The 105,378-nt window shown below is 46.7% G+C and overlaps 3 protein-coding genes and 1 long non-coding RNA gene across 19 annotated transcripts; 3 read left to right on the forward strand and 1 right to left on the reverse strand.

Moving 5' to 3' along the window:
- The first annotated feature begins 842 nt into the window (after positions 1–842).
- LOC135245665 (liprin-beta-1-like) lies at positions 843–60,786 on the forward strand. Of its 11 annotated transcripts, none has more exons than XM_064318866.1 (30): positions 843–1,069; positions 14,802–14,890; positions 17,857–18,062; positions 24,144–24,230; positions 24,737–24,850; positions 25,307–25,438; positions 27,593–27,679; positions 28,688–28,780; positions 29,610–29,702; positions 32,218–32,335; positions 36,164–36,225; positions 36,643–36,718; positions 37,560–37,699; positions 38,050–38,135; positions 39,048–39,104; positions 39,224–39,284; positions 40,112–40,144; positions 42,678–42,858; positions 45,092–45,124; positions 49,156–49,297; positions 50,415–50,546; positions 50,936–51,086; positions 51,925–52,036; positions 53,672–53,760; positions 55,317–55,439; positions 55,823–55,948; positions 56,983–57,171; positions 57,452–57,619; positions 58,535–58,600; positions 59,053–60,786. In XM_064318866.1, exons 2-30 carry the CDS (start codon positions 14,827–14,829, stop codon positions 59,137–59,139), a joined length of 3,108 nt encoding a protein of 1,035 aa, XP_064174936.1. In that variant the 5' UTR covers positions 843–1,069; positions 14,802–14,826; the 3' UTR covers positions 59,140–60,786. The 11 variants fall into 11 exon arrangements, with proteins under 11 accessions (XP_064174936.1, XP_064174939.1, XP_064174935.1 ...); XM_064318865.1 differs by having other exon boundaries at positions 845–1,069; positions 36,643–36,727; XM_064318869.1 differs by lacking the exon at positions 39,048–39,104 and having other exon boundaries at positions 844–1,069; positions 36,643–36,727.
- Positions 32,342–34,572, forward strand: LOC135245668 (uncharacterized). Of its 2 annotated transcripts, none has more exons than XR_010327328.1 (2): positions 32,342–34,111; positions 34,158–34,572. It is a non-coding gene; the product is annotated as an uncharacterized LOC135245668 (long non-coding RNA). The 2 variants fall into 2 exon arrangements; XR_010327329.1 differs by having other exon boundaries at positions 32,342–34,063.
- A 2,229-nt stretch (positions 60,787–63,015) lies between the features above and the next one.
- On the reverse strand, positions 63,016–75,100 carry LOC135245667 (NADH-cytochrome b5 reductase 3-like). 2 transcript variants are annotated; one of them, XR_010327327.1, is made up of 10 exons: positions 74,940–75,100; positions 73,211–73,330; positions 72,132–72,204; positions 70,580–70,686; positions 70,280–70,409; positions 69,226–69,309; positions 68,836–68,921; positions 67,573–67,672; positions 64,474–66,598; positions 63,016–64,411 (listed from the first exon to the last, which is right to left on the reverse strand). XR_010327327.1 is itself a non-coding variant. In XM_064318878.1 (9 exons), the coding sequence occupies exons 1-9, from the start codon at positions 74,958–74,960 to the stop codon at positions 66,426–66,428; spliced, it is 894 nt and encodes a 297-aa protein (XP_064174948.1). In that variant the 5' UTR covers positions 74,961–75,100; the 3' UTR covers positions 63,016–66,425. The 2 variants fall into 2 exon arrangements, 1 of the variants encoding a protein (XP_064174948.1); XM_064318878.1 differs by having other exon boundaries at positions 63,016–66,598.
- Positions 75,101–91,853: 16,753 nt separating this feature from the next.
- LOC135245548 (leucine-rich repeats and immunoglobulin-like domains protein 3) lies at positions 91,854–97,156 on the forward strand. Of its 4 annotated transcripts, none has more exons than XM_064318655.1 (4): positions 91,854–92,383; positions 92,772–92,998; positions 96,871–96,942; positions 97,051–97,156. In XM_064318655.1, exons 2-4 carry the CDS (start codon positions 92,805–92,807, stop codon positions 97,127–97,129), a joined length of 345 nt encoding a protein of 114 aa, XP_064174725.1. In that variant the 5' UTR covers positions 91,854–92,383; positions 92,772–92,804; the 3' UTR covers positions 97,130–97,156. The 4 variants fall into 4 exon arrangements, with proteins under 4 accessions (XP_064174725.1, XP_064174722.1, XP_064174723.1 ...); XM_064318652.1 differs by lacking the exon at positions 91,854–92,383 and adding an exon at positions 92,390–92,651; XM_064318653.1 differs by lacking the exon at positions 91,854–92,383 and adding an exon at positions 92,390–92,596.
- The last annotated feature ends 8,222 nt before the right edge of the window (positions 97,157–105,378 follow it).

Raw genomic sequence — 105,378 nt, forward strand, 5'->3', positions numbered from 1 at the left:
ATCTATAAACGCTTTCAAGAAATCACCTGCCAGCGCGTGCACTAGTACCTGAAGCAGATCCATTCGGCGCCAAACCAAAAAAAATGTATTTACATATTAATGTAAATATTTTAATACGTGAGTTGTCCTGAATGAATAGTATGTTTCTTCGTATAAATGTGTTTTTAAATGCGAATATATGCTGCTAGGGAAATTAAGTAGTGTATGTGTGCATGTAGCCTATGTATGGCCACCTTCTTTCTTTTTGGTCACCTGGCAAACAATTACCACTGGAATACGGTCCTAAAACCATACTATTCATTCTTTTTATAAAAATAAAGCCTTACACCCCAAAATGAGCCTACTTTTGGAACAGATTTTTACATGGGAAAAAGTACCTGGCCACCTACCCAACATCTCTTCCTAAATTATGGGGATTATTATGGAGTTGTAGGCTAATATGAAGCCGTTAAATTAGTCATAAATCAGAAAGCGATGGCACAAAGACATTTCTGAAATAACACACCAGAAACGCTAATTCCAAGTTTATTTGCGACATAGTTTTGCATCCAAACTTCAAATGACGGATTGAACCGCCCACACGAAATCTTTTTCTATATGTTTAATAATGGATACCATTGCCTGAAGATGGTCAACAACAGCAGCTGCTTGGTAATTCGATTTTCGTTTAGCCTACATTTATGCCGGAAATGCACTAAATGTAGGCTGTATGATTGTACTATAATTATAAAAGGCCAATTAAACGAATATGTAGTCTGGCTATAATCCCAGTGGAAGCACACAATCTGAAAAGTTGAAACCGCGTGATGGCGTTTTACTATTGCAGTTTCCCAAAGAGAATTCCCATCTTTCCAAAGCAATCCTGTAGGAAGCGAGGGCGGGATGTGTTGGCGGTGACGTCTCCGGTCCTTTTGAGCCCACTACCGACATGGCGTAAGAGGAAAAAAGCGAGTGAGGACGGCGTTTGTGAAAACGGAGTTATCGAAAGGAAAACCGAGAGGAGACGCTTGAAACCTTTGGATTTATGTAGCCTACGAGAAGTGTTTTGTCGGCAAGTTCTGTTAAGTTTTGGTAAGTGCATTATTTTGCAGATACGAGTGCTCAGTTAACTATCAACTAGCCAACTCCTCGTTCATCACTTTTTCAGACTTCGCTTGTTTGACTTAGCCTATAAATAGCTGAAAGTTCTCCGCAACTGGATTGACGCCGTATAGACTTAGAGAACTTTTTTTAACCTGCTGCTAAACTAGCTATCCGATAACTCTATAGCCCAAGGGCAGTCGAACATGGGTGGAGCAGTCTTCCTCTCGGAAATAGCTCGCAAAATATATAATTATCCTAGGCTAATAGAGAAGTTAGCAAGCAAGCCACGGCACTAGCAGCAGCTAGCTCATTTGAGTTATAGATAGCCTGCTAATGTGTGTCGGCCTTGCATACTCTAGCGGAGGTTTCCCCTTGCTTTCACAGTTTTAGCAACTGATTCCTAAACGAATACGCGTATGGGCTACAAACTTATGGAAATCCGGACTTCTGTGAGGAAGCTGTCCTAAGCTCTTTACGTTGCTAGTTTTTTCTCTTATCAAGCCGGTGTAACGTTAGTTGAGTAAAAACTACAGGCTAATGAACTTGTGGGATACAACCGACATTATAACTTCTAACTTGAAGCTTCATACTTGTCGGGAATGCTCGACTTCGCTTGGATATCTACAAGCGAACCTATACCTACAACAAATGTCTGTTTTTCGTAGCAAAATCGCCTTTCACGTTGCAGTATTGTCCAAGTTATGCTAGAGAGAGACAAAGCGTGCGTGTTTTAAAGATCCATCCTTGTGCTGGCGGGGAATGAAATATGGCACAATTGCCTAATTAAACTTTGTTTCCAACTTTTCTTTGGGCGAACATGTAGAGATGGTGTATAGATTAATCGATTAGCCTTAAACTGCGCTGTTGAACTGCGCAGGGATGTCCAAACGTCTAGCCCACTTCCTCGCTGTAAACATCTGCAATTGACCAGTGGAGGTCTGGATACGTGTTCAACAAAGTTATAATACGTTTATACGATATAGGCTAGGCTACTAGCTTAATAGCCAATAACTGGAGTTGTAATAATGCAAAAATAGGCTCATGCAAAATTCTGTACATGTTGGTTATTGGACCTGGTTGTTACGTCTTAGTTCCGTAATGTGATTTTACGTATTGGGCCAAGGGAGATTTTTTTCGCTTGGGATCTTACTGTGCGAACTGGATTCGATTTATAGGTTTGTTCCTTTAGCTCATGAGAAAATAACGTCGGTTAGGTTAGGCGGTTTTGTATACGTATACGATTAGGTTGACACTGCCCCGTGCGCTTTTTGTGGTTGTGGGGCAAGCAAGAATAGTGAAAAGCACCCTGGCGAATAAACATCCGTGTCGCCCTGTCATAAAGGTGGAAAAGCCGTCATTATGAAAACATTGACGTCGGAAAAAGCGTTGAGTCTAATCCTTTAAGGTTTACGATCACAAATGATTAGAATGCACATTATAATGCTGGTGTTACAATCACTAGTTGTAATTGAAAGCAGTGGAGTTCTAGAAAACTGACTTGGAACTTTGTAAAAGTGTTTCAAAAAACCTACTATTCAAACTCTTCAGAGGGTTTAAAAAAAAACCAACGACGAAGAATGCTTAAAACTGTAGCCTTAAATTATAGTAAATTGGCAGGTAATGCTCCAGCAGCCGTATATTTCAAGCGAAGAGGCCGACGGAGTCAGATGTCTATGCAGTCTATTTTTGGTTGGTAATTTACAGGTTATTTAGGCTATTGTGTACACAATCTTGAATGTCGCGTGACCTCGGGATTGACTTGGAGGTTTGTTCTGGGGTTAGGTTTAGTCTAGGCCTATTGTGTGTTGTAGGCTATTATGTTAAATGTGTTAATATGACTGTACATTTAGCCGGATGTTCATGACTAAGAGCCGTCCACTTCTTAACTCATCATAGCATTCTCGGTGGGCAGCTTTTCCTGTTCTGTTAGCAAGCGGTAACTTGTCTTTGAGACATAGGTCTCATTTTCGAGGGAGTTAAGTGGCGACCGTCCAACGAACTGCTGCATTTGTATAACCCTTCTCAAGTAAAATTACTAATAGAATAGAAATATTTTATTTAAATTGGCTATTTAAAACGACTACCTCTTATTAGTGAAAACTGGACACGTTTCATTGGTGTGATGAAAATATTTTGAAAAATCTATGTTCCCCACAGGGATCTGTACGGGAAATCCCAGAGTTCCTTGTGTCTCTGTCGTTCAGTGGATGCCCCCAGGAAGTGCTGTGTGTTTTGATATTTTTTCTTAGTGTTAACCTTTTAATTTGGTTCGCAGACGGCTTGCATAAACAAGCACACTCCTAAAGTAATCATTCAGGAAATAATATATATATATATACATATATATATAGCACAATTTGTTGTCGGAAATTATTATGATTGATTTCAATTGTCATGATTGCTTTAACAAAATATTTTTCTATTTCCGTTATAATCTGCTACTTTTCTGCCAAACTGATTCTGCGTATGTTTGGATAACTTTGTGTAATCCCAGTATATCGTTTCAAGAGCCCGTAAAGCTTAATTAAAGCCATCGAAAACAAATCCGTGAGTGTTGCTGCCATGTTCTGCTGTATATGGGTGCAAAATTCCACCGAACCTAAACCGAATGTGGTAATGGATTAATTTCTTCTTTTACCTGTTTGAAAGTCATTTATAAGCACCTTTTTGTAAACCAGTTGCAGTGACTGTACTGATGAGCAATTGGCTAATATATGTATCTGTTCCCAGAGTGGAGTGAAGGAAAATATGTCCAACGCCTCCCAAAAAAGGGGATATTTGAGAAGAATCCCCTGTCTGCTGGGAATGAGTGAAGCCAGGGAGGCTTCCGAATGGATCGGTCCAATGCGGTCGTCCCCCGGGTCTCCTGTGTTTTAATGGCCCGGTCCTGTCTCTGACACGCACAGCCAGTCGTAGCTCTGTGGCTGGGTGTCCCGCTGTTTGCTACAGCCAAGATTCCCAGGCACTGCCCCCCCCCCCCCCGGGCACCCCCGGCTGGAACCCAAGTGCATTCGTTCCACCTCCGACACGCCTGCGGCTAGTCCAGCTCCGCTCTGGTTCCCACAGCTGGGTCCGTCAGATACCTGGAGCTACCGCTGGCGCTACCACAAGAGCCGCCTGGGAACTACGGAGTTTTCGCCATGTTTACAGCAGGGGTGTCAAACTCCAGATCTGGAGGGCTGCTGCAGTGTCTGCTGGGATTTGTGGTTTCCTTTCAATCAGCGGCCACCGTAGGCCTTGAGGACAAGGTGTGTGGACTCTTTAGCTCGTCAGTGACTCGAATCGCTTGTGCTGAAACGCATGAAAACACAGCGGACACCGCGGCTCCCCAGGGCTGGAGTCTGAGGCCCGTGGTTTACACAGCTTCTCAGATTTTCTGCGTAAACTCCATCTTGGCTCCATGCTGATGTGAAGCAGGGTAAAGGAATCCTGGTCAGGCTCTTGGGAGAGATTGGGATGTGTGAACAAAAGAGTGAATCCCCATTCAGGCTGTGCTGGTGCTACATTTCCCAAATATCTTTCCACTCCACCAACATATTATGGAGTCATTCACATTCAGAGGAGAATTCGTAATTTATTTAAGGAGACAGTAGTTACTTGCTTTCATAAATGTGACTTTTTTTAAATAACGTTTTAATGCTGAAATCGTTTTGCAGTGTGTGGAAGATGGAGCTTATTGCAAGGCATTGATTCTTTCTTACACAGACATTTTATGATCCCTACGTTACTGTTTCTTTCCTCTCCAACTTGGAGTGCGTAGTTGTTGCGGTTGGGTCCGTCCCGGCCTGGAAATTTGGGTGGGTGCTGAGCATCATGTGCTCAGTTGCTTGCAGCTCCACAGTCCCAACGCTTTACCTGAACACAACACACGGGCGTCCCAAGGTGGCCGCATCTTAGTCTTTTTAGATTTTTTATTTATTTTTTTGGGCATGTTTACGGCTAAACGCCTTGGGAGTGAGAGCTTCCGCCAGCTGGTGAGATTTTGAACGCGGCTAGAACACGGTCTTCCTGACACAGAAGCAGCTGTGAAAGTCTGTTCTGTGGGGGAAAAAAACCCAAAAAAACCATGTTATATTTGTAAGGCCGATTAGCAGTAGTCTCTCCAGAATTTTGCAGAGTTTTTTTTTTTAAAATGCTTGTTTTTTTGCAACCCCTTTTCGAAGAAATTGTGATGAGATTTGTGGTGTTCCCTATAGGTCTTTTGTAAAATGGCAGAATCCATAAAAATTGCGAGTCGAAGGAAAAATAATATTTTGAGAAATGACATCACTTTAGCAGAGTCCTCTTTAATTAGTTCTAATGAGAACTAATTCCTTTCCTCCCCTCTTCCCTTCCGTCCCCTCTTCCGTTCCCCATTTCCTCCCTTTTGCTTTCGCGTTACGCACACCTCAGTCTGAGCAAACGGTATTTTTTCCACCAGCTCGACGCTGCCGTTGGGTAATGAGAGAGCGCTGCGTTCCCGTGGATCTCTGGAATTCCCCCGCATGCCCCCCCCCCCCCCCCCCCGCGCCTCTCCCCCCCACCCTCCCCCCCCCACGCCTTCATGCTCTCCGCCATCGCCCGGAGAGAGAACCCCGCGCTGATGTCACAGATCCTTCCTCCCAGCATTCCTGTCGAGGTGCTCGTTCCCCCCCAGCATTCCTGTCGGTGCGCTGTGTGACCTTTCGGCCAATGGCACGCGGCCGGAGGGGAACACAGGGACCCCCTTGTTCCTCGGTCTGCTGCAGTACTGGCCCTGGCCTGTGGGGGGCCTGAGCCCAACCCACCCACCAAGATGCATTATGATAATTAGGGCCCCTAATGGTGGTCGCGGGCCACTAAGCAGCGGCTAATGTCGTTGATTGGGCGGGCCGACTGCACCGAGATGCTGGACATTCATAATGAAGTTAATTACAGTAGTTTGCGACTCATTCAGACTATGCTAATTAATATTTCATTAAAATCATAGTGCCACACCCACACTACTATGCACTCTTTTGTTTTTGGCGATATCTCTGAGCATGTCGTTTTCTTTTTTTTTTTAATCAGTTTTAGTTTTATGTAAATAAGTATTTACTGAATTATATCTAAATTCTCTGTGGATATTTACCCATCGTTGTTCATTTAGGCTTTATTTACATTTTTGAATATTTCAAAAAGTAATACGTTGGCTTGAAGTTGACCTGCTCTTAAGCTGAAATGGCAGCACGTATTTCAAAATGGGCGGGGGGATAAATGTGGTTTGCAGAAGTTATCCGGTCTGTTCTGTCCTGCTTTGTGTCAAGTGGAGCGTAATGCAGGAAGCACAAAAAGATGACGAGTCAAAAAAAAAACATCTCCGCATCCACGTAGAACGATAAACTGCCATTTGCGCGCGTGTCATTTTAAGAGCCTGGAGTTCGGGAAAGCAAAACAAACGGTTTAATGCTCGTGTGCGGCTTGCGGGAGCGTTAAAAAAAGGTCTCCGCGGCACCATGTGGAATTTTTCCCGGACCAGAAACAGCTGGTTTCTGTGCGAAAGGAATATTCCCCCAACAAAGCGTACAGCCCGAGTTTTCCAAATAGGCTTTCCACAGGCGGAGGTTCATTTGACCCAGATTTGTGTAACCTTGCGCGTGTGGCTTTTACTGAATGGATCAGAGCTCAGTTTGGACCGTGTTCATTTCTGTCAAGCCGAGGTGGTTGGAATAATATCTTAAGAATTTCTTCAGTTTTCCCGTAAATTAACCATATTCGTACCAAAGATGCATCATGACTATTAACCTCTGGTAGCAAGTCTTAGCATTTTTGTCTAAGCTACATGTATAGGTTTGCTGAAGCAACATTTAAACCAGTGTAGACTGAAGACTGTGTCATTAGGGTTTGAAACCTGTGTAGACGGTCGGTGGGCTGTGTTATTAGGGTTTGAAACCTGTGTAGACTGAAGGCTGTGTTATTAGGGTTTGAAACCTGTGTAGACTGAAGGCTGTGTTATTAGGGTTTGAAACCTGTGTAGACGGTCAGTAGGCTGTGTTATTAGGGTTTTAAACCTGTGTAGATGGTCAGTAGGCTGTGTTATTAGGGTTTGAAACGTGTGTAGATGGTCAGTAGGCTGTGTCATTAGGGTTTGAAACCTGTGTAGATGGTCAGTAGGCTGTGTTATTAGGGTTTGAAACCTGTGTAGATGGTCAGTAGGCTGTGTCATTAGGGTTTGAGACCTGTGTAGATGGTAAGTAGGCTGTGTTATTAGGGTTTGAAACCTGTGTAGATGGTCAGTAGGCTGTGTTATTAGGGTTTGAAACCGGTGTAGACGGTCAGTTGGCTGTGTTATTAGGGTTTGAAACCTGTGTAGATGGTCAGTAGGCTGTGTTATTAGGGTTTGAAACCTGTGTAGACGGTCAGTTGGCTGTGTCACCAGGGTTTCAGTGAGTTTGGACACATTGTGTGTCACTATGGTTTTGTCATTAACAGCCTGGCAGCCTTCAGACAAACTTTCCTTTATCCATTTATTCTGAGTCACGAAGACTGACGCTTGACTTGCCTGTTTCTTTATTCAAGCACAGTTGCTTACTGACACTTGACCGTGGTTTATAGGCTATTCGTTAAAATTTCTCGTTACTGTGTGCAATCGTAACGTTACAAACGCATTCCCAACTCAGCGAGGCAACGTGGACCGTGTTTGTCCAGGAAGCGAAACGATGATTTTGTCTGTAGCCGACCTGTTTAACATTCAAATCTGTTTTTGTTGTTCTTGACGTTGTACAACCGTTTTGCACAAAGGAGAACGCTTCGTGTTTCGTACGGACCGCGTTTAGGCAAAACGTCAAGTTTGCTGTATGCATGCTCTCGTGTAGAACAACGAAATTTACTTGGCGGCTCTGAATAAGACCCAATAATGATCTGTGGATTTTCTGTGAACAGGACCTTTGTTTGTCATCAGCGAAAGTGTGTGAACAGCTGGCGGACGGTTTAATTAAGAAACGGGCTCGGCGTTTGCTCGTCTGGCCTGGCCGAGGCTCATAATTAAATCCTAGCGCCTGTCGCTCTCTAGGTGTTTTTTTTGTCCTTCTGAACCCTTCATAACCCTCATCCCGGCCCTATTATTGCGTGGGGCAGACGCGCCTCACTACGATGGTGACCTAGCCTTCATTTCCGGCACAACTTTGGTCCTTTTGTGAAGCGTGTCCGTGTCCGTGTGCAGGTGCGTGTGAGTGTGCCTTTGAGTGCGGAGTGTCCGTGTCCGTGTGTGTGTGTGTGTGTGTGTGTGTGTGTGTGTGTGTGTGTGTGTGTGTGTATATGTGTGTGTGTTTGAGTGCGTGTGAGTGTGCGTTTGAGTGCGGATTGTGTGTCTCTGTGCGTGTGAGTGCTGAGTGTGCGTTTGTGTATGAGTGCGTGTGAGTGTGCGTGTGTGTATGAGTGCGTGTGAGTGTGTGTGTGTGTGTATGAGTGCGTGTGTGAGTGCGGAGTGTGCTGAGTGTGCGTGTGTGTATGAGTATGTGTGAGTGTGCGTGTGTGTATGAGTGCGTGTGCGTGTGTGTATGAGTGCGTGTGCGTGTGTGTATGAGTGCGTGTGCATGTGTGTATGAGTGCGTGTGCATGTGTGTATGAGTGTGCTTTTGAGTGCGGAGTGTGCGTGTTTCTAATGGCTGTAGCCAGGCAGGCTCCTGAGAGGGAGGCGGAGGGGGGAGAGGAGAGTGTGACTGCAGGGTTTTCTGGGCACTGTACCAAGCACCCCTTTGTAATGGTCCTCCAGCTCTATTAAAACAAAAAGCCCCCAGTGTTCACGCTAGTGACCCTCTCGCTCGGCCAGAAGTCGAGGTAAATGGCTCTATTCTTCCGGCCGCCGCGTTCCCTGGTTTGAGTCTGCGCACGCCTCCCCAAGGGGTCCCCGGAAATGATCTGCATTACTCAGACCCCCCCCCCCCCCCTCCCCAGGACAGTGGGGTGCTCTTCTCCGCCAGTGGGAGTCTCGTCGTCCATAACTTCGATAGCCGCCGCATCGCGCGAATCGCCTGTCCGCATTGATATTTGTATTAACGACCTTTCTCTTTGAGCGGGAGTGTCATGGTTTCCCCGTTTTTTTTCGGCTGAGTTTGCGAGGAAGTAGCGAAATGAGGTCACGGCCGCCACATCGCAACTGTTTTTTTTTTCCTTTTTTTTTTTCCCCTTTTTTTTTTTTTTTTTTTTTGAATTCCACGCATATCTCCGCACAACTGCGAAAGTTCTCCTCTAAGAACGGACGCTTTGTTAGCGAAACGGGTCGTTTTCTCGGGTCACGTGACCGCGAACGCCGCGGGGAAACGAGCGCCCTGCTCTAGACGCCGGGGCCTAGAAATATTCACGGTCGCCTCGTTTTTTTTTTCGCGGCAAACCTCCGTCGGCGACGAACCGACCGCTAAGAGAACTCTCTCTTTTTTAAGCCTTTTGGCCGCGAGGGGGTGAGGAGAGAAGCGAACGTTAACGCGTCATTTGCATTCGTACGGGCGGAAACAAGGTCTCCCCTGTGTCCCTTGTAAGGCACGCCGTTCCCCCGATTAGTTATCGCCTTGGCTGCCGTAGGCGCCTCCTGTCTGAGAAAGGGAGCTTTTACATTACATTACAGGCATTTAGCAGACGCTCTTATCCAGAGCGACTTACACAACTTTTACATAGCATTTTACATTGCATCCATTTATACAGCTGGATACATACTGAAGCAATGCAGGTTAAGTACCTTGCTCAGGGGTACAACGGCAGTGTCCTTACCCGGGAATCGAACTTGCGACCTTTCGGCTACAAGCCCAGTTCCTTACCCATTGTGCTACACTCCGTCCACTGCGTTGGGCGCTTGGTGTTCTTTGCACACGACTGACCGGGGTCCTGCAGTGCGAACGGCCTACCACTCGCGCTAAAGAATAAATAAAATAAAGAAATAAATAAAAGAATAAACGGTTTTAATAAGCAATACCGATTGTCTCTATCGCGATGGCAGTTCAGCCAGCCTGTAATAAAATCGTCAGCGATCCTTCTGTCCTGCATAGATTTCTCTATCCGTGAATTTTTTTTCCCACATTTATTGCTTTAATGCACAATACAAATCCTGTTGTGATGATTGTTCCTGATATATACAACTCATTAATTGGTAGGCCTATTTTGCACACATACTCAGGCATTTTTATCAATACCGTTCTCCATCAAACACCCAGATACAAAATAAGCTTGAAACCATTCGCATGTAACTAGTATTTACCCTGTGCTAGAGAGCTTCCAGAGTTAAGGCAAAGGTAACTTCCTTTACCTTTCTGAGACACTACTGCCAGTCCCTGAGGTGTGTAAGGATTACATTCCTAGGACCACTGTGTAACGCAGCATTACAATCCGAAATGAATGTTTAACTACAGAACTTTTTGGCCTCAAGAATTTACAGGCCTCACTTATACTGCAGCTACAATGCATTTTTTACAGACCACAACAAACACGGTTGAAGTAATACCTGCTAGATGTCTATCAAGGGGGAAAGGGGGGAAAAACAATGCATGAGTAAAAGTATAGTTAAATACTCAACAATAGTATAGTGGTAGAGACATGTGACGGGACGCAACAGCAGCATTATTCACGTGAAAATAGGACAGATCGTCATGAATTCTGAAAAGCAGGAGAGAAATGGAGCATGAATGACTGCTTAATAGAACGAGATGTACACTACATGGCATCCAACACATCATCCAAAATGATGGGCTATAATATAGAGCTGGTCCACCCTCGCTTGCAGTTGACTTTCCAGTTGATCCCAAAGGTGTTGGATGTGGTTGAGGTCAGGACTGTGCTGGCCAGTCAAGTTCTTCCACGTTGTTCTCGACAAAACTATTTATATATGGGGACCTCGCTGTGTGCCCGGGGGCGTTGTCATGCTGAAACAAGAAAGGGCCATCCCCCAGACTGTTGGGGAAGCACAGAATCGTCTGGAATGTGATTGCACGCCGTAGCATTAAGATTCGCGTGCACTGGAACTATGGGGGCCTAGCCCAAACCAAACCATGAAAAACAGCCCCAGACCAAAGGGCGTCCAGATTCTTTTGGTCATATAGTGTATTTTTTGTAGGACGGAGTGTAGCACAGTGGGTAGGAACTAACTTAACCGAATGGCAGTTGATCCGGTAGACCTGCCGTGTACTGAGCAAGGTACTTAACCTGCATTGCTTCAGTATATATCCAGCTGTATAAATGATGTAAAAGTTGTGTAAGTCGCTCTGGATAAGAGCGTCTGCTAAATGCCTGTAATGTAATGTAATGTATTTTAATCGATCTTTTAAAAACTGTCTGCGGTGAATACACCGGGACTTGGCGTGAATCCGTGACTCCGTAATAACCCCGTTTGGGGGCTGCTTTGAGCGTCTCCACGTCCCCACTCATCTTCTGTAACCTCAGCTGCCTTATGGTGAACTTAACTTATGGCCCACTTGCCAATTAGTTTTTCAATTTTTCTTAAAAAATTTAGTGCAGATTTACTTACGTCATCAGTGTTATGTAGGTCAAGAACTTTCCGTATTAACCTTTAAATGATTGATTTAAAAAAAAAATAATAATAATTGCTTGTCACAATATGTCTGTGTCGTAAAAGACAAAAGGACCTGTGGGCTGTGTATGAGATGGTGCATTTAATCTATGGCCCTGATTGATGTGGAATGTGTATAGGATGTTGTGGAATGTTGCATATTGATGACTGTGTGTGAACTTTGTATATTGACACGTGTGAACATTTGTATATTGATGGATTGTGTTGGAACAGTTTATATTGGTGGATTTGTGGAACATGTTGTATATTGGATGCACTGTGTGTGGAACATGTTGTATATTGGATGGATTGTGTGTGGAACATGTTGTATATTGGATGGATTGTGTGTGGAACATGTTGTATATTGGATGCACTGTGTGTGGAACATGTTGTATATTGGATGGATTGTGTGTGGAACATGTTGTATATTGGATGGATTGTGTGTGGAACATGTTGTAGCCTATATTGGATGTATTGTGTGTGGAACATGTTGTATATTAGGGGGATTGTGTGAGGAACATGTTGTATATTGGATGCACTGTGTGCGGAACATGTTGTATATTGGGTGGATTGTGTGTGGAACGTTGTATATTGGGTGTATTGTGTGTGGAACATGTTGTATATTCGATTGACTCTGATTGACGGGAGTTTAATTATAATTATTAAAATGTAGCGTGGCCATACAGACCCCCTCCCCCCGTATATTCTCCAGTTATGCAGAAGTGGAGCATGCTGCAGTGTACTGTGCATGTGTGGACTTGGACAGAAGAATATTATTTACACATACATTTCAGTAGCTGAAAGTGACAGTGATTTGTGCATATTTGTAAGCACTGCAGTGCCGCCATTTTTTTTTTTTTTTTTTTTTTTTAAACCGCCAAATATGCACTGTGTGTGGGGAGCTGTGGCTGAGGAAGCTGGGCCCTGCTGATTATAGTCTGGAAAGCCTGGTTATGTGTGGAATGGCAGTCTGCAGGGCCCCCCCCCAGCCTGAGCGCCCCCCCTCCCCTCCTCACTGCCCTTATTCACTGCTAGTCTGTGCCCCCCCCACCGTCACTGTCCTTATTCACTGCTAGCCTGAACATCCCCCCCCCCCCACTCGTCTCCTCCAGCACTGCGGGCTGCCCTGCTCGAACCCTGCATTTTTACAAGTCTTATCAAGGCTTTGTTGTTAATCTAGTAGATGTGGGTGAACGAGCCGTTTTCAAGGCCATTTTAGCACAAAGAATGGCTTACCATTAGATAAAGTTATTTAACTTAGGGTGTCACTTGGAAGCACAGACGCCGGCTGTTCTTGTGTATGTTTGAGGATAAACATGACCCCACTCTAAATGGTTTGTTATGACGAAATGTGGCTTGCAGACAAATCACACAAAAAGGCTGAATTCACTCCTGGCTCCTTCTGGAGCTTCCTCAGCAGCTTTGTGCTGAAGTCCCAGGCTGGGCCTCGCCTCCTTCTTTAACCCTCGCCTCCTCCTGGGCCTCGCCTCCTTCTTTAACCCTCTCTTTCTCCTGGGCCTCGCCTCCTTCTGGACCTCGCCTCCGTCTTTGACCCTCGCCTCCTCCTAGGCCTCACCTCCTTCTTTAACCCTCGCCTCCTTCTTTGACCCTCGCCTCCTCCTGGGCCTCGCCTCCTTCTTTAACCCTCGCCTCCTAAAAACATTAGGCAGGGTCACTTGAAGGGAGGAACAAAATTGGAATGAGCTCAGTTTGAAAAATTGATCTGTTGGGCTGAATGACCTGTTGTCGTCTTTATGCTTTGTTATGTTATGCATTACGTTATAAGGCTAATAATAGCCCGAAGGTATGTCAATACAGCGATGAAAAACATTGCTCACTGAATAGTACAATAAACAGGGGATTTGTGTGGCATTATACCATGTCATATATCAATAACTGTGACTGAATATGGAATAAATATACAATCTTACCGTTGGTTTTACATGTGAAGATGCCCTTTCATGGTTCAGTGGTCATTTATTGTCTTCAACAGTGCCTTTGAGAAACAAACTTGCGAATAGAAAGCAGGAGTAGGCATTTGCAATGGGCACACGCTAAGCCCCCCTTGCAATTTATGACTGTGTAACTCCTTTCAGTTTATTCTGATTTGACTTGTGTTTTATTTCAACGTGTGAGAGCTCCGCGTAATTGCCTTAGTGGCTGCTTCAGCACTGCGTTGTGCGTTCAACTGTCACACTACGCAGTGATATACAAGCGCTCATTGACACGTAGTCGGTTTTGCCTGCTCATCGGCATGGCAATAGCAAATTTCCGGTGGAGCGAGCCACAGACGAACGGAGGCCTTCTTGTCTGTTTTTTTGACGGTAGGCTCTGCCATTGCAAGATTACAGGCATTTTTTAAGCAGACGCTCTTATCCAGAGCGACTTACGTCGTATCCAGTTATACAGCTGGATATATACTGGAGCAATGCAGGTTAAGCACCTTGCTCAAGGGTACAACGACAGTGTCCTACCGGGGAATCGAACCTGCGAACTTTAGGTTACAAGACCAGCTCCTTAGCCATTATACTACAACTGCCGTCCATGTGGCTTTTAAAATGTATTTCTAACCATACCTCATTTGCCTACTTTAGCCCATTGGTGTTCAGCTTGAGCAGGTTATTGCAAAGGAATGCATTTTTGGCATTGTTGTGTGTAGCGCCTACAGGCCGAAGCAAATTTAGCGGAGTAGACACGGTCTGTGGGCCGCAAAATCCAGCTCCCATCCCGACAGCCGCCAATCATCATCATCAATATCTGATACTCACGTAATACCTCCCAGGACTACTGCTCATGCATGGTTCTGACACGAAAGACAAACACTATGTCAGTTTTGTCAAACAAATTTAATTTTTTTTGCACTTCTGTATCTTTCTCAGCTTTTAGGACGGTGCAGAGCTGCACACATTACATTACATTACATTACAGGCATTTAGCAGACGCTCTTATCCAGAGCGACTTACACAACTTTTTACATAGCATTTTACATTGTATCCATTTATACAGCTGGATATATACTGAAGCAATTTCGGTTAAGTACCTTGCTCAAGGGTACAACGGCAGTGTCCTTACCCGGGAATCGAACCTGCGACCTTTCGGTTACAGGTCTAGTTCCTTACCCGCTGTGCTACACTCCGTGCTGCACACGGTGCACCACCCGCCGTCTGCTAAAGTCCCTCTGTCTTGCCGATGTCGTGTTTTTGAGCGAGCTCTTCTTGTGATCCCAGGGTTCCCCTCTGCCGGCTTCGAAGATGATGTCAGACGCCAGTGACATGCTGGCGGCCGCCCTGGAGCAAATGGACGGGATCATCGCAGGTAACGGGGCTCCGTCCGCGTCAGCAGGTGCTAACACTCCCTCCCAGGTTTCTCAGGGGGAAAACGGCTAGCCTAAATCCAGACATGCTAGCCATTTAATAAATGGCTATCATTGGCTTGTTGGGATGTCTATCATGCAAATGGGCTTTTGGCCTTTTTTGTATGCTGTTGTGGTTGGGTTATGGGGTTGGTCAAATGGACCCTGTGCAGGGTTCTGTTTCTGTGCATAAGGGTTGGGTTACAGGGTTGGGTAGGCTGACCTGGTCCTCATTCGGTTTCTCTGCATAAGGGCTGGAGTTGGGTTGTAGGATTGGGTGCTCGGACCCTGGGCCTGATTCTGTTTCTCTGCATAATGGCTTGGGTTGGGTTATAGAGTTGGGTAGTCTGACCTGGGCCTGGTTCTGTCTCTGTGCATAAGGGATTGGGTTGGGTTATAGAGTTGGGTAGTCTGACCTGGGCCTGGTTCTCTCTCTGTGCATAAGGGATTGGGTTGGGTTATAGAGTTGGGTAGTCTGACCTGGGCCTGGTTCTGTCTCTGTGCATAAGGGATTGGGTTGGGTTATTGGGTTGGGTATTGTTACGGCCGGCTCAAAGGACCACAACAAACAAAGTCAAATGAACCAAAAACAGACAGAAACTGATCTAAAAACACAAACCCAGACATTTATCAGAATAAATAACAAACTAATCACAAACTAAACAAAGGAAAACCCACAAAGTTCAAACAAAACGATCTTCACAAAAACTACAAACCCAAAACCATAAATCAAGCCACAAACCACACACACTGACCCTCGGCCTGATTCTGATTCTGTGCAATGAGGGCTGGAGTTGGGTTATACAGTCGGGTAAACTGACCTGGGCCTGTTTCTGATTCGCTGCATAATGGCTGTGGTTTGGTTCTAGAGTTGGGTAGACTGACCTGGGCCTGGTTCTATCTCTGTGCATCAGGGCTGGGCATGGGTTATAAGGTTGGGTAGTCTGACGCTGGGTCAGCTGTGGTTGACAGGAAGCACTCTTTTTTTTGCCTCAGGCCCCAGCTCTTGTGTTGATAGTCTGAGTCTGGCTTGGTATTTAAGGGTTTGTTCTGAAGAGAAAGGTTCCTGTTGGATGTGGGGCATGCTCAATGCATTACTCTGCTTTTCAACAAAATGTGTCTTGCTTCAGGCTCCCATAGTTCACTACATGTTCTTTAATGTCTGTGATGTGTCGGTTAAATTCTTGAAGGGAATTGTAGTGCAATGCCAGATAGGATGACCTGTTCTGCTTTGTGGGACCGAGTTATAAAGACATTACACATAAAGCTTATGAACATTAATAATTAAGCTATGTCTGGTACATATTCACCACCACGATGTTTGTAAGAAACAATATGCACATTTAATAAAGCAGTCGATATTTTCCTTCAAACGCTTGATTGTTTGTAGTTCTTTCTCATTCTTAAAAAAACATTTCTTAAACTCTGAAATTAGTCACCTACAGAATGTGCACTTTGAGGAATGAGTGTGTGCAGAGAATGGGTTGTGTTTAAAATAAGTCCTATTCTTTTGCGTTGGGTAATTATAGAGCTGACCTTTTGAGCAGAGACAAGACTATCGGATCCCATGATATATTATTCTCAGTCTGGTCCTCTTTTACCGCTTGACCTCGGCGGTGGCCTTGCAGTCTCTGCGCGGCACGGAACAAGTCTGCCTCGGGAAAGGTGCCGTCAGTCCCAGCTTTAAAAGACGGGTCATTATTTTAAACGGCTGATCGTTTTACCGAGGCTATATCCTTTTCATCGCTTTTAAATGGACCTTTTCCGATGACGTCCAAGCCTGCGGGTTCCTTCAGAATCTTGTGGACTGCGTAATTAGTACACGCACTTCAGCCTTTCGTAATCGAACGCGATTCGCGGTCGACGCAGACGGCGTCGGGTTCGGCGTTGCCGGCGACGGCCATTTTATCCGCCCGTGCCTCTCGCGCCGCCTCCTCCCTTCAGAGCCGAAGCAGACGTCCTTTAAAGTCTGCGGTTTTGCTGGGGAGCCGACTGAAAGGGCGGACATTTTGGCTCAAAGTTAGAGCGCGGAGAAACGAGCCTTTCGGCTCACCTTGCGTTTGGCTCTCGCCCGCAAAACCAAATGGGGCGGAGACTGGACCTGGGCGCCCGGTGGGCCTCTGGACCGCGCCCTGCCGGCGCCCTGCGGCCACATGGGCTTCCTGACCCGAGAATTCACCTTCAGATCATTTCCATCCTTAGTCTGCGGAGAGAACTCCTGAAAACCCTGTAGTAGTTAATAGATAGATGACCTTTATATGCACAGGGCAATCCCATTGAGACCAGGGTCTCTCTCACAAGGTTACCCTGATTACGGCATTGCGCAGTTACGTAAATATGCAGTAAAGCAGTTCCAAATATGGACAATAGTACAGTTTAACAGAACACAGGTTATTCAGTTGAAACGTGCAAGATAAGGGTAAAATGTGTTTGATAAGGGTTCTAAATTGCCCCAGAGAAACCAGAGCGGAGAGCTGAATATGTTTTTGCTGCTCATTCCTTGCATTTGGTGCAGAGAAACTAAAAACAGTCTTTTCCTTATACGAATCCCTCATATGAATCCCTTAAATGAATCCCTTATAGGACTCCCTTATATGAATCCCTCAAAAAACCAAATGTGCCCTTTGTCTGCTTTTGCTGAGCCTTATTAGATTATCTGTAGTGTGATTATTATGGAACTGTGCTTGTAATTCAAAATGTGGTTGTGTGTTTGATTCCTTGAGGTACTTATCTGGAATTATCCGGCTGTGTAAATGGATTGTATTTGAGTAAATGTAAGCTGGGTAAGTAGCTCTGGATAAGAACGTTTCCTAATGCTGGCGTGTAATCTAATGCCGGTTCAGGATCCAAGTGTTTCCTCGTAGCCCCGAGTGTGCATTTGACCGGCCGACATTTTGGCTCAAACGTGCGCTTGGCCTGCTGCCCGCAGGCTCCAAGGCGCTGGAGTACTCCAACGGGCTGTTCGACTGCCAGTCCCCCACGTCGCCGTTCATGGGCGGCCTGCGCGCGCTGCACCTGGTGGAGGACCTGCGGGGGGCGCTAGAGCTGATGGACCCGGAGGAGCGGGACACGCTGCGCTGCCAGATCCCGGACTCCACCGCCGAGAGCCTGAGCGAGTGGCTGCAGGGACACCTGGTACGCCCCACACCGCCGCGTACACCCCCTACTGCACTGCGCTACCCTTACACCCTGTACAGTACACCCCCTACTGCACTGCGCCATCTTACACCCTGTACAGTACACCCACGCAACCCCTACTGCCTGCGCCATCTACACCCTACGTACACCCTACTGCACTACACTACCCTTACACCCTGTACAGTACACCCCACACCGCCGCGTACACCCCCTACTGCACTACACTACCCTTACACCCTGTACAGTAGACCCCCTACTGCACTACCACTTACACCCTGTACAGTACACCCCCTACTGCACTACACTACCCTTACACCCTGTACAGTACACCCCCTACTGCACTGCGCCATCTTACACCCTGTACAGTACACCCCACACCGCCGTGTACACCCCCTACTGCACTACACTACCCTTACACCCTGTACAGTACACCCCACACCGCCGCGTACACCCCCTACTGCACTACACTACCCTTACACCCTGTACAGTACACCCCCTAGCACGCGCCATTTACACCCTACAGACACCCACACCCGTTACACCCCTACTGACATACACCCCTACACCCTGCTCAGTACACCCCCTACTGCACTGCGCCATCTTACACCCTGTACAGTACACCCCCTACTGCACTGCGCCATCTTACACCCTGTACAGTACACCCCCTACTGCACTGCGCCATCTTACACCCTGTACAGTACACCCCCTACTGCACTGCGCCATCTTACACCCTGCTCAGTACACCCCCTACTGCACTGCGCACATCTTACACCCTGTACAGTACACCCCACACCGCCGCGTACACCCCCTACTGCACTACACTACCCTTACACCCTGTACAGTAGACCCCTACTGCATCACTCCCTACACCTGTACGTACACCCTACTGCACTACACTACCCTTACACCCTGTACAGTACACCCCCTACTGCACTACCCCTTACACCCTGTACAGTACACCCCACACCGCCGCGTACACCCCCTACTGCACTACACTACCCTTACACCCTGTACAGTACACCCCACACCGCCGCGTACACCCCCTACTGCACTCTACACTACCCTTACACCCTGTACAGTACACCCCACACTGCCGCGTACACGCCCTACTGCACTACACTACCCTTACACCCTGCTCAGTAGACCTCCTACACACTGAGCTTACTCACACCTTGCTCAGTTGACCTCCTACACACTGAGCTTACTCACACCCTGCTCAGTTGACCTCCTACACACTGAGCTTGCTCACAATGAGCAGTACAGCCTCTACTACTGTGCATTATGTCACTCATTGCATTACATTACATTACAGGCATTTAGCAGACGCTCTTATCCAGAGTGACTTACACAACATACATAGCATTTTCATTGCATACATTTACAGTTGAAGCCAAAAGTTTACATACACCTGGGGTAAAGACATTCAAATTCAATTTTTCACAACTCTACACGTTACCATACATTTCCTGTGGTAAGTCAATTAGGGTACCTACTTTATTTCCATAAGAGGTCATTTCAAAATAGTAGCTAAGAGACGGATGTATTTAAGCTTTTATGTACTATATCAGATTTTCAGTGGATCAAAAGTTTACATACACTTTGTTAGTATTTGGTGGCATTGCCTTTTAATTGCTTAAATTGAATTAAAATGCTCGGGGTAGCCTTCCAGAAGCTTCTCACAATACTTTGCCGGAATTTTTGCCCATCCCTCCTGACGGAACTGGTGTAACTCAGTCAAGTTTGTGGGCCTCCTTGCTCTGTCACGCTTTTTCAGTTCAGTCCACAAATCTTCTATGGGATTAAGGTCAGGGCTTTGTGATGGCCACTCCAACACTTTCACTTTGTTGTCTTTATTAAGCCATTTTGTTACAACTTTGATGGTATGCTTAGGATCATCATCCTGCTGACAAGGTCAAAGTGTGATTTACAGTAACAAGACAAGCGTGAGGTTATAAACGCGGTGTAAAAAGCAAGGCTTTGCTCTACCTGGCTCAAAAAATGTGCCTTGAAGCGATGCGCCATTATTCATTTTTTTTTGTAATACTTAAAAATAATATTTCTAATGCACTGTTTGTGTGTGCTTTCGAACCTGAGCTCACAGCGTTTCGACGGGTGAAATGCGCCCTTTTCGGTCGAGCCGGGGTGCGTGCATCCCTATGCGCGACGACGGAGCGTAGCACAGTGGGTAAGGAACTGGGCTTGTAACCGAAAGGTCGCAGGTTCGATTCCCGGGGTAAGGACACTGCCGTTGTACCCTTGAGCAAGGTACTTAACCTGCATTGCTTCAGTATATATCCAGCTGTATAAATGGATACAATGTAAAAATGCTATGTAAAAGTTGTTGTACGTCGCTCTGGATAAGAGCGTCTGCTAAATGCCTGTAATGTAATGTAATGTACAGGCGGCAGTGGCTCGGTTTCAGTAGTAGAGACGGGTTTTTCTCTTTTCTCCCCTTCGGCAGCCCGCAGCCCCATTTCTCCTTCGTGCGTTTGACGTTCAGTTGCTCTTTCGGGAGGGAAAAGCCTTTCCTTCTTTGTGTTCCCCCCGCTGAGGGCTCGAAGGCCCCCGACGTGCATTTTAATAGCCGACTTAAGAGCGGAGGAGAAGACGTCTGAGGACGAGCGTTTTTCTGTCGAGAGCGCCGCTCGGATCGCACGCTGACGGAAAGTGCTCCCCGAAGCGCCAAAGGATCTTTTCCGGAAAGTTCAGCCCACTCTCGCTCGCAGGAAGAGAAAAGGCTCCCCGCCGCTTTGCAGAAAAGCCATTTTGCAACATTTCAGACATTGGGATTTGGTATTCGTTTTAGTTCAGCACATTTTAGCTACAGTGACGCATTTTTATCGTGGAAAATGTTTTGTCTTGCAGTGCTTTAAGACATGATGAAGTATTGTCGATTTGTACTTGTTACTGGAAAAGAAAATTCTCAGTTTGGAATGATTTTCAGAAATTAGTTGAATTACTGAATGACCCAATTCACTTATTTTCATCCTTCATGAAAAGACATGGTAACCTCACGTCTGTTGAAGACACTCTTGACTATTCTTGTTTTCTAAAGCATGCCGTTTTTATCCCAAGTACCTATAATAAGATACGAAGTGCCCTATATCGACCTGTCCTGTGGGCATAGAGTGCTCTATATAGACCAGCCCTGTGGGCACACAGTGCCCCATATAGACCTGCCCTGTGGGCATAGAGTGCCCTATATAGACCTGTCCTGTGGGCATAGAGTGCCCTATATAGACCAGCCCTGTGGGCACAGAGTGCTCTATATAGACCTGTCCTGTGGGCATAGAGTGCTCTATATCGACCTGTCCTGTGGGCATAGAGTGCTCTATATAGACCAGCCCTGTGGGCATAGAGTGCTCTATATCGACCTGTCCTGTGGGCATAGAGTGCTCTATATATACCTGTCCTGTGGGCATAAAGTGCTCTATATAGACCAGCCCTGTGGGCATAGAGTGCCCTATATCGACCTGTCCTGTGGGCATAGAGTGCTCTATATAGACCAGCCCTGTGGGCATAGAGTGCCCTATATCGACCTGTCCTGTGGGCATAGAGTGCTCTATATAGACCAGCCCTGTGGGCATAGAGTGCCCTATATCGACCTGTCCTGTGGGCATAGAGTGCTCTATATAGACCAGCCCTGTGGGCATAGAGTGCCCTATATCGACCTGTCCTGTGGGCATAGAGTGCTCTATATAGACCAGCCCTGTGGGCATAGAGTGCCCTATATCGACCTGTCCTGTGGGCATAGAGTGCTCTATATAGACCAGCCCTGTGGGCATAGAGTGCCCTATATCGACCTGTCCTGTGGGCATAGAGTGCTCTATATAGACCAGCCCTGTGGGCATAGAGTGCCCTATATCGACCTGTCCTGTGGGCATAGAGTGCTCTATATAGACCTGCCCTGTGGGCACAGAGTGCCCTATATAGACCTGTCCTGTGGGCACAGAGTGCCCTATATAGACCAGCCCTGTGGGCACAGAGTGCCCTATATAGACCTGCCCTGTGGGCACAGAGTGCCCTATATAGACCTGTCCTGTGGGCACAGAGTGCCCTATATAGACCTGTCCTGTGGGCACAGAGTGCCCTATAGAGACCAGCCCTGTGGGCATAGAGTGCCCTATATAGACCAGCCCTGTGGGCATAGAGTGCCCTATATAGACCTGCCCTGTGGGCATAGAGTGCCCTATATAGACCTGTCCTGTGGGCACAGAGTGCTCTATATAGACCTGTCCTGTGGGCACAGAGTGCTCCATATAGTCCAGCCCTGTGGGCACAGAGTGCCCTATATAGACCAGCCCTGTGGGCATAGAGTGCCCTATATAGACCAGCCCTGTGGGCATAGAGTGCCCCATATAGACCAGCCCTGTGGGCATAGAGTGCCCTATATAGACCTGCCCTGTGGGCACAGAGTGCCCTATATAGACCGGCCCTGTGGTTTTGCTTTTCACATGCTCAAAAGCCAGTCCGCCATTGCTGCACACAGTGTGACAGGCATTAAATACTGTGTGAGGATTTTAATTAGGACACCGTTCACACAACTTGAATATTTAAGATTTTTATGGTTGAAATCTGTCAATAGAGTAAGGGACAAATTATCGGAATTGAGAGACTGATGGAGGGTTTGAGTGTCATGTTTAAATCGATTTAAAAGACTGAACATAATAAACTACAGAGATTTTATCAGGTTGAGTTTTGTCAGCAGAGCAAGTGGCCAAGGTGAAAACTGGTAAATTCTGTACAGCTGCCAAACTTTATTTATTTATGTTTTTGTGCATGCTCTTAACATGTGAAGCAGCTCGCCAGGTCATGTAGTACACTCAGAGATCCTTGGAGTGATACTTTCTAGTCTGTAGGTTAATGCTGAGCCTGGAGCGACTGAATTGTCCTCATTATGTGGTCTTATGCTCTTAATATCATCCCAATCTTCTTTCTATGTTGATCCTTTTTAATGTCAATCAGCCTTTGTGTTTCATTTGACTTCTGAGAAATGCTGACATCAGGGTATTTCAGAGAACTACGGGAAGCCAAGAGGCTCTTTGAAAGGCAAATTGCCCAAGATGCAAAAAGTAATCCTAACCGTATATTTCAATGCTGTAGTAGGAAAAAGGAAAGTCAAGGAGGATATCTGGCGCATAAGGAATGAAGAAGGAGCATTGCTTTCTGAGAATAAAGATATTGCTCATGCCTTAAATAGTTATTTTGTTGAGAGTTTTACTAGAAAAAGAGGTTACTAGTAGAATAAGGCATATTCAGTACTCAGAATGTCTTAGCAGATATTGAGATAGAGGATAAGGAAGTACTGGATACTTCGTTATCCTCTGGTTTATTTGGCACTTAGATGCCACAACAGTATGGCCGACAACATTGCTTAGGAAGAGGGTAGATGCTCCCCCCCTTTTAAGGGGAATGTTGATTTACGGCTAAATTTGAACTTACTTGGATGTTAGGATGTCACTGTTTCATTGTGGATAGCAGAATGTTTATGCTCAAACCAATATGATTTTAGGGGGAAAGTTTGGTAACGTCTAGCCACTCTGTAGCTAAGTTTCCCCAATTTCCATGTGCTCCAGCTCTTAGCGCGAGCGGCTATCGCTGCAATCCGACCGAGCCCCTAGTCAGCCCGAGCCCCCAGTCAGACCGAGCCCCCAGTCAGCCCGAGCCCCCAGTCAGACCGAGCCCCCAGTCAGCCCGAGCCCCCAGTCAGCCCGAGCCCCCAGTCAGCCCGAGCCCCCAGTCAGCCCGAGCCCCCAGTCAGCCCGAGCCCCCAGTCAGCCCGAGCCCCCAGTCAGCCCGAGCCCCCAGTCAGTCAGAGCCCCCAGTTATGTTTTTGATTGATAAAGTTAGCCGGTTGTGACATAATACAAAACAGACCGTCACACAGTAAAAATCAAAGATCTGAAAATTATTCGAAAAATAAAGATGAATCTTGACAGGTCGGTACACGGAAGAAATCTCAGGGGTACGCACAAATAAGTTTCCATACGTCTCTTTGAAATGGGTGGAAATTTATTTTACGCCTCGTGCTCTTTTGGAAAGTCATCGTTTTTTTTTCTCTTGAAATTGTGATTTCAGACGAACGGACACATCTCCATGGGCGGGGACATATACCAGGAGAGACTGTCCCGACTGGAGAGCGACAAGGAGTCGCTGGTTTTGCAGGTCTGTGCCGCGTTCATCAGCTGAACGGGGGGTTTTTACTCTAGTTTGTTTCTTCCTTTGCTTTTGGGCCTCTTGTGTAATGCTGTGGCTCCTGAAACCACTACCGAAGGCCCACTGAGCTGAAAAACGTGACTAAAGACCCCCCTCAATCTCAGTTAAATGATCTTCTGGCACCTTTCCCCAACATCTACCTAAGCTGCAGTGGAGTGTTCTCTTTTCACACTAATGCATGTAAATCCTCATCATGTAGTATGGCTGTATGGCACAAAGCTATACACTACAGTGACTGCATTACACAGTTGTGAAGAAATTTGAAAGAGTTTGTTTAGTTTATAAAATAACAATAATCTGTGTATGTAGTAGGAGTACAGGGGGAAATGTGAACACCTTACACCTTTTGCTGAGGAACCTCCAGGTGCTCCTCCACAGACCCCAGCGGTTGCCGGACCTCAATTTGGGAGCCTGTGGCAGTAACGGGACGCTCTGTCTCGGTACCTGTCCTGTAGGTGAGCGTGTTGACGGACCAGGTGGAGGCGCAGGGGGAAAAGATCCGGGACCTGGATCTGTGCCTTGAGGAACACCGTGAGAAGCTGAACGCAACAGAGGACATGCTGCAGCAGGTAGGCCTGCCCAGGGTACTGCTGGTGCAGTCATGTTGGCGGTAAGACTGTCATGTTTTCAATGCATCCCAAAGCAAAGGGGCCCCAACAAGACCTAGTGTATCCATACCAAAATGTCAGTTTGACCTTTTTTTACATTTAGTTTTGTATTGTTGCTCTAGGGTCAAACCCACCAAAGTATTTTTAGGTTTTACGGTAATGCTTCGTGTCAAAACCAGGGGAATCCTTTTTTTTTCAACCCGTCAAAGATTAAAAGGTCTTCATATTTATTTTATTCATTAAACGGTTTTTTTTAAAGGAGTTTGCGAACAGGTTTTCAGAACTGCATGAGCATGAGCATTTTTACATTCATGAGCATATTTACAACGAACTGAAGGAGAAAAATGATGTAGCCTGATGTGAAGTCTCGATATCGGTCTGCTGCGTCTCCTTTCAAATGGTGCCTTCGGCGTCCAGGAGCTGCTGAGCCGGACGTCCCTGGAGACGCAGAAGCTGGAGCTGATGACCGAAGTGTCCAACCTGAAGCTGAAGCTGACCGCCGTGGAGAAGGACCGGCTGGACTACGACGGGCGCCATAGGGACAGTGAGGTACGGGGTCTCCCACTAAAAGTCACTAAGGGACAGTGAGGTACGGGGTCTCCCACTAAAAGTTACTAAGGGACAGTGAGGTACAGGGTCTCCCATTAAAAGTTACTAAGGGACAGTGAGGTACGGGCGTCTCCCACTAAAAGTTACTAAGGGACAGTGAGGTACGGGGTCTCCCACTAAAAGTTACTAAGGGACAGTGAGGTACAGGGTCTCCCACTAAAAGTTACTAAGGGACAGTGAGGTACAGGGTCTCCCACTAAAAGTTACTAAGGGACAGTGAGATACAGGGTCTCCCACTAAAAGTTACTAAGGGGCCATGAGGTACGGGGTCTCCACTAAAAGTTACTAAGGGACAGTGAGGTAGGGGTCTCCCACTAAAAGTTACTAAGGGGCCATGAGGTACGGGGTCTCCCACTAAAAGTTACTAAGGGACAGTGAGGTAGGGGTCTCCCACTAAAAGTTACTAAGGGACAGTGAGGTACGGGGTCTCCCACTAAAAGTTACTAAGGGACAGTGAGGTACAGGGTCTCCCACTAAAAGTTACTAAGGGACAGTGAGGTACAGGGTCTCCCACTAAAAGTTACTAAGGGACAGTGAGGTACGGGGTCTCCCACTAAAAGTTACTAAGGGACAGTGAGGTACGGGGTCTCCCACTAAAAGTTACTAAGGGACAGTGAGGTACAGGGTCTCCCACTAAAAGTTACTGAGGGACAGTGAGCGACGCGGGATGACGTCCCACTAAAAGTTACTGAAGGGACGAGTGATCAGGCCTAGGACAGTGGTACGGTCTCCACTAAAGTTACTGAGGGACAGTGAGGTATGGGGTCTCCCGCTGAAAGTTACTAAGGGACAGTGAGGTACAGGGTCTCCGACTAAAAGTTACTAGGACAGTGAGGTACGGGTCTCCCACTAAAAGTTACTAGGACAGTGAGACAGGTCTCCACTAAAAGTTACTAGGGATGAGGTACGGGGTCTCCCACTAAAGTACTAAGGGACAGTGAGGTACGGGTCTCCACTAAAAGTTACTAAGGGACAGTGAGGTACGGGTCTCCCTAAAAGTACTAAGGGCAGTGAGGTACGGGTCTCCCACTAAAAGTTACTAAGGGACAGTGGGTAGGGGTCTCCCATAAAGTACTAGGACAGGGGTCGGTCCCTAAAGTTTAAGGACAGGTGAGTGACGGCATCCTCCCCGTTACTATGGACAGTTATGTGTTTGGTCTATGAATAGTGTTTGCAATTGTGAGAATAGTTGCAATCAGCATTCAACTTGCCATTATGTTTGGTACTATCCGAGTGTCTTCATCTGAGACTAGCCATCAGGATTGTGAGACTAGCCAGACATAGTTCTGAGACTAGCCGGACTTGGTTCTGAGACTAGCCAGGTTGGGATGTGAGACTAGCCAGATTGGGATGTGAGACTAGCCAGACTGGGTTCTGAGACTAGCCAGACTTGGGTTCTGAGACTAGCCAGACTTGGTTGTGGGACTAGCCAGACTGGGATCTGAGACTAGCCAGATTGGGTTCTGAGACTAGCCAGACTTGGTTGTGGGACTAGCCAGAGTGGGTTCGTAGACTAGCCAGACTTTGTTCTGAGACTAGCCAGACTTGGTTCTGAGACTAACCAGACTTGGCCCTGAGACTAGCCAGACTTGGTTCTGAGACATAGCCTCTGTCGTTATTTATACCAGGCAGGAGATATGGCTGACATCTGCTACTGTCACTCGGTGCAACCTCGCTCGTCCCTCCATAGTGGGTTTGACAGAGCTCATGTGTTTGTTTCACAGATGAAGTCCTGAGGAGAGAATGCAGGCTTTGTTTTCTGGGCTGTGTTTTTGCAGCGATACTGCTCAGCACTAGCAGCCCCCCCCCCCCTTCCCCTCCAGAGAGCTGCTGAGCACTACCCTGACACCCCCCCCCCACCACCACCAGGACAGCTGCCAAAACTTTGTCCGGCAAATTTTGTTCCGGTGAAGTTGTGCAAATTGACGGTGCCACGGCAAAAAAAAAACAATGCATGCAGTATCTGTCGGGTAGTAGGACTGAGCCATCGATGGCAAAGTGACAGAACCGCCCTCGGTTCTGCTCCCCCCAATCTCTCCCTATCCTCTTTCCCTCTCTCCTAACCCCCCCCCCCCATCTCACTGTGCTGACCAGGGCTTCCTGCCCCATGAGCAGAGGGCGGTTCTGGAGACGGAGCTTTCTCTCTTCCGGGACAGGATGCGTCAGTTCGGGGACCAGGAGGTGAACAGAATTTGAGGAATGCCGTTTTCCGCTTGACTCGATACACACCCTGCATGAGCCTCCCCCATATGACCAGGGATGTGTGTTTTATCTTTTCAGATTTTTTCCTTGTGACTGGTTTTCAGAGCGAAAATGTTTCAGACGCAGGTGGCTTTGGGTATGCCGCAGGCACCCACATGAAGAGTTTGTTTACCCTGTTAGCAGGAGAGAGTGCTCAGCTCGAAAAGCCAAATGCTTGTGTCCCCAGAGACCTATATGCTCTGGACGTCAGTACTTTCGGATTCATTGGGAACGGTCGATGAAAATCGCTCCGTGGGTGCATGACTGTGCTTCCTGTCGAAGGAACGGTTTGCTTTTCTCAGCATTAGTTTCCTGTAATTTGCTGTTTACCTTTGTGCCGTGGGGTCATTTCTGTCCGATTTAGTTTGGGGCAAAAGTGCTGGATCCGGGGATAGGTAACCCTGGTCCTGGAGTGCCATAGATGCTTGTTTTTTTTTTTTTTCCTCCCTCCAAACCCCAAATTGTAATTCTGATCGGGGCAGTGTAGCGTAATGGTCAGGGGTTTATAGGTTAGAGTTCGGTTAGGGTTGGTGTTAGGGAACTTGTAACCCAAAGGTTGCAGGACTCTGCTGTAACCTTGAGCAAGGTACCTGAATGGCTTCAGTAAACATCGCGCTGAATACAACGTTCTGTGTGCTAATTGTTTGTGATGGGATGATAGGCTGGCCTGTGACGTGGAGATTCTGGGTAGGCCGGTTCTCAGTGTAATAGCTTTTCCTGGCCCGGATGGAACCCTGTTGGAAGTCTTGTTCAACCGTCGTGTCTGAAGAGAGACTGAGAGCACTGAAGCGCGTGGTGGTAGAGCATGAGTGCGCATTGCATCAGTGTGGCTTGTGGCCACATCCACAGAACTGCATTCCCCATCTGCCCGAGCCTTCTGCTGATCTGAACGCCTGTCGAAACGTCTCTGCTAAGCATTCTGGGTGACGTAGTTCTTCTCTCCCCCAGGGATTGATCCAGGAGATCAATGAGCTGAGGTACAGGGTGTCCGAGATGGAGACCGAAAGAGTGCATTATGAGAAGAAGCTGAAGTCCACCAAGGTGAGTCTTCATTGCCCGAAGGCCTCATCCATATAGCTTCTCCGTTAGTTAGCTGAAGCAGCTGTGGCATTTGTCGCCTTGTGTGATCATCTTGTGCGATTAGACTGTACCAGGTCTCTTCCCCCTAGAAAGTTTGCACACGATAGTTTAGTCTAGGGGTGGGCAGACCTCGTTCTGGAGTGCCAGAAACGTTCCTGGTTTTCTCTCCAGCCAAGCGTACGATAATGGCATTATTATGTCTGATGACTGTGAGTTGGAGGGACTCAGGGTATCCCTATTCAGGCTCTAAATGTTTAGGCTTGGACTCTCCTCGTCCGTCAAACTTGACTTGGGATGGCAAAGCACTGTCAACATTACCAGGATCCAGAACCAGGCCTGCCTGCCCCTGGCTTGGTCTTCAGTCAGATCCTCTTTTTTTGGGGGGGGGGGGTGGCGGGGTGGATCCATTCGCGGAGGGCTGGTTTTTGCTTCCATAAATTACCCCTCAATTGATTCAGTTGATTCATTAGCTCCATGCACTGCAGTAATTTGCTTGTAGATTAGACTATGGTGAACATTTTATGCAGGGACACAGTTATTAGCCGTGAATCACAATGGTCAATGAATGTAGGTAAAAGGGCAGGTCTTACACATGTGTTGGCTGATAAAATAATCAAAGCAGTAGTTTGCATGAGATCCAGCCAGGTATACCCCCCACCCCTCCCCCTACAACTGCTCTATGTGATCACTTGAAATGATCGTTTCTGTCCTTCTTTCAGAACTGTTCCTTTTCTCACTTTTCTTTCTCTCTTCTCTTCCCTCTTTCCTGGCTCGCCTCTTCGCCGTCTAGCCGCTCATGGCCAAACTGTCGAGTCTGAAAATCAGAGTGGGGCAGATGCAGTTTGAGAAACAGGAGAGTGAGGGCACTATCCTGACTCTGAAGGTATGAGAGTGGGGCAGATGCAGTAAACAGGAGAGTGAGGGCACTATCCTGACTCTGAAGGTATGGGAGTGGGGCAGATGCAGTGAACAGGAGAGTGAGAGCACTATCCTGACTCTGAAGGTATGAGAGTGGGGCAGATGCAGTTTGAGAAACAGGAGAGTGAGAGCACTATCCTGACTCTGAAGGTATGAGAGTGGGGCAGATGCAGTTTGAGAAACAGGAGAGTGAGAGCACTATCCTGACTCTGAAGGTATGAGAGTGGGGCAGGTGCAGTAAACAGGAGAGTGAGGGCACTATCCTGACTCTGAAGGTATGGGAGTGGGGCAGGTGCAGTAAACAGGAGAGTGAGAGCACTATCCTGACTCTGAAGGTATGAGAGTGGGGCAGATGCAGTGAACAGGAGAGTGAGAGCACTATCCTGACTCTGAAGGTATGAGAGTGGGGCAGATGCAGTGAACAGGAGAGTGAGAGCACTATCCTGACTCTGAAGGTATGAGAGTGGGGCAGATGCAGTTTGAGAAACAGGAGAGTGAGAGCACTATCCTGACTCTGAAGGTATGGGAGTGGGGCAGGTGCAGTTTGAGAAACAGGAGAGTGAGAGCACTATCCTGACTCTGAAGGTATGGGAGTGGGGCAGATGCAGTAAACAGGAGAGTGAGAGCACTATCCTGACTCTGAAGATGTGCTCAGCTCCACCGCACAGCTTCTCTCTCCCCTGATCCTAACCCCCATCCCACCCTCTTACGGTGGTCGTCCACCTCTTTCTTTGCTGCGTGCAAATTCATGCAAACAGGATGCAGCGTCAGTGATCAGCGGATTCATTTCTGCCATTTGCTTTTGCCGCGGTTGTGTTTGCCAAGAAAACGTCTGTTTGATTTAGAACCCAGATTTACTTCCACCATTCGTGCCGCTTGCGTGTTACCTCACAGGAAAGATTTGTGTTGGTCGGCGTAGTTAGTCGCTTTTGCGCGTACGTCTTGTTTTGAATGCCGTTCGATGCAGTGAGATGGAGGCGTTTCAAGAACTTGGCCTGAGGAAACCTCTCTACCATCTGGCTGTGACCCGGTCAAACCAGTTCAAAATTCACATGCATTAAATAGACCACTTAAAGTACCACTTATAGGGTTTGTTCAGTGTTCCTTAATTATCGTCTTGCTACCCCTCCTTTAACAAGAGATTTGTCACCTTTTGATTTTGTCTTGCTCCAGAAACGGCCACAGCTGTCGGTTCCTACGTTTGTTTTGCGAAATGACAGCTACCTAACTATATAAACAAACGTTGTTTCAGCCCTGCAGTGCACTGGGTTCAGGTTGAATTATCTGATGGTTTCGTAAAAAGAACAGCTGTTACTGCATATTTGCCACACGATGCAGTACCCCCCGAAAAAAAACATTTTAAGAGCCTGCTCTTGTGGTTTGTTGGAAAGTACCCTCAGATAAAGGGCATGCATTGGAATACATCGTAAATGTGTGAACTTGCACGTAATGAGAAATAAATTTCGCAGTAAACAGTGCGTAAGTTCAAAAGAAAAGAAAGAAAATGGCTGAATCTGAGACTGGCGGATGTACGCTTCTTACTGTACAGTTGAGCGTCGCGATAACTTGGCGGCGCGTTTGGTTTGAATGTTTTGTAGCGTACTTAATTCCTCCGAGCCTGTTTCGTGGTCACGCCGGGCCAGCGGCATTCTCACTGGCGTTACTCTGTGCAGCAGCAACGCCAGCTGGTAAGAGCAGCTCTGTACTCGGGAATGAAAATGAGATCTGCGTTTGATTTCGCTGCTTCAAGCCCGTTTTATATTCTAGGACAAAAAAAAAATCAGAGATACGTGATTTTTCCTGATTAGTCAATAAATACAGATTTTTTCAGAACCTGATTTTTTTTTTTGCTGCCACTAGAACTTGGCGAAGATTCTCTCTTCTGTCGGAGTGCTTAAGCTCTTGGGTGTGCTTGCAAGTCCCCTGCCTCTGCTTGAGCCAATGAGGGTGTGGAGAAATCCCCCATTAATCATGAGAGACCATGTCTGTACACGTTAAGGCCGAGGCAGTGGGAGCGAATGGGGAGACCAGCGGTCTGAGCCAAGCACGGAGTCATATTTTGGGAGGGCTGGGTTGGTCAGGTCACTGTTCTGTTAACAGGAGGAGTAGGTATGAGTGTTCTGTTAGCAGGAGGTGCAGGTATGAGTGTTCTGTGAGCAGGAGGTGCAGGTGTGAGTGTTCTGTGAGAAGGAGGAGCAGGTGTGAGTGTTCTGTTAGCAGGAGGTGCAGGTATGAGTGTTCTGTGAGCAGGAGGTGCAGGTATGAGTGTTCTGTGAGCAGGAGGAGCAGGTATGAGTTCTGTGAGCAGGAGGTGCAGGTATGAGTGTTCTGTGAGCAGGAGGAGCAGGTATGAGTTCTGTGAGCAGGAGGTGCAGGTGTGAGTGTTCTGTGAGCAGGAGGTGCAGGTATGAATGGGAATTCTGTCAGCCGGAGTAGCTGGCTAAAAAAGGAGCAGGGCTGACCACCTCCTCTCCCCGCAGGAGGAGCTGGGCACGCTGAAGAGGCAGCTGGAGGGTCGGGACGGCGAGCTGAAGATGCTGCAGGAGGAGACGTACCTGAGGGGCGGCACGCCAGGAGGCGCAGACGGCATGGAGAGAGGTAGGGGAGCAGGGAGCGGTCACGGGCCGCCTCCTTACCATCCCTTAACTTCACCTCCGGAAATGCTCTGTTCCCCACAAATGGGGAACTGTGTGTCTGGCGAGTTGAGAAACCACCTGGCGCAGCCTGAACGTGCCTCGGCATAAACGTGGCCACCCGTGCACCCACGGTAGCCGTGACACCCGCGGTAGCCATAACAACCGCGGTAGCCGTGACGCCCGCGTGCCGTCCAGTGAGCACACCTGCAGTGGAGCGGGGTGGAGGAATAGCCCGAATGGAGCGGTGAAAGTCTGTGGGATCGATTATTATTTCCTTTTCACGAGCTGCTTTTAATGCTCAGCCTGTGTTCAAGTGCCCGCATCAGCTAAACATAGCGCTGTACTTAATAGTGTTCTCAATGATTTGGCTCAGTCAAAACATGAAACCGTGGAATTTGCACTTTTAATGCCATGTTGAGTCATTTGTATTTTTTTTTTTTTTTTTTTTTTTTAAGTCTTTCTTTGTAATCTGCTGCAAAGCTGCATAGCCTTCATACGGGCTTGCTGTCAAATAGCAAAATGAAAAGGTTCATTTATTTTTTCAAAAGTTCCGGACACACCAGTGTTGTTTTTGGCCACTCGTTTGGAGTAAGCTGACGATGTAGCAGTGGAACTTTAATCCGTGAAAACAACTGAGAAATAAGATAAGGATCGTTTCCTGTTTTGGACAGTGACATCATATGGTTCTCAGTCTGAGGTCATATTGAGCATTGCTTTACGATTTGGACACTAAAAACTTTCAAACCAAAAAAATTCTGTATAAGGCTGGTTTCTCTCAGCAGCGCTGTAAAGGCTGTGCTCTTAAAAGCTTTATCAGAAATAGATTTGGCTTTGTTCTGATGTTAAAAATATGGCACTCCCTTAATTTATTTGGGCACGGCACTTTAGTTTTAACAATATTCCACTTGTAAAAATGAATTCTTGCAAGCATGCTGTACTGACAATGATAAGTTATATATATATATGTATAATTGAACATACCTTCATATCTTTTTCTAATTAGTTTCGCTTTAGGACTCATTACAGCCATTCCTATACAGCGCAATCTGAAGTGGACATCAGACTTATCTGTTCCCTTCTTCATGGTTCTAACAAATTCAGTTATTTTCTGAAAAGCTACGAGCGCATTGTGCGGAAATGGTTTGTGAGGGAGCGAGGCAGAGGTGTGGATTAACCTGCCCTCCGTGGGAGAGCTGGAAGGTCTGGACGGAGTGTAGCACAGTGGGTAAGGAACTGGGCTTGTAACCGAAAGGTCGCCGGTTCGATTCCCGGGTAAGGACACTGCCGTTGTACCCTTGAGCAAGGTACTTTACCTGCATTGCTTCAGTATATATCCAGCTGTATAAATGGATACAATGTAAAATGCTATGTAAAAAGTTGTGTAAGTCTCTCTGGATAAGAGCGTCTGCTAAATGCCTCTAATGTAATGTAATGTAATGTAATGTCTGAGGATCGGGGTCTGTCGGGCCACACGGGACCTACATTTGCTTTATGTGAAAGGGCCGTGGTCAAGGGTGGGATTATCACTAATCGTCGTAATCCCAGATTATGGAAATGTGGGAATTTTTAAATTGACACGTTTCAAGCAGGCGAGCAGGACAGCCCTCTGTAGCCTTTGAGGTTTTTGGCTGGCGGGAATGATCACGCTCAAGCATTTAGCCAACAGCACTGCGGAAGTGTGTCCGGTGAGGTCTCGGGGTGTGTTGGGTCAGAGTTGGGTCCAGCAAAGGCCAGTGAGGTCTCAGGGTGTTGGGTAGGAGTTGGGTCCAGCAAAAGCCAGTGAGGTCTCAGGCTGTGTTGGGTCAGAGTTGGGTCCAGCAAAGGCCAGTGAGGTCTCAGGGTGTGTTGGGTCAGAGTTGGGTCCGGCAAAGGCCAGTGAGGTCTCAGGGTGTTGGGTAGGAGTTGGATCCAGCAAAGGCCAGTGAGGTCTCAGGGTGTTGGGTAGGATTTGGGTCCAGCAAAGGCTCTCCTAGATGGAGCTACAGTGAGCTGTCCATCGCTGGTGCATTTGGACCAATCGGAACAACTCAATGTCTTGCACCAAAACCAATTGGTCCACATTGGTGTGTGTGTGTGATAGCCCCTCCCATTTTGGGTTTCCTGGTGCCTCACTCTGGTCCTGGGGACTTTGCTCTATGTAGTCTGGTGGCTGTAAAAAATTCCATTCTGACTTTTGTAGCCACGTCCAAAATAATGTGCTAAATTCTGAGGATTTTGATGCTCAATGAACAACCTGATTAATGTTTCATGCACTGTTGCATTGTGCAAAACTATATGACCCTACTACCAAAGACACTCAACCAGCTGTCATATTACTGCAAATGGACAACCAGACCCCAGGCAACGCTTTATCACACATCTCTTTCCACGGCATCTTAAGCGTATGTGTTTTTCCAGCGTCTTAAATTTGTCTGTTTTATGATGTGTTTGCCGGTCCCGCAGAGAAGGTCAAGAGGACTCTTGAAGAAACGTAAGGGTGGTTCATTCCTTTTATCCTGAAGACGTCTTTATCTTTGCATATTTCTGAAGCTTCGAGTCGTTGCATCACGGCAAAGGCCATCCCTACTCAGAGTGAGGCAGGAGAGCTGGCCCATCGCTTCCGTGCAGAGAAACGTCCTTCATTAGAGAAAACGTTCAGATTTTAAAGCTGTGAAACTCTCTCTGCTAAAGGGCATCTTCTAAACACCAGTGTGATCCCAGTTCCAGAAGGTTCTTATATGATGAGTGATTGGAGGAGAGGGAGCGAGTGTGATTGGAGGAGAGAGGGAGAGAGTGGTTTGAGGAGAGGGGGAGAGAGATTGGAGGAGAAGAGAGAGAGTGATTGGAGGAGAGGGGGAGAGAGTACCAAAAACTGAATCTTTCATCTGTATCTGAAGTGATGATGGACACTGGGATACAATTCCTTGTCCTCCTGTCATTAAAGAACAGTACTACACTGAGTGTGGGCGTGGCAGGTCCCACGATGCAGTGCGATGTCGCTCAGGCTTATCGTTCCAGGACAGGAAACCGATGCCTGATAGGATGTTGTATCTGGCTTGACTTAAAAGTTGACAAAGGTCTTAAAAGGTTTTTGCTTGTGTGACTGAAGTGGTGCTCAGATCAGTAAATGAAGGTAAAATGATACTTGGGATACTTTTGTGATGTTTTGGCAATGTTGCCGTGGCAACGCTGTCATGCCAACGTAGTGATGACGTCCAGCTGGCAGAACCCTGACCCTCAGCGCTCTCACTGGGCATGAGCTCCATGTGCCACACTCTGCTCCTGCTGAGGCCACTCCCTTTTCCACTGCCACCACTACACCCGCCTCTGAGGCCCCTCCCCTTTCCACTGCCACCACTACACCTGCCTGCTGAGGCCCCTCCCCTTTCTACTGCAACCTCTCGTAAAATGGACAGGTCCAACCCAACTTGGGCCATAAAATGTGTGGATTTGACCCAACTGAGGCCTTTAAAATGTGCGGGTTTGACCCAGCTGAGGCCTTTAAAATGTGCGGGTTTGACCCAGCTGAGGCCTTTAAAATGTGCGGGTTTGACCCAGCTGAGGCCTTTAAAATGTGCGGGTTTGACCCAGCTGAGGCCTTTAAAATGTGCGGGTTTGACCCAGCTGAGGCCTTTAAAATGTGCGGGTTTGACCCAGCTGAGGCCTTTAAAATGTGCGGGTTTGACCCAGCTGATGCCCTTAAACTACGCCAGGTGCAATTCTGTGAGATGAAACACCAGCCCATTTTGGGGAAGGCGTGCGTGCGTGCGGTCACCTGGCGCTCCACTGAACCTCGCTCCCCTGCTTTCAGATCTGGAAGTGCTGCGGATGAAGAAGGCGGTGGAGTCCTTAATGGCGGCGAACGAGGAGAAGGTGAGCGCATCACCAAGATATCAGGCTCCAGACAGCGCAACCTTCCACAATTTGTGTACGATTTGGAGAAACATACACAAATTAAAGCTACGTTCAGATATATTTTTTTGATATGCATATATTTCCATTAAAGGTATTTGCAGTGTGAAACGTATTTAACTGAGGCGGCACGCACCAGTTCTGGTCCATCCCCATATTGGGCTCCGGTGAAGGGTTTTAGCCGTAGACGCAAGAGCAGCCTGTGTTTGTAGCTTGCGATTTTGGCAGATTAAATTATTGGGCTCCTGAATTAAGATGGCCGTTTGGCACGGATGTTGAAACGGGTCTGCGCTTTTTCACGGGTTGAGGGTTTTTTTTTTTTTTTACGGTGTTCGCGCCCACGTGACACGCTGCTTGTTTTTTTTCTCACACCTGCAGGATCACAAGATCGAGGAGCTGCGGGCCGCGCTGGGACGCTACCGCAAGGTTCAGGACATGGTGATGTCGGTGCAAGGCAAGAAAGGTGGGGCTTTCGCTCTATCTCCCCCTGTGCTCAGTCGAGGTACTGCAGCCCGTGGAGGCTGTATCTTGAAGTGCACTCCTCCAGTGCAGCAGTGGCCGCGTAAAAAGCGCCAAAGTACAAAAGGTGCAGCGGATAACGGCAGTGCCTGTTTGAGGAGGGTGCAGGCTTGTGGAAAGCTGGTCCAATAAAAGGAAGCTGGAGCAGAGTCAGTTTTGAAAGGTCTGCATGGTTGCTGGTGGCTCTTGAAAGGTCTGGATGGTTGCTTGTGGCTCTTGAAAGGTCTGGAGGGTTGCTTGTGGCCCTTGATAGGTCTGGAGGGTTGCTTGTGGCTCTCGAAAGGTCTGGAGGGTTGCTTGTGGCCCTTGATAGGTCTGGAGGGTTGCTTGTGGCTCTCGAAAGGTCTGGATGGTTGCTTGTGGCTCTTGAAAGGTCTGGATGGTTGCTTGTGGCTCTTGAAAGGTCTGGAGGGTTGCTTGTGGCCCTTGATAGGTCTGGAGGGTTGCTTGTGGCTCTCGAAAGGTCTGGAGGGTTGCTTGTGGCTCTTGAAAGGTCTGGATGGTTGCTTGTGGCTCTTGAAAGGTCTGGATGGTTGCTTGTGGCCCTTGAAAGGTCTGGATGGTTGCTTGTGGCCCTTGAAAGGTCTGGATGGTTGCTTGTGGCCCTTGAAAGGTCTGGATGGTTGCTTGTGGCTCTCGAAAGGTCTGGATGCTTGCTTGTGGCTCTCGAAAGGTCTGGATAGTTGCTTGTGGCTCTTGAAAGGTCTGAAGGGTTGCTTGTGGCTTTCGGCTCACTTTTAAATTTAAATGTAAATTTATTTGTGTTCCTGGTCCAGGACAACCGAAAGACCGGGACAGCGAGGAGAGCCACAGCGAGGATTCGGCGTCGGCGCGGACGGCCGATTCCGGCACCGCGGGTTTGGAGACGGCCCCTCTAGCCGGCCTGGAGGGGGCAACGGGGCAGGTCGCCGATGAGGTACAATCCCGAAATGGGTTGCTCACCCTCCAAGAGCACATCAAATTAAAACGTGTATTTACACAGCATCTTACCGAGAATATCAGTTACACTTAACCTAACCCTAACCCCAGACTAAAGCCCCACAAAGCAAGCCCGAGGTGTCCGTGGCAAGGAAAAATACCCAAAATAGTATACAGGAAAAAAATCTAGTCTGAATTCATGGTACCCATCCTCCTCTTGCCAACTCAAGGCTTGGGTCCATAGTGACCAGTATAATCAACTAATCCATAAAAGCAATTCATTTTGATACAACACTTAACAGTTTGACGCAGTATTCCCTGTGATTTCTGTTATATTCTGACCTGCAGCTCATGGCTTTGGCCCAAGGCTCCGCCGCCGTGCCGAACTTTGACCCGACCGCGGTGGGAGAGCCAGAGCCGGGAGCAACTGTCAGGTGAGGCCGCCATCGCCTCTCTGTCATACAGACCGCGGTACCTTACCGCGGCGCTACTAGCCTTCTTTTTTTTTTTTTTTACCGTGCGGAGTAACCTTTTTTTGATGTTCCAAAGTTGGACAACACAGAGATTTTTTTATTTCATGTGAATCGAGGACTCCCGATGTCAGCGTTTGTTTGTTTGTTTGTTTGTTTATCTATCTTTTCTTTTTTTCCTCTGGCCCCTCTCTATATCAGACACTGTTGACTTAACCCTTGGCCCTTCCCTGCCTTTGACAGCATTCCCGGTTTTCCTTGTCGATGGAGTGTGCGTAATTCAATGCTCGCTTTTTTTGTATCGGTGATAAGTAGCTTTGCAGGCTATCATTCTGAAGCTTGAGGTAGCACAAATTGCTAACTTCAGGTTTCGTGCAAGTTTGGTTGGCCAAGATAAGTCAGCAGACAGGCTGACACCCAAGGTGTGAGGTCTTTTTTTGATCTGGTCTAGGACGAGGTTTCAGGACGTAAATAAAATGGTGGGGGCAGGGGAAAACCGCCAGACAAAACCTCGGCCTGCCCCAAGATGCTGGGGTTATTGCTCAGCTGACTGTCGGGTCACAACCCCGATAAGGGTCTGCACTTATATTATTATTACAGGCATTTAGCAGACGCTCTTATCCAGAGCAACTTACACAACTTTTCACATCGGGTTTACACTGCATCCATTTATACAGCTGGATATGTACTGGAGCAATGCAGGTTAAGTACCTTGCTCAAGGGTACAACGGCAGTGTCCTACCCATGAATCGAACCTGCGACCTTTAGGTTACAAGACCAACTCCTTAGCCATTATACTACCCTGCCGCCTGTATATGCCAGCAGGTGGGTAGCAGAATCCTGGTAGCGCCCAACTCTTTTCTTTTTGTCCGGCAGCGACGCGGGCAGCCGGGACGCGCCCGCGCTCCAGGAGTCGCCGGGCAGCGGGTGGCGGTGAGTACGCGACCCGTCGGCGTCGCTTCCGGGAGCTTTTTTCCGGAAGCTTCCCTCGCCCTCCCTCGGCTGCCGTCCGTAGGGGAGAGCCGTGACCGCTCCCGAATTTGTCGTTCCAGGGACACGGACCTCACCAAGACAGGGAGCCTGGACGACCTGATCGCTGGCAAGGGCGAGAAGGTAAGGTCATGCGCGGCACACGGGGGACCCCCGGGCAGGTCGCTGCTCCCCCGGGCGGGTCGCTGCTCCTTGCGGGTCACTCTGGCTCCTTCTGGAGGGATGCTCTTTCCACTTTTTGGTTATTTCTGTGTTTCGTGTGTTCTTGCATCCTGTATCGACGAGAGCTCCACAGATACACAAGTAACTATTTCAGAGCACCAGTCTAATAGTTTAGCGCCAGCCACCCATTCATATTCCTGTAGGTGCCTTCTTGTTTTTTTTTAGGCATTCTGCACTCAATTTTGCAGTCGGCGTGCGCCAAACATTTATTAAATCATCTTCGGTTTGGTGGCTTTCATTTTATGGTGCAGTTACTTATCTGTGATCTCGTAATGGGGACCTGCGAGATCCGAAACACAGATCTGTCTTTCATCCCCGAGTATCTGCTGCCGTGGGACGTCATAACTGTGAGAACTCCTCAATGCCGCCTGACCTTGCTGACCTGCTCTTGCTTTGGGGTCCCTGCTGGCCAAACCTGGAATTTGGTGTGAAATTTAGAGAAGCGTGCTCGAATGGTAGAATGATCAGTGCCTGTCAGCTCAGCATTCCTTCCGTCTGTCCGAGTCTTATTACTCTCATTAGAGAAATTGACACAACCTGCCAAAACTTTGGATAGTAAATTCTTTGTCACCTGAATCAGTGAATCCTGAATTCTGAAGTTCTCATACTGTGGTTTTTTGCGCTTGTAGAAGTTCTCATAGTCTGATCTTTTGCGGTTGTAGAGGTTCTCATGGTGTGGTCTTGTGCGGTTGTAAAGGTTCTCATACTGTGGTCTTTTGCGGGTGTAGACGGTGGTGGCGGTTCACCAGACGGCTGCAGAGGTGAGCCTTTTCCTTCCTCTCTCCTCCCTGCTATCCTCCTGGCCTTGGCGAGCCTTTGCCTTCTCTGACACTCCCACCTTCTCTCTCCATTTTCCTCTCTGGGGCTGTCCTTTTCTTCTTAAGATGGCCGAAAACCTCTTCCTGCTAATAAAGGTTAGCAGTTAGCACCGTGCTTGTTGAATGTGTATGTGCGTGCGTGAGATGACGATGCATTCCTGCTGGATTAAGAAGCACACTTGGAAGTTTACTCAATACAGTCCTGTTGCCTCTTCAGCAGTGTGTGTGCCTCCTTGTTTTTATTTTTGCATGCGTACAACGCACAGTAGTAGCCTGCGACCCTGCTTGTGTGTGTGTGTGTGTGTGTGTGAGAGAGAGTGTGTGTGTGTGTGTGTAAGTGCATCTCTGGCTGTATGCGGCTTTCATTCGGAGTGTAGCAACACAACTCTGCTCAGCTGCTTTGAGGGAAAAGCGCCTGGGAGTGACTAAAATAATAATAACAATGAACTTTATTTATATAGCACCTTTCATATCATAAAATGCAGCTCAAAGTGCTTTACAAGAGAAAAAAACAATAGAAATCGGTACCACAGGTATTAAGATAAGCTGAAAATAGAAAATAGAAATAAAATGAATGATAATGGCAGAAATGACGTAAATTAAAAATAAAATAATAAAAAAAAAAATTTTTAAATTAGAAAGAAAATGAAAAGATTTTTTACAGGGCAGGAGTTGGTGGAAATCCTATATGTCTAAGGGCGGGAGTACATAATATGAGTTGCGGGCTCCTGATAGTTCTTTTCTTATCGAGACCAGATCATAAGAAAAACGTTAGGTAGTAGCGTCACAGCTCGCAAGGTGAAAGGTACCATTCCGAGCCAATCCGACATTATTACGGGCTCCCGATAGTTTTTGGGCGCAGTCGGCTTGAATTCGTCAGGTGCGAGAGGTCACGCGAGCCGATTGGGTTTTAATTCCCGTCGGCCAATCAGGAGGTGGCTCCGCGTGTGACGCTTTGCACCACTGTGCCTTGTCGACCGAAACGTCACCTGACCCGGTCGGGAGCTCGTGTGGTCTACGCCAGGGTTCGAATTACGGGGGGGATTGGGGTGGTCTGACCCCCCCCCCAATTAAGACTTGGACCCCCCCCCAAAAGAGGTAAAAACAACAGGTCGGGGGGGGTCAAAACATTTATATGTCCTTCTTACCTGTAATCGCAAATATTACAATATGTTTCCCATCAGTGGCGTCACTAGGGTTGGTGTCTAGCGACGCCACTGTTGTGACCTATTGTTTTTACCTCTTTTTGGGGGGGGGGGGGGGATCCAAGTCTTAATTAGGGGGGTCAGACCCCCCCAATCCCCCCCCGTAATTCGAACCTTGGTCTACGCTATCACCCGACCGGTTGTCGCAGTCTGAACCTCGTTGAGTGGGAGAGGGCGTCCGATCTCCCGACGTCGTAACCCGTGAGGAAATCGTGTGATGCGCGCCCGCCCTAAACCAGAGGCAGAGAGGATTGGGGCGTGTCATATATACGCACATCGGGGGGCTGTAGCGCTCTGACAGCCAATAGCAGTAGAGAACATTAAACAATACAGCCAATTACCAGTGGCCCTAGAGATATTTAGCGTCTGAGGGTCAGTGGATCTCAGTATATCATTTTTTTGGATTTTGCTGAACGACATGGGTTAACCAGTTATTGCAGTGCATCCATTGTCTTTCAAACTGCCCGTTTCTGATTGGTTAAATGGCTCCCTTTCATTCCCCTCAGTTAAATTCTGTCAGGCTTCATTTCCATCCTGTGTTGCTGGCCTATAGAAGAGATTTCTGAAGCGTCTTGTGGATAAATCCAGCTGGATGAGTCTGAGCCTCAGACCGACTTGCAGTTTGGAGCTGTCCCATCAGCGCCCCCCGCAGGCAAATCTAGGCACAGCAACATGCCGTATTTAAATTTTAACACCCAGTTAAGGGCTCGATGGATTCTGCGATTTAAACGAAACGATCAGGTCATTTATTTATAGGGTGTGTTTTACGTCACGTAGAATTAAATCAGTTTTTTTAAGCAATGAACTCTGGCGCAAACCTGCAGTACACCAATCCCATCCCAACGCTTTCAGAAATTCTAACCAAAAAACTCGGCTAGCATGGTCTTTTAGCCTGACAGCACTTACCTTATTGCAGCCATTTTTAATTACATTACATTACATTACAGGCATTTAGCAGACGCTCTTATCCAGATCGACTTTTACATAGCACTTTACATTGTATCCATTTATACAGCTGGATATATACTGAAGCAATTCCTGTTGAGTACCTTGCTCAAGGGTACAACGGAAGTGTCCTACCCGGGAATCGAACCTGCGACCTTTCGGTTACAAGCCCAGTTCCTTACCCACTGTGCTACACTCCGTCCTCCGTCTCATTTCACATTTTTCTCTCCGGTCCGGTTCGCTTGTTTCAGTTCTGCACCTCCTCGTTCAGCTTTTCTGTGCTGTCTCCGGGTCTTTGTGTTAACTCACGCTTTCTTCCACCCCAGAACAAGGCGTGTGAGGAGCTCAGTAAGATCAGCACACTCCCCCCCAGGTCCCCCCCAGCCGCCGCCACCGGCTCCGGCTCCGGAGACGACAGCTTCGGCACCAGGAAGGCCCGCTCCTCCTTCGGCCGTGGCTTCTTCAAGATCCGCGGGGGCAAGAGGACCGCCAGCGCCCCCAACCTGGGTGAGATGCGCCCCGCAGGGTGTGAGTGTGAGTGTGAGTGTGAGTGTGAGTGTGAGTGTGAGTGTGAGTGTGAGTGTGAGTGTGAGTGTTGTGTGTTGTGTGTTGTGTGTTGTGTGTTGTGTGTTGTGTGTTGTGTGTTGTGTGTTGTGTGTTGTGTGTTGTGTGTGTGTTTGTATCCTACCCTTTATGCCCTCCCTCCCACCTAGGCGCGTCATGCACCCAAATCTTTTGAGGGGGCACAAACTCAAATAAAATATATAATAATTTTTGTATTGGGGGCATTAGCCTTGAGAGAGGGAGAGTGAGAGAAACCTGAAGTGGTGTAAGGAAAGGGTCTTGGGTTGACCCGTACACTAGACAATATTTTTAGTGATTTCTTAGTCTTGAACTGTAAAATCTCCAGTGACATTTCAACTCCAAGATTTGTTCCCTCTCTGGTCTTGTCTTTGGTCTAATATCTTTTTTGCAGAATCTTAAAATGTATAAAATATTCTGAGGTATTAGTGTCACGGTTGTACAATTCCTACAGGGTAATTTATTATGCAACACTATGGAGGAAGAAAAAATCTTGATCATTTTATAACAAACTTTGCTTCGTATTTTTGCACACCATTCTTTTGGTCATGAAAATAGAACGTGTAAGCCTACTTTATACTGAAAACTTACAGCTGCATACGGTGGGGGAAAAATAGGTGCACTTTAGCAATGCAATATCCCAGCCAAATCAGCTGAAAGGAAAAGTGAAGTACCCCAGGGCGAGTTAAGCAGCACCGAGCCATGCTTAAGCTTAGCGAACGTTAGCTAGTTTGATCTCTTTACCTCGTGAGGGCCCGCAGGGACGGATGGTGACCTCTAAGATGGACGCGACTCTTCTGCCACTTTTTGTCAGCGTGTTTTCCAACCCGGAGAGGCTCTTCGTCTTCTTCGACAACCCCCCTTTTTTTAGACGCTGCCGTTTTCTGTCTCATTTCTGTACGCTAACCCGCGCTGCGCGCTACCGAGCCGCTAGCCGGCCGGGCGCACCGCACGCGGAAGCGGCTCGCCTCTCTCGCCCAGTCGCGGGGGGGAGCGTTGCCGGGGCCGACGCGGAACGGAATGCCGAATGGCTAGAAATACCGCAGCTTCTGTAATTATCGCAAGTTGGAAACCGGGACGTTTTTTTAAGTACAGTTACAATAGCGAAACCGGTTATTCACAGTGTCCCTACCCGTGATTTATGACCGATTAGTGTTAAAGGTGAGAGTAGGCTACGCCAGACTTTAGTTATGTGCGGGAGGCCTTAGGTGCCTGGATGTCTGTCTGCATTCTGTCTGCATTCTTCTCAAAAGCCTTCGTTCTCCCTTGTTTCACCGGCTCGGTCCTCTCTGACTCAATGGCAGTGACAGAAAAAAAGCCAAGTGCAGCATCAGCACCCCGGTCTAGTCTCTACTCTCTAAAGCCCTGTCCTGACACATTAGCTGGCTAGCTGCCAGACCTATCGAATATTAGTTGACTAGTAATAATGCAAAGGTGCTAATAATTAGCTAGCTAACAACTAATGCGCGACTTTTACAGTCATTGGACATAGCTCAAAACCAGACCTGGGTCAAATACGTGTTTGTTTTGGATTCAAATACTTTTCTGAGCCTGCCAGTATGACCAGAAGGCGGGGTTTGCACTTTTTGAGAGTATTTCATTGGTTCCAATACACCAGGCAAGATCAGTAAAGTGTAGAAAAGTATTTGAATTCAAACAAAATCCCGATGGATCTACAGTATGTGGCTCATTGAATAACGCTGACAGTTAGCAGTGTCCTGTGGGTGGTTAGTGACGTTCTCTGTGATTGGTAGCTGTTTCCTGTGGGTGGTTAGTAATGTGCTCTGTGATTGGTAGCTGTTTCCTGTGGGTGGTTAATAATGTGCTCTGTGACTGGTAGCTGTTTCCTGTGGGTGGTTAGTAACATGCTCTGTGACTGGTAGCTGTTTCCTATGGGTGGTTAGTAATGTGCTCTGTGATTGGTAGCTGTTTCCTGTGGGTGGTTAGTAATGTGCTCTGTGACTGGTCGCAGTGTCCTGTGGATGGTTAATGACGTGCTTTGTGACTGATGGAGCTCCGCTGTGTTGTCGGTGCTCTCGTCCTGATTTTACAGCCCGTGCCATGTCTGTGCCCCTGTTTACATGGTAACCTTTGACCTTTAACCTTTGCACTCTGCCCTGTCCCTCCCATACCCGCTGTGTGCGCGCCACGTGTGAAGACCGCGGCCGGAGTGCGAGTGCGCCCATGCTAGGTACAGTATGCCCCCCGCCCCCCCCACCAGCCGGGGGCGCCTGCAGGATGGCCACTCCAGAAAAATGGCAATAACTTGCAGCGCCCTGAAAAGTACTTGCCCCCTTCCAGATTTCCTCTATTATTGCGTCTTAACGAATGGTTTCATGGTCTTTAGACAAAATGTAATAATAGACAAAGGGAACTTGAGTAAACGCAAAACCCATTTTTAAAATCATTTCGTTTATTCAATGAAAAAAGTCACACCCATTTCACCCGTGTGAAAAATTTCCCTCTTAAACTTAATAACTGGTTAAAGAATGGTTTCCAAGCATGAGCTGCTCGCTTCAGGTCCTGCCACAGCATCTCTACTCAGGACTTTGACTAGGCCATTCCAAAACTTAAATTTTTTTATATATCAGCCATTTAGATGTGGACTTCTTTTGTGCTTTGGATCTTTTTTTTTCCCGCATAACCCTGTCTTACTTTAGCTTCAGCTCACGGACAGACTGTTCCAAGTGTTCTCCATTTGGAGATAATGGTTCTCACTGTGGTTCGTTGGAGTCCCAAAGGTTTTGAAATGTCTTTGTAACCCTTTCCAGACTGATATATTTCAGTAACTCTTTTTCTCATGCCTTCTGGAATTTTGTTTGATCGTGGCAAAGTGTGCTTGTAGAAACTTTGTGGTGGCTACTTCACTCTGATGGTAAGGTTCAATATGAGTGAGGTTTAGATTCAACAGGGCTGGCCGCAATCAAGCCTGTCTGTGTTCAATATGCTGCATCTGATTATCGCTTAAATGTAGTTAATTGGTTGATTAAGTAACTTTTTGAAGGTGCAATTACTTTTTCACATGGGTGATATGGGTGTTTAACTTTTCATTAAATAAATGAAATTTTAAACCCTTGTTTTGTGTTTACTTCCTTTCCCTTTGTTGAATATTGGGTTTTGTCTAAAGATGTGAAACCATTCAGTGTGACATATGCAGTATTAGTGGAAATCAGGAAGGGGGCAAATACTTCTTCATCGGTCTGTAGCTAATGCATCTACCCCCATCCCATGCGGATTGCGCTTTTAACCTCCCCCCTCCCCCTTGGAAATGAAAAAGGGAACCTGCTGTACGGTTAGAGAAAGGAGACTCATTCACAGTGCAATTGGGCCCTTTGGTTTTTGGGTTTGGTTTTGTGCTATAGAACACATTTTGGATGCTTCTTCTATGATTGTTTTTACAGCCCCCCCCCCCCGCCCCCCCATGTGGTGAAATATGTGCTATCCCTTTAGTTCCACCTCTGAGGTATTGGGGCTGCTCGGTGGCTCATTCTGTTAAGGCGCTGCTCTAAGGTGCGTAAATGGGCCCTGTATGAGAATGGACTGCTTACATCCATAGGCTAATCCAGTCTGCACCAGAGCGTCTGCTAAATGCTCGCAGTGTTAAAATACAAAACCAATGGAAGTAGAGTTTGCAGCATGGAGAGCTGATGCTTAATGCAGTTGGGGAAACAGGAAGAGGAAGTGGCTGTATTGTAGAACCTGCAGTGTTTTGGGTGCCCTGCTCAGCTGCTCTGTAATGAGTCTCCTTTCTCCTTTGTCAGGACCCCTTCAGGTAAACCCTGTCTTTTTGGTGGCGGTTGCTTGTGATAAACCAGCCAGCCAGCGCAGACCATGACTCGGCATCACTGGTCATGCGCAGCTGCCTGCGCAGGCCATGACTCAGCATCATTAGTCATGCGCAGCTGCCTGCGCAGACCTTGACTCAGCATCACTGGTCATTCGCAGCTTGCCCAGCGTGGAAACCGTGTGCCCCCCCCCCCCCTCCTCCACTGTTACCCGGCGCGGGGAAGTCCCCAAAGTTTAACAGTCACACCTGTGCACCTGCACAGGTGACCGTGGAACTGCCCGATGAAAAAATCTCCCTCCTGTTTTGTCGTCAGTTGGAGCTAGCTGGAGTAGATTGGGAGTGGGTGCGAGCATGTCTGCCTGCCGTTGTGTGCTCTGCCTTCCATTTTAAAGCACGCTCCCCTGCACCCTTTACCCTATCCCTTAGGTCGCATCCCTGATTGTGTTGTGGATCAATTCATGATTAATCAGTGATAAGTCGCATCCCTGATTGCATTGTGGATCAATTCATGATTAATCAGTGATAGGGCACATCCCGGATTGCGTTGTGGATCATTTCATGATTAATCAGTGATAAGTCACATCCCTGATTGCATTGTGGATCAATTAATGATTAATCAGTGATAGGGCACCTCCCTGATTGCATTGTGGATCAATTCATGATTAATCAGTGATAGGGCACATCCCTGATTGCATTGTGGATCAATTCATGATTAATCAGTGATAGGGCACATCCCGGATTGCGTTGTGGATCATTTCATGATTAATCAGTGATAAGTCACATCCCTGATTGCATTGTGGATCAATTAATGATTAATCAGTGATAGGGCACCTCCCTGATTGCATTGTGGATCAATTCATGATTAATCAGTGATAAGTCACATCCCTGATTGCGTTGTGGATCAATTCATAATTAATCAGTGATAGGGCACATCCCTGATTGCATTGTGGATCAGTTCCTGATTATTCAGTGATGGGGCACATCCCTGATTGCGTTATGGTTCAATTCATGATTATTCAGTGATAAGTCACATCCCTGATTGCGTTGTGGATCAATTCATAATTAATCAGTGATAGGGCACATCCCTGATTGCGTTGTGGATCAATTCATGATTAGTCAGTGATAAGTCACATCCCTCATTGCGTTGTGGATTAATTCATAATTAATCAGTGATAGGGCACATCCCTGATTGCATTGTGGATCAGTTCATGATCAGTCAGTGATGGGGCACATCCCTGATTGCATTGTGGATCAGTTCCTGATTAATCAGTGATAGGGCACATCCCTGATTGCATTGTGGATCAATTCATGCTTAACTCTTCCCCTTCATTGCTCATTTGCTCAGTGCTGGGTTGTCCCCCAGCCAAACACACCCGGCTGGGTCACCCCTTCAACAAATAAGTTTACAGTTCAACAGTCAGTACACTGTGCAGACCCAAATTTAAAGGAACATTTACCCAATCCTGCCATTTTTGTTGATCTATTTTATTGAAAGCAATGGGGAGATACCTCCAAGCTAGAAGCTGTCACAAAAAAAATCATATCAAATGCATTCCACAAGCCTAACTGCTTTTGAAACTGCCCTTTAGAGAAAATGATTGAGACATGACTGACAGTGTTAGGATCAGGGGTTACAGTCACACACACTGACAGTGTTAGGATCAGGGGTTACAGTCACACACACTGACAGTGTTAGGATCAGGGGTTACAGTCACACTCACTGACAGTGTTAGGATCAGGGGTTACAGTCACACACACTCACAGTGTTAGGATCAGGGGTTACAGTCACACACACTCACAGTGTTAGGATCAGGGGTTACAGTCACACACGCTGACAGTGTTAGGATCAGGGGTTACAGTCACACACTCAGTGTTAGGATCAGGGGTTACAGTCACACACACTCACAGTGTTAGGATCAGGGGTTACAGTCACACACGCTGACAGTGTTAGGATCAGGGGTTACAGTCAGACACTGTCAGTGTTAGGATCTGGGGTTACAGTCACACACACAGTGTTAGGATCAGGGGTTACAGTCACACACACTCACAGTGTTAGGATCAGGGGTTGCATGTGTCCGCAAGGAAACTCTAGAGTGCCCATTGTCTAATTCGCTCAGAATACAGAGAACATAGCAAATATTTTCCTAAAAGAAATTTCTTTTGCGTTTTTATCGCAAGTTTTGTACGGTGTGCGTTTCCACGGCCACCGCGGCACGAGCGGGTTTAGCGGAATTCCGCACGCGTTACCAACGGCAACCAGCGCCGAGCGTGGCTGAATCCAGACGGTCAGAGGGTCTTACCGGCTCCTTGCAGCCAATCACGGTCACCCGCCCTCCGACCGCCGGCGGGTCGCGACGGCCCACGCACTCGCAGTTCCTGTTGCATTGTGGGGGGGGGGGTTTTGCGTGGGACTGACGGCTCTGGTGTCTGTGCAGCGGAGACCGAGAGGGAGGGAACGGACCACCTGGATTTGGCCGGGCTCCCCCAGCGCTCGGCGGACAGCGACAGCACCCACACCCTGCCCTCCTCCCCGGAGGGGAAGAAGAAGTCCAGAGGAATCAAGAAGTTCTTCGGGAAGTGAGTGAGCGTTTGGCGGTTTGCGTTTGTGGTGTGTCCTCCCCCGTTTCCTCCCAGCGTTCGATTCAGTGAAACCCGCAAGGCCTTTTCACCTTGCAGTTGCTTTGATCGTTAAGCTCGCTTTTTTCTGCAGTAAAAAAAAATGCAATAATAAAATTAAATTAAAAAAATTGTTATTAAAAATGTCATGTCCTCACCGCGGAGACCCGGGTTCAATCCCCGGCAGCGGTACCTCCAGCTTGGTCAGACGTTCCTACGAACACAGTTGGCAGTGTTCGAGGGTGGGAAGCCGGTGAGGGTATGAGTCTTGGTCGTTGCATTAGCGACTCCTACTGGTTGGCCTGTTCAGCAGGGAGGGGATCTGGGGGAGATAGCGTGAACCTCCGCACGCGTTACGCTCTCCCAGTGAAACTCCTTGCCGTCAGGCGAAAAGAAGCAGCTGGCGACTCCACATGTATCGGAGGAGCCATGTGGTAGTCTACACCCTCCCCAGACCAACAGAAGGATAGTGCATCGACCAGGACCATGATACACATTGGTATAACGACTAAATTGGGGAGAAAATGGGAGGAAAAATGGCAAAAAAAAAATGAATAAAAAATTGCATGTCCTGCTCTTCTGTCTACACCATGACTGTGTTTGGCTAAATTAGCCTAATTTAGCCGTTGTCTGAAAGGAAACGCCAAAATCTGTGGACCCTGCGGCCCTCCAGAACCGGTGTTTGCCACCCCTGCAAGCCGCTATTAATGAGAGAGCCTGATAATTAATATCAAATCTTTTTGTGAGAAAAGATTACCTGTACCTCATTGTTATAAGTTTTCCCAAATACCCAGAATATTTTAAGGGATACTATATATATATATGGACCATCAATGGCAAATACCTTTGTTTTGTGTTGCAAATCCTGCTAATGTATAAATGCTGTGTACTACATCCTGAAAGGTGGCCATTTGACACTGTTTCTGTTTTTGGCTGGACCGCAGCAGCGGGGCCAGCCCTACAAATGCGAATGTCTGTGACTGACTGAGTGACTTGAGTGATGAAGTCACGCCATTGGTCGGCCGGAGAGGTCCAGCCATATACTAGGTTTTGACCTGGTCTTGTTTTTAATCGCTAGGCTGAAGAGAAGCCAGTCTACCACGTTCAACCCCGACGAAGACATGTCGGAGACCGAGTTCAAGAGGGGCGGAGTCCGAGCCACCGCCGGCCCCCGGCTCGGCTGGTCACGTGACCTGCAACGCGGAAACAGGTAAGAGAGGAGAGCCGTTCCCCCCGGTCTGGCGAGCAGCTTCCTGTCTGGGGGGCCCGATTAGAGGAAGTAACTTTAGTGGTCTTCAAAAGTAAAAAGAGTTCAAAAATAAACCCCTTTAGCTAACGGGGAAGGGCAAGACTACACAATTCTATTGCAAAATGTTAGCTCGAAAATGCTAGCTAGAAAATGCTAGCTAGAAAATGCTAGCTAGAAAATGCTAGCTAGAAAATGCTAGCTAGAAAATGTTTACGACCAATTTTGGAGGCATCGCTCCTCGTGGATCGTGAGGGATAAGAGACGAGTGACTCCGCACGTTTGAGACGTGTTTGGCCTCCCTGGCAGCGGGGGGGGCTGCTCCTGAGGTAACCGCAGCTTCCTGTGCGCAGCGAGCTGGACACGCCCTTCGCCAGGTGGACGAGGGAGCAGGTGTGCGGCTGGCTGCAGGAGCAGGGCCTGGGCGTGCACGTGGGCCTGGCCAAGCAGTGGATCGCGTCCGGCCAGACGCTCCTGCAGGCCTCGCAGCAGGACCTGGAGAGGGTAAGGCTCCCAGCCCGGCGTCTGCGCTGCACGCGCTCCTTTAATGTGTGTGTGCGTGTGTGTGTGTGTGTGTGCGTGTACCTGCAGGAGCTGGGTATTAATGTGTGTGTGTGTGTGTGTACCTGCAGGAGCTGGGTATTCATGTGTGTGTGTGTACCTGCAGGAGCTGGGTATTAATGTGTGTGTGTGTGTACCTGCAGGAGCTGGGTATTAATGTGTGTGTGTGTGTGTATGTACCTGCAGGAGCTGGGTATTAATGTGTGTGTGTGTGTGTGTGTGTGTGTGTGTACCTGCAGGAGCTGGGTATTAATGTGTGTGTGTGTGTGTGTGTGTGTGCAGGAGCTGGGTATTAATGTGTGTGTGTGTGTGTGTGTGTGTGTGTGTGTACCTGCAGGAGCTGGGTATTAATGTGTGTGTGTGTGTGTGTATGTACCTGCAGGAGCTGGGTATTAATGTGTGTGTGTGTGTGTGTGTGTACCTGCAGGAGCTGGGTATTCGTGTGTGTTTGTGTGTGTGTACCTGCAGGAGCTGGGTATTCATGTGTGTGTGTGTGTGTGTACCTGCAGGAGCTGGGTATTAATGTGTGTGTGTGTGTGTGTGTGTGTGTGTGTGTGTGTGTGTGTGTACCTGCAGGAGCTGGGTATTAATGTGTGTGTGTGTGTGTACCTGCAGGAGCTGGGTATTAATGTGTGTGTGTGTGTGTGTGTGTGTGTGTGTGGTGTGTACCTGTAGGGGCTGGATATTAATGTGTGTGTGTGTGTGTGTGTGTGTACCTGCAGGAGCTGGGTATTAATGTGTGTGTGTGTGTGTGTGTGTGTGTGTGTGTGTGTACCTGCAGGAGCTGGGTATTAAACACCCCCTGCACAGGAAGAAGCTTCAGCTCGCTTTGCAGGCGCTCGGCTCTGAAGAGGACGACAACAAAGGAAAACTCGACTACACCTGGGTGACCAGTAAGTGTGCGCCAGCTAGCCTGTCCTGCACTACACCTGGGTGACCAGTAAGTGTGCGCCAGCTAGCCTGTCTACACCTGGGTGACCAGTAAGTGTGCGCCAGCTAGCCTGTCCTGCACTACACCTGGGTGACCAGTAAGTGTGCGCCAGCTAGCCTGTCCTGCACTACACCTGGGTGACCAGTAAGTGTGCGCCAGCTAGCCTGTCCTGCACTACACCTGGGTGACCAGTAAGTGTGCGCCAGCTAGCCTGTCCTGCACTACACCTGGGTGACCAGTAAGTGTGCGCCAGCTAGCCTGTCCTGCACTACACCTAGGTGACCACTAAGTGTGCGCCAGCTAGCCTGTCTACACTACACTTGGGTGACCAGTAAGAGTGCGCCAGCTAGCCTGTCCTGCACTACACCTGGGTGACCAGTAAGTGCGCGCCAGCTAGCCTGCCCTACACTACACCTGGGTGACCAGTAAGTGTGCGCCAGCTAGCCTGTCCTGCACTACACCTGGGTGACCAGTAAGTGCGCACCAGCTAGCCTGTCCTGCACTACACCTGGGTGACCAGTAAGTGTGCGCCAGCTAGCCTGTCCTGCACTACACCTGGGTGACCAGTAAGTGCGCGCCAGCTAGCCTGTCCTGCACTACACCTGGGTGACCAGTAAGTGCGCGCCAGCTAGCCTGTCCTGCACTACACCTGGGTGACCAGTAAGTGTGCGCCAGCTAGCCTGCCCTACACTACACCTGGGTGACCAGTAAGTGTGCGCCAGCTAGCCTGTCTACACTACACTTGGGTGACCAGTAAGAGTGCGCCAGCTAGCCTGTCCTGCACTACACCTGGGTGACCAGTAAGTGTGCGCCAGCTAGCCTGTCCTGCACTACACCTAGGTGACCACTAAGTGTGCGCCAGCTAGCCTGTCCTGCACTACACCTGGGTGACCAGTAAGTGTGCGCCAGCTAGCGTGTCCTGTACTACACCTGGGCGACCAGTAAGTGTGCGCCAGCTAGCCTGTCTACACTACACCTGGGTGACCAGTAAGTGCGCGCCAGCTAGCGTGTCCTGCACTACACCTGGGTGACCAGTAAGTGCGCGCCAGCTAGCCTGTCCTGCACTACACCTGGGTGACCAGTAAGTGTGCGCCAGCTAGCCTGTCCTGCACTACACCTGGGTGACCAGTAAGTGTGCGACAGCTAGCCTGTCCTGCACTACACCTGGGTGACCAGTAAGTGTGAGCCAGCTAGCGTGTCCTACACTACACCTGGGTGACCAGTAAGTGTGCGCCAGCTAGCCTGTCCTGCACTACACCTGGGTGACCAGTAAGTGTGAGCCAGCTAGCCTGTCCTGCTGTTTACCTGGGTGACCAGTAAGTGTGAGCCAGCTAGCCTGTCCTGCACTACACCTGACACCTGGGTGACCAGTAAGTTTCAGTTTAAATTTCAAGGTGCTTTATTGGCATGGCATGCAGTGTCGCCAAAGCAAGAGTCACAAAGAACAGTAATAACAAAAATAGATAAACTAAAAATAATAACAAAATGAAAAACTATACAACCTGTAAACTAATATATACTCATTATGCACATGTATGCCATAAACAGTAACATTAACATACTGCCATGTTTCTGTCTCTCTCTCTCTCTCTGTCAGGATGGCTGGATGACATCGGTTTGCCGCAGTATAAGACCCAGTTTGATGAGGGGCGGGTGGACGGGCGCATGCTGCACTACATGACTGTGGTGAGTTGCCCCTCTGCAGCGGGATTAGTAACATTGCAGCGGGATTAGTAGTCATGTCAGTGAATTTCCCCCCTCTAAGCCATGTCAGTGAGTTTCCCCTCTCTAAGCCATGTCAGTGAATTTCCCCTCTAAGTCATGTCAGTGAGTTTCCCTCTAAGTCGTGTTAGTCAGTTCCCCTCTCTAAGTCGTGTCAGTGAGTTTCCCTCTGTAAGTCATGTCAGTGAGTTTCCCTCTCTAAGTCGTGTCAGTGAGTTTCCCTCTAAGTCGTGTCAGTGAGTTTCCCTCTGTAAGTCATGTCAGTGAGTTTCCCTCTCTAAGTCATGTCAGTGAGTTTCCCCTCTCTAAGTCAAACGACGACTGAAGACCCACCTCTTCAGGCTGCACCTCTCCCCATCCCTCCCTTCCCCCCTGTAAATGACTAAAACTTAGGGTTGTAACTAGGCAGCTGTTTCATAGGTGACTTAGTCGATGCGCCTGTCTTAACGACTAATTGTATTTTTATTTATTTTTATTTTTCCATAGATTGCGTTGTTGCCGTTCTCGTTGTTAGTGTTAATCAGTTTAACCATCAGGGTCCAAGTTGAACTATGCGGTTGTTCCCTGTACTTGGACCGGTACTTCTCTCTAGGGTTTTCGTCATACTTGTTCCTGGTTATGGTTATACACTTTGTTGTACGTCGCTCTGGATAAGAGCGTCTGCCAAATGCCTGTAATGTAATGTAATGTAAGTCATGTCAGTGAATTTCCCCTCTAAGTCGTGTCAGTGAGTTTCCCCCTCTAAGTCCTGTCAGTGAGTTTCCCTCTCTAAGTCATGTCAGTGAGTTTCCCCTCTCTAAGTCGTGTCAGTGAATTTCCCTCTCTAAGTCATGTCAGTGAATTTCCCCTCTCTAAGTCCTGTCAGTGAGTTTGCCTCTCTAAGTCATGTCAGTGAATTTCCCTCTGTCATGTCAGTGAATTTCCCTCCTCTAAGTCCTGTCAGTGAGTTTCCCTCTCTAAGTCGTGTCAGTGAGTTTCCCTCTGTCATGTCAGTGAATTTCCCTCCTCTAAGTCCTGTCAGTGAGTTTCCCTCTCTAAGTCATGTCAGTGAGTTTCCCTCTAAGTCATGTCAGTGAATTTCCCCTCTAAGTCGTGTCAGTGAGTTTCCCTCTCTAAGTCATGTCAGTGAATTTCCCCTCTCTAAGTCCTGTCAGTGAGTTTGCCTCTCTAAGTCATGTCAGTGAATTTCCCCTCTAAGTCGTGTCAGTGAGTTTGCCTCTTTAAGTCATGTCAGTGAGTTTCCCCTCTCTAAGTCCTGTCAGTGAATTACCCCTCTCTAAGTCATGTCAGTGAGTTTCCCCTCTCTAAGTCCTGTCAGTGAATTACCCCTCTCTAAGTCATGTCAGTGAGTTTCCCTCTCTAAGTCATGTCAGTGAGTTTCCCCTCTAAGTTGTGTCAGTGAGTTTCCCTCTCTAAGTCATGTCAGTGAGTTTCCCCTCTCTAAGTCCTGTCAGTGAATTACCCCTCTCTAAGTCCTGTCAGTGAGTTTCTCTCTCTAAGTCTTGTCTCGCTGTCCTCAGGATGACCTGCTGTCCCTGAAAGTGGGCAGCGTTCTGCACCACCTAAGCATCAAGAGAGCCATCCAGGTCCTGCGCCTGAACAACTACGAGCCCAACTGCCTGCGCCGCCGCCCCTCCGATGAGGTCAGAGTCGGGGAGCCAATCCTGGTGGGGGGGGGGGTTAGCCTAGGGCCAGCTGAGCTTCAGAAGACCGGCACGATGAGCCTGCTCTCACCGGGCAACGTTTGACGATTGATTGGTGCTGTCTGTGCCTCGTCGCAGTCTCCGCTATCAGTTAAGGATAGCGCGTGCTTTGGTCTGCGCTCTCCCGAAATCGAGGAAGGAGGCTGCGCTGAGAGGAGGGATGTGAGCACGGTTGGGCATTCCAAATTGGGAGAAAAATGTGAGGGGGGGAATGCATAAATATAAAGAAATATTCAAATGCATACATGTAAAGTTGAAATGTGCGATCCGCGGACATGATCGATAAAAACAGGAAATGAAGCTCCCTTCTTCTTTCTCCGCAGAACCACGTGACCCCGGCGGAGATCTCTCAGTGGACCAATCACAGAGTGATGGAGTGGCTGCGGTCCGTGGACCTGGCGGAGTACGCGCCCAACCTGAGGGGCAGCGGCGTGCACGGCGGCCTGATGGTGAGAGAGACCTCCTCCTTCCACAGGAGCGACCTGCTCCTCTTTCCACTGGAGAGACCTCCTCTCCACAGGAGAGACCTGCTCTCTCCACAGGAGAGACCTGCTCTCTCCACAGGAGAGACCTGCTCATTTCAAACCTGCGTTCCACAGGAGAGACCTGATTAATTATTTTAATTGGGCTTTTCAACAAAGAGTGGTCAGCTTTTTTATCACAATGTTTTTAATTTAGCTTTTTAACAGAGTTCTAGATGAGCTTTTTTTATCAGAATGATTTTAATTTGGCTTTTTAACAGTTCTAGATGAGCTTTTTTTTATCAGAATGATTTTAATTTGGCTTTTTAACAGTTCTAGATGAGCTTTTTTTATCAGAATGATTTTAATTTGGCTTTTTAACAGTTCTAGATGAGCTTTTTTATCACAATGATTTTAATTTAGCTTTTTAACAGAGTTCTAGATGAGCTTTTTTATCACAATGTTTTTAATTTAGCTTTTTAGCAGAGTTCTAGATGAGCTTTTTTTATCAGAATGATTTTAATTTGGCTTTTCAACATGGTTCTAGATGAGCTTTTTTTTATCAGAATGATTTCAATTTAGCTTTTCAGCAGAGTTCTAGATGAGCTTTTTTTTATCAGAATGATTTTAATTTAGCTTTTCAGCAGAGTTCTAGATGAGCTTTTTTATCAGAATGATTTTAAATACGAGGGCGACATGGCTCAGGAGGTAGGCCTAAGACCGATTGTCTGGCAGTCGGAGGGTTGCCGGTTCAAACCCCGCTCTGGGCATGTCGAAGTGTCCTTGAGCAAGACACCTAACCCCTAACTGCTCTGGCGAATGAGAGGCATCAATTGTAAAGCGCTTTGGATAAAAGCGCTATATGAATGCAGTCCATTTAATTTGGCTTTTCAGCAGCGTGATCTCGTTGATGGTTATAGCAGCGAGGTCGAGTTCACCATGGCGACGGGGGGGAGAGAGATGGGGGTCCGCTCTTTTTTCTTTTTAACGGCCCTCTTCCCCCCCCCCCTCCCCCCCGGCAGGTGTTGGAGCCGCGGTTCAACGTGGAGACGATGGCGGTGCTGCTGAACATCCCGTCGAGCAAGACGCTGCTGCGGCGGCACCTGGCCACGCACTTCCACCTGCTGGTGGGCGACGAGGCGCAGCGGCTGAAGCAGGAGCAGCTGGAGGGCCCCGACTACGCCCCGCTCACCGCCACCGCCCGGGTCAAGGTAGGTGTGGGGGGGAGAGAGGGAGAGAGAGAGAGAGAGCGCGGCGCCCCCTAAGGGCAGGCCCCCCCCCGGTTAACCCGGCAGGGGGGGGGACCGAGTTCTGTTCACGCCGCTGTCGCGCCACTGAAATACGTTTTGTGTGTGCGTGTGCGTTTGTGTGTGTGTGCATATGTGTGTGTGTCTGTCTGGGTGTGTGTGTATGTGTGTGTGTGTGTGTGTGTGTTTGTATGTGTCTGTGTGTGTGTGTGTGTGTGTGCGTGTGTGTTTGTGTGTTTTCCAGCCAAGGAAACTGTCGTTCGGCAGTTTTGGCAGCCTGCGCAAGAAGAGACAGGAGGACAGCGAAGAGTACGTGTGCCCCATGGACGTGGAGATGCCCAAGGGCAAGAGCTTCCAGAGTGGCCACAGGGGCGTGGACCTGTATGACGACGACCTGGACCGGCTCGAGGAGGTAAGGGCCGCTGGGAGCCTTGCCAGCCACATACTCATCCCCTTATTCACCTGTACCGGCCTCATACTCATCCCCTTATTCACCTGTACCGGCCTCATACTCATCCCCTTATCATTCCCCTGTACCGGCCTCATACTCATCCCCTTATCATTCCCCTGTACCGGCCTCATACTCATCCCCTTATCATTAACCTGTACCGGCCTCATACTCATCCCCTTATCATTACCCTGTACCGGCCTCATACTCATCCCCTTATCATTACCCTGTACCAGCCTCATACTCATCCCCGTATCATTAACCTGTACCAGCCTCATACTCATCCCCTTATCATTAACCTGTATCAACCTCATACTCATTCCCTTATTCACTTGTACCAGCCGCATACTCATCCCCTTATCATTCAGCTATACCAGCCTCATACTCATCCCTTTATTCACCTGTACCAGCCGCATACTCATCCCCTTATCATTCCCCTGTATCAACCTCATACTCATCCCCTTATCGTTCCCCAGTATCAACCTCATACTCATCCCCTTACCATTAACCTGTACCAGCCTCATACTCATCCCCTTATCATTAACCTGTACCAGCCTCATACTCATCCCCTTATCATTAACCTGTACCAGCCTCATACTCATCCCTTTATTCACCTGTATGGCCTCATACTCATCCCCTTATTCTCCTGTACTGGCCTCATACTCATCCCCTTATTCTCCTGTACTGGCCTCATACTAATCCCATTATCTGTTGATATTAGGAAGGCAGGTTCAGCACCTATTTGAGCTGATCTGAATGTTCACCACACACCCTCTGCCTGTCTCTGGTTATTTTTGTGATATTTGAATGTTTTTCACCACCTGGTCTGCCGGCCTCTGGTTGTTTTTGTGATACTTGAATGTTTTTCTCCTCCTGCAGATGGAGGATTCTGAAGGGACTGTGAGGCAAATTGGCGCCTTCTCCGAGGGAATCAACAACCTGACGGTAGGTTTCACGCCCCCCCACCCCACCCCCCCACCCCCACCCCTATCCAAACTGCCAACATTGAGTCTTGACTGATGGGCCCCAGGTCAGAAGCCACCGTGCAAATTCCTGAGACCTGCCGTGTGGTGGAGCTGTAGTCAGCAATTCGCCTGCTTGAGCCAATCAAATGTGTTTGATCTCCTAAGCGAATCCCAGCGATTGGTCCAAATCGATCAGTTCGCTGAGGGTGTGTTACCCCACCCGCTTCCAGTTTTGTGACTGGAAAAAACGGCCTCTCCAACCACTGTCTGAACTCACAATCACAAAGCTTGACACATAACTTGAGTTTCATGAATCAGTTCGGACATCCTCATTCGTCCTCGTTGTGACAATGTGTGTGTGAGTTTTTACGGTCCTTCGTTTCTGGACTTGACCGAGTTGAAACGGAAACGCTCTGCTCTCTCGGTTCCCAGAGCATGCTGAAGGAGGACGAGTTTTTCAGAGAGGCGTCCGCCGGCTCGCCCGGCTCCGGCGCCATGGACGACGACTCCAACGTCTGAGGTTCTCGGCCGTCGCCACGGCGCCGGCCCCGCCCACCACCTTCGCCTTCACCTTCACCGTTGCCAGAGCCAGGGCCAGGGCCGCACGCCCCCCCCCCCCCCGAGCGCCATCTTTGGTATCGGCTCACTTCAGCCGCCAATCACAAAGCCAATCTCGCCTGTGAACATGCTAGCTTACGCCGGTCACGACCGTGTATTACAGCGTGCGACTGGCGCCATTACGCTGACACGATGTACGCCACAATCACATTGTCAAGGTCGTTTTTGAAACCTGCTTTGAAAAATTCACCGCGCGCATTCGGGCGGTGATATTGCGCCTTTCGTGAGCTGTGATACGCTGTCGTGGCTGCCAATGACAGGTCCGCATCACGATAGGTCAGTATGTACGTAGGCTTTATGGTGAACGGTTCAAGTTGAAGGGGTTACCTTGAATTTTTAACGGTTTAAAAAAAAAGATCCTTCGTATCTCGGTTGTTTGTTTGTTTCTTTTTGCATTTCAGTTTGTTTTCACCACACACTACGTGGAAAAAGCCGTTGGCCTTGACAGTGGTGTCAACATGATGTATTCTGGCCTTTAAGAGGACGTGAAGCTTTTCTGTGCATTCTGGCTCCACTCCGGTTGAGCGTTCCACTCACTGTTTACACTGTGTAAACAGCTGAACTTGCCTGAAACCTGTTCACATTGATATGCAATTGCTGAAAGGATACCGTGTTGGAGAGATCCAAGTTTGCCAACCAGCTGGTTACTGGATATATTGGATTTGTCTACAGTATGTGCCTCTGTGCCTATTTTTGTTTAATTTAGGACAACAACAGGACGTGGGGGCACCACGCTTACATGGTGTACATTCTCAAAGCCCGATCGGAGCTGTTTTTGGGGAACGTGGGGTGATCGTCGATGGCCAATCTGTTTTTTTTTTTTAAACGGGACCCGATCGTATCTCGCTGTAGCCCACGGTAACGTGGGAGGGAAAGCAGTTGGCGGCTTTGCTTGAAGCCAGCACAGCCATTCCCTGTCCCACAGCCTCATCTTATTTGCCAAAGGAACGCGCATTTTATATATTGACCTGTTTCTGAGATTCGATGAGTGGACTCGAACCCCGCCCCCCCTCCTCCACGGCCAGACCACGGTGCCAACGCACTCCTTGCCTTCCCGCAGAAATAGCCACCTGGAAAGGGCTCCAGGTGATCTTTCTTCCTGATTGCTGAAGTGGCTAAAGCCCCCCACTCCAGATCCTTGTTAAGCCTCTCCTCCACTCCTAGCGTTCATCTGTGCATGTTTTTGTTCACCCAAGTCATTAACTCACATGTATTTAATTCAGCTACTTCAGTGTCCTTGCATGTTATTTAAACCAGTTGTCATTTTTTGCAATGATCATTGTGTAGAGACCTGCTAAAGACATCATTATTATTATTATTATTATTATTATTATTATTACTATTATTATTATTATTATACATATCTGTAACAGGCTAGCATACAGCAGATTTTATTGGGATTTTGTATGTTTTAAATTGAAAAAGGAAAGAAGTAAGAGAGATGCACAAATTAATACTTCTATGCAGTCCTTGTTATCCCATACCTGTAAAGCAATTGTGTATTGTGTAACTTCTGCATTTTAAAAGTGTCAATAAAATTTCAACTCAGTTGTGTGTATTTGAATATTGCAAGAGAATGCTGTGATTATGAACCAGTTAATTTCATTTTTGACGTCACACGTTCGCCTCTGATTGGCTGTGGCATGTCACATTGGGTATAATCATGGTAAAGGAATCCATCCATAATATGATGAGTTAAATTGCAGTATCTATGCCATTGATTCCAGCTTTTGGAAGGGCTACCGCCACTAATTGATGAATGTTTTTGTCAAAGTTCTGGTCGCTATGGTGACCGCATACTTCACTTCTCACGCCCTTCGTTTTTGTCGTTATGGCAGTTACGAGAGCGGCGCACTTGATGTCTTGTTGTAAAGAAAAATAAAAACAAGAAATATATTCGATGCAATGCAAGGTATTTAATTGCAGTGTATTAAGCATTGAGACATCTGGGTTCCTTTTTCTACTAAAACATCAGTTGTGCCAAAGAATTATGAAGGCTACAGGATTTGTCGAAGGGATACTCCCAAAAGCAGTAACTTGTAACTATTTGAACTGTTACTAACAATAAATTCCACGGGAAAGTCGAACATTTCGTTCTTCGTATCTAGGACTGCTGAGCCTCAAGACACTTTTAGCAGAGAAAAAATAAGAATAATAATAATCCTAACAGATACAAATGGGGTTCCTGTAGCTTCGCTGGAGTCTATTCCTTGGCGTGTTCCAGGCAAACCAAATCGCTCAAGACGTTCGACGCGCTCGTAATACGTCTCTCTGCGCTTTTTAGAAAATTTTCAAACGTCGTGGACGAAGCCAGCTTACCCGATTTGAGAACCAACCAACCGTGGGCATTAATATGGAGTTGGTACGCCCTTTGCCACTATAACGGCCATTAATATTCTGGGAAGAACTGTTCTTTCCACTTACATTACATTACAGGCATTTAGCAGACACTCTTATCCAGAGCGACTTACACAACTTTTTTACATAGCATTTTACATCGTATCCATTTATACAGCTGGATATATATACTGAAGCAATGCAGGTTAAGTACCTTGCTCAAGGGTACAACAGCAGTGCCCTACCCGGGAATCGAACCTGCGACCTTTCGGTTACAAGTCTAGTTCCTTACCCACTGTGCTACACTCCGTCCCACTTGATTACGTAACACGGCTGCAGGGGTTGGCTCCCGTTCAGCCACAGGAGCAATTAGCGAGGTCGGGCGCCGGCGTTGGCACCGTGCGTTCCGCCAAACCCGTTTTCCGTCCGTCAGACCGCCAGATAGCGAAGCGCGATTCGTCACTCCAGAGAACGCGTTTTCCCACCGCTCCGGAGCCCCGACGGCGGCGTGCGTTACACCGCTCCAGCCGACGCTTGGCATTGCGCCTGGCGATCTTCACAGGCTTGCGTTGTGTGTGGCCGCGCGGCCACGGAAACCCATTTCACGGAGGTCCCGACGAAGAGCTCTCGTGCTGACGTTGCTTCGAAGAGGCAGTCCTGGGACTCTGAGGACGAGAATTTTTACACGCTACGTGCTTCGGCACTCGGCGGTCCCGTTCTGTGAGCTTGTGCGGCCCACCGCTTCTCAGCTGAGCTGTTGTTGCTCCTAGACGTTTACACTTTACAATAACAGCACTTACTGTTGACTGGGGCAGCTCTAGCAGGGCAGAAATTTGACACCCTGCCTTGTTGGAAAGGTGGCATCCTGTGACAGTGCCATGTTGAAAGTCACCGTGCTCTTCAGCGCAACCCCTTCTACTGCCAATGTGTCTCCATGGAGATTGCGTGGCTGTATGCTTGATTTTATGCACCTGTTTACAATGGGTGTGGCTGAAGTAGTCAACCCCACTGATTAGGAGTGTCCACACAGAAATTTCTTCTTCTTGTTTTGGCTCTGTACTCCACAATTTCGGATTTGTAACAATTCACCAGTGCACACCCTCAGCATTCTCACGTTTCGGTTTCAATATATTTACCAGATCTACACTAGCGCACCAGTGTACATATCCAGTGTAGGTCATTGTACAGATGGTGGAAATGTATTTTAAACCTTAAAATTGCCTTGAATTACCAACTGGCCAAAATAGGACAGGCAAATTGTTAGCCAAATTAATTATTTTTTAAACTATTTTGTATAACCCATAGGTTGATACCAACAGCACTGAAAATGTTATTAACTGAAATTGCAAACATGAGCCATATTGAAATGATCTCAGGTAAAACATTATGAAATGTGAACTACAAACCGTGTTTTACAGAAAATAAATTTACAAAGCGTCGTACTTTTTATTACATTTGCATTTATTTGGAATCCTTATGCGTTATATCAAACCACAGACGGATGAACATTTCAGTAATCAAACTTTTTTTGAGAATACAAGCTGTAACTTCAATCAAATGCAGACATTGCAAACGTTTACGAATGGGGAACATCAGTACTGTGGTCAATTCAAATTAGTGGTACAATTAGCATCACTTACTGATGAGCAAAAGGGACTGGCATCAGTGTCCAGCTGCAGTTAAAGGAATTTAATGCTTTGGTAGAACTTTCTGAATTTCCACTGGATGTAAGGGACTGATTTTCCCCCTCAGGAATGTAGACTTGCATAAATTGCATTCCAGAAGCACATTTTGCCCGTCTCAAAAAAAAAAAAACCCTTTTTTAAACAAAATGCCTGGGTGCAGCTGAAAACTGCAACTACTACCATGTATGGAACGCTACTGTATTGAGCATCAAGGCCAGAATCTAATGTTTAAAGTCAGCCCAGCGTTTCACTTCTGCCATTACAAACACGCACGCAGCGCATGCATTGGCTGACCAAGCCTGCCTTTTGCTCCAAATCGCACGTCCGGCCAATCGGAGCAAACGGCGAACGTGCGAGTCTCCGGCTGAGAAGTTGCGCGGGTCGAACCCGCCTCCTCCCAGCTGCACGGCCATTCCCGTGTCTCCGATTACTGCGCTCGCTAAAAAATCAGTCCTCCTACGCGGTGAAATTTCGTCGCCGAGCAACAGCGGCTGGCGCGTCTCCGCGGGCGCAGGTAAAGGCGTTCAACCGGCTGATGTGGATCGGTTGCCGTGGGGATGAGCCCTGCCCAAGCTGTTCCAAAGACTTAAGGAATGGGGAGAACGTGAGAGCAGCCCAAAATCAGGATAAAAGGCACAGTGTATTTGAATGAGAGATCCCCAATGAAAATATGCGGCTGCTTTAGTCTTTTCTGTGTCTGCTTATGCTTGCTCTTGAGCCCTGATACTGTAATGGAGAAAAACGCACCGCTAAAACCCCACATATCCTGTTAGCCGCACCTCGCGCTTCTTTTGAACTCCGGTTCCGACAGCCGCTCGTATCCAAACTCAGGACTAGCGCTAATTAGCGCCTCCTTCAGTCCTCATTTTCACCCTCGAACTCTCCAACTTTCGTTGCATTGCCGCCATTTAGCCAGACACTCACTCTCCGGAGCGACTTACACCACTTTCTTATTTTAAGAGTCGACGGGCTGCTTGTCCACGCAGCTAAATCTCGTCTCTTCCCTCCGTCTCCGGGCCTCAGGGTTGCCTGACGTTTCAGCACAACTGACCAACGCCTGGCGGGCCACCATGTTGAACCTGACGCCGAGAAACGATGCTTTTCTAGTTTTGCAGCACCGCGTTTGTCAGCTGTGACAAAGGATAAGGGCGCTCCCCTCTGCATGCTCATTGTGCACTTAAATATAGCGTAAGCACGTAAATTATAATGGCACTCCCCCCCTGCATGCTCAGTGTGCATTTTAGTATAACACATGTTGCCATCTATAGCAGTTCTTCACTGTTTAGACTTGGATCAGTGGTTGCTTTGTGACCAGGTTTTATCACTTGCTCACATTAATGAATTATATTCGGAGAATAGGAAAAAAAAAAAATCATCAATACAACAACTGCAGCCTCCCCACACTGGTCTTAAAAAAAAAAAAAAGTAAAGAAAAAAAAACCCAAACATCTTCATTAAAGCGTGATGCAAATTAGATGAGAGAGAAAATGAGCCTCTCGAATCAGTAATGTGGTGAACAGCCCCGACACAATTTTCCTGTACAGATGAGCGCCTGGTCATAAGCAGCTGACCAATCAGAAAAGAAGGTCACCAAGCTGAAACCTCTAGCATCACCACAGCCAAATTATATATATACAGTATATATATATATATATATATACACACATACATATAATTATGGTAGCTCCATAGTAACCACTAAATGTACAACTAAGAAAGTAAGACTGTTTATGCAGTAACTAACCATTTGCATGGCTGTGTTGCAGTACAGGTTGGGTGACATTAATTCATGTTTTAATGTTGACTGACGTTCATGCTTGTGCCTAACTTGTGTGTCAAAAGCTGCTTAGTCTAGTGAATCCATGCATAAAGTAAAGCTGCATTGTGGACAGTCAGATACTGCATGTTGAAATATGAAGCGGTATATATTTGGTTATTGAGAATCCTTAAAACGGGACTCAAGCTGGAGCCTGGTGTATCAGTGTAGGACGTGCCAGCATAATCATTCAATTAAGTGACTCGGATCTCAGTCTTAATGTGGTTAGGCCCTGTCCATACACGGATTCTGGATCAGAGTAGTTATCGTTCAGAAAAAAATAGTTGGGGCTAGGATGAGTGTGGAGCAGTTGGGATTGCGGTCAGTTATCCTCATGGTTGGATTTCCCAAACTTGGTCCTAAAGATTTAGTGTGCTGGTTTATCTTGGGTCAGTTCATTGATCCACGAAATATAGTTAAAGGTCTTCTGTCATTTTGACGCAAACTTATTTTGAGAGAACCAGGGTTAAGCTTACCGCCGCTTTCTTTGAATGTGAACTTTTCATTTTCAGAATTAATTTGCGTCTCAGTGACAAGTCTCCCAAACTTGTGTATATGTGAACACGCCAAACAAACTCAGACCCCCTCAGAAAGGACCCAAACTCAGGCCCCTCAGAAAGGACCCAAACTCAGACCCCTCTGAAAGGCCCCAAACTCAGGCCCCTCAGAAAGGACCCAAACTCAGACCACCTCAGGAGATGGTCTCAGCACGGTTCTTCTGCAGGTTCTCTTCAGTTCTAAAGGAGTTACGTCAACAAGTGGTCTGAGATCTAATCAGTGCCTACAGTAAGCGGGCCAGAAAGAACGTCCTCCGTGCAGTACAGAGACGGCCAATGGGGATACGCGAGGTTGCGCAGTGCTCCGCCCCTTTTACAGCTGGCCGGCACGAACGCACGCTGATCCCGATCCACGGTCCGCGCTGATCAGCCGATCAGCCGCCGGCATCGCCACTGCTGCTCAAATACATCACGCGCTTCACACAGACAATCCACAACAGACTAACAAAATCAACGAAAAGACAGACGGTCCACATTTATACCGGTGTCCCGAGGATCAAAATCATACGATTTCAAAACTCTTTAAGCTTTAAGATGAACACAAAGGCCACTCTGTGTTAGACATTTCTAATTAGATCAACAACAAAAAAAATTATTGCAACCAAGTCCTTGACTCCAGTATCAAAGACCGGTAATGGATTTTCCACTTCACCGATTGGCCCTAGATGGTCCGTGTAACAGATTGGGGCCAATCAAAGCCAAGCGCTATTTAATAAGGAATATACAAACTTCTGCACCCAGACACAACAAAAGCTTGCCGAGGAGGCTTATCGCGGGAGGAGGGGGGCGGGGTTAGAAGATGAACCTCCTGTCGGGGGCGTGGCCCACTTTATCCAGGTTGGGGTTGCAGGCGAACTGGATCATGGGAGGCGGGCCGCACATGAGGACGAGGGCGTGGTCCCCCGGGGGCGGGAGGCGGTCCCGCACCATGTCCTCGCTGATGAATCCTTGGCTGTACGGCCAATCTGGGACAGAGATTTTTTAAAAAAAGTTTTTATTAAATCATAAGGAACCTTCTGAACAATGCATGAGCAGTGTCCTCATGCATTATTCTGCCTAGTTGGCTTTGCAGATGTTAGACCAGAATAGTGTTCATTGTTCTCGGCTAGAAATATCTGTACAAAATAAGTAATTGTACCTCACTGAACCCGTGTTCAGCAGTTGTCTACGATCATGAAAATGCACTTTTTTTGTATGTCGATTTGGATAAAAGCGTCTGCCAAATGAATGTAATGTAATGTCCTCAGACAGCTGCATTTTCAAATAAAGTTCATTCAAAATTCACTGGCCCTGGTTGCATGTGATTGGATGAGTATTAACCAATCGCGGCTGGCTTTTCATTTAAACCTACGTGAATATTTAATCTGCCATGCTCTCTTTCTTCTCAGAATAACCAAAAAGGAAAGATAAAGACTATTGTATTCCAAAGTAAGACTGTTGTATTCCAAAGGATCACCGTCACCCCATCCTTTTACATTACATTACATATATATAGCACATGCTCTTCTGCAGAGCACATTACAGAGCGTGATAACAGCATTGCATTCAGAGTTAAATTAGCAAGTGTCAGTTCTGCCAAGCCACACGTTTTTATGCAGTCTCTATAACTGGAGAAATATCATATCTGAAAATAATATTATTAAAATGTTTTTACCATATTTAGTAAATTTTATTTTACAGGAAATAAAAAATCAAGTAATTGTCTCCATTCGCCATTGCTTGTCAGTTTTATATCTTGCTAATCTTTCCAAGCACCACAAAAGCGCTAAATGCAAGTTAATCTGTACTCCCCCCACCCTTCCCCCTGCAGGAGAGGGACTCTGTACTGCCCCCTACTGCAGGAGAGGGACTCTGTACTGCAGGAGGGGGGTTCTGTACTGCCCCCTGCAGGCAGCTGTAGGGTCTAGACTAACTGAGGGTCACATGGGAGGAGCCTTACCTGCAGGCGCCCGGTCCACGGTAAACCACAGCTTGAAGCGGGATGGGTGATTGGCCAAAATCTCCTCCAGCTCAGGCTGGAGAAGAATGTCCTTGTCAGACTGCAAATGGGAGGGGGGGGGAGGGGGGGAGTTTTTCCAATCTGAATTTTTCATTTTGTAATATTATTGAAACTCTTTGCCTTTCTAAAAAAAAAATCAACTGTACATACTGTAGATAAATAATATCGCTTCCTTTATTCTGAATATAAATAATAAAAATAAATCGTAATTTATGCCCCCCCCCCCTTTAAATACAAAAGCACTACAAATTCACATGTTCAGGTTAAGTAATAAAAATGAATCTGACAATCAAAATTCTAATAAATGACTCGGTGTGAATAAAGTTTTACTGCATAAAACTGCCAACAACGGCACACAATAGCATAATTTGGCAGCCACGAATTTGCTACACAAACTGTCAGTGGTTTTCAAATTGCTCTCATTTAAGATATATTTCATATTTCGTGACCAATTTTTCCATAAATGTCCAATCATAACAAGCCCACAGCACCGAACAGATTTTTATACCGACGTCGGAAAAATCAGCGCTCTAGGAGGTGGGCAACACCTGTAGGGCTGGTGTGTGCGCGCAGGTGCTTGTTACCGCCCATTACCCTGGCTAAATGACCTAGCTGGCTGTATAAACAAGCACCGGATCACTCGCAGATTAGACGTCCAATTAAACATTTCACGGAGGGTTATAAAAAAAAAACCACCTTTGGCCGTTATTTATCCGCTTGAAGAAGTGTAACTAAAGATGGCATAACTGTTAGGGCTGCTGAAGAAACAGCCCTCTGCTCTAGAAGAAGCTAAAAAAGGGCAAGTGGTGATTTCATAACTGCAAATATAAAAAAAAGATCCTGATGGTGTACTGCTTTCATAAAAATATAAAATGGGCAACGGTTTTCCCCAATGGAGAGGTCGCTCCAGGGAAAGTGATCAAACAGATTTTCACTGCTGTTAAACTCAGAAAAAGGGTCGTGTTTGACCCTGAGAACAGCACAAAGGCTGAACCGGGGATATTGAGCCCTGAAATCTGTGACCTAAGAGGCAAGTTCCTGGGGTTAGATCTGAGAGGAGAGTTCCTGGGGTTAGATCTGAGAGGAGAGTTCCTGGGGTTAGATCTGAGAGGAGAGTTCCTGGGGTTAGATCTAAGAGGCGAGTTCCTGGGGTTAGATCTAAGAGGAGAGTTCCTGGGGAAAGAACCCGCACGGTGTACCTACCTGGTTGGCAAAGAGCAAATAGCACACAGTCTGGTCCTTGGGATCCTTCATCACCGCCTTAATGATCTGCAGCATGGGAGTGATCCCTGCACACACACACAGACATCCAATCACATCCCTGCTTAAACAACAGCCAATCAGAGCTGATGACATACATCGCTGCTGACTGATCTCCTATTTGAAGCACAGCCAAACCCTAGATTCTTGCCCCCGGGCAGCAAGCGGCTTGCATCACGCACATTCCCGAGCCTCTGTGCTCTCTCGTGCCAGCCCTTTCTTCACAGTCAGGGTCAGCTGCAGTGCGCTCAGCCGGAGTTAAAACCCTCCCTCACGCCACCCAGTTTAGGAACCCAAGCTCAGTCCCGGGGCAGGTTGAGGTTGGAGACTCACCCGTCCCGCCCGCGATCATGCCCACGTGCTTGGCGGTCTTGATCACCGGCTCCGACTTCTTGTCCGGTTTGACGGCAAACTTTCCTGTTGAGAAAGGCGGTCTTAGGCACACAGCGGTCAACGTCGGGACCGGTTAACGGTCAGGCCATCGGCCAGGAAGACCGCTTTTGAACGTCTTCTGAAGTTCAAAAAGAAATGAACGGCCGAGTTTTAGAATGTCTGCCAACGGCTCCTGAGTCACAGGCAAGGCAGATCCACCAGAAGCCCCCTACACCCAGCTGCACTCTGATACAGCCTGTACTGAGTTCTGGGCCCAGAAGCCCCCTACACCCAGCTGCACTCTGATACCGCCTGTACTGAGTTCTGGGCCCAGAAGCCCCCTACACCCAGCTGCACTCTGATACCGCCTGTACTGAGTTCTGGGCCCAGAAGCCCCCTACACCCAGCTGCACTCTGATACCGCCTGTACTGAGTTCTGAGCCCAGAAGCCCCCTACACCCAGCTGCACTCTGATACCGCCTGTACTGAGTTCTGGGCCCAGAAGCCCCCTATATCCAACGGCACGGATACCGCCTGTACTGAGTTCTGGGCCCAGAAGCCCCCTATACCCACGGCACTGATACCGCCTGTACTGAGTTCTGGGCCCAGAAGCCCCCTATACCCAGCTGCACTCTGATACCGCCTGTACTGAGTTCTGGGCCCAGAAGCCCCCTACACCCAGCTGCACTCTGGTACCCCCTGTATTGAGTTCTGGGCCCAGAAGCCCCCTATACCGAACGGCACTCTGGTACCGCCTGTACTGAGTTCTGGGCCCAGAAGCCCCCTATACCCAGCTGCACTCTGATACCGCCTGTACTGAGTTCTGGGCCCAGAAGCCCCCTATACCCACGGCACTGATACCGCCTGTACTGAGTTCTGGGCCCAGAAGCCCCCTATACCCACGGCACTGATACCGCCTGTACTGAGTTCTGGACCCAGAAGCCCCCTATACCCACGGCACTGATACCGCCTGTACTGAGTTCTAGGCTAACGTGCCGCCCACTCTGAAGCTTACCATTGCCCTCATAGATGAGCAGTCCGCTCGGTCCACGGAAATCAATGGTATCGCCAATACGCAAGCCTTCCAAGTACTGGGACATCTTCCCACCCTCAGGGAACTTGGGGTTAACATTTTTGTAATAAATCTTCCACAAAAAAAAAAAAAAAAAAAGCATTAGTTATATTTCAAACATTTCTTTTTTCCCCCCAAAAAGGACTTCCTGAAAAGTTAAAGCAACCAGCATTAACCAGTTTGAGTGATGGTCAGACAAATGAATAAAGTTCGCAAGAGCCACATTCAAGCCGTGTTCTTTACCTTGACCACCAGGTCTACAAATCCCTTGTCATCGTCACTGGACACAGGTGTGTAGGGCCTGACCACCAGGTTCCCATCTACCTTGGCGGACAGGTAAATGTGTTGGCCTGTAAACAGAACCAGCATCACAAGTCATCGGGTTTGCAAAATACCTCCATAAAAATCAACAGAGCAAGAATAGCATCCTTTCTGGAGTGTTCCTGGCCCTTTCTGGAATGTTCCTGGAAGCGGTGTCCATTCAAATGGAACACTGCTTTCAAAAGAACATGCGGGAGTTATGATACCCACTTTTCAAGGACTGAGAATTTCAAGATCAAGAAGTTTCTATTTCAAGCCACCTCTGAACTCAGGATGAATGCGTTGGCCACAAAAGGGCGCAGTCTCAACGAAACAAAGTCAGCGCCTCACTTCAGCCTCGAACGCTCAGGTGAGAAGGCACGCTTGCGTTGCTGGATCGCCAACTTCTCAAACGCCGTAAGTGGAGCGCTGACAAGTGGGCCGCTGGAACAAAGCAACCACCTCACTAACGCCACTCTGGGATTGGCCAGCCAATCGCCTGCCGCCATTTCCCTTTGACAAACCAGTCCAGCATTTGTCAGTTGGCATTTGCGGTGGTTAAACCAGCCTGGCCAGTTCAGCTGTCCCTTCAGGGTCCCTCATTGCAGAGGAGTCGTCCGTCTTTGAGGAGTTTTGAGATTGAAGACCGACAGGATATTCAGATCCTGATTGGCAGTTCGTTTTTCTGTCAAACGCTTCAGGCAGACGAAAGTTTTTGACGAAATAAAGATCCTTTTTAACTGTCTCTCTGACAGACAGATGCATACGGCCTGCAAACAGGCTTTCCCAGTCGTGTTATGCGAGGCAACAGGGTGTTTGGCCAATCAAAACGATGCGCAGAATTCAAATGAAAGAGCCTTTTATTTGCTCATTTACTGTGTCAAATATAAACTTTTAAAAAAGCATTAATACCACATTGTGTGTATATCTGAAGGTTTGGCTAAACTGAAAATAATTCTTAGAAACTGAGGGCCATTTTCACAGACACAGATTAAGCCTAGTCCCGGAATTAAAATTAACTCAATTTAGTCCAGAACTAAACTAATGTGTGACCGTAAAGCCAGCCCCAAGTGTTTAGTACCCAATTGCGGAGTATTTAACAGCTTTCGAATGGGAACAATACCATCCTATGGTTTTTAAAATCACTAATCACATCTGGGATGATCCTACATGTGTGATAGATTGGCGCCCTGTCCAGGGTGTATTCCTCTCTCTCCCCATATGCACACTGGGATAGGCTCCAGCACCCCCCTATGACTGAGCAGGAATAAGCGGGTATAGATAATGGATGGATGGATGGATAATCCTACATCTGAGATGCCCTCCCCTGTGTAAATGGGGTACAGCTGAAGCAGAGGGGGCATAGGTTGCTTTGAAAGGTCGCGGACGAAATGGTAAATGGCTAAAGACTAAGGTGTGGAGACTTAGTGGTGTAAAAATGTACTTAAAACCGTGTGGTTGTCTTGGAGGGAGGAGCTACTGGGCAGAGACTCACCAATGGGCAGCCCCAGGACGTGGTCCGGAGAGGGGAGGGCAAATCGGAACTTCCTGGTGTCATGGCTGACGATCTGCCAGGGGCCCAAAAAACACGTCACTTCCTGCAGCTCGTCCTCTGAACAAAACTGGCAGCTTCGCCACGCAGCCGAAGAACAAAGCTTCTTCTTTTTAAACCCCAAATCCGTGCGCTCCCCTGACAGCGCACATTTATACCCGTTAACGGCCCTCCCTTCCCCAGAAACTTAACGGGAGGTCATGTGACGAAGCTCTCATCTGCAGCCTGGTGGTGCGCCTGGCTTAACTGTGAAGAGAGGCCAGGAAACGCCCAGAGCAGTCACAGGACCGAGACCCAGGGCCTGACCCCGTTAAAGGAAAAGAGCAACCAACGTTCTTAAACTTGTCTCTCATAACATCTGGATTGTCCACTTTAAGGAAGTAAATGACCACCAATGTTTTTATTAGAATGCCAAATGTGAGTCATTTGTGTGGACAATGACTTTTGAAGTAATTTTGATGATGTAAAACAACACTGTGACTCAGTGGTAGCATGTGTGTGCATTAGCAGACAATAGGCTCACTATTAGGGTGTGCAAGAGCCGATGTCTGGTAATGAGTTGTAGCGGATGTTATGCTTGTGTCGTTATCGTGTCAGGTTGGGAGGGTGACCAACACGCCCCTCTGCTACCTCCCCCTTGCCATTACCACCACTCCCCTTCAAAATACAGGAATGACAGAATTAGCCCTCAATTTCACGTGTTCCAGTTAATATCTTATGATTGTGTCACTATTCTGTTCAGTTGGTGGGTGGCATAAAAAAAGTTAATTTTTGAACATATTCCTCAGAGTACAAAATAATATTTTTTCAATTACATGAATGTCTTGGTGTCACAGTTAAAAGAAAATGTTGATCATCGATAGGCATATTTTTACACTGAATGATGTTTTTATTTTTTATTGCCCATTTGTAATATTGATGGTGGTAAATGGACAACAACTGTTTTGTATAGAGCAAGCCCATTTGATCCCCTAAGGAAATGCCACTGAGTACATATTTAAAACAGAAGAATCTTCCAGTACCTCTTTGTCGATTAGACGCAAGGCATACTTTATATTGGGGTCCTGAAGCGTAATTGCAGGTTTCTTCGAGAAAAGGCCAAATATTAGGCTGATAATGCCATCAATCCAGCTTCGAATCAGCTGTAAAATAAGCAAAAAAGCACATTAATAATAGTGAAGACAATGATGACAGAGTTGATGTAGCAGCACTGTATTTAAACTTTCAATAAACTCAATTTTAAGCCAAAAGGCTCAGGTGGATTTGAGCATGTGCAGTCAAGTGAACACAGCGATGTGACCGTCCTGACACTTCAGTAAACTGGCTGTATGGGCAGGTGTGGCCAAAGATTAACCATGACAAGCAAAGCTGCAAACCTGCCCCCAAAAACGTGGTTGTAGGATATTCAACGCGCAAAACGTTCTTTTCACTTTCCCCGATGTTCAATCTATTGAACAAAGTTCGCCCTGAACTGTGGACTGCGCTTTGTGGGCGTGTGTCAGGGCGGCAACGTTGGCTAGACGCGGGTGGCAGTGGGACAGAAACTGCTTATAACAGCATGCAATCTTGTCCGAAAAGAGATAAGATTGGACACCCCCGCTAAGACACCTGATTCTACCCATCACTGTCTCGCCAGAAGAACGTGATCAGTTAATTCGTTGAATCAGGTGTCGTAGTGCTGGGCCAACACAAAAACATGCACCCACAAGGACCCTTCCTGGATAAGACTGGACACCCCTGGCTAATAAAGTAGGCTATTTAGCCAATTTGTCGCCATACACTTGTAGTCGTGGTAAACGCAACATAATAAACACCCGAAGTTGAATTCACTACAGCAAGATAACTTCCAAATAAATGTCAAATCTCCTTCGTAAAATTGCCTGAGGAAACGCGGTGCTGTACGATGCTAGTGTTATATAGCCCATTTTCGCGTGCATTTATCGGAATATTTCCTTAACACATAAAGAGCAATAACAGGGTTTGTTTAGCTGTGAGTAAAATCTCACTTGTGTCAAGTTTGGGGAGGGGGGGGGACATCTACTCCCATTCAAAACGGTGACGTTCGGCCTAAGTTCGCGCGACTTAGCATTGTGCTCTTTGCACAGACATGTACGCTCGATGACGATGGTGCACAGAAGCTACTGTATTTTTTTTTCTGACCATTATGCAGCAAACATTTTCGTCCCCACTTCCTCTCTCGGATCACTATCTGACGGCAGTGCGGTAAAGTGTTAATAACATAAATGACTGTCCGACCAAATTAGGAAACGCAGTGCCTACAACAGTAGCTGAAGGAAAATGCGTTCATGGTCCAAACCAATGAAACTGAACGTCAGCCCACTTCCAACGAATACGTTGACAACTTCCCAACGAGCTACCGTGCTAGCTAGATATAGGCTACATGTCAACGTTAGTTTGTTGCAACGCTTGCAGAGCAACGTTTTACAGTGTATCTTTTAGTTTAGTCCGATTCCGAAACCACTTATGAGTTACAGTCAAAGTATCATCATTCGTGCACAAGTTGAAAATGATATTCTGAAGAAGAAAAAACTTTCCCCTTGACCACAATCCAATGATGCTTTTAAATAAGGAAGTGTATTCTCATAATACGCCAAATTACGCATCGAGCTAACACGCTTATAAAGTACAACCAACGTAGTCCTCGTTAAACTTTCCAGTCGATCGTGCTGTCGCATTGCATTGTCAGACAACTGAAAAACAGTCAGCATACTAGGTAGCACATGTACTCACGCCACAAATGTAAGCGATCATCTTTGATTTCTGAACTTTTTCCCCAAGCACTTGTGCCAGTTCCCTCTGGTACAAAAATGCGTCTCACCCCGATCCTTGATCGACCCCACCACAGCACTGTCGACCCCACCTACAATACATGGCACGGTCCTTTGCCCCGCCCTAATATCTTCAGAGAACGAAACGGGACCGCCTTCCCATTGAAACACGGCCTATCCCGTCATAGAAAGCGACGTCTGCGCAAACGCGCACGCCTACGTTTTAAAAGACGAGGGGCGTCATATGCTTTTCTAATAATTTTATTGGATAATTATTTTTGATTGACATCTCAACCTAACGAAGTGTTAAGGCCTGTGAATTCGAGTCAATGCTGTTAATCCATTGTAAAATTATGACAAAAATTATGGAATAACCACACTTAGAGGATGTTCACCCAGCTTTTTTACTTCTTAGCAAATAAACAAAACACAGATATGACACAAAACAATTTTTGTTTAATAGCTGAACATTCTGGCTTCGTGAAACATACCTCAAACAAATTAAATTATTTTAATTAATGGCACATTTTTTTCCAGATCAAGTAGAGGAAAAAATTATGGAATCAATCAATGTTGAGGAAAAATTATGGAATCACCTTGTAATTTGCATTTCTAAAGTAAATATAAATGCAACACTTTTATTTTTGCAGCCATTTTTAATGCGTTTAAATAATACCTCAATGATTTGTTCTATGTGCACAAAGATCTTATTTCTCTCAAATATTGCCCACAAATTTGTTTATATCGCTGTTAACTAGCATTTCTCCTTTGTCAAGATAATCCATCTCCTGCACAGGTGTGGTATATCAAGATGCTGATTAAAAGCCATGATCACTACACAGGTATTCCTTATGATGGGGTCAATAAAAGGCCACCCTAAAATGCTGAGTTTTGTTGTTCAACACTATGTCACAAATGCCTCAAGTGATCATGAAATTGGCATGCTGACTGCAGGAATGTCTTGTAGAGCTGTTGACAGAGTAACGGGTGTTCATTTCTCCACCATAAGCGGAAGAAGTTCGTCTAACAGACCTCACAACCGCAGACCACGTGTAATCACGCCAGCCCAGGACCGCCACATCCAACTTCTTCGCCTGCGGGATCGTCTGAGGCCAGCCACACGGACAGCTGATGAAACAGCTGGTTTACACAACCGTAGAATTTCTGCACAAACTGTCAGAAATCACCTCGGTGAAGCTCATCTGCATGCTCGACGTCCTCACCGGGGTCTTGATTTGTCTGCAGTTCGGCGTCACAATCGACGTGAGTGGGCAAGAGCTCACCTTCGATAGCCACTGGCACGCTGGAGAACGGTCCTCTTCACTGGCGAATCTCAGTTTCAGTTGTACAGGGCAGATGGCAGGCTGGTGGGTGAGCGGTTTGCTGATGTCAACGTTGTGAACAGAGTGGCCCGTGGTGGTGGTGGGGTGTTGGTATGGGCAGGCATATCCTATGGGCAGAGAACTCAAGTGCATTTTATCCATGACAATTTGAATGCACAAAGATATCGTGATGAGATCCTGAGGCCCATTGCTGTGCCACCACTACCACCTTTAGGAGCCTCCAACTCCTTTACCTGTTCCTTTGTTGTTGTCTTGGGGTTCAGTTGAACCTTTCGGACCAAAGTTCGTTTAGCCCTGGGAGTTAGATGCTCGTGGTACCTTCGGTTGTTTGGAAATTGCTCCTAAGGAGGAATCGGACGTTTTGAAATAAACAGTTTTGACTGTTATTGAGATAATGTGTAATGGACTTTCTGAATGTACTTGACCAACCACCGTGTTTCACAAACCTAGCCCTAGCTGATCACCAGCTACCAACTACCACGTTCCATGCGGGCTGTATTTTCTATGGTAAATGGTAAATGGACTGCATTTATATAGCGCTTTTATCCAAAGCGCTTTACAATTGATGCCTCTCATTCGTCAGAGCAGAGCAAGGACACTTCGACATGCCCAGGGCAGGGTTTGAACCGGCAACCCTCCGACTGCCAGACAATCGGTCCTACCTCCTGAGCTATGTCGCCCCATAGCATGGAAACTGGATGCCCTTAAGCTTGGCTGCTTCACGAATATGGGGCTGTGTCTGTAAGATGGGTCTCCTTACTTCCTGGAAAAACTACACTCCAGTAGATAACATACATACATGTGTAATTGAAGTCACCCATAATAATAGTCTCAGATGTGTTTGCACAACAGAAATAAATCAGTGTTCTGTGGAGGCCCATCATTATATAATTAAAATCTTTCAAAGCCAATATTGTTTCAGAAACAACAATGCACCTTCATTAGCATAACTGAAAATGTATATTTCTGTATGGCAGGTCATAAGTTATGTTATAAATAGCTAGTTTCTGAATGTGATCAGGGTCCCCCAAAGTCAAAATAAAGAGGCCCTGCTGCAACAGAGATGCCACACTTTGTCTTGTGTTTGTGTTCTGTCATTCTTTGTGGTATACTGGGATAACAATGGCATAGGAATGGTTTGTTGCTGAAGTCTTTTGGGAACATCCCAGATCAGATTGGGTTCTATCTCCGGGTGAAACAGGTGCAACTCCAGCTCCTCTTCAGAGTTTCAGTCGTGTTCACATCAGAACACGTAAACGGTAATTGTAAGGGTTTTTTTTTTTAATACATTGTTTAGGTACAAGTAGGCCTGCCATTAGCAGAAGCTATTTTCTGCTCATGCTGAAACCAAAAGGTAAAAATGCCCTTAAATGAAAGTTGAGAATATGCACCGTTTCACCACATGCAAATTGTTTGATTACAAATCTAAAATTATAGAGTACAATGCCATATAATTTTTTTTTTTTTTTTTAAGTCTTTGTCCCAAAAAAATTCTTGCTGTATATACCGACCGGTGACAGTGTTTTCCTTAGTGCCGGTATAAGAGAGCATTATTAGTGTTATTAGTGTTTGTCAGCATGAAGACCAGAGTTGTGCCAGTGAAAGTCAAGAAACCCATTTTGAGGCTGAGAAATAAGAAAAAAAACACAGAGACCTAGGCCAAACCTTAGGCTAACCAAAATTAACTGTTTGGAACGTCATGCTCCTGTCCTCAGATGGAAATGCTGTTCCTCCTAGAACAAAATGGCCTTGGAAGCGTAATGCCACATTGTACCCGCAGAGGTCACTAGTGGGCCTCCGAAAAGCAACAGTGTCCTTATTGCACGAAATACTTTTAACAGGCCTCCAAAATTGTGAAACATTCCCTGGTTTAGGGAAAGGTGCCTCACCCAAAGAATGTTTAAGTAAACAGACAGTTTGAAACTCATGCAAGACTAATAGTGACCCCCTTTTGAAACCTAGATTCTGTTCACTTTTATTTTATTTTTTAAAGTTCAAAGTTGCACTGACCTGACATATCTCAAAAGGCTATAGTTCAATAATTTGATGGTATTTGGAAGAAAAAAAGCACTGAAACAAATGTCACTGCAAATCCACAGTGCAATTGACACTCGGGGGGCAGTGGGTTTCTAAATAATATTTAGAAACCCAATAGCAGAGAAATGCCTCTTCTATTGGGTTTCTAAATATTATTGAAGATGGTAATTTGCATAGGCCATTAAACTTTGATACAGCATCACTAGCAAGAAGGGGGGAAGATGACTTGTTATGGCAGCATGGTGCTCTGAGAGAAGTATGCAAGCTCTGATGTCTTTTTTCAAACCAAGGTATTCTTGCTCTTTTGGGCCCTTTTTGCAAAATGTCTCCATGGAGACAATAATTTTACTGCAGCTCAACTAGATTGTGTTCATGGATCAGAACCTTTCATGCATCAAAGTCCTGCATGCTTTTGCAACAGGGAAATAAGTCGTGCTGACAGTGAGGAAGTGAAGTGGGCGAGCAGAGCTTCATCTCGCTGGGAACTGAGGTCGTGTTGTAACTGTTACCCAGGGCGTGTTCCTTAAAGCTTCTATTGGGTTTCTAAATATTATGGGGTGGACATAGCTCAGGAGGTAAGACCGATTGTCTGGTAGTCGGAGGGTTGTCGGTTCAAACCCCGCCCTGGGCGTGTCAAAGTGTCCTTGAGCAAGACACCTAACCCCGAACTGCTCTGGCGAATGAGAGGATAAAAGCGCTATATAAATGCAGTCCATTTAAAGCCTAAGCCCTTGGCGCAGTCATTTATCGGGATGAACTGAGAGCTGAGGCAGGGTGGCAATCCGATATCCCCCCCCCCCCCCTCTACCGTTTGGGCTTCCCCTCTCGCGTCCGACCAGTTATATTAACCAGCGAGGTCCCAGCGAAAGGACCATTGCTGAAAGGGCTAGCTGGAGCAGGGGGTGTAAGGTGCCTGTACTTCCAAAAGAAGAGGGGGTAGGAAAAGAAACGGCAGCCCCCCCTCTCCCCCCCCCCGATTCTATGTCCAAAAAATGACACTAGCTCCGATCCCTTAGGTTAAGAAAAGACGGCGTCAGGACGTGTCAGAAAACAGGTGCTACATCCTCATACTGCTCAGTATGCACACACACTCGCACACACACACACACACACACACACTCGCACACACACACACGCACACACACACTCGCACACACACACACGCACACACACACACACGCACACATACACACACACTCGCACACACACACACACACACACACACACTCGCACACACACACACACACACACACACACTCGCACACACACACACACACGCACACACACACACTCGCACTCGCACTCGTACTCGCAATCTCACATGCACACACACTCGTGCACACACACACTCACACTCGCACACATACACACACACTCGCACTCACACTCGCACTCGCACTCTCACATGCACACACACACACACACACTCGCACACACACACACTCACACTCGCACACACACACTCGCACTCGCACTCTCACATGCACACACACACACACACACACACACACACACTCGCACTCGCACTCTCACATGCACACACACACACACACACACACACACACACACACACACACACACACTCGCACTCGCACTCTCACATGCACACACACACACACACACACACACACACACACACACACACACACTCGTGCTTAGCAGGCACAAAAGGCCCGATTAGCAGGCCTTTATGGTGCGGGCAGCCTGTGAGACTCAGAGGCTCGGCCGGCATGCTCTAACTCGCACCGCTCTGTGGGTCTCTCAGAAGTTGTTATGGAACCCGTGAAAATTTGACACGGTCCACAACCCACGAAAGAACCTCTCTTCATTTTCCCTTTTCTAAAAAAGCAGCTGCAGCCATTCCGTTCTCTTTACGCGCGGAGAGAAGACGCAGTCCACAAACACACGCTCACAACAAACGTTCGCGCGTACATACAGACGCTCATACGCACGCGAAATCATGCAACCCGCGCGGGACTCAACACAAACCGACTGACAACACACACACACACACACAGCCACAAATTGACACACGCAGCACTCGCATGCAACGCGTACAAGCACATACACAAACACACAAACACACAGGCACACACACAAATGCGCAGGCAAACACGTGCATGCACACACACACACACACACTTTCCATTCCTGGCTATGAGGTCTTTCCACATTTTTTTTCACTTGGCAGCTCGCATTAATGGCACACAGCAGCTCCCATTCAGGGTGGTGTCTGCAGGACAATGGAAGCACAGCTGAGGCAAAGATGTCCCTGCGGGCACCCATGAACCCCTCTCCACACAGGAAGCTCACCCATGAACCCCTCTCCACACAGGAAGCTCACCCATGAACCCCTCTCCACACAGGAAGCTCACCCATGAACCCCTCTCCACACAGGAAGCTCACCCATGAACCCCTCTCCACACAGGAAGCTCACCCATGAACCCCTCTCCACACAGGAAGCTCACCCATGAACCCCTCTCCACACAGGAAGCTCACCCATGAACCCCTCTCCACACAGGAAGCTCACCCATAAACCCCTCTCCACACAGGAACGTCAGAGACAGGATTGTGTCAAGTTACAGATCTGGGGAAGGGCACAAAAAATTTCTGCAGCATTGAGGGTCCCAAAGAACTCAGTGGCCTCCATCATTCTTAAATGGAAGAAGATTGGAGCCACTAGGACTCTTCCTAGGGCTGGCCGCCCGGCCAAACTGAGAAATCAGGGGGGGAAAGGGCCTTGGTCAGGGAGGTGAGAACCCGATAGCCACTCTGACAGAGCTCCAGAGTTCTTCTGTGGAGATAGGGGAACCTTCCAGAAGGTCAACCATCTCTGCAGCCCTCCACCAATCAGGCCTTTGTGGTAGAGTGGCCAGACGGAAGCCACTCCTCAGTAAAAGGCACATGACCACTTGGACTCTCAGACCATGAGAATCAAGATTCTCTGCTCTGATGAAACCAAAATTGGGATGGAACCAACTCTTTGACCACAATGCCCAAGGAAGAAATGCCGTCTGGAGGAAACCAGGCACCACTCATCTCCTGGCCAATAACATCCCTATGGTGAAGCATGGTGGTGGCAGCATCATGCTGTGGGGATGTTTTTCAGCGGCAGGAACTGGGAGACTAGTCAGAATCGAGGCAAAGATGAACGGAGCTGTGCAGCAACGATGCCCATCCAACCTGACAGAGCTTGAGAGGATCTGCAGAGAAGAATGGGAGAAATACCCCAAATACAGGTGTGCCAAGCTTGTAGCGTCATCGAAGACTCGGGGCTGTAATCGCTGCCAAAGGTACGGGTTACCCCCCCCCCCCCACCATAATGACCCCAGCTGAAGGGTTTACACCCCCCCCCCCACCCCCCATGATGACCCCAGCTGGAGGGAGGTTGGTGCATTTTTTCCATCATTAGCTGTCAGGTCCCCCAGGTATTTCACACTAAAGAATGCAACCCAAGACCAAACAAGCCGCACTGGGCTCCTGAGTGAGTGAGAAAGAGAGGCTCATGGGAGGCATGTGCTGTTCGTGCACATGGGCCGGCCATATGCTGCTTCAGCAAACACACGCAACATATTCAAGGGTAAAGACACATTTTTTCCAACAAAGCCAACTTTTTCATAAAAAGCATGAAAACTTCAAGCACATGAAGGTTGTTAAACAATTCAGGCGGAGTAGCAGATGATAAAATTACCACGGGTGCATCGCCATAAAGTTGGGTTTCATTTTTTTGTTTGTTTGTTTTGATGTTAGCAGGATTACAGGAAACAGTTCTGATTGAGGTGTTACACGCTAATTCGTAGTCTCAGTTTGCTAGTGCTCATTTGACGCTGACCCTTTGTTTTTCTTTTGGGGAAAATGCTACGCTTGCTAATGTAGAGTTACAATGCAAATGGTGCTCCTTCCCTGTAGCCAGGCCGCTGAAAACACTGGCCCCCGGGTCCAGCTGCGCTAACTGTTTTAACAGCTGCTGCTGCTTCGCTGTGCGCTCTGCTGGGCTCCGTATCCCATGTCCCCCAGGCCCCGCCCCGCCGGTCCCATCAGGAGAGGGTCTCAGTAAGATTGTTTAATCTTATTTTCATTTTGAAAGATTTGAGCCCACAACCTGAGAACACTGTGCTCAGGACTGTAAAAATGTACTATAATATAATATAATAATATAATATAATAATATAATATAATAATATAATATGATATGATATGATATGATATGTATGATATGATATGATATGATATGATATAAATATAAATGTAATATAAAATATAATAATGTAATATAAAAATGTATATGTATGTTTACAATTGTAAATAAATACTTTAAATTTAATCCATTTGTTCATTTAATTCTCCAATGTCTAGGCTAATCAAAAACAACACGGAAACTGACATAATATCTGAGGAACCCGGAAAGTGAAGTGAAAGTGAGTATATCCATTTTTTAACTACCAAGGTCATTTTGATATATACTTTAACATTATAATTGTCCTGAATACATTACATTACATTACAGGCACTTGGCAGACACTCTTATCCAGGGCGACGTACAACAAAGTGTATAACCAAAACCAGGAACAAGCGTGTTGAAAACCCTAGAGGGAAGTACAGTTCCAAGTGCAGGGAACGACCGCGTAGTTTAACTTGGACCCTGTAGGTTAATCTGATTAACACAACAAAAAACAGCAACAAAGCAGTCTATGCAAATAAAACAAGCAATAGTTATTGCACTAGTGCCTGCCTACTCAACTACGTCAACTAAGATAAACAGCTTACCTAGCTACAACCCTAAGATTACATTGAATATATGTATCAGCTACAATAAATGTTTGCATAGGCTACTAATCTTGATTTGTCACCAATTAATTAATCAGCAACTAGAAAATTTAAGGTGACAAAGTAAAGAAACTGAAGGACGAAGTAAACAAAGTGTGTAATTCATTAGAAACGTATCTGAATAAATGCAGACTTCATTGCCATTTATTTCTTGTCTTGGTAAATGATGTTTTTTAAAAATCGTAATTACAACAGCCGTTAGAAATGAACGTTTCGTCCAAGAAAAGTTAACAATGACAAAGTTAACAGTTAACAAAGACCGGTTGGCCCGCAGTGATTTTGTCATTGGACTTAAGTCCTGTGATGAGGTTATTGCTTTGGAATAGCAGTAATTCATTTGATCAGATTCAATTTTACCCTGAAGCAACATACTGAGTGACCCCAAAAGCCAGCCATGCCCCACATATGTGCCCCACATTCTCGATCTGATATCGATTTTCTCCCAGCATGACCCAATTTTTCCTACGAAGGCATTCATGGGATGCGATACAGAACCTGTTTTTTTTTTTTTAATGAATGTTCCAATCCACACTTCAGTGTAAAAAAAATCACTTGCCAAATTTGAAACCAAGAAATTCTGAACGTTGTTTGTTTGCACTGCTTTCGTCAGATGCACGTGTAAATTTCCCTCACCAGTGTGGAAGACTGCATTTAAAAGCACATCACAGCGTTAAGTAGACTCGTTTCATCTTTAAAAAAATATGAAAATGGACCACCAGTTTGAGAGATTTCTTAGTGAATCGCTGTTTTGATTAAAATGTGAAAATACAAATGTGGAAACCACCAACGGGCTTGCAGGAACCAAAAGATAATTTCTCAATAATTACGAGAAGCATGCGTCGTACCCATGATAGATTCTTTACCGAACACCAAACGCTTCATGTGTTGCTCCAGCAAGCGCATGGCTTGCTCTTCTGCGGGCCACAGACCTCATTTGGAGTGTGGAGCACTTTCTGCCGCCGCTCCCCACCCGCAGCCGCACACGTGCGCGGGGTCCCCCGCGTCACCGTGACGACAGGCCCCTGTCCTCGAAGGTGCCAGAGCCCGGGAATATTCGGAGGGAGTGGCCTCGTTCAAATGTGTGCAGAGTTAAAGGCAGTCCTGTGTCTGCTGTGTAACATTAACGTATGTCAGCATGCATGTAAGCCACTCCCAGACTCTCAGTTTAAACGCCTGTGCATCAGCACTGCAAATGCTGCATGTGTGCAAGTATAAGAGACAAAACCTTTCACCAGCTCTTTGGCCATTCTTTCAGCAACTGCTTTTGACTACATCAGGAGGATTCGACCATACCTCACTACCCCCAAGCTGCTTGTCCAGGCTATGGTGACCTCCCGCCTTGATTACTGCAACTCGCTCCTCGCAAGCCTGCCAGCTTGTGCCATACAGCCACTACAGATGATTCAGAATGCCGCTGCCCGACTCATCTACAACCTTCCCAAATTTTCCCACGTCACTCCTCTGCTGCGATCACTCCACTGGCTACTGGTCGCTGCCAGAATCCGGTTCAAAGTCCAGATCCTCGCCTACACTGCAGCCAACAGGACAGCCCCTATCTACTTGCAGGACATGATTCGATTCTACACGTCTGCTCGACCACTCCGCTCTGCAGCAGCAGGGTGCCTTACACCCCCTCCCACCCATGTAAAGGGATCACAGAGCTTCTCCACCCTAACTCTCCAGTGGTGGAACGAACTCCCCGTCCCTCTTCTAACCTTTCCCTCGCTACCCATTTTCCGTCGTGGTCTGAAGACGCATCTCTTCAGACTATAGCTGGACTAACTACCACCAATCTGTATATCATTTCACTTAAAATCGCCCCCTTTCATGACACTCATGTTACATGTAGAACTGTGTTACCCAAGTAATTATTCAATGTCAACAAAGAGTTCTCACTAAGCTCAAGGAACATTTGTTAATAATAATCTGTACGAGACTTTTCATAGTACCCAAAACCATTTAAAGAAAGGTAAAAATAACCTCTATGATTTGCAAATGAATGTGTACTGGCGTTTCTTCTTATAAAAACAAACAAAAATGCACTTAAGGCAAATTAAAAATGCTACAAAAATGAACGCACCAAACTATTTCTGACACAAAAAAAAACAAAACAAAACTAGGCTTATTTGTGATTCTGACTCAGGGAGATGCATTTGATCGAATCCAGGCCTGGTATTTCGGCACTTCCCTGTGCAGGAGCAGCTTTCAGACTTCCGCAGAACGTGAAGTATATCAGCCTGCCCTCAGTCCCCACCCCCCTTACTGTTTTTACTGGCGGGATAGTACCTGGGCATGCTGGGTAATCGCTTCTACCGCCATTGCTATTCTGAGCATAATGGCTGGCAGTCGGCCATTGTGACCATTAGCAAGGGGGAAGCGGAGTGAGCAAACAACCCTCATCCACCCTTCTTAGGACCTCCCTGCAGTCGGTTGGCATACCCAAGCTTCTCTGCTCATGTTTCTCCGAGCTGCACGCTGAGCTGGAGTTTGAGGCCTTTATGCTGCCTGTAGCAAGGAGACGGGCTTCTCATTCAGGGCCGTAGGAGAGCACAGCTCTACAGTGGCAGTGTGAGATTTTGAGTGCACAGTTCTGCAGTGGCACAGTGAGTCTGAGTGCACAGATCTGCAGTGGTGCAGTGATTTTGAGTGCACAGCTCTGCAGTGGCAGTGTGTGATTTTGAGTGCACAGCTCTGCAGTGGCGCAGTGATTTTGAGTGCACAGCTCTGCAGTGGCGAGGTGATTTTGAGTGTAAAGCTCTGCAGTGGCGCAGTGATTTTGAGTGCACAGCTCTGCAGTGGCGAGGTGATTTTGAGTGTAAAGCTCTGCAGTGGCGCAGTGATTTTGAGTGCACAGCTCTGCAGTGGCACAGTGATTTTGAGTGCACAGCTCCACAGTGGTGCAGTGATTTTGAGTGCACAGCACTGCAGTGGCACAGTGATTTTGAGTGCACAGCTCCACAATGGCGCAGTGATTTTGAGTGCACAGCTCTGCAGTGGCAGTGTGTGATTTTGAGTGCACAGCTCTGCAGTGGCGCAGTGATACAGTGATTTTGAGTGCACAGCTCCACAATGGCGCAGTGATTTTGAGTGCACAGCTCTGCAGTGGCAGTGTGTGATTTTGAGTGCACAGCTCTGCAGCGGTGGAGTGATTTTGAGTGCACAGCTCTGCAGTGGCAGTGTGTGATTTTAAATGCACAGCTCTGCAGTGGCACAGTGATTTTGAGTGCACAGCTCTGTAGTGGCAGTGTGTGATTTTGAGTGCACAGCTCTGCAGTGGCGCAGTGATTTTGAATGCACAGCTCTGCAGTGGCGCAGTGATTTTGAGTGCACAGCTCAGCAGTGGCACAGTGATTTTGAATGCACAGCTCTGCAGTGGCGCAGTGAGTCTGAGTGCACAGATCTGCAGTGACGCAGTGATTTTGGTGTTCCAGCTCTGCAGTGGCAGTGTGTGATTTTGAATGCACAGCTCTGCAGTGGCGCAGTGGTTATGAGTGCACAGCTCTGCAGTGGCGCAGTGATTTTGAGTGCACAGCTCTGCAGTGGCGCAGTGATTTTGAGTGCACAGCTCTGCAGTGGCGCAGTGGTTATGAGTGCACAGCTCTGCAGTGGCGCAGTGATTTTGAGTGCACTGCTCCGCAGTGGCAGTGTGTGATTTTGGTGTTCCAGGGCCGTGGGGGTGTCCTTCTCTTTGGCCTACTGCAGAATGTAGGGCTACAATCAGTGCGGTAACTGGAAGGACTGTTTTGAGTGAGAAAAGGCTGACATTGGCTCATCCCATCTACTGAGGTACAGACTACAGACTGGCTCCAGCTGATTCCTGCACCATAAACATTACATTGTAAGCATTTACAGGTGCTTTTTACATACTATCCATTAATACAGCCGGATATTTTTGGAATTCAAGTTAAGTATCTTGTCCAAGGGTACAACATCAGTGTCCTACCAGGGAATCAAAACTGCAGCCTTTGAGATTCAAGCCTAGTTTCATAACTATTATACACTGCCAGCCAAATCCGAGATAATGCCAGATATTTCCCCTCCATCACCATTATTTTCAAAGGTTGGATAGTACTCCAGGGTTTGTAGTTGGAAGCTGGATCTATACCCCAGCAATAGATTCCTTCAGTGCAGGTACATGTATTTATTTTTTCAGTGAGTGTGATGTATTGACACAAACAATATGACACTGACCTATCGCTTGTGCGCTTTGTGTGTGGCTTGTTGTGCCATCAGTGTTTCTTTATGTACGGGAAACTCAAACTATTGCTTATCAGAAGAACAAGCAGGAATCGCAAGCAAAGGTCTATCCATCACAGCAGATCGAAAGACTCGCAAAATTCTCATTGACATCTCTCATCCTGCAAACCACCTCTTTAAGCCCCTTCCTTCTAATAAGAGGCTGAGGAGCATTCAGACCCCGTTGCGAAAAGCGCCCCCTATAGGCCATACTGCACTATAACTCTGCAAGGCTGTGTCGGCTCATCCACAGTATGGGAGCATTCAAGCCCCATTATGAAAAGCGCCCCCTATAGGCCATACTGCACTATAACACTGCAAGGCTGTGTGGGCTCATCCACGGCATGGGAGCATTCAGGCCCCATTATGAAAAGCGCCCCCTATAGGCCATACTGCACTATAACACTGCAAGGCTGTGTGGACTCATCCACAGTATGTGGTGAGAATTAAGCAAATGCTGTAGAAGAAGTACGAAAAAGTATGTTTTTCAAAAAAATTTTAATGTCAGAAAATCAGTATAGTGATATCATTTGTTCAAAATGTGGGGGTAGACATGCGGGGAAAATTTGGTGAATGTACAAATGGCATGGCCGTAATAATTATTTCAAAGTTGCAAGTGGCACTGTAGCGCCGCCTAGAGGGCGAGTTGCATGCTTGTCGTGCATAATAAATTAGCAGCAATACCAAACATACCTGCCAAATTTCGGGAGGTTCTGAGCATGGTAAAGGGGTGAAAATGTAAGAAGAAGAAGAAGAATCCTAGCCAAACCAATAGGGATCCTACGCACACCCTTGGTGCTTTGCCCCCGAATGCCACCTAGAGTGTCGGTTGCAAGCGTGTGATGCATTATACATTGGCAGCAATACTGAACTTGCCTGCCGAATTTCGTGCATGTTTGAGCATGGGAAAGGGGGGGGGGGGATGTAGGGATAAGCAGAAGAAAAATAAAAAAAGAAGAACAACAATCCCTTGGTGCTTGGCCCCCTAATAATCCTAGAAAAAACAATAGGGGCCCTACGCACCTTTGGTGCTTGACCCGCTAATAATAATCCCAGCAGAAAAAATACTAATTAGTATTAGTAATAATGAACTGCAGCCCAGTGCTTCTCAATAAAAATAGATACATAAAACATACAAAAATTTATATTTTACAAAAACAAACAAAAAAGTTGAATAAAAAGTTAACACAAAACAGAAGACAGAAATCTGGTTCAAGCCTCAAAGATGAAAAGTGTGACATCTGTACAAATGCACAGGACAGTTCAATGTGTTTCCTGGGTCAATACCTTTCAATTTACAATTCAAAGTGCCTTTGGGCAGCCTTTGCTCTAAATAATGGAATATTACAATGTTGTAGTTAACAGGAATCGATTTATTCCAGCTGATTTATTCAATGTAATGACTGTTTCTTTTTTGTTGTTGTTTTTTAACCTCTTCGTGCAATCCCCCTAGTGGCCATGACATCATCTACAACTACACTACACTACCCAAGCATGACACAGTGGACAATGACGTCTATCTGGGCATATTGGAAGGTATGCCAATACAAAGGTTAAAATGCTGCTCACTTTGTAGCGAAATAAATAAAAAGAATTTTTGTGGAATTATACAATGTCATTCTACTATCAATATCTGCTACTATATGTGGAATAAATAAACAATCTTACCATTGGTTTTACATGTAAAGACGTCCCTTTCAAAATCCAGTGGTCATTTATAGTCTTGAACAATCTGCTGAAGAAATAAATATGCAAACAGAAAGCGGGGATAGGTATTTATAATGGCGAGGTGTAAAGCCCGTCTTGCATTTTACGCCATGGTAAATCCTTTCACTTCTTTCTGATTGGATTGATAACTTTTTAGCATGTAGAGGACAGTACAAGCTTTCCAATGGTATATGGAATGTTTCATTTGAAATTTATTACAAAGGGTGAGATCCCTGCGTATCTGTGCGAGTGGTTCCTTGAACACAGCATTGTGCATTCAACCGTAACATTACACAGTAATATGCAAGCACTCGTTAAGGCACAATTGTTTTTGGGAGATTTTTACAAATTTTGCCAACTCATCAGCATGGCTACAGCAAATTCACTGTGGGCTGGTTCAGAAAAATAGGAATGACGAAGTGTAGCTAGTATATATTGGAACATATACGTATTACATTTCGGGCTATATTTTAACGATCTAAGCGCACGGTCTGAAGCGCATGGCGCAAGTGCATTTAGGGCGTGTCCAAATCCACTTCGCTAGTTTAACGTCGGATAATCTGAGCGCAAAGTAAGGCGCATGGTTCAAAGGGGTTGTACATATTAGTCTCTTAATTAATCAAAGATGTGTTTTGGGCGTAACATGAAATGAACCAATCAGAGTGTCATCTCCCATTCCCTTTAAAAGCCAGGTGCGCTTGCACCTTGGCGGATTGCTATTATAATGGCGGATTTGCGAAGTAGTAGGAAAGAACGCTTCTCTGCAGAGTAAACGGACCATTATGACATGTTTTTTTTTTTTTAATATCCCGCCCTGTTGACCCGCCTATGTTACTATTACTACTATCTAACAGTAAAATACTGCGCCATTGACTTAAGACCATGTTTTTGTTGGTCAATCGCGCAATCGTTTTCCGCTGTCTCAAGATAGCAATGCGCCAACAATGCGCCTGATCACACCTCATTTTAAGACCAACACGCCCATGGGAGCTCAGATGGGCGCAAGTACATTAGCTATTTAAACAACGTGGGCGCTGGACGGGAAAATTACATCTGCGTCGGTCTGAAACTAGCAACGACACTTGCGTTGCGCTTGGCGCCGCTTTGCGCCGGGTGTAAGATAGAGCCCTTCAGTTTTTATGTTCTGTCATATTTTTGAGCTGTTAGTATAGAATGTTAATGGCATGGAACATACTCATTCAAATTTACTGTGTGCTGATATATGCTAGAAAAAAATTATCTTTGAGTGATCATAACGGTAACATGCCGCCCAATCCTCGTGCAGCAAAAGATTCCAAACTCTAGAGTACAGAAAAACATTCAAATGTCAATGGTTACATATTTAGGTATGTGTACCACAATGTGTCACAATGTTTTTGCATTATTTTTCATAAGTGATATCAATGTTTCATCTTAAAACCTCATGAAAGGGCACATTTATATGCTTTACAATGGGCAAAAATTTTATTCAAAGAGGTTTTGCATAGGTTTTTGGACACCTAGATATCTTAGACCCGTGCACTGATGGAAAGATAGTAATTCTCGCTTTGAAGTGTTTCCAAAGTAAGTTTCATAAGTCAAAACTGTTTATTTGTAATTAAATATACTATTATGTTAAGATTTACAGAAATGCACAATTTAGATATTTTGGATAGATTTGCACACTAAGGGACGACTTACTTTTTGCTTCATAAATCTTTAGCAGCTCAGCATATCCCCCTAAGGTTTTGCATACTTGTGGTCAAGAAGTTCAGGATATGTATAGTTTTACCTGCTCTATATGTGATTCCTCAGTATTTCATTTTAAACTGAAGGAGAACAACTTCATTTTAGCATTCTAAGTTAGTATTGTAAATGGTACAACTGTCTTGCTTCATTTGTGCCATTTCCCAAGTCTCTGTGATGCACACAACTGGCGTTATAAAGCCTTAAATAGAAAACCCCCTAAATGGGCAAGGATTGGCCAGATTGGCCAGTTCACTAAAAAGGAATGCCATTTGAGAAATGTATTTCATAATCTGTGTGTAACCCAACGTGAATCTGGTCTGTGTTTTGTTGTTTATCATCTGTATTTGCTTCAGGTTATGTCTTTTTTTGCCTAGTATGATAAATGAAAAGTAATTTATAATGCCAGTTCAACCTTGAAACCTTGTTTCATTTTAATTTTTTTTTTTTACATATTATCCAGATTTATGGTCCCCTATGCCAGTGGTTTTCAACCCTGGTCCTGGGGGCACACTGTGTATGCTGGTTTTCGTTCCAACCACAATTGCAATCTCAGAATTTTAACAAGCTGTTAATTTTTCTTAATTATGTGTTTTTCATGTTAAAAGGAATTATTTACCCTCTTAAGCCACATTATGTCAGAAATTGCTAGGCATGGCATGAAGAATAAAACAATCACTTAAAAAGAGGTAACATTTTTAACAGATCAAATTAACAAGGGGAATTAATAGGCTCCTAATTAGGTTGCTGAATACATGTGTTTAAGTGCTTTAAGTGCATAATATTTCCCTTAAACTAATTGGCACAATACAGGTTTGACTCGTTATCATTTTCTTTGTTTTTGAATTCTTCGTTATTTATCAAATGATTAGATTTAGTGGCCAGGTGTCCACACTTTCCCCCAACTTTCCCCTGTTGATTTGCCTCAGTCTTTATTTTGATTAGTTAAAATTTTTTTAAACTTCTTTACGTAATCGTCTGCAATATAGCACAATGTGAATATGGGACTTTTATTCTTTATGGCATGCATAGCTGTTTCTGACACAAGGTGGCTTAAGTGGGCAAATAATCCCTCTGACATGAGAAGCACCTAATTAAGGAAAAATAATAGTTTAAAATTCTGAGATTGCAATTGTGGTTGGAACGAAAACCAGCATACACAGTGTGCCCCCAGGACCAGGGTTGAAAACCACTGCCCTATGACTTCATTATAGTGGACTTTTTTAAATACGGAGTATTACATATTTTTGCATACAGTTTATTTCTGTATTGCTGTACAATCCCAATAAATTCCCGGGTAGCCTATATTTGAGCCAGTCTAACAGTTTCGCTGGTTTCACAGTTGCTAAAACACAATTGTTAAAAAAAAAACAAAAACAAAGAATCAAACAAATAATAACCTAATTCGTTTAAAAATGAACAAATTGTGTTTAATGTTATGAACGTTTATGTAGGGTAAATATTCGCTTAACATGCGCAAACCTTTCTCTAAAGTAATGCACGTAGCATTGTTCCAGCGACAACAGAGACGGTGGGTTTTTCACTTTTTATTTAAAGTTTACTTTGGGCACTGAAGCCATTTGAACTGTGTGTCCCGAATCCCATTTTCAAGCCCCCCTTCACCATTGTTTTTGAGTCATACGCCGCAGTTGCGCAATCCATTGGGCCGCGGTGGGGAGTCTGGAACGTAATTGCTGCAACGAGAGCAAAGAAGTGAGGTTCAGGCAGAAAAAGTTTTCTGTTGGTATGGAGAGTGCGGTTTTCTGCTTACACTGTTTTACTGTTTCAACTGAACGAAGGTGAATGCCTGCTTGGGAATAAGAAACTACACCACCGTCAAATCTAAATGTGTTATTTTTCTCCATGGAATTTCAACTCTCTTGGATTTGTCGTGTTTGAGGATTTTTTTTTCTTTTTAGTATTCAGGCGTAGCTACTTTGCGAACGTCTAAAATGTCGGCTGCAAAGCAGTCCGGCGCCGCGAAGTTGCCCATCGTGTTTCTGCTGTTCTCGGGGCTGGATTTTACCCTCGGAGTGGGCGAGAGGGCCTGCCCGTCTCCGTGTACGTGTGTACGGGACCAAGTGGACTGCAGTCGGCTGAAGTTGGGGAAAGTCCCAGAAAATCTCCCTCCGTGGATCGTACAGTTGTAAGTGATGGGCTTTTGTTTGAATCTTCCATCGAATCTCTGACGGTCTCGCTTATAAGAGAGAGGATGCGTTTTCTTCATTTTACTACTGGTGTAGCCTGGGCTAGTCGCGATGTGCCTTGCACAGGTTCGAAACTATGAAGGACGAAAACTGTAATTTTACATTTAATGTGAACACGTGCTGCAGGGTTTCCACTTCCATCATAGTTTATGTTTTTCTCACGGTATTGTCATCCCAGAAACTGCGCTTTAAAGAAAATGTTATACAATTCTGGGTTAGTTTATTTTTTTAAGTGAGAAGGAAAAAAATCCCTGCCATTTTAGAAGCATAATCCTTGTACTAGCAGTAACTATCAGGTTTATGGAGGTGTGAAGGCAAGATATTACGAAATATCGAATTAATGTGCCATGATAATCATCTGACAAAACATAATGGGGTTCGTTTATTTTTTTAAACATGTCTCTTGGATTAGTAACTTCGTCCATTGATCATTCTCAAAGCTATGATAGTCGGTACTTTGGTGGTAAAACAGGACATTTGAAGTTTTAACTTAGTCGTGTACAAATTATTTCGACGAGTAGCCTAAAGCTTTTTTTTTCTATTTCACAACTTCAGCTTAATACGTATAGCCTGCATTGTTATTAGGCTACTACTTATATGCCTAACTCGCAGTTGAAATAAAATTGTAATGTGCATATCCAATTAAGTAAATGCTATTGAGTGTACGTGATTTGCATCTTGTGAGTTGGAGGAACGCTATGTCACCTTCTGGGGGGAAACGGGCAACTTTCAATCAGTTTGAGAAACTGCTCAGATTCCTCTCGGCGTCACGCTGAGGCGTGAATGGTCCTACTGGAAACATATGGGGACTGAGGTCTTCAGTACCTGTGGGGTGTCTTAAACGGCTTTCACATAACACAACACATCTTAAGAATGGCGATTGTTGTAGATAATGTCTTAATTCCGTTAGGTTTCCACGCGTTGCCGGCCGTCCGAGAGAAGAATAAGAAAGAAGAGATTTGACAACGGCGAATAATTTGTTTTGCTCGAGTCATACAATTTGCTCACCACAATGTTGGTTATGAGTTTCTTCTCTTCAACACTAGCATTGTTGTTCTGCCTGTACTACATGCGTTTACAAAGAAGCATCAAATAAGTTAGGCACCTTCGGTGTTGTATTACTGCAGCTTTTGCATAAAGATAGTTTGTATTATTAGATCTAAGGTTTATTATTGTTATTATTATGAACAGCAACAAGAACGATTAATCCAGAGAGATTTTTTAGAGTACATCTAGTTTAGCGGAGCTCAGTCACGTGGATAATTATTCCTGCTAATGTAGCCTTCGTCAGCGGCAAGGCTAACAATACTGTGTGCTGACCTGAATGTAAACAGCTTAATTCACAGCAAAATCCTGGGTCAGCTGCAATTGTGTAATTTCTAATTGACATAATTTATACATCACAGTCCAATTACACCTGGGTCACACCAAACACACTGAAGAGCTGGTCTGCTTGACCCACTTTACGATTACGTGTGATTTCGCAGCTTGTTTTGTTGTCTTCTTAACAATACAATGTATTAAGGCGTACATTAATCCGGACGTGAAAAAAATGTTACAGAGTCCTTAGTTTGTTTTACTGAATTAACTCATTTTCCCCAATTTATGTAAATATATAAACCGGGGAGGTTATTTCGCTTTATTTATTTTTTCCCTCAGTGAAAGATAAACAAAGTTTTATTTTTCTTTCTAAACAAGTCAAATATGTTGCTTTACACACCTTAAACTTTATTACGGGTAATGGGACAGGAGAACAAAGACGCCAACAATAGTCCAATACAAATCTGAAAGCAGTTATGTTCCCTTGTTAATGAAGCAGTAGGCCAAGCCTACCTGTTTATTTATTCTACATTCTGCATGCGAATACTTGGTTGTTCCAGGAATGTGAAGCCCAGGCCTCTTGCGTCTCCACTACAGCAAGCCGTAGAAAAAAAATCGCAGTAAAACTGTTGCGCTCAGGCCTGCTGATTTATGAGTTTCTCTCCAGCCCCAAACCCATAACTGCTGGGCCTCTGTGCCCCCCCTCCTCTGCTGAATTAGCAGCTGTAGAGCTCCTGATGGAACCGATTAAGGAGTACTCGCTGGATTTGCATTTCAGACGCGTGGAGATGGGTCCATTTCTCCGCGCCAGGAACAACACGTCCGACGATTTGCCCAAACGACGAGCCGGAAAAGAAAAACTATCTCGCGCCTTGTTTTAGCACCGTTGACTACACTTGTAAGGCTTGAAAACGTGCACTAAGTTTTTGAGTGTGGACATTATGACTTCTGCTTTTAAACTGTCGTTGTCTTACCGAAAGCAGACGGTACTGGAATTTACTATCACTCATGAAAGTTTTATTTTCGCACTTCTCTAGTTACACAGAACTCTCAACTTAAGACCACTTCCATCAAAATGCACGTTGGGTGGCTGTGAGAATTGAAAACTCGGGAAAAATGTTTGGTTGGGCAGAGCTAGCGACATTCTAGACCGCTGAACAAATAAACCACAACGTGCCTGGTACGGTATTCACCAGGTACACTTTGGGAAGACAGATTCTTCTTTCATAATAGGCATTTTTGTTGAGTGTACATCGTCTGCATACTTAAAAAGATTAAAAAGAGAGAGAACCCCATGGCCACTCTCGTATTCAGCAGAGTCTTCATCTTAAAATCAACTCTGATCGAGGACTTTAACACTAGTAGAGTACATATTGTTAGAGTTGATTCAACACTGATTAACAGCAGTTGATTTAACAGTAGTAGTTTTTCTGTGTATGCACAGAAAAAGTACCCTCAGTCATTAAAAGTGCACAGGACAGAAGGACAAAACAGGCCAACAAATGGACAGGAGTGATTTCACGGGAACTTAAAGGCCTCTCTCACCTCCCTCTCTCTTTCTCTCCCCCCTTTCTTCCTCTCTCACTCCTTCCTCTCATGCTCTGTTTCTCCCTCTGTCTATCTCTCCCTGTTTCTCTCCCCCACTCTTCCCTCCCTCTTTCTCCCACACCCTCTCTTTCTCTTGCTCTCTCACTCTGAGAATAGATGGCCTGTTGTTTTTCTCAGTTTTCCTTGATGGGTTCCAGATGGTAGGGGGGCTCTGGCTCTGCTGCATCGATGGCACTCGATTTGGGGTGGGGGGGCCTCTGATTCTGCAGCGTTGGGGGCACTCGTACGGCGGGGTGGGGTGGGGGGGGGTTTGCTGTCACCTTGCGCTGCCTTCACTTCAGATTCAACAGCTCCTCCCTACGTTGTCTCATAAGAACATGGGCAGTGGTAAATGATGCACCGATGTGTAATGACTGTAATGTGTAATGACGTAATGACTGTAATGTTTAATGAAGTAATGTATAATGACCGTAATGTGTAACGACCATAATGTGTAATGACTGTAATGTGTAATGACTGTAATGTGTAATGACGTAATGACTGTAATGTTTAATGAAGTAATGTATAATGACCGTAATGTATAATGACCGTAATGTGTAATGACCGTAATGTGTAATGACCGTAATGACCGTAATGTGTAATGACCGTAATGTGTAATGACCGTAATGAGTAATGACTGTAATGACCGTAATGTGTAATGACCGTAATGTGTAATGACTGTAATGATGTTGGCAGGTTGAATCCCAGGTGCTGCTGTTGTACCCTTCGGAAAGATGCTTAAGCTGAATTTCTTCAGTAAAATGTCCGGCTGGGTCGATGGATTGTCTGAAAGATGTGTACGTCGCTCTGGCTTGGGGCATCCGGTAAATCCCTAAAATGCGATGAAATGCTCTGAGGTGTGAAGTGTGTTTTTTTTTTTTCCCCTGTGAATCTCTCTCTGCAGGGATCTGAGCCGCAACCGACTGCAGTCGCTCCGCAGCTCTCTGTTCACCGGACCGTGTGACCTCGGCGAAATGTGAGTGCGCTCTCCGCTCCCCCGCGCCGCCCGCGGGCGGAAACAGACGGGCCGCCGCCGCCGTGCGCTCCCGCCCTCCGGTCTGACAGGCGCTCTTTTCCCTTTCAGAAAGCTGAGCCACAACGAGCTGGACGCCGTGCCGGACCTGGGGCCTTGCTCTGCAAACGTCACTCTGCTCAGTTTGTGAGTGTGGCCCTTTTCCAGTGCTCTTCCCCCCCCTCCCCGTGGCTGAGCCTGAATTTGGGTTTTTGTTATTTGTTAATTACCTCCAAAAACCTTTCTTGTTGTCTTACTTTGTTGCCCTTTTTCATTGCCCCCCCCCACACTTTGCCTCCTCCACCTTCATTGCCCCTCCCCCACACTCTTCTGCCCCCCACATCTTCTGCCCTCCCACACTCTTCTGCCCCTCCCACTCTTCTGCCCCTCCCCACACTCTCTTGCCCTCCCCATTGTCGCCCTCCCCCACTCTCTGCCTCCCCACACTCTTCACTCTCCCCCTGCCCCCCCCACTCTCATTGCCCACCACACTCTTCATTGCCCCTCCCCCACACTCTCTGCCCCCCCCAACTTCATTGCCCCTCCCCCACACTCTTCATTGCCCCTCCCCCACACTCTTCATTGCCCCTCCCCCACACTCTTCATTGCCCCTCCCCCACACTTTTCATTGCCCCTCCCCCACACTCTTCATTGCCCCTCCCCAACCTTTCATTGCCCCTCCCCCACACTTTCATTGCCCCTCCCCACATCTCATTCCTCCCCAATCTTCATTGCCCCTCCCCACACTCTTCATTGCCCCTCCCCCACATTCTGCCCCTCCCCCACACTCTTCATTGCCCCTCTTTTTGGTGTCCTTCCTAAAAGCTATCCTGGTTGCATTTACTTGGTGGTATACCCTTTACCTGGACTCTTGGAGGTGACATTATAGCTGTGCCAGTCTTGGATTCTGTTTGTTCAGGAGTTGTAGCTTTAAAAATGTTGATGCACGTTCATGACAAGGTATGTGGAGAAGCTGGGGGTTGGGGGTGAGTCTCTTTCCCTGTGGGCAGGGTCAAGGGGCGTTATCATTTTCAAAAAGTTTTCACAGCTTTACAACTGTTGAGAGTTGCCTACTGCCGTTTCAAGTAATTTAAATGAAATGTCCACATAGGAGTAGGTCTCTGGAATATTTTGACAGGTAAATGCTGATACAGAGTATGCTCTACAGTAGTATGGAGAAACCCTGCTTGACTTGATGAAATGAGCTCATCATGCATACTGTTGAGTTTGTTATGAGATCCCCCCGGGCCCCAGAGCAGTATTCTTAAGATAATATATTTTCTGGTGGAGTCCCAAGCAAAGTATTCTTTGCATCTTTTGGAAGGGTATAAGTGTGGCGCCGTGTGCAAAGTACTCAAAGTTTTTTCTCTTCATCAGCCTGACAGGAAAATCGCTGGCATCTCCTCCGTTGAGTCGGCCATTTTAGCGCCAAATAGCCAATCGAAGACTATTCAAGTTTTTTTTTTTGTCCTTGAAGTACGTTAGCGAGAATGCTTGTGTGTGGTATTTCCCATTGGACGGAGAACAGAGTGTGGAAGAGCTGGCTTACGACTCCCATTTCAGCAGTGGGGGGGGGGGGGCTTTTAATGGAAAGCAGACCTTACACTGCTCTGCAGGCTGCGGCACAGAATGCACAACTGCATGTGTGTACAGATGACGCCTGCATGCGCAGAACTGCGTGTGTGCAGATCACATCTGCATGCATCTACTCAACTGCGTGTGTAGATCACATCTGCATGCATGCGCATAACTGCGTGTGTGCGGATCACGTCTGCATGCGCGGTTCTGAGTGCTGCTGCAGGGCCGATTGCATTACTGCGTGCGTGCACCATGTCTGCCTGACTGTTTAAACCAGAACTAAGTCAGAGATTCCACCATGTCTGCCTGACTGTTTAAATCAGAACTATGTCAGAGATTCCACCATGTCTGTCTGACTGTTTAAATCAGAACTAAGTCAGAGATTCCACCATGTCCGCCCGACTGTTTAACTCAGAACTAAGTCAGAGATTCCACCATGTCTGCCTGACTGTTTAAATCAGAACTAAGTCACAGAGAAGCCACCATGTCTGCCTGACTGTTTAAATCAGAACTAAGTCACAGAGAAGCCACCATGTCTGCCTGACTGTTTAAATCAGAACTAAGTCAGAGATTCCACCATGTCTGCCTGACTGTTTAAATCAGAACTAAGTCAGATTCCACCATGTCTGCCTGACTGTTTAAATCAGAACTAAGTCAGAGAGAATCCAAGGTGTCTGGCTGGCTGTTTAAATCAGAACTAAGAGGTACTGGATACCCCTGCTCTTTTTGGCCTGTCCACTAATGAGAGCAGGAGGCAGGGAGAAATCTGGAATGCACCAAAAAGGAATAAAAATTCACAAAATGTAGTAATGCTTCTTTTAGAAGGCTCTATTGTTTTTGCCATCTTATTAATTATTTACAGAAGCGTGGAGTCTGACGGCACGGGGAAAGTATGTGGGAATTCAGTGTGGTTGTGCGACTCTAATCCTTTTTGGCGTCTTCGCTGCTCTGCTCTGCGAGCCGTTTTCATTCTCTCCTGCTCATTCCAGGAACTCGTTTTGCCACCCGATTCCCAATCCCTGTCGCTCACGAATGGCTCTTATCTTGTCCGCACGCACTCTGGAATATTCCTCAAGATAAATCGCTCCCAAATGCTCGTCTCGTTCATCTTAACCCTGCCAACGCATTTAGTGCGTCCTACTACAACATCCAAAAGCCGCTTGGTTACTAGGGAATGCCACGGCATGCCTGTAACACCCTAGAATGTTTTTGTTTCGGCGCACATAAACGGGAATGCACGCGCCCATTGTTTTTCTAACATATAAAGCAGAATTTTTTTTTTTTTTGTATTTGATGACGCATGGTTTCAAACCCCTGTTGTGGAAGCGGCTGCTAGAGGTTGTGGTCAAAAGCTTGGTCGGTGCATGTCCTGGCGGCAACCCAAGGACCTGTTGGAGGTCTCCATCGGTGAGGGAGGTTGTAAAAGCTGAAGAAAGGCATTGCCAGGCCTGGTTGGCTCTGGGAACCTCTGATTCAGCTGACAGGTACCAGCAGGCGAAAAAGGCCGCAGCTGCGCCAGTGGCAGAAGCAAAAGCCAGGGCTTGGGAGGAGTTTGGAGAGGCCTTGGGAGAAAGACTTTCAATCAGCCCCAAAGTTGTCCTGGAAAACCATTAGGCCCCTCAGGAGGGGAAAGCGGGACTCCGTTCAGGCTGTACTTAGCAGGAATGGTGAAACTCTGACCTCAACTGGGGATATTGTCGAAAGGTGGAAGGAACACTTTGAGGACCTCTTGAATCCAATAGACACGCCCTCCTTTTTGGAGGCTGAGCCGGAGGGCAAGCTGGGGAATAAGAGTCCATCTCTGTGGCAGAAGTCACTGGGGTAGATGGAGAGCTTCTCAGTGGCAGAGCACCAGGGGTGGATGAGATTCGTCCAGAAATGTTGAAGGCTCTGGATGTTGGTGGCGGGTCTTGGCTGACACGAATCCTCAATGTCGCGTGGAAGTCGGGAACAGTACCTTTGGAGTGGCAGACCGGGGTGGGGACCAGAGGGTGTGTTCCAATTATCGGGGAATCACACTCTTCAGCCTCCCTGTGAAAGTCTACGCCAAGGTGCTGGAAAGGAGGCTTCGGCTAATGGTCAGACCTCAGATTCGGGAGGAGCAATGCGGGTTTCGACCAGGCCGTGGAACAACCAGCTTTTTACCATCTCACAGTTATTTGAGGGGGCGTGGGAGTTTGCTTATCCAGTCTACATGTGTTTTGTGGATTTGGAGAAGGCAAATGACTATGTGGGGTATCAGCACCTGGGGTGCTGCGGGAGCATAGGGTGCCGGGCTCGTTGTGGCATGCCATTCGGTCCCTGTATACTCAGAGCGAAAGCTGTGTTTGCATTCTCCCCATTAAGTCAGTCTCGTTCAAAGTGACGGAGTGTAGCACAGTGGGTAAGGAACTGGGCTTGTAACCGAAAGGTCGCAGGTTCGATTCCCAGGTAAGGACACTGCCGTTGTACCCTTGAGCAAGGTACTTAACCTGCATTGCTTCAGTATATATCCAGCTGTATAAATGGATACAATGTAAAATGCTATGTAAAAAGTTGTGTACGTCGCTCTGGATAAGAGCGTGTGCTAAATGCCTGTAATGTAATGTAATGTAAAGTGGGTGTCTGACTCCACCAAGGGTGCGCTTTGTCTCCCCTCCTGTTCTTGGTATTCATGGACAGGATCCCAAGGCGCAGCCCAAGGTATGGAGTGTGTCCAGTTTGGGGACGTAGGAGTGGCATCTCTGCTGTTTGCCGAGGATGTTGTTCTCATCATACTGTGACCTTTGTTGCGCACTAGAGCGGCTTGCAGCTGAGTGTGATGTGGTCGGGACGAGGCTCAGTCTCAGATTGGGTTTCATTCATGAGCGAAGGAAAGGATTTGGAGATTAACTGCCATCTAGGTGCAGTGGGCACAGTAATGCGGGCATCGTATCGGACAGTAGTGCTGCTGAGGAACTGAGCGGAAAGGCAAAGGACTGGACTAAGCGGTTAGAGAATGGATGGATCGATCTATGGTTTTCAGTAATTTGAGTGCTAAATAGCAGTGGTGGGCTTTGTTTTTTTATCCTGATTGTAGTGACTTTCAGAGATTGTGGGAATGCGAATTATGGAAGCATTTTTTTTCTTGTTTTAAATTCTATGTGGGCACTTGACTGACAGTCATGCCCCAGAATATTACATAATTGTGTGTAATATCTTAATTAGCAAAAAAATTGGTTATGGAAGTGTAGTCCGTGGAAAGCATAGTGCTGCACTTGTTTGTGTGGTGTTGGTCTCAAGAGTTAAAGATGAGTAGATAAGTCTTGGAGCATTTTAGTACACAGAGATGTTTTCTTTTAAAAGGCAGTCTTTCAGCAAATGTCGAAAAGCAAGCTTCCATTTGAATGGGCTGTATTCAAGTTGCTCTTGAAAACTTTCTACTGGATTGGCAAGCCTTTCTGACAAGAAGGAAAAGCAGCAGTAATCAACCTCTCAAAGCATACGGTTATTGGATTGGCATCTGCAGAATTACTGTCAGCCATTTTAGTCATTTTTTGCAGGCCTTTGTCCAGTCTTCTGTGTCCTGTTGTAGGGATATTATATTCAGGAATCCCACTCCTGGAATTGTTTATATGGGAAATTTATTGCCTCTTTTAGGGTGCATTGAAATAACCCAGTTAGCTAACATGGAGAATTGTACAAGTGATATTGAATTTGTAGTGTGATCTTACTGTTAATAGCGGCATTTGCTTTCTAAATTGTAACCATTTGATGAGGTAAGCACAGTATATCCGCATACTCGTTGTTTGTTGCACTTGATTAATTGAGCCAATTATTTGCAATCAAAGGGGCTCTTTTTTGGTTTGTCTTTTTTTTTTTTTAAATGCATCATTTGGATTAGCTGTAGATAATGTCCACTGAACAAGTGGTCTTTGTTCCTGGTCGTAGCAAGCACTTAATTGATCAGTTAAAGCAGTCGATTACATGGTGAACTCACCTCACCTGGTTTATTGGTCCTGAATTGGTTGCGGATATTAAAACGAAAACAAAAATCCAGCAGACCCTGCGCCTATCCAGGCCAGGAATGAAGATCACTGCATTGAACTAATAATGTGGTGCATTGATGATCACCTTCCAGTCAGTTAGGTCTGACTGTGTAGTTGAGAGTTGTAGTCTCTCTGGATTCAAAGAGCAGTCTTCTGAAGACTGTTCTTAATCCTTCCTTTCAGTGATCATAAAGGCTTTGATATTCACTGGGGACCATGATTGCTTTATTGCCTTCTATGAACCTTAAATGTCCTCCTGGGATGGAGGAGAGGGTGACTCTGAAGATGCTTTTTGAAAGTTACTGGAACAGTGTCCTGTATTGAATCAACAGATTAAGGCAGTAATGTTGCTCTCTAACATTTTTTTAAATCTGAAGATTGAAGCTAGCTTGATAGCTAGCCTTCTTAGATAATGTTGTCGAGCTAACATGACTGTCTTGCCGTGTGCCTTGGCTGTGGCAAGGAGCATATCATTACATCCAGCATGGCAACTAGCTTAGCTATGTGTCCACACCTTATTCCAGGGCATATCTGATAAAGCTTACTGAAAGTGACTCAGCCAAGTTTGTCAGGTCTGCTCTTTAAATCCGGTCAGGTCTGGAATGGTCCTCCTCGCTGCCTTTCCCAAATGGGACAGTATGCGTTTGCCATTCGCTCAGACCTCCAGCTTCCTTCTCCCAGGCCCCTGTCCTCAGCCAGGTGTGTTGGGTGCTCCCTGGCCCCTGTGTTCAGCCAGGTGTGTTGGGTTCTCCCTGGCCCTGTGTTCAGCCAGGTGTGTTGGGTTCTCCCTGGCCCCTGTGCTCAGCCAGGTGTGTTGGGTTCTCCCTGGCCCTGTGTTCAGCCAGGTGTGCTGGGTTCTCCCTGGCCCTGTGTTCAGCCAGGTGTGTTGGGTTCTCCCTGGCCCTGTGTTCAGCCAGGTGTGTTGGGTTCTCCCTGGCCCTGTGTTCAGCCAGGTGTGTTGGGTTCTCCCTGGCCCTGTGCCCAGCCAGGTGTGTTGGGTTCTCCCTGGCCCTGTGCCCAGCCAGGTGTGTTGGGTCCTCCCTGGCCCCTGTGCTCAGCCAGGTGTGTTGGGTCCTCCCTGGCCTTGTGTTCAGCCAGGTGTGTTGGGTTCTCACTGGCCCTGTGCTCAGCCAGGTGTGTTGGGTTCTCACTGGCCCTGTGCTCAGCCAGGTGTGTTGGGTTCTCACTGGCCCTGTGCTCAGCCAGGTGTGTTGGGTTCTCCCTGGCCCTGTGCTCAGCCAGGTGTGTTGGGTTCTCCCTGGCCCTGTGTTCAGCCAGGTGTGTTGGGTTCTCCCTGGCCCTGTGTTCAGCCAGGTGTGTTGGGTTCTCCCTGGCCCTGTGTTCAGCCAGGTGTGTTTGCTGCAGGAAGCTGGCAGACATGGAGGTTCGGAAAACAGACCAGTCATCTGCCAAATTTTATTGATGACTTTCATCATTTCTTGGAAAATATTATTATTATTGAGAAATTCTGAGCCTGGCTAAGGCATATGTTTGCTGATAGACCTGGCTGATATACTGTTTTCTGGACTAAGTTAGAATTGGGGAAGGACAGCATTGATTCTGTCTCTGTCTTTATCTACTGAACACAGATAAGATTTTATCGTCCAGATGTAAGTGTTACTGCTGAAAATATTTTGGTTATGTACTTTATTGTTGTATATGGAGTGTTAAATAGGTTAGTGGTATTTTATAATGAGGATATTTCACACTGTAACATAAGCGTTCGTTGGTTTGCTAAGTAGTGTTTGTGTTTAATGCACCGGATGTGAACTGAACTGGAACATTGCCAAAACGTGGTGCACGGTTGAATACTGTTCTAATGGCGTCCCATCCCTGTGCAAGAAAACATCACATACTGTAGAATACAGAAAAACATACGAGAGTTAATGGTTACAGATTTAAGTACTGTACCACATTATCTGATTAAAAAAAAAAAAATCTGATATCAATGTTTCATTTTCAACCTTCATAAGGGGCACATATATATGCTTTATAATGGAGAAAAAGCATTTTATTCATTTTTGGAGAGATTTTGGATATGTTTCAGTTTGAGGCCACTGTACTGATGGAAAGCTTGTAATTTCCACTCAAATGATGCAAAAGTGAGTTTGTTGAGTTAAAACAGTTGATTTGTTGCAAAATACATGATTATGTTGTGGTTTATTTAGTCCCAGATATTGACTGTAGAATGACGTGGTATAATCTTTGAAAAATTTGGCTTGTTTATTTTGTTATTCAGTGAGCAGCATTTTCACTGCTGTATTGGCATATCTTAGGGCTATTGTCGGGGTTGTCTTGTTGCTATGACTGAATATGGTTTTTTAGCGGTGAGAGAATATTTTTATGAATGCCCAGATAGACAATATTGTCCATTATGTCATGGGTGGGGGGTGTAGTTGCAGATGAGACTGCAGGGAGGGGGTGCGTGTTAAATGAACAACCAGAGCGACAATGGTGGCGCTGCAGAACTCCGTATTCGGCATAGTTGTTGTGTATCGTCTACTAATGAAACTGAAACAACGCGTTTCTGTTTTTAACTCGTACTTGATGTCTGAGTTCAGCAATCTCAGTGCGCCGGCATCATGGCCGCTAGGGGCTTTGCGCTAAGAGGGTTAATGTTGCTCTGTGGTGTTCATATAGTGCTCCCCGAAATATGGACTGTTTCACTGTTTATTTAGTAAGGCTTGTCCGAGTGCAAACCCCACCATTCTTCATTACACAAAGTGCCAATACTCAAGCCTGCTCCCGCAATATCGCAAAGAAGTATGTTAAATACAAGCCTCAAAAACAACCTTCATTTTCCATGTGATTCCAG

Source organism: Anguilla rostrata, chromosome 19 (assembly GCF_018555375.3).
Source record: "Anguilla rostrata isolate EN2019 chromosome 19, ASM1855537v3, whole genome shotgun sequence".
In the NCBI taxonomy this organism is placed as follows: Eukaryota; Metazoa; Chordata; class Actinopteri; order Anguilliformes; family Anguillidae; genus Anguilla; species Anguilla rostrata.

Coding starts and splice junctions, on each gene's coding strand:
- LOC135245665 (XM_064318865.1), top strand. CDS start 14,827: ATGATGTCAGACGCCAGTGACATGCTGGCGGCCGCCCTGGAGCAAATG. Junction 49,298..50,414: donor ATCAAGAAGTTCTTCGGGAA/GTGAGTGAGCGT, acceptor TTTAATCGCTAG/GCTGAAGAGAAGCCAGTCTA. Junction 55,949..56,982: donor GCGTGCACGGCGGCCTGATG/GTGAGAGAGACC, acceptor CCCCCCCGGCAG/GTGTTGGAGCCGCGGTTCAA.
- LOC135245667 (XM_064318878.1), bottom strand. CDS start 74,960: ATGATCGCTTACATTTGTGGC. Junction 70,410..70,579: donor TTGTAGACCTGGTGGTCAAG/GTAAAGAACACG, acceptor TTTTTGTGGAAG/ATTTATTACAAAAATGTTAA. Junction 66,599..67,572: donor CGTGGACCGGGCGCCTGCAG/GTAAGGCTCCTC, acceptor TCTCTGTCCCAG/ATTGGCCGTACAGCCAAGGA.
- LOC135245548 (XM_064318655.1), top strand. CDS start 92,805: ATGTCGGCTGCAAAGCAGTCCGGCGCCGCGAAGTTGCCCATCGTGTTT. Junction 92,999..96,870: donor CCTCCGTGGATCGTACAGTT/GTAAGTGATGGG, acceptor CTCTCTCTGCAG/GGATCTGAGCCGCAACCGAC. Junction 96,943..97,050: donor CCGTGTGACCTCGGCGAAAT/GTGAGTGCGCTC, acceptor TTTCCCTTTCAG/AAAGCTGAGCCACAACGAGC.